Source organism: Choloepus didactylus, chromosome 5, assembly GCF_015220235.1.
Source record: "Choloepus didactylus isolate mChoDid1 chromosome 5, mChoDid1.pri, whole genome shotgun sequence".
Classification (NCBI taxonomy): Eukaryota; Metazoa; Chordata; class Mammalia; order Pilosa; family Megalonychidae; genus Choloepus; species Choloepus didactylus.
In genome coordinates this window covers 166,760,951-166,905,129 of record NC_051311.1, presented here as the reverse complement: position 1 = coordinate 166,905,129, position 144,179 = coordinate 166,760,951, and the positions used below count along the sequence as shown (strand labels likewise).

The following is a 144,179-nucleotide window of genomic DNA, read 5'->3' as shown; positions in this document are numbered from 1 at the left end:
CATTGGTGGTATTGTCTGACTTTTTTATTATATTTTATTTTGATTTTGTTTTTTCTTTTGTTGCTTTTTTTTTTTTTTTGAGTTCCAAACCACTGATTTATCATTACATTTTATGCATTTGCCATTTAGATCCTGTAGGGAGTAGAAAGTGGAGTTACAAACCAAAAATACAATGGTACTGATATTTACATTTACCCATGTCATTATCCTCAATGGAGATCTTTATTTCTTCATGCAGCTTTGATATATTGTCATTTGCCATTTTCTTTCCACCTGCATAACTCTCTTCAGCATCTCCTGTAGGGATGGTGCAGTGGTGACCAACTCTCAGCTTTTGTTTATCTGGGAATGTCTTAATCTCTCCCTCATTTTTTTAAACCTTATTGCTTTTTTTAAAATTTTCATTGAGATTGTTCACATACCATACAATTATCCAAAGATCCAAAGTGTACAATCAGTTGCCCCCGGTACCTTCATACAGCTGTGCATCCATCACCACAATTAATTTTTGTTCAATTTTTAGAACATTTTCATTACTCCAGACAAGAAATAAAGCAAAAAACAAAAAAGGAAAGAAAAGGAAACTTGAATCCTCCCATATCCCTAACCAACCCCCCTCAATTTTTGACTCATATTGTTGGTATAGTACATTTGTTACTGTTTATAAAAGAATTTGAAATACTACTAACTGTAATATATAGTTTGCAACAGGTATATTTTTTCCTATATACCCCTCTATTATTAACTTCTAGTTGTAGTGTCATACATTTGTTCTTGTTTGTGGAAGAGATTTCTAATATTTGTACAGTTAATCATGGACATTGCCCACCATAGGATTCAGTTTTATACCTTCCCATCTTTTGACCTCCAACTTTCCTTCTGGTGACATATATGACTCTGAGCTTCCCCTTTCCACCTCATTCACACACCATTCGGCACTGTTAGTTATTCTCACATCTTGCTACTGACACCCCTGTTCATTTCCAAACATTTAAGTTCATCCCAGTTGAACATTCTGCTCATACTAAGCAACCACTCCCCATTCTTTAGCCTCATCCTTTATCTTGGTACATTATATTTCATGTCTATGAGTTTACATATTATAATTAGTTCCTATCAGTGAGACCCTGCAATATTTGTACTTATGTGTCTGACTTATTTCACTCAGTATATTGCCCTTGAAGTTTTGTCATAACCTTTTTTTTAAAGATGGTTTTGTTCACATGCCATACATTCCATCCTAAGTAAACAATTGATGGTTCTCTGTATGATCACATATTTATGTGTTCACCACCTTCACCACTATCTATATAAGGGAATCTACATTTCTTCCACAAGGCAGGAGAGAGAGTCAAAGAAGGTAGAGAGGCAAAAGAAAAAGAAAAAAGAAAGACAAAAAAATGACAGCTAGGAAGCAGCAAAAGGAAAGAAAACCTTAAATCAAAGTAAAGAGTTAGACAACACCACCAATGTCAAGTGTCTAACATGCCTCCCCTATCACCCACTCTTATCTGCATTTACCTTGGTATGTCACCTTTGTTACATTAAAGGAAGCGTAATACAATGATTCTGTTACTTACAGTCTCTAGTTTACATTGATTGCATCCCCCCCAAGGCCTCCCCATTTTTAACACCTTGCAAGGTTGACATTTGCTTTTTCTCCCTCGTGAAAGAACATATTTGTACATTTTATCACAATTTTTGAGCACTCTAGATTTCACCAAGTTACACAGTCCCAGTCTTTATCTTTCCTCCTTTCTTCTGGTGTCTCACATGCTCCCAAACTTTCTCTCTCAACTGTATTCATAGTTATCTTTGTGCAGTGTACTTACATTGCTGTGCTACCATCTCCCAAAATTGTGTTCCAAACCACACACTCCTGTCTTCTATCACTCTGTAGTGCTCTCTTTAGTATTTCCTGTAGGGTGGGTGTCTTGTTCACAAAGTCTCTCATTCTCTGTTCATTGGAAAATATTTTGAGCTCTCCCTCATATTTGAAGGACAGCTTTGCTGGATATAGGATTCTTGGTTGGCAGTTTTTCTCTTTCAGTATCTTAAATATATCACACCACTTCCTTCTTGTCTCCATGGTTTCTGCTGAGAGTCTGCAAATAGTCTTATTAAGCTTCCTTTGTATGTAATGGATTGCTTTTCTCTAGCTGCTTTCAGCATTCTCTCTTTGTCTTTGATGTTTGATAATCTAATTATTAAGTGTCTTGGCATAGGCCTATTCAGATATATTCTGTTTGGAGTATGCTGCACTTCTTGGATCTGTAATTTTATGTCTTTCATAAGAGATGGGAAATTTTCATTGATTATTTCCTCTGTTGCTTCTTCCCCCTTTCCCTTCTCTTCTCCTTCTGTGACACCAATGATATGTACATACTTGGTTTCATCCTTAAGTTCCTGGAGATGTTGCTAATATTTTTTCATTCTTTTCCCCATCTACTCCTTTGCATGTAGGATTTCAGGTGTTTTGTTCTCCAGTTCCTCAGTGTTTTCTTCTGCCTCTTGAGATCTGCTGTTGTATGTTTCCATTGTGTCTTTCCTCTCTTGTGTTGTGCCTTTCATTTCCATAGGTTCTGCTAGTTGTTTTTTTTTTTGAACTTTTGATTTCTGCCTTATGTATGCCCAGTGTTTTCTTTATAGCCTTTATGTCTTTTGCCAAATCTTCTCTAAACTTTTTGATTTGTTTCAGCATTAGTTGTTTAAATTCCTGTATCTCAGTTGAAGTGGATGTTTGTTCCTTTGACATTTTTCTTAGTGTAGGTTGTAGTTTTCTGTTGTCTAGGCATCTGACCTCCTAGGCCACCTCAATCATGTTTTCCTAGATGAGAACAGGCTCAGGTGACAGAAGGAGGAAATATTCAGTATCTGGTTTCCCTGATGGTTTTTCTTAGAGGACTGACACACCCTGTGCTTTTCTGCCTGGCAGGTGCACCTGTCAGACTGTCACTCGCTGGTGTAAGTGGCTGTGGCCCATGGCTCTCCTCCCCCAGGCTTTGGGGTCTGGTTCTGGTAGGGCAGGCAGTAGAACTGGGCCCCTCCCTTTCCTCTTGATGCCCCCTCCAGAGAGGTCATCTGCATATTAGTAAGTTCTTTGTTTCTCTGACTGCTGGTCAAAGTGCTGTGATTTTTAAATGTCTGAGGCTTTCTTTACCACAAAGCACTGCAGGCTGAAAATGGCTGAGACTTTCTCCACAGAGAGAGAAAGGGACAGAAAGCTCCTAGATTCACCCATTGGCCAGAGATAGCTCCTGATCCTCTGTGTTCCCTGTCCTGAGACAGATATGTCCTGTGACTCTCCCAAGGTCCATTGTCACCAAAAGCCTCTGTCTGCTTGTTGGGGATTCGTTGTCTGTATTAAGTGGTTAACATTAAAACCCCAGTTGGAGCTGGGCTGAGAGAGTGCTGCTGTCTAGCACCCCAAGGCTTCTGTGAAGGAGGGGCTCTGGGATTTCAACTCTCAGCATGCATCTGCAGTTTTTATTTACAAATTTTATGCTGCAATATCTGGCATTCCTCCCAATTCAGGTTGGTGGATGATGACTGGACAGTCACGTCTGTCTCCCTGCAGTTATTCCAGGTTATTTACTAGTTTTTTGGTCATATAAGAATTGTTCCAAGATGGGACTAACAGTCTTCCACTCCTCTCTATGCTGCCAACTTAGCTCCTCCTCTCTTTTGTTGCTTTTTAGTTGGCATTTTTTCTTTCTTTCTCTTTTTTCTTTTTACTTTTTTCCCTCTTCCTCTTTCTTTGTGGAAGAAATGGAAATGTCCATATAGTGTTGGTGATTGCATAACTATGTGATTATACAAGGAAAGACTTTTTGTTTACTTAGGATGGAATGCATGGTGTGTATTCACTATCTAAAAAATACACAGAGGAATACAAGTGCTGGAGAAAATATGGAGAAAAGAATGTACCTAATCACCCTCAGTGGGGAAGTAGAATGGTGCATCCCATCTGGAAGGCAGTGTAGTGGTTCCACAGAAACCTAAGCATGGGATTGTCATATGGTCCTGCAACTTGGTTATTAGGTATATACTTGGAAGAACTGAAAAGAGGGACATTAATGGGCATTTTCACAGTGGGATTTATGATGGCAGTATTCATGATTTTCAGTGGATGGAGATGGCCTAAGTGTACATCAACTGAGGAATGGAATGATGAGTTGTAGTGTATACATACAATGGCATATTGAGCTGCTCTAAGAAAGAGTGAAGTTGTGAGGTGAATGGACATTAAGGACAGTGTGTTGAGTTAAATAAACCAGAAATGAAAAGAAAAACATAATGTCTCATTAATATGGACTAACTATAATGTGCAAGCTCTAAGAATTGAGTCTGAGAGCAAATGTTTTCAGGGGGAGGCTTATTGCAAAGTTTCCTAGATTGTAAGCTCTTACAGCAGTTATGTCTGTGTCTGAGCTGTACTGGTTATTTCTAAATTCAGAGATGCTGAGCTCTTTGTATATAATCTGGTCAGTCCCTGGAAATTTGAGTATCTGTGTGACATCTGAGATTCAGAACCACAGTCTGGAAGCATTGAATTTTAGCATTACCCCATACAGCAAATCTTAAGGAGTCTGAAAAAAGAGATCAGACCTCAATTAGAGACATGAACAAAATGGGCTTAGTTAGGACTAAGGCAAATCAGACTAAGGGGTAAATGATGATATTGACTGTGTTTTATTTTGTGCGTTTTTTTGTTGTTTTTTTTTTCTTAGTTTGGACACACTTATGGTCTTTAGATTGTAACTTTGTAACCAAATATACCCCCTTTGTAAAAGCCAATTCATTTCTGGTATTTTGCATAATGGCAGCATTAGCAAACTAGAACAAGTGGGTAACAGCAGTTGTTTCCCAATTTCTTTTTAGACCAACATTTCAGATTAAGCTCTTCTTTCTCCTAATTCTGAGATATATTTTTTATTTTATTCATTTTTTTAGTTTTTAACTTTATTCATCAAAAAATTAAAAAACAAACAATAATAAAAAAACTACATTTCAAACAGAACCAAAACAAAGGAATAAGAAAAACAAATAGCCTAAAATAACTACATTGCTTCTAACATATTCCTACCCTACCCCAACAAAATAACAAACTATAACCAAAGGAATAAGAAAAACAAATAACCTAAATTAACTACATTGCTTCCAACATGTTGATACCGTACCCCCCAAAAATTAACAAACCATAGTCATACCTGAGTATTCCCATAACATTAAGATTACCCTCTATAACTTATCTGTTCTTATCAGATTATCTTTCCCCCTTCACTATTTGCTGCCTATCACTTTGTCCCCTACACTCTACACTAGAAAATATTTATTTCACATTTTTCACCGAGTTCACATTAGTGGTAAAATAAAGTATCTCTCTTTTTGTGTTTGGCTTCTTTCACTCAGCATTATGTCTTCAAGTTTCATCCATGTTGTCATGTGTTTCATGACCTCATTTCTTCTTACTGCTATGTAGTATTCCATCATTTTGTTTATCATTTTGTTTATCCACTCATCTGCTGAAGGACATTTGGATTGTTTCCATCTCTTGGCAATTGTTTCCATCTCTTGGCAATTGTGAACAATGCTGTTATGAATATCAGTGTGCAAATATATGTTCAGGTAACTGCTTTCAGATCTTCTGGGTATATACCAAGAAGTGAAATTGCTGGATCAAAGGATAACTCAACATCTAGCGTTCTAAGAAATGACCAGACTGTCATTCAGAGTGGCTGAACCATTATACAGTCACCCCAACAATGAATAAGAGTTCCAATTTCCCCACATCCTCTCCAGCATTTGTAGTTTCCTGCTTGTTTAACGGCAGCCATTCTAATTTGGTCTTAATTTGCATCTCCCTAATAGCTAGTGAAGATGAACACTTTTTCACGTGTTTCTTGGCCATTTGTATTTCCTCTTCAGAGAAATGTCTTTTCATATTTATTGCCCATTTTAAAATTGGGTTGTTTGTACTATTGTCATTGAGTTGTAGGATTTCTTTATATATGCAAGATATCAGTCTTTGGTCAGATACATGGTTTCCAAATATTTTTTTCTCATGAACTGGCTGCCTCTTTACCTTTTTGTCAAATTCCTTTGAGGTACAGAAGCTTTTAATTTTGAGGAGTTCCCATTTATCTACTTTTTCTTTTGTTGCTTGTGCTTTGGGTGCTTTGGGTCTACAAAGTGACCTCCTAATACAAGATCTTGAAGATGTTTCCCTACATTATCTTCTAGAAGTTTTATGTTACTGTCTTTTATATTGAGGTCTTTGATCCACTTTGGGTTAATTTTTGTGTAGGATGTGAGGTAGGGGTCCTCTTTCATTCTTTTGGGTATGGATATCCAACTCTCCCAGCCCCACTTGTTGAAGAGACTGTTATGTCCCAGTTCAGTGGTTTGGGGAGCCTTAGCACATATCACTCTACCATAGATATGGGGGTCTATCTCCAAATTCTCAATTCAATTCCATTGATCAATATGTGTATCTTTGTGCCAGTACCCTGGCATTTTGACTACAGTGGATTTATTTTTTTTAATGGTTTAAATGATTTTTATGCTATGTATATTTTATTTTATTTTATTTTATTTTTAATTTTATTTTGAAATAAATTCAAACTTACAGGAACAGTTGCAAAACCAATACAAACCCCATACACAGAACTCCAACATACCTCAACCCCTCCACCAATATCCAGATCCACCAACTTTAACATCCTGTCACTCCACCATTTCTTTCTTTCCCTCCCTCCATCCCTCCCTCCCTGTCATCCATCATCTATTGCTCTGTCTTCTGAACATATGAGAGCAAGCTGCACATATCCTTGAACAAACAGTATAATTCATATATACATTTCCCATGAACAAGAACATTCATTTATGCAGTCACATTTAGTGCAGCTAAGAAGTTCAAGAAATTTAACATTGATACAAAGCTCACATTCTATATTTCATTTTTTTCCTATGTCCCAACTGTGTCCCTTTGAGCCTCCTCTCCTCCATCCTCAGATCCAATCCAGAATCATCCTTGGCATTTTATTGTCATTATCTATTTAGACTGTCTTTATTTTTCAATTGTGGAAACGTATATACAGCATAAATCTTCCCATTCCAACCCCTCCCAAGCATTCCATTAGTGGGATTAATCACATTCACAATGTTGCAATGTCATCACCTTCCCATCATCCATTACTAGAAATTTCCCCTCACCCCAAAAAGAAACCCTACACTCATTTCTTATTAACTCCCCATTGCCCCTTCCCCCACTTCTCATAACCCATACTCTACTTTAATCTCTATGATCATATTCTCTGATACTTTCTTTGTGTTTACTGTGGGGCTTAAATTTAACATCTTAAATCTATAGCAATCTTGTTTTCTTTGATACCAACTTAACTTCAATAGGACACATAAATTATGTTTCTATACTCCTCCATTCCCCCAACTTTATGTAGTTCTTATCAAAAATTGCCTGTTTTACATAGAGTGCAAAACCACTGATTTATCATTACACTTTATGTCTTTTAGATCCTGTAGGAAGTAAATAGTGGAGTTACAAATCAAAAGTACAGTAGTATTGGTATTTATATTTATCATGTGATCTTTACTGGAAATCCTTATTTCTTCATGTGGTTTCAGTCAATTGTTTAGTGTCCCTTCCTTTCAGCCTGAACAATTCCCTTTAGCATTTCTTATAGGACTGATCTACTGGTGATGAAGTCGCTCAGATTTTGATTATCTCAGAATGTTTTCATCTTCCCATTTTTAACCTCCAGGTGTTTGTGAATTTTCTGTCTCTGATGGTTATTGACTTCTATTTCTATTCCCTTGTGGTCAGAGAATGTGCTTTGAATAATTTCAATTTTATGAAATTTATTGAGGCTTGTTTTATGACACAGCATATGGTCTATTCTGGAGAAAGTTCCATGATTACTAGAGAAGAATGTGTATCCTGGTGATTTAGGATGTAATGTTCTATGTATGTCTGTTAAATTTCTCTATATTTCTCTCTCCTTTCTTAGTTTCTCTGTTGGTAGGGCTCCCTTTATTATCTGAAGTAGGGCAGGTCTTTTATTGGCAAAATCTCTCAGCATTTGTTTGTCTGTGAAAAATTTAAGCTCTCCCTCAAATTTGAAGGAGAGTTTTGCTGGATAAAGTATTCCTAGTTGGAAATTTTTCTCCCAGAATTTTAAATATGTCATGCCACTGCCGTCTCATCTCCATGGTGGCTCCTGAGTAGTCACTACTTAGTCTTATGTTGTTTCCTTTGTATGTGGTAAATTGCTTTTCTCTTGCTGCTTTTGGAACTTGCTCCTTCTTTTCAGTATTTGAGAGTCTGATCAGAATATGTCTTGGAGTGGGTTTATTTGGATTTATTCTATTTGGAGTTCACTGGGCATTTATGCTTTGTGTATTTATATTGTGTAGGTTTGGGAAGTTTTCCCCACCAATTTCTTTGAATACTCTTTCTAGACCTTCACCCTTCTCTTCCCCTTCTGGGACACCAATGAGTCTTAAGTTTGGATGTTTTATTTTATCTATTGTATCCCTGAGATCCATTTTGATTTTTTTGATTTTTGCCCCATTCTTTCTTTTGTTCTTTCATTTTTCATTCTGTGTTCCTTGAGGTCAGTAAGTCATTGTTCAACTTCCTCTAGTCTTGTACTATGAGTATCCAGACTCTTTAATTTGGTCAACAGTTTCATTTCCATAAGATCATCTATTTTTTATTTACTCTTGCAATTTCTTCTTTATGCTCTTTTAGGGTCTTCTTCATGTCCTTTATATCTTGTGCCATGCTCTTCATGTCCTATCTATACTGTGACATGGTCTCATTGTCTTTAGTTCTTTGATTAATTGCTCCAAGTACTGTGTCTCCTCTGATCTGTTTTTTTCTTAATAATTCAGGTGATAGCCTGCACTTCCATTTATAAAACAATACAATAATAAAAGCATTGTACAAAACATCATAAATAACATAAATGAGACATTTTCAAGTATTTCAAGTATGCCTTGAAAAAGTTCCAAACAGTAGTTCTAATGATGGCTAACTTCTTTTTTCTTTTTCCCACTCTCATTTAGTCTCAGGATCTAGAAAGAAGTGCCTCCAGTCTCTCTTAGCCCTCATGTTTGGGATGGAATGGATAAGATTCTACCATAAAAGAGAAAACTCATGAATGCTTTTAGTTTGTGAAAACATGTTTCTCCTTTATAAAATAAAATCATTTGCCTGCTACTGGCTTAAAACCTAGGCATATAGCCTGCAGCCTCTATGGCAGGGGAAGGGAAGTGAACTAAGGAGCCAAATTTGAGGTTAAAGTTCTCAGGAAAAAAAATGAGAAGAGCACCTTGAGTTGGAGAGAAGAGAATGGAGGATAAGGATAGCAATCTCTGAATTCTGTGCCCTCACTTAGCCAGTCTCTTGGGGTAAGTAGACCTGGCAAGGTCCTAATTGAATTTCCTCATTCAGCTAAAGCATCCTATCTCTCAACTCTTTCCAATCCCAGCTGCTTATAAGCATGCACCAAGCACCCAGGCAAAGAAGGGGAGGCCAGAAGCTAAGAGACTCAAAAATGCCATCAGTAATAATCAATCAGAGACAGCTCTGTGTCAATCAGGCAAGTGATCCTTAAAGATTTTTGCTCCTTATTATACTGCTCAACTTGGAGGCTGTCAGTGTTTAAATTAAGCATGAAGTCCCTTGGATGCGTCTCCAGCAAGACCTGTGGAATTTTATAGAATCAGTTTCTCACAGATTAGTATTTCTTTCTGAGCCTCATGGTGGTCAGTTCAGATTGCTCTGTTTGAATGCAGGATGAAAGATCAGGGGTCAGACCAAACATATAAGTACATATATACACTCTAATTATTGAGCACCTAGGGTGTTTCCCATCTGCTTTTATAATAGATCAAACTCATCTAAACATCTAGGGCTTTGAGAAAGTGCTGGCTAACAGAATACATGTGCATGTATAGATGCCACTTGAAGTGTACCAATCAACCAATCTGAGGTCAAAGTGTTAGGAGGAGAGTCCTGCCAACAATCTTTAAAAGCCAGTCCTAAAAGGCCAACATTTGGATACTTGCTCAAATGGCACCTAAAAAAATTGGGGGACATTGGACTGGAATGGGGTCCTGCACTTATGAACACCTAAACATCCAACTAAATCTAGTTTCTACATGGGAGTGACTCACACATATCAGGCAGCATGAATACTAGGCTACAACACGGTTAAAGCATTGGTGCTTAATACACATCAGTATTTGGCCTCAAGATTTCCAGAACATAGAGTCTTGGCATTTCAGCCCTCCACCTCCTGGTGGGAGTTAGGCACACTGGGGGACCAGAGAAGCACAGTCTGCAGAACTCTTGGCTCCTGTCTGCTTCTCTGACCCACAGCTGCAAGGGTTGGCCAAATCAAGGTAGAATTGGGATTTGAGGAAGCAGCAGTATGAATCCTTCTCCATCAGGTTGAAAATCTTCTTCTGGGCCTCATCAAAGCAGGTTATCATGGGCTCCAGCATGTTGCGACTTGTCTCCTCCCTGGTACAAGCATCCAGGTTCACCTCTTTGGTTGTTTGGACTGAGATGAATTCATTATAGATCTTTTTGGCCTTGGGACTTAGTTTGGAAGGCGATTTGATTTTCCTGTACTCTTCACAACTGATCCAGAAGTCAATGTTCTCCTCACTGTATTCAGACTTCAAGAAAGCTTTGAAAGCTGCCAACCCACATTCATGGCTAATCAGGTTTTCCAGTGATTCACTCCATTTCTTGACTTCCTCTTGGCTCACCCTCTGACAAATGACCACTTTGTCCTTCTTGCTATGGGAAGAGTTATGTTCACAGGAATCAGACTTCTGCAGCAGGAAACCTAGGCAATGTTTCATATCTTTTGCACTCTTCAAGCAGGAACTGGCAGACCTGCAAGTCCTTTGCACATCTTGTTTAGCATTGGATTTGCAAGACTAGAAAAGAAATGCAGCAGGTGGAGCTGTGGCTTCTGCTTTGAGTGCTCTTTGCCTTTTCTCTCGTAATGATGCTGTCAGAATCTTCAGAGCTTCTCCTCCTCTGATCTTTTGATTTGGGTGTTTGGGTTTGGGTTATCCATAGCATCTGCTTTTTTCATATGCTTTAAAATTTTCTGTTGTTTTTGGCCTCCTCACATTTGCTTTAGTTGATAGGTTCTTTAAGGATTTGAAGAATTATTTGAACACCAATCTCTTAATTTGTCAGATCTACAGCTTGGTGGCATACACTTTCTCTAACCAGCAGATGGAGTCTGCAAGTCACCTATTCCCCTCAAGTCAGTTCTCCCCAACTTTGTCTTTGTGGTGTGTGGGGGTCTGAATCTTGTGGGGTTCAGTTGGTGCACCAAGTTTGGGTGTGTTGTTGGTACTGTCTGCCCTGAATGTGGGGTGTGTGTCTGAGCAGTTAGGGAGGCAGGGTAGCTTTAATAATCAAACCTCCCAGGTGTTCCTAGAGATTCAAGGCTGATCCAAGAGTCTGAACCTTGAGTTCAGTCTCACCACAGATTGTCTCTGCTGCTGACCCACAAGTCCTTGGTATTGGCATATGGTCCCTGGGAATTCTGAGTGGGTCCCTCTTCCCAGCCATGTACTTCTAGGGCCTCTGCTAGGGAAGGCTGTGCTATGTCACAAGTGTGCACCATCCCTCAAGGAAAGCCCTGGGCTGCTGGGCCATGCAGGGGCATTCCCAGTCTACTGTAAGGGTGGCTGAATGGGGCATGTTAATTTCCACCTCTTCCAACAGCTCCACCTTCCCAGCTCTGGGACACAAAAGGCTGTTGCCCATGCCTGATATTGTGGCCTGTGCTCATGTTGCTCAAAACACTTTCTGTCACACTGGGTTTTTTGGCATGGTTCTGGGCTGTGGCACCTGTGCCAGGCAGGAGGCTGTCCAGCTCACCATGAAGATGGCTGCAAGGGGCATGGTTTTTTTCCCCTTTTGGCTAACCTCTACCTTCCTCACTCTGAGACAATCAGCAGCAGGTGCACAAAAGGGTATCTTCCACATCAGATATTGAGGCATTCACACAGCCCATTCCTGCTGCACTTCACTGTGTGGTTCTCGCTGCTGCATGCAGCCACTTTTGGGTTTTTTTAAAAAAAGGACTAGTTCACCTCCAAACACCAACCCATGGTTTCCCCACACTGCAGCTTGGCCACTGGACATTCAGCAAGTTCACTCCCTCATTTCAGAATGCAGACTACCGGTTTCACCAAGTGCACGGTCCCTGTGGAATTAGCATACATTGTCCAGCTGGTGCATTGCTGGAACTGGTGTTCTGGGTCACTTTCTGGCTTTTATCTAGTATTTTTCACAGAGGTGTTTTTTTGCCCTGTCTCATCTAGCCACCATCTTAGGTTCTCCCACAGTGGCTTTATAATAAGCTTCAAAGCCAGGAAGTGTAAGTCCTCTCACTTTGGTTTTCTTTTTTAGAACAATTTTAGCAATTTGAGGCATCTTTCCCTTCCAAATAAATTTGGTAACTAGCTTTACCAAGTCTGCAAGTAGGTTCTTGGTATGTTTATTGGAATTGCATTGAATATGTATATGAGTTTGGGTAGCATTGACATCTTACATTTAGCCTTCCTATCCATGAACATGGAATATTTTTCCATATCTTTAGATGTTCATCTATTTCTTTTAGTAAAGTTATGTAGTTTTATATGTATAGGTCTTTTACATCTGTGGTTAAATTTATTCCTAGTTACTTGATATTTTTAGTGGCTATGGAGAATGAAATCTTTCTCTTGAGTGTCTTTTCAGTGAGATCATTTCTAGTGTCTAGGAACCTAACTGACTTATGTGTATTAATCTTGTATCCCACTACTTTGCTAAATTTGTTCATTAGCTCAAGTAACTGTGTCATTGATTTCTCAGGGTTTTCCAAATATAAGATCATATCATCTGCAAATAATGAGATTTACTTCTTCCTTTCCAGTTTGGATGCCTTTTATTACTTTGTCTTGCTGGATTATTCTGGCTAGCATTTCTACCACAATGTTGAATAACAGTGGTGACAGCAGGCAGCCTTGTCTTTTTCCTGATCTTAGATGGGAGGCTTTCTGTCTCTCACCATTGAGTACTATTCTCGCTGTGGGTTGTTCACATATGCCCTTTATTATATTGAGGAAGTTTCCTTCAATTCCTAACTTTTGAAGTGTTTTAATAAAAAAGGATGCTGTCCCAGAGTAATCTGGGCAGACAATAAAAAATATATTTACAGCCTCCCCCTCCCCAGCCCTGAGGATCTGGGGGAAGGTGCGGATGTGTTGGACATCCTCACTTGGACTGGTGTTGATGTTGTCACAAACATTGGGACTGGCAGTTTGATGTGCTGAGCCCTTGATCATGGGACTTGCCCTTATGAAGCTCATTACCACAAAGGAGAGTCTAAACTTGCATGTAATTGTGCCTAAGAGTCTCCCCCTGAGTACCTCTTTGTTGCTCAGATGTGGCCCTCTCTCTCTCTAACTGAGCCATCCTGACAGGTGAACTCACTGCCCTCCCCGCTACATGGGACCCGACTCCCAGGGGTGTAAATCTCCCTGGCAATGCAGAATATGACTCCCGGGGATGAATGTGGACCCGGCATCATGGGACTGAGAGTATCTTCTTGACCAAAAAGGGGATGCAAAATGAGATGAAATAGTTTCAGTGGCTGAGAGATTTCAAATGGAGTCGAGAGGTCACTCTGGTGGACATTCTTATGCACTACATAGATAACACCTCTTTGGTTTTAATGTATTGGAATAGTTAGAAGTAAATACCTGAAACTATCAAACTCCAACCCAGTAATCTGGACTCTTGAAGACGACTGTATAACAATGTCCATCACAAGGGGTGACTGTGATTGTGAAAACCTTGTGGATCACACTCCCTTTATCTAGTGTATGGATGGATGAGTAGAAAAATGGGGACAAAACTAAATGAAAACTAGGGTGAGATGGGGGGATGATCTGGGTGTTCTTTTCTACTTTTATTTTTTATTCTTATTCTGATTCTTTCTGATGTAAGGAAAATGTTCAGAGATAGATTGTGGTGATGAACGCATAACTATGTTATCATACTGTGGACAGTGGATTGTATGTCTTGGATGATTGTATGGTGTGTGAATGTATTTCAATAAAACTGAATTTAATTAAAAAAAAGGATGCTGGATTTTGTTGAATGCTTTTTCAGCATCTATTGAGATGATCATTTGATTTTTCCCTTTTGATTTGTTAATGTGTTGTATTACATTGATTGATTTTCTTATGTTGAACCATCCTTGCATGCCTGGAATGAACCCAACTTGGTCATGGTATATGATGTTTTTAATGTGTTCTTCAATTTGATTTGCAGGTATTTTGCTGATAATTTTGGGGTCTGTATTCATGAGGGAGATTGACCTGTAGTTTTCCTTTCTTGTAGCATCTTTGCCTGCTTTTGGTATTAGAGTAATGTTAGCTTCATAAAATCAGTTAGGTAGTGTTCCATTTTCTTCAGTTTTCTGAAAGAGTTTAGGTAAGACTGGCATCAGTTCTTTTTGGAAAGTTTGGTAGAATTCCCTTCTGAAGCCATGTGGCCCTTGGCTTTTATTTGTGGGAAGATTTTTTATGACTAATTGGATCTCTTTGCTTGTGATTGGTTTGTTGAGGTCTATTTCTTCTCTGGTCAGTCACATTGTTCATGTGTTTCCAGGAAATTGTCCATTTCCTCTGTATTATCTTGTTTGTTGTCATACAATTGTTCATAGTAGCCTCATAATTTTTTAAATTTCTTTGGGATCTGCAGTAATGTCTCCTCTCTCATTTATTATTTTGTTTATAAGGGTCTTCTCTTTTTATTTTGTCAGTCTAGCTAAGAGCTTGTCAATCTTGTGGATCTTCTCATTTTTTACCTTATTCAGTTATTCCACTAGTTCTTTGATTTTAGCTCTTTCTTCCTTTTTAATGTATGCACTTAGAGCTATAAATTTCCCCCTCAATACCTCCTTTGCTGTATGCTGATATGTTGTGCTCTCATTTTCATTCATCTCTATATATTTAGCAATTTCTCTTCACATTTCTTCTTTAACCCACTGATTGTTTAGAAGTGTGTTGTTTTACCTCCAGATATTCATGAATGTTCTAAATATTTGATGGTTATTGAATTCTAATTGCATTCCATTGTGATCAGAGAATGTGCTTTGAATAAGTTCAATCTTTTAAAATTTATTGAGGCTTGTTTTATAGCCCAGCATACGATCTATTCTGGAGAAAGTTCTGTGAGCACTAGAGAAGAATGTGTATCCTGGTGATTTGGGATGTAATGCTCTATATATGTCTGTTAAGTCAAATTCATTTATCACATTGTTTAGGTTTTCAATTTCCTTATTGGTCATGTGGTTGATCTATCTGTAGGAGAGAGCCATGTACTGAAGTATCCCACAATTATTGTGGGAACATCTATTGCTTCCTTCAGCTTTGCCAATGTTTGTCTCATGTACTTTGGAGCACCTTGATTGGGAAAACTGACATTTATGATTGCTATTTCTTCTTGCTGAATTGTCCCTTTTATTAGTATATACTGTCCTTCTTTGTCTCATGATATCCTTGCATTTAAAGACCATTTAATCTGAGATTAATATTGCTACTCCTTCTTTCTTTTGGCTGTAGCTTGCATGGAATATTTTTTTCCAATGCTTCACTTTCAATTATTTTGTGTCTCTGGGTCTAAGATGAGTCCCTTATAAGCAACATATTGATGGTTCATATTTTTTAATCCATTCTGACAATCTATATCTTTTAAAATGGAAGTTTAATCCATTCACATTCAATGTTATTACTGTCGAGGCATTTCTTGAATCAGTCATCATATCCTTTGGTTTTATTTGTCAGATATTCTTTTCCCCCCTCTCTGTTTCCTTCAGTGTACGCTTACTATAACTCTTTCATTCTTAGCCCTTTCCCAGACCTCTCTTTCCTTTCTTTTCTTCTCTGCCTACAGAGCTCATTTTCGTATATCTTGTAGGGCAGGTCTCTTGTTAGCAAATTCTCTCACCATTTGTTTGTGAACATTTTAACTCTCTCTCAAATTTGAAGGAGAGTTTTGCTGGATAAGGAATTCTTGGTTGATAGTTTTTCTCTTTCAGAATTTTAAATATGTCAAGCCATTGCCTTCTCACCTCCATGGTGGCCACTGAGTAGTCACTACTTAGTCTTATGCTGTTTCCCTTGTATGTGGTGAATTTCTTCTCTCTTGCTGCTTTCAGAACCTGCCCCTTCTCTTCAGCATTTGACAGTCTGATCAGAATATGTCTTGGAGTGGGTTTATTTGGACTTATTCTGTTTGGAGTTTGTTGAGCATCTATGATTTGCATATTTATGTCATTTAGAAGGATTGGGAAGTTTTACCCAACAATGTCTTTGAATACTCTTCCTAGACACTTCCTTCTCTTCCCATTCTGGAACACCAATGATTCTTATATTTGTATGCTTCATGTGGCCCTCCATATCCTTGATATCCATTTCAAATTTTTCAGTTTTTTTCTCTATTCATTCTTTTGTGCTTGCACTCTCCAAATCATTATCTTCAAGTTCAATAACTTATTCTTTGACTCATCTAATCTGCTGCTATGTTTCCATAATCTTTTTAATTTGATCAACAGTTTCCTTTATTCCCATAAGTTCTTCTATTTTTTAATTTACCCTTGTAAATTATTCTTTCTGCTCTTCTTGATGTCCTTTATATACTGAGCCATGATATTGGTGTTTGTGATTACTTCTTTGATTAATTGCTCCAAGTTCTGTGTCTCCTCTGGTTTTCTTGTTTAAGGAGTTTGGGTTATCCATATCTTCTGGTTTCTTCATATGTTTTACAATTTTCTGTTGTTTTTGGCCCCTTGGCATTTGCTTATCTTGATAGAGTTGCTTTATGATATGCAGGCTTATTTGAACAATTATCTATACTTTGACAGAGCTACCGCTGGGTGGAGTGCACTTTCCCTGACCTAACAGCAGATGGCACTTGCAATCCACCTCTTTCCCTGAAGCCAGTTCTCCCCAACCTTATCTATGCACCTAGTGGGAGTCAAAACTTTGTGGAGGTCCAATCAGTACACCAATTTTCCATGTGCAGTTGCATTTGCCAGCCCTGAGGTTGGGGGCATGCCCTGTGCAGTTAGGCAGGGAAGACAGCCTTAAGACCCAGTACTTCCAACTGTTCCCAAGGCTGTGGCTGGAATCCCCTGGGGCCATAGCTCATGTCTAATCCTCCATCTCAGATTACCTACATTCCCTATCTTTTGTGGGCCCACAAGGCCCTGGGATTGGTGTAGCATTCTTGGCACTTCCAGGCAGGACCCCTGCTTCTAGGCTGTGCACTCCATAGGCTTCCATGGAGGACAGATGTGTGCCTTCACAGGTGAGAGGAAACCCTATAGAAGCTCTTGGCCATGGTGCTGCAAATGGGCATCTTGTAACCTGCTGAAATATGGCTGTATGGGGCATGGAAACTTCCCACTTCCATTGTACTCTGCCTGCTGCAGTGGCTGGTTCCTTGTTTGGGGGCTCTCAGCTGCAGGTGTGTGAAGACCTATCACCCATACCAGATACTGAGGCAGGAGGCTGGGGCATGGAAGGAACTCCCCACCATGCTTGACTGTGGCTCTAACCAACAGTTTCTCTGCTGCTCTCCAGGATTTTAAACTAACCCACTCCAAACACCATTCCTAGTTTTCTCTACACTGTGGCATGGCTGAGCTTCTGTTTCCCCAAGCAGCCTCAAACACTCACATGTTTCTGAACACAGACTCTCAGTTTCTCCAAGGGCACATTCACTGTGGATGAAGAAGTCCTTGCCCAGCCAGTGGAACCCTGGAACCATTATTCTGGAGCACTTTTCATCCTCTATCCTGTTTGTCATAAAGGAGAATTTTGCTGTCTCTCCTAATCTGCCATCTTGGATCCCCCTTGACTGTGTTTTAAAACTTCAACTTCTGTGAGACCAAAGGAAGAGATTTTATTAGGTGCAATATTACATATTTTTTGTAACACACTATATAATTTAACTTGTGTGGTCAGTTTATTCAAACAACATAATTACATGGAATGTTGAATAGAGAGTGAAATCTGGTTGGTTTGTAAAAGTTAATATAAAGCCCCAATACATTCCAGAGTAATTTGGACAGAGAATAAATATATATTTGCAAGGCACCTTTGAGGGACTGGGGGAAAATGTGGGAATATTAAATTTCCCCACCTAAGGAATTATGATACTCTCACAAGCATTGGGACAACCAATTTAGAAAGCTGAGCCCTTGATCTTGAAGCTTAGCCTTATGAAGTTTGTTATTGCAAAAGAGAGGCTAAGCCTACTTAAAATTGTTCCTGAGGGTCACCCCCAGAGAACCTCTTTTGTTGCTCAGATGTGCCTCTCTCTCTAAGCCAAATCTGCAGGTAAACTCACTGCCCTCCCCACTATGTGGGACATGACTCCCAGGGGGTGTATATCTCCCTGGCAATGTGGGATATAATTCCCAGTGATGAGTTTGGCCCTGGCATCATGGGATTGAGAAAGCCTTCTTGGACCAAAAGGGGAAGAGGAAGGGAACAAAATATAGTTTCAGTGGCTGAAAGATCTCAAATAGAGTCAAGATATCATTCTAGAGGTTATTCTTATGCATTATATAGACATCCCTTTTTAGTTCTTAGTGTGTTGAAATAGCTAGAAGAAAATACTTGAAACTGTTGAACAGCAAACCAGTAGCCTTTACTGTTGAAGATGATTGTATAGTTATATAGCTTACACTGTGTGACCATGTGATTGTGAAATCTTTGTGGCTCCCACTCCCTTTATACCATTCTATATGAATATAAAAATGAGAATAAGTAAATGAGTAATCAGGAGGGATGGGGGTATGGGATGTTTTGGTTGTTCTTTTATACTTTAACTTTTATTCTTATTCTTTTTGTGTGTTATAATGAAAATGTTCAAGAATTGATTATGTTGATGAATGTACAACTATATAATGGTACTGTGAACAATTGTACACCATGGATAATTATATGGTATGTGAATATATCTCAATAAAATTTAACTTAAAATAATTACTGCTCATTGCCAATGCACCTGGTCACCCAAGAGCTCTGATGGAGATATACAATGAGTAATATTTTCATGCCTACTAAGACAACAACCATTCTGAAGCCCATAGATCAAGAAATGATTTCAACTTTCATGTCTAGAAATATACTTGTGGAAGACTATAGCTGGTCTTAGACAGTAACTTCTCTGATGGAAGTGGGCAAAGTAAATTGAAAACCTGGGAAGGAGTCATGATTCTTGATGCCAATAAGCACATTCATGATTCATACAAGGACAAAATATCAACATTAACTGGAGTTTGGAAGATGTTGATCCAAATCCTCATGGATTCCTTTGATTTCAGTGCTGGAAATATGGGCAGTTGTGCTGGGAATAGCAAGAGAACTAGAATTAGAATTGGAGCCTGAAGATGTGACTGGATTTCTGCAATCTCATGATAAAACTGGAGTGTATGAGGAGTCATTTCTTGAACAAAGAAAGTGTTTTCTTGAGATGGAATCTAAGCCTGGTGAAGATGCTGTGAACTTTTTTGATAACACAATTAAGGGTTTAGAATATTACACATGCTTAGTGTATAAAGCAGCAACATATTTTGAGAGGACTGACTCCAGTTTTGAAAGGAGTTCTACAATGGTAAAAGAGCTATCAAACATAGCACGTTACACAGAAATCTTTTGTGAAAGGAGCCAATCAATGAAGCCAACTTCATTGCTGTCCTGTTTTAAAAAATTGCCACAGCCACCAAACTTCAGCAACCATCACCCTGATCATTGAACAGCCATGAACACTGAGGCAAAACACACCACTAGCAAAAAGATTATGACTCAGTGGAGGCTTATATGGTGGTTAGCAATTTTTAGCCCATAATGCTATTACACATGTAATAGAATACAGTATAGTGTAAATACAATTTTATATGTACTGAGAAACCAAAAAAATCATGTGACTCTCTTTACTGTGTTATTTTCTTTATTGTGGTCTGCAACTGAATCCACAATATCTTTTAGGTATTCCTGTATCCAAAAGAATTGAAAGTAGGGACTCAAACAGATATTTTCACACTGATGTTCATAGCAGCATTACTCATATTTGTCACAATGTTGAAGCAACCTAAGTATCCATCTACTGATGAATGGATAAAAAATATTTGGTACATACATAGAATAGAATATCATTCAAGCTTAAAATGGAATCAAATTCTGATAATATGATAACATGGATGAACATTGAAGACGTTTGGGGAGTGAAATGAGCAGACACATAAGGAAAAGTGTTCTATGATCCAACTGATATGAAATAATTAGAAGAATAAGGAAACTCTTAAGAATCAGAATCTAGAATATAGGTTACTAAGGATATATAATGGGTAGGCAATATGGAGTTAATCCTTAAATTGTACAGTTTCTATTTGGGATGATGGAAAAGTTTGGTAAGGGAATTGTAGCACAAAATTGTGAACATAATTGACAGCACTGAGTTATATATTTTGGTGTTTTAAGGGGAAATTTTAAGAAGTATATATGTTATGAGGATTAAAAAACTAAAAAATTCACAGGGGAAGATGGTGGAATAGAGCCAGAGCAAACTTCTGCACTGTAGAATAACTAGAGAACAGGCAGAAAATGATTGGGACAATGGTTCCAGGGTACGAGCAGTCAGAGGAACTTCTACATTACATAGGGAGGGCCTGGATGAAAATACAGAGAAATTATGACTGAAAGGAAGGGGTGAGTTAATTCAATCATGACTGTTCCTGGGCCTGCTGGCCAAAGCAGGTCAGGAACTGTGAACTCCTACACTCCCATCACAAACAGCAGGAGACAACATCCTTCTCAGTCCAGCAGCTGGTAGCACCATGTGGGAATACAGGAACTTACAGACTTGTGTTAGCCCCACACAGAAACCTTGCTGTGTTATGCAGTGCCTACCCCCCAACCAAAAGGCAGGCCACTGTGGGTGCCTGATTTTTAGGAGGTCTGAGGAGCCCTCCCCTTGAGAGGAGAGGGGATGCAGAGCAAAGCAGAGACTACCCAACAATTAGCAGGTGACAGAGACATTCTGTGTTCAACTGCCTTTACTCTTCCTTCATGGAAGACTGAGGTGCTCATGATGTGCACAGGAAGAGAGGCAGGGAAAAGGGAGAGTGGCACATGTAATCACCAAGATGCCCTCCCCCACCCAAGAGGCTCATGAGTGCACAGCAGGCTGGAATCTTGTGGGCTGAAATAAACCAGGGCACTTTCAAACTGGGTAGGGTGAAGATCTCAACCCCTCAGCCCCAGGTCAATCTATTTGGAAGCCTGGGTATCACCAGACCCAGCACATCATCAAGCAGACTCTCCACTAAAAAGGCACAGTGCCCAACCGCAACCCCAGGGCTCACATTCTCTAACACGCAGGGAAAACTGCTGTAGTAACTAGATTTTCATCTGCTTTGGGCCCCCTCCCAGCAGGCTGCCACAGTCAGGGAAAAGCTTAAGGGGAAGAGGCAGCCCAAGAGCACCATCTGCTGGGAAGTCAGGGAAAGTGCACTCTGGCAAGTCCCTGATCTACCAAATCTCCTACAGAAGTCGAAGTAGAATTGCATCTCCTAAAATAACCATATCAAACTATCGAATACCTAGAAAGCAGCAGAAAATTACAAAGCACATGACTATCCAAGTTGTGGCCAAGCCAAATGAACAAAATAAAAAGCTGAGGAGACACAGAACTTGGAACAACTAATTAAAGAAGTAAGTACAAATCTCCAAAACAACTTCAGTGGGTTAGCTAAAGACATAAAGGATACCAAGAAGATACTAGAAGAGTATAAAGGAGAATTTAAAGAGTAAATAGAAAAATCACAGATCTTATGTAAATGAAAGATGCTGTAGATCAAATTAAAAATATTCTAAAGATACTGTATTAGGATTATCTAGGGAAACAGAACCAACAGGTGATACCTGTAAATATAATAGTTTATAAAAGTGTCTCATGCAAGTGAGGGATGCATGGGTCCAAATTCCATAAAGCAAGCCATGAGCTGGCAACTCCAATGAAGGTCTTCAATGAACTCCACAGGAGAGGCTGGCTGGCTGAAGAAAAAGTGAAAGCTCTCTTCTCCTTTAAAACAACTAATAAACAACTAGGAACAACTAGTAAAAATCTGGCATAACTGCAGGGGACAAACATGACTATCCACTCATCATACACCAACCTGAATTGGGAGGAATGCCTGAAATTGCAGCATAAACTCTGTAAGTAAAAATTGCAGACCTGAGCTGGGAGCCCTCTCCCCCTGTGGCCCAAACTTCAAAGCTTCACAGTGATATATAGCAGCACTCTCCCAGCAAGTGAATATAGCTCAGCCCAGCTCCAACTGGAATTTTAATTAACAAACACAGACTGCTCAATCCAAGCTATGAATCCCCCAAAAGTAGACAGAGGCTATTGGTGACAACTGGCCTTGGAGAGCTGGAGGACCTCTCTGGGATGGAGGAGGAGCCCAGAGGAACATGTGCTGTCTCTGGTCAATGGGTGAAACTGAGGGTGGCCATGAACTGGCCCTGAAGGGGGATTATTGTCCCTTTTTCAGCTCAATGGAGAAAGCCTCAGCCATTTTCAGTTCCCAGTGCTCTGACCCAGAGTGGGATAGCACATGGAGAGAGACTATGTAAATGCAAATGACCTCTCCCTAAGTGGTGCATCTTCCCTAAGAGGAAAGAGTTGGTGCCAAGCTCTACTACCCACCTTCAATTCAGAACAAGTCCCCAGAGCCTGGGGGAAAACAGCCATGGGCCACACCTCCTTACACCAGTCAGGAGCTACAGGCTGACAGGTGCTACCTGCTGGGTGGAAAAGCACAGTGACTTGAGGCCTCACAGCATGTACCAATCTTCTAAGACACCCTCAGGGAAACTGGATACTATTGCCTCCTTCCAAGACCTGAGCCCATTCTGGTCTGGGAAAACCTGATTGGAGTAACCAAGGAAACCAGATGCCTAGACAACAGAAAACTACAACCTACACTAAGGAAAATGAAGTTATGGCCCAAAGGAACAAACTTACACTTCAACTGAGATACAGGAATTTAAACAACTAATGCTAAATCAATTCAAAAGGTTATGGAAGATATAGCAAAAAGAGATGAAGCATATAATGAAAAAATTGGGCATACATAAGGTAGAAATTGAAAGTTCAAAAAAGCAACTGGCAGAATCTATGGAAATGAAAGGCACAACACAAAAGATGAAAGACACAATGGAGACATACAACAGCAGATCTCAAGAGGCAGAAGAAAACATTCAGGAACTGGAGAACAAGACAACTGAAAGCCTATACACAAAAGAACAGATAGAGAAAAGAATGGAAAAATAGGAGCAATGACTCCAGGAATTAAATTACAACATGAAATGCAGAAATGTACATGTCATGGGTGTCCCAGAATGAGAAGAGAAGGGGAAAGGGGCAGAAGCAATAATAGAGGAAATAATCAGTGAAAATTTCCCATCTCTTATGAAAGACATAAAATTACAGATCCAAGAAGCACAGCATACCCCAAACAGAATAGATCTGACTAGGCCTACACCAAGACACTTAATAATAAGATTATCAAATGTCAAAGATAAAGAGAGAATCCTGAAAGCTGCAAGAGAACAGCAATCCATCACATACAAAGGAAGCTTTATAAGACTATGTGCAGATTTCTCAACAGAAACCATGGAGGCAAGAAGGAAGTGGTGTGATATATTTAAGATACTGAAAGAGAAAAAACACCAACCAAGAATCCTATATCCAGCAAAACTGTCCTTCAAATATAAGGGAGAACTTAAAATATTCTCTGGCAAACAATGACAGTTTGTGCACAAGATACCTGCTCTACAGGAAACACTAAAGGGAGCACTGCAGACAGAAAGGAAGACAGAAGTGAGAGGTTTGGAACACAATTTTGGGAGATAGCAGCACAGCAATGTAAGTACACTGAACAAAGATGACACTGAGTATGGTTGAAAGAGGAAGGTTAGGAATATGTGGAATACCAGAAGGAAAGAGGAAAGATAAAGACTGGAACTGTATAACTCGGTGAAACCTAGGGTGCTCAATGATTGTGATAAAAGGTACAAATATGTTTTTACATGAGGTAGAACAAATGAATGTCAACATTGCAAGGGGTTAAAAGTAGGGTGAGATTGTGGGGGAAATACAATCAATGCAAACTAGAGACTATAATTAACAGAAACATTGTATTATCTTTCCTTTAATATAACAAAGACAATATTCCAAAGCTAAATGTATATGGGGGGACATAGGGGAAGGCTATGGGACTCTTGGCATTGGTGATATTGTCTGAATCTTTATTCTATTTTAGTTTAATGCTATCTTTCTTTTTGTTGCTTCCTAGCTGTCATGTTTTTTTCTCTGTCTTTTTCTTTTGTCTCTCTACCTTCTTTGACTCTTCCTACTTCTTTGTGGAAGAAATGAAGACATCCTTATATAGATAGTGGTGATTGTGGTGAATATATAAATACATTGCTATACAGGAAACCATTGACTGTTTACTTAGGATGGAATATATGGTGTGTGAACAAAATCATCTTTAAAAAATGGGTTGATGAAGAAACTTTGAGGGCACTATACTGAGTGAAATAAGACAGACACATAAGGACAAATATTGGAGGGTCTCACTGATATGAACTAATTATAATATGTAAACTCATAGACATGAAATATAAGTTACCAGAATATAGAATGAGGCTAAAGAATGGGGAGAGGTTGCTTATTATGAGCAGAATGTTCAAATAGGGTGAACTTAAAAACATTTGGAAATGGACAGACATAACAGTAGCACATTGTGAGAATAACTAACAGTGCTGTGATTGTGGTGGAAAGGGTAAGCTCAGAGTCACGTATGTCACCAGAAGGAAAGTTGGAGGTTAACAGATGAGAATTATAAAACAGTGAATCTTGTGGACAATGTCTGTGATTAACTGTACAAACATTAGAAATTTCTCTCATGAACTAGAACAAATGTATGACACTATAACTAGAAGTTAATAAAGGGGCATATAGGAAAAATATGTATATCTACTGCAAACTATATATGGCAGTTAGTATTTTAACATTCTTTCATCAACAGTAACAAATGTTCTATACTAAAACTATGAATCAATAATGGAAGGGGGGTTGTCAGGGGTATGGGAGGATTTGTGTTTCCTTTTTTTTTCTTTATTTCTTTTCTAGAGAAATGAAAATGTTCTAAAAATTGAAAAAATAATTGTGGTGATGGATGCATAGTTGTATGATGGTACCATGGGCAATTGATTATATGTACACTTTGGATCTTTGGATTATTGTATGGCATGTGAACAATCTCAATAAAAATATATTTTAAAAAGTCTTCAACTGATTGGGATTCAGTCCAACTGATTGGATTCTCTCATTGCAGAAGACTTGCCCTTCATTGATGTAATCACCTGCAGATGCAAACAATTGACTGATGATTTAATAAACCAGCCTTCTGGTTTATTAACCAGCCATTAAGTGTCCTTGCAGTAATGGTTAGGCCAGTGCTTCCTTGACCAGAAAACTTGGAACCATCACCTGGCTATCCATAACAATCCACCCCTTGTCAACTAGGCAGCTATATACATGACCTTAAACCATACTTAATCTCTAAAAGAACACGTGTACATGCAGAAATGCACTAAATCTCTCAAGAATAGGGTGCAAGTCCTTACGTAACGTTCACTCTTAAACCTGATATTTGATAACTTTAATGCTACAAAATGAGAATACAAATTATGTCATATGGTAAGGGGATAAGATACAGAAGAAAACAAAGACATTTGCTTTATGTACAAATACAAACATACTCATAACAAAACAAGGGGGAAATATGCACGCCACTACAGTCTTCATTTCTGTAACTGGTCACATGGTCATAGTTCATATTTATCACTACCTTCTTCTACTACCCATTCCATACTTCCTTTACCCTTAGCAAGCAAATCAGCTGACTGTGGTTCTTTGCCTGGTGGGGTGACCCAAACCTTCATTCCTGAAGTTTCTGGGCCATTAGTAGTCCTGCCTGGATTGGGTTGTTGCAGTTTTCCATTGACTTTAGTCACAGGGCATGGTAGTACTAAGAGATGCTCTAGGGGATCTCCTGTATGCCAGGAATACTTCTTTACCTGCATTGTGTAGTTGCAGTCCTACTTCCCCTTGACAGTCGGGATCAATCACCCAAGCCAGTACAGTAATCCCCTTACTTGCCTGTTCATTCAGAGGAATTAGAAGTGCAAATTGGCCAGGTGGCATTCTTAACTTCCAGTTTAGTGGAATCATGGTTTTGTCTCCTGATAGGAGCACTCCTTCTTTTTGAACCAATACCTGTAGACCAGCAGAGCTTAAGGTTGCAGTCACAGGAAGAAAACATTTTTCTAGTGGCTTAATAGGGGTGATAGTGAATGATGCCACACCCATTTCCACCCATTGATTCCTGGACCTGTGAATCCTGCCTATGGGAGAAACAGCACCATAGAGTGAATGCTGATTCAGAGCATACACAGCCCCCTAGAGAACATTGCCCAGCCTTGCAAGATATTGCCACCTTTTGGACTGTAATTGAGTCTTGAACATGCTATTCCACAGACCTATCAATCTAGATGCCTCTGGATGATGGGGAACATGGTAAACCAGAGAAGTACATGAGCATGTGCCCATCCTCATACTTCATTTTGCTGTGAATTGGGCTCCTTGATCAGAAGCAATGCTGTGTGGAATACCATGGTAGAGGCTAAGGCATTCTCTAAGTTCATTGTTCTGTTTTGCTAAAGCTGCCAAAATGCAAAATAACAGAAATGGATTTGCTTTCACAATGGGGGTTTATTTTATTGTTTATTTCACAAATTTACAGATATAAGACCATAAAAATATCCAAACTCAGGCATCAACAAGAAGATACCTTCACTGAAGAAGTATTACTCCATACACCAACTGTTAAGAAAGCTGAAAAAAAGAGTTCAGATTTCAATTTCAATGAATAAAACAGATTGGGTTAGGACTAAGGCAAGCAGATTAAAGAGTAAATTATGATATTGACTGTGTTTTAAAACTTCAACTTCTGTGTGAGACCAAATGAAAAGATGTTTATTTGGTGCAAAATCTATTTTCTGTAGCACACTATATATTTTAACTTATATGGTCAGTTATTGCAAACACCATAATTACATGGAGTCTTGAATAGGTAGTGAGATATGGTTTGTACAGGTTAGTATGAAGCCCTGATACATCCCAGAGTAACTTGGGCAGAAAATAAAAGTGTTTGAAAAGCTCCCTTGAGAGACTGGGGAAAATATGGAAATATTAAACATACCCACTTGGGGAATTCCTTATATTCTTACAAGCATTGGGACTACAAATTAAGTAGGCTGAGCCCTCAATCTTGGGGTTTGCCCTTATGAAGCCTGTTACTGCAAAGGAGAGGCTACACCTACTTATAATTGTGCTTAAGAGACACCCCCAGAGAAACTTGTTTGTTGCTCAGATGTGGCCTCTCTCTTAAGCCAACTTGGCAGGTGGACTTGCTCCCAATGTGGAACATTACTCCCAGGAGTGTAAATCTCCCTGGCACTGTGGGACATGACTCTTGGGATGAGTCTGGACCCAGCATCATGGGATTGAGAAATACTTCTTGTCCAAAAGGGGAAAGAGAAATGAATCAAAATAAAGGTTCAGTGGCCAAGAAATGTCAAACGGAGTCAAGAGGTCATTCTGGAAGTTACTATTACGCATTATATAGATATCCCTTTTTAGTTTTTAATGTCATAGAATAACAAGAAGAAAATACCTGAAACTGTTGAACTGCAATCCAGTAGCCTTGATTCTTGAAGATGACTGTATAACTATGTAGTTTACACAGTGTAACCAAGTGATTGTGAAAACCTTGTGGCTCACACTCCCTTAATCCAGAGTATGGAGAGATCAGTAGAAAAACGGGGGCCAAAAAGTAAATGAATAACAGGGAGAAGGGGTGGATGGGAAGTTTTGGATATTCTTTTTTACTTTTTATTTTTATTTTTTAAATATAATGAATATGTTCAAAAATTGTGATGAATGCACAGCTATATGATGATACTGTGAATAATTGATTATACACTGTGGATGATTGTATGGTATGTGAATATATCTCAACAAAATCACTTAAAAAAAGAACATGTGTTTGTGGGGGACACAATAGGTTCAAACAAGCACATCCATAGATGGTCATTTTTGTGGAAATACTGCATGCAGGGAAGGCAACCCCATATTTAGAGTATATGTCTACTCCAGTTAGAGAAAATCAGGGCCCCTTTCGTGATGGAAGTGGTCCAATGTAATCAACCCGCCACCAGATAGGCTGATCACCTAAAGAAATTGTGCCATATCAGAGACTGAGTGTGGGTCTCTGTTGCTGGCAGGTTGGGCACTCAGGAGTGGCTGTAGCCAGGTCAGCCTTGGTAAGTGGAAGCCCATGTTGCTAAGTGCATGTATAATGTCCATCTCTACCACCATTACCACTTTGTTCATGAGCCCATGGGCATTGGGCCATTTCCCATTTCTGGGCCATTGGTAGTCCTGCCTGGATTGGGTTGTTGCAGTTTTCCATTGACTTTATTCACAGGGTATGACAGTACTAAGAGAAGCCCTAGGGGATTTCCTGTATTCCAGGAAAACTCTTCTTTACCTCCATTCCTTATCTGCAGTCCTATTTCTCCATGATAGGATCAATCACCCCAGCCCATACAGTAATCTCCTTCCTTTCCTATTGGTTCAGAGATATGAGAAGCCAAAAGTTTCCAGGCAGCAGTCTTAACCTCCAGTTCAAAGGAATTATTGTGATGTCTCCTGGTGGGAGTATTCCTCTTTTTGGAACTAAGACTTGTAGATGAGCAGAGCTTAAGGTGGCAGGACAGGAAGCAAAAATTTTCCTAATGAACACTAGGAGTTATACTAAATGGTGTCACTCCCATTTCCACCCCTTGATTCCTGGACCCATGAATCCTGGCTATGGCATAAACACCACCATAGAGTGGATGTTGATTCAGAGCATACACAGCCTCCTGGAGAACACTACTCCAGAGCTGGAAGGTATTGCTACCTAGTTAGCACAATGATTGAGTCTTCAACAGGCCATTCCACTGTTCTATCAACTCAGATGCCTCTGGATGGGGAACATGGTAAGAACAGAGAACTCCATGAGCATGTTCCCATTTCCACACTTCATTTGCTATGAAGTGGGTTCCTTGATCAGAAGCACTATATGGAATACCATGATGGTGCATAAGGCATTCCATAAGTCTATAGATGGTAGTTTTGGTAGAAGTAACATGTTCAGTGAAGGCCCCATAACCAAAGTATGCATCTATTCCAGTTAGAACAAATTGCTAACCCTTCCATGATGGAAGTGGCCCAATGTAATAAACCTGCCAACAGGGAGCAGGCTGATCACCTTAGGGAATGGTGCCATATCAGGGACTGATTTGGGCACTCAGCAGTGGCTGTGGCCAGGTCAGCTTTGGTGAGTGGTAGTCCATGTTGCTAAGCCCAAGCATAACCTCCATCCCTACCAAAATGACCACTTTGTTCATGAGCCAGCTGGGTGATAGGAGTGGATAGGGAAAAGTTGACTGGTGTCCAAAGAAAAGGTCGCCTTATCCACTTGATTCTTAAAACTTCCCCTGCTGACATCACCTTTTGTGAGCATTACATAGCCACAAATGTCTTCAGGTTTTTACCCTCTCAGAAAAGTCCATCCACATACCTCTTTCCCTGACCCCTCTATTGCCAATTTTCCAATCATACTCCTTCCATGTCCCTGACCATCTAGCCAAACCATTAGCAACAGCCCATGAATCAGTATACAAATGCAATTTGGCCCAGTTCTCCTTCCAAGAAAAATGATCAACCACGTGCACTGATGTAGCTCCAACCACTGGGAAGATTTCCCCTCACCACTGTCCTTCAGGGACCTCCCAGAAAGGGGCTGCAGTGCTGCAGCTGTCTACTTGCAGATGGTACCAGCATATCATGCAGAACAATTTGTAAACCAGGCCCAAATTTTCTCTTCCTCAGTCAACTGATTGTAAGGAACTACCCAAGGGTCCATAGATCTGGGCTGAGAAAGAGAAGGTAATTTGACACGAGTGCACACGATGGGCATTTGCACCATTTCCTCATGTAACTTACTTGTGCCTTCAGGACCCGCTTGGGCCCTATCTCACATATACATTTTCACATTATGATGGAGTGCTTGGTGGGTGAGACAACAGCCAACTCAGGTCTCATGGTAACTTGGTGCACATGGTTAAGTGGTCTGTCTCTACTAAGGCCCAATAGCAAGCCAAAAGCTCTTTCTCAAAATACTTCTCAAAATGAGTGTAGTTATCTGTCAAAGATGGTAAGGCTTTAATTCAAAATCCAAAGGTCTTCCATTGTGATTCTCCTATAGAAGCCTGCCAAAGACTCCAAACAGAATCACTTTTTGCCACTGTATACACTGGATTAGCTGTATCATATGGTCCAAGTGGCAGAGCAGCTTCCACAGCAGCCTGGACCTGTCACAGAGCCTCTTCTTGTTCCAGTGTCCACTCAAAGTAGAAGCTTTTCTGGTCACTTGGCAAATGGGCCAGTGTTCCATGCCCAAGTGAGGAATATGTTCTCTTCAAAATCCAAAGAAGCCAACTAGGTATTGTGCCTCATTTTTGGTCATAGTAGTAGACAGATGCAAAGGCTTATCCATCACCTTAGAAGGGATATCTCAACATTCCCAACACCACTGGACACCAAGAAATTTTACTGAGGTGGAAGGCCCCTGTATTTTATTGGCTTTATCTCCCATCCTCTGACACAAAAATGTGTTGCTATAAGTCGAGACTTACTGCTACTTCTTGCTCACTAGGTCCAATCAACATATCATCAATATAATGGACCAATGTGATGTCTTGTGGGAGGGAGAAACAATCAAGTTCCCTGCAGACAATATTATGACATAGGGATGGAAAGTTGATATACCCCTACAGTAGGACATTGAAGGTATACTGCTGGCCTTGCCAGCTGAATGTAAACTGTTTCTGCTGATCCTTACTAATAGCTATTCAGGAAAAAGCATTTGCCCAATCAACAGCTGCATACAGGGACAAGGATATGTGTTTATTTGCTCAAGAAATGATACCACATCTGGAGCAATTATAGTCACCAAGTGGTTAGCTCTACAATAATCCACTGTCTTCCTCCAAGGCCCATCTGTTTTCTGCACAGGCCAAACAGAAGAGTTGAATGGGGATGTGATGGAAATCACCACCCCTGCATCCTTCAAGTCCTTAAGAGTGGAATTAATCTCTGCAATCTCTCCAGGAATATGGTATTGCTTCTGATTTACTATTTTGCTAGGCAGGGACAGTTCTAGTGGCTTCTGTTTGGCCCTTCCTACCATAAGAGCCATCAAACCATAAGTCAGAGAACATGTGTAGGTATTCTGCCAGGTGCTGAGTATGCCTATTCCAATTATTCATTTGGGAACTGGAAATAAAACCCCAGAGTGTATCTGGGGACACAGTGGGTACTCTGTGAGATGATCCATTGAACACTTGACCTCCAAAAGCCCCAAGTCTGACTGGTGGACCAGAGTGACATTTTGGCTCTCCTGGAGTCAGTGTCACTTCTGAGCCAGTGTCTAATAATCCCCAAAATATCTGATCATTTCATTTTCCCCAATGCGCAGTTACCCTGGTAAAGGCCATAGGTCTTCTTGGGTTTGGTTTGGAGGAAGATTAACAGTATAAATTTTTAGCAGTGTAACAGGGTCCTTCCCCAAGGCTATCTAGCCTTCCCCTCATTCAAATGGCTCTGGGACTACACCTGTGTCAAGTCTGGAAATTGATTAATGGCCATGAATCTCTGCTTTTGTAATTCAAGTTAGACTTTTGTTAGCTTGACCTAGAATTCTTCTGCTTATATAGATCAAAGTAGAATTTAGTAGACTGCCCTTCTGTTTTACTTCTAGGTACTCCGTAATGTACTAGCCAATGCCATAAGTCTCTGCAAGTCAGATTATTTTGACTGTTGCTTTGAGCCTGCTCTCCATTATGGTAACCATGCCCACCTGGTCTTTGGCAATCAACTGCCAAATATGATAATATGGATTCTGCCAACCTGGGATCTGATTATCCCCATTGTGTTTAAGGATTCCAGCTCAGAGATAGCATTTCCCACAGTAATAACAGACCTACAGAGAATGGCAGCTACAGAGCACTTCAGTGATGATGGAGCTAGTCTCACAAATTTACTCCTCATTGTCCTAGTAAAAGGTGTGTCCTCTGGACAATCCTGGGGTGTATGAGAAGGTATTCCATGATAAATCCACTCTAGCTTTCCAAACTCACTAAGCCTTTGGATACTCCTCTACATTATACCAGGGAAGTTCTGACATTTCAGTCTCAGGTAATCTTGGTCACCTTTTGATCCATGTTTCAGCCAACCACACACTGTTAACACCATTTCTAGTCACTCAAGCTACAAAATTGAATGCAGAATCTATGTTAGTGGACCCATATCAATAAATTAAGCCTGATCCAATTTTATATTCCTTCCACCATTATCCCATACCCTTACTATCCATTCCTCACATATTCCCCTGATTTCTCTCTAAATAAATTGGAAAACTCATGCAGTTGAGTGTAGCATACTCCCTCATGGATCAAACTTTGTACCCCACTTTTCAGGGCCTGTTGGGATTTGAATCTAGTTACAGATCTTGAAGGAAAGAGAGGTGGTGAGGGTGTGCCATGAAAAAAATTAGAAGTATTCCTCAAGCCAATTACCTCAAGGTATTCTGTGGCAGTTTCATCTGGTGAAACAGGATTAATCTCCCCAGACAGAGGAGTGAGGGTTGTTTCCCCACAGGATATAAAGAAGACATTGCACAAACATAAGTAGGAACTCAAACATTTGGAAAACAATTGGCAGAACTTATGGGAATGAAAGGCAAATAGGAGATGAAAACCACAATGGAGGCTTACTATAGCAGATTTCAAGAGGCAGAAGAAAGGATTAGTGAACTAGGGGACAGGACATCTGATATCCTATACACAAAAGAACAGAAAGGGAAAAGAATGAAAAATATGAGCAGGGTCTCAGGGAATTGAAGGACAATATGAAGTGCACAAATCTGTGTGTCATGGGTGTCTCAGAAGGAGAAGAGTAGGGAAAGAGGGCAGAAAGAATATTGGAGGTAATAATCACTGAAAATTTCCCATCTCTTATGAAAGACATAAAATCACAGATTCAAGAAGGGCAGCATACCCCAAACAGAATAGACCCAAATAGAGCTATTCCAAGACACTTACTAATCAGAATATCAAACATCAAAGACAAACACAATTCTTTAAGCAGCAAGAGAAAAGTGATCCACCACCTACAAGGGAAGATTGGTAAGACTATGTGCAGACTTCTCAGCAGAAACCACAGAGGCAAGAAAGCAGAGGTATAATATATTTAAGATACTGAAAGAGAAAAACTGCCAACCAAGAATTCTATATCCAGCAAAACTGTCCTTCAACAATGAGTTTAAATGTAGCTTACAAGTGGTGACAATGTGATTGTGAAAATCCTGTGGATTGCAAACCCTTTATCCAGTATATGGATGGATGAGTGGAAAAATGGGGACAAAACCTAAATGAAAAATAGGGTGATATGAGGGTGATTTGGGTGTTTGTTTTTATTTTTATTTTTTATTCTTATTCTGATTCCTTCTGGTGTAAGGGAAATGTTCAAAAAATAGATTGAGGTGATGAATGCACAACTATAAGATGGTACTATGAACAGTTGATTGTATGGTATGTGAATATATCTCAATAACACTGAATTAAAAAAATGAGTTTATTTTTAGACAAACGGACACTGAGAGACTTTGTGAACAAGAGACCTGCTCTACAAGGAATGGTACAGGAAGCAGTACAGGCAGATAAGAAAAGACAGGAGGGAGAGGTTTGGAGAAGAGTAGAGAAATGAAGACTATCGGGAAGGGTAAAAAGAAAGAAAAAAATAAAATAAAATAAGTAAGATATATAAAAACCAAGAGACAAAATGGTAGATGGTAGCATAATATAGTAAGGACTCTGAACAAAGCTGAATGTTGAGTAGGTTTGGAAGAGGAAGGCTAGGGGCATGTATGAAACTAGAAGGAAGGAGAAAAGATAAAGACTTGGACTGTATAATTAGCAAAACTTAGAGTGGACAATGATGGTGATTAAACGTATAAGAAAGTTTTTACATGAAGGAGGTCAAGTGAATGTCAACATTGCAAGGTATTAAAATAGGATGGTATATGGGAAAATACAATCAAGACAAATTAGAGTCTTAGTTAACAGTAACCAGTAATGTAATATACTTCCATGAAATGTAAAAAATGCAATATACAAAAGCTAAATGGCAGTAAGTGGGGATAAAAGATGGGGTATGGGATTCTTGTCTCTTTTTATTTTTATTTATTTTTTCATTCTTTAAATATTTTGTCTTCTTTCTTTCCTCATATAGATTGTGCTGGTGAATGCATAACTGTGATTATACCAGAACCATTGATTGTTTACTTGGGATGGATTGTATGGTGTGTGAATAAAACTGTTTAAAAAATAAACAGAAAGATACAATTGCTGGAGAAAGTGTAGAGAGAGGGATGTACCTATCCACTGTTGGTACAGAAGTAGAATGGTGCACCCCATCTGGCAGGCAGTGTGGTGGTTCCAGAGGGGCCAAAATATAGGGTTGCCATATGATCCTGCAACCCCATTATTGGTTATATACTTGCATGAACTGAAAACAAGGGCACAAATGGACATTTGCACACTAGTATTTAAGGTGGCAGTTCATGATTTGCAATGGGTGGACATGGCCTAAGCATACATTAACTGATGAAAAAAAGACCAAACTGTGGTGTACGTATACAATGGAATATTGAGTGGCTGCAAGATGAAGTGTGAGGCACACTAGATGAATGAACCTTGAGGACAGTATGCTGGGTGAAATAATCCAGAAATGAAATGAATATTATAACACCTCATAAATATAGACTAGTGTAATGAACAAACTCTGAGAATTGTATTCTAGAACATAGGTTGTCAGGGGAAGCCTTACTGTAAAGTTTCCTGGATTGTAATCTCTTACATCAGTCACATCTATTCCTGAGTTTTTACAGTTATTTCTAAATTCTGATATGCTGGGCTCTTTGTGTACAACCTGGTCATTCCCTGGAACTTCAGGTATGTGTGTGACACCTGAGATTCAGAGCAAGAGTTCTGCAGCTATGAAAGTCAGTATTAGCCCATACAGCCACCATTAAAATAGCTGAAAAAGAGATCAGACTTCAATTAAAGATGTGAATGAAGCTGATCTTGTTAGGACTAAGGCAAATCAAACTAAAGGGGAAAGAATGATATTGACAATGTTTTAAGACTTCAACTTTTGTGTGAGACCAAAGGAAAAGATGTTCATTTGGAGCAAAATTTACATTTTCTGTAGCAAACTAATTTAACCTATATGGTTAGTTTATTTGAACACCATAATTACATGAAACCTTGAATATGGAGTGAGATCTTGTTGGTTTGTACAGGTTAGAGTGGTGCACCAAATTATCCCAAAGTAATTTTGGCAAAGAATAAAAAAAAAGTATTTGCAAACTACTTTTGATGGACTGGGGAAAATGTGGAAATATTAAATTCCCCATCTGGGGAATTGCTGATATTCTTACAAGCATTTGAGACTGCCAATTTAATACACCAAGTGCTTGACCTTGGGTCTTGCCCTTATGAAATGTATTCCTGCAAAAGGGAACTTTTTACTTACAATTATGCCTAAGAGTCTCCCCTGAGAAACTTTTTTTGCTCAGATGTGGCCTCTCTCTAAGCCAACTCTGCAGGTAATCTCACTGCCTACCCCCTACATGGGACATGATTCCTGTACTGGTTTGTATATATTATGTCCCCCAGAAAAAGCCATGTTCTTTGATGCAATTTTGTGAGGGCAGAAGTATTAGTGTTAAGTTGGAATCTTTGGACTAGGTTGTTTTCATGGAGATGTGACCCACCCAAAAGTAGGTGATAACTCTGATTAGATAATTTCCATAGATTCATGGCCATGCCTATTCAGTGTGGGCCTTGATTAGTTTACTAGAGCCCTATATAAGAGCTCAGACAGAAGGAGCTTGCTGCTGCAACTTACTGAGGTATTTCAAAGACATCCATTAAAAGCAGAGCTTTGCTGATGCTTTGGGGGTACTAGCCCAGAATTTGCCATGAGAAGCTGAAATTTAGAGACATTTTGGAGAGCACTATTTTGAAACACAACCTACAAGCAAGCAGATACCAGCCACATGCCTTCCTGGCTAACAGAGGTTTCCCAGATGCCAATGGCCCCCCTTCAGTGAAGGTACCCTCTTCTTGATGCCTTATCTTGGACACTTTATGACCTTAAGACTGTAACTTTGTAACCAAATAAACCCCCTTTATAAAAGCCAATCTATTTCTGGTATTTTGCAAAATAGCAGCATTAGCAAACTGGAACAACTCTCAAGGGTGTAAGTCTCTGTGGCAATGAGGAACATGACTCCTGGGGATGAGCTTGGCTCTGGCATTGTGGGACTGAGAAAATGTTCTTGGACCAAAAGGAGGAAGAAAAATGAAACAAAATAGTTTCAGTGGCTGAGGGATTTCAAATAGAGTTGAGAGGTCATTCTGGAGGTTATTCTTATGCTTTATATAGGTATCCCATTTAGATTTTAGTGTTTTGGAATAAATAGCAGGAAAGACCTGAAACTGTTGAACTGTTATCCAGTGGTCTTGATTTTTGAAGATGATTGTATAATGATATAGCTCTTAATGTGAGACGACATAATTGCAAAAACCCTGCAACTGACACTCTTTATTCAGTGTATGGAAAGATAAGAAAAAAACAAAAAATAAATAATAAGGGGGATAAGGGGTATGATTTTTGGGTATTCTTTTTTAATTTTTATTCTTTTCTTGGAGTAATAAAAATATTCAAAAATTGATTGTGGTGATGAATATGCAACTATATGATGATAATATGAACCATTGATTGTACAGTTTGGATGATTATATGGTATGCAAATATGCAACTGGGATCCTTTAAAAACAGAATCAATATATCAAGAGAAAGCCAGGGAAACAAGCTGAAATCAAGGAAACCTGAAATGCAGAAGAGAAGGGAGATACCAGCACAGGCTGCCATGTGCCTTGCCATGTGGCAGAGGAGCCAAGAATTCCTTGCAGCAGATCTTTGGAAAGAAAGCATTGCCTTCATGAAGACTTGATTTGGACATTTTCCCAGCCTCAATTGTAAGCAAATAAGTCACCATTGTTTACCTCAAAATAAATTTTTTTTAATTTAAAAACTAAACACAATTATATAAGTACTGGAGAAGATGTGGAGAGAGATATACTACTCACTGTTGGTATTCAAGTAGAATGCTGTAGCCCCTCTGAAGGGAGTGTAGTGGTTCCACAGGATGCTAAGTATAGGTTTCCCATGTGATTCTGCAACTGCATTATTATGCATATACTTGAAAGAACTGAAAGCAGGGACATGAATAGACATTTGCATATAGGATTTCTCCTTAATAGAAGTGTTTTTCATAATTGATTCAGTGTCTTTACTTCTTATTTCTCATTGGAGATCTATTTCTTGAGTCATTTTAGCTATATTATGGGCTTCTAGGAAATTGTCCATTTCTTCCAGGTTTTAAAATATGTTGTTATACACTCATTCATAGTATCCTCTTATAATCACTTTATTTCTGTAAGGTCAGTATTAATCCCTCTGTTCCAATTTGCTAAAGCTGACAGAAATGCAACATACAGAAATGAATTGGCTTTTACAATAGGGTTTATTTGTTCACAAATTTACAGTACTAAGGCCATGAGAATGTCCAAATTAAGGCATCAAGAGGTAGACACCTTTTCTGAGGAAAATACTGATGGCATCTGGAACACCTGTCAGCTGGGAAGGCATCTGGCTCACATCTGCTTGTCCTTAACTCCTTGGTTGCATTACTATCAGCATTTGATTCCAATTGCTTTCTAACTTAAGCGTATGTGGGTTCTTAGCTTCTCCAGGGCAAACTATGGGCTTCATCTCTTAGCTTAGCATTCCAAACATCTGGGCCTGGTCAGCACTGAACTCTCTTCAAAATATCTCTGCCTTTTACCCTCTGATAAATGATGCTAGCAAACTAAGACCCATCTTGAATGGGTGGGGTCACATCTCTGTGGAAATAATCTAATCAAAAGGGTCTACCCACAATTGGGTGGGTCACATCTCCATGGAAACAACCTAATCAAAAGATGCCACACACAATAGGTCTGCCCCCACAAAACTGCACTAAAAGAACATGGCTTTTCTGGGGAACATAATAGATCCAAACCAGCACATACCACCCTCTGGAACCGCCAAAAAACATGTTCTTTTCATAAGAAAAATATGGAATTCCTTCATCACACTGTCACAAAAGCCCTAAATCATTTCAGTAATAATAGATAAGTACAAAATCTTATCAAAATCAGTTATAGGCAAGGTTTGTCCTAAGGCAAAATTTCCCTCTGGCTGTGAACATGTGAAACTTAGAACAATTTATCTGCTTCCAATATACATAGGAGGGACAGTCATAGGCTAAACATTCCCATTGCTATAGGAAGAAAGTGAAAGCAAAACAGGGGTCACTGGACCAAAACAGTTCATAACATCTGCAGGGAATACTTCATTAGATTTCAAACTCCGAGAGTCATTTATAGAATGATGTTTTATCTTTGGGGATTGAAAGAGCAGCAGTCCCACCCTTTCCTAGGGCTTATGCAATGGCCCTACTCCCTTCCAACACTGTGGTGAGTGCTCCAACATATCAAAGTATTGGGGAGACCACCTTGCTCTTGGCTCCAGCCTCCTCAATCATCTGGGTGACACTCAGACTGCCTGCCAACTCTGGAACACAGGCTCAACCCGTTGAGAACAGTGGCGTGGTGGCCAGGCATTCCACCATCTCTGGGAATGTGTTCCATCCTCTTTGAACTCACCCTCTCCACATGCATGGGTGTATCCACTTTCCTGGCCTGAGGTCTCCTTACTCCAGACCTCAGCTTCCATTGTTCAGCCATAGAAGAATTTTTTCCTTCAATCTGTCCCTTTTAGTTGAAACTGACAACGGTTCCATTTATACAGATTCCACAAAATTTGTTGACTTGGCATTCACCGCACAGTGGTCAAAAGCATTAGACAATAGAACTTTCCACAGATTCTTCCTGGATAACTCCATTTCCAATCCTGGCTTGTACTGAAAATGGCTGTTGTTTTCCATGTTTAGTTAAATCCTCACGTGGGACACTACCCTCTGCAAACTCACTTTCTGGAAGCCCAGAATTTTCCAGACCATCAATTTCTGATTTCTTTGTACACAAGAGTTCAGTTCTCAGCTTATCATTTTCCTCTCACACTTTACTATAAGCTGCAAGGAGAAACCAGGCCACAATTTCATTTAGTTTGCAAATCTGTTAGTTAAGTGTTCCAGCTCATTGTTTTCAAATTCTGCCTTCCACTTGACACCAGGGCTCAATTTTGCCAAATTCTCTGCCACTTTAAAACAATAATCACCTTCCCTCCAGTTGGCAATGACACATTCATCATTTCTAAGGCCACACTGAAATAACCTTTGGCATCCATATTTCTACCAACAGTCTTTTCAAAGAAATCTAGGCCTTTTCTTGCAAGCTCCTCAAAATTCTTCCAAAATCTTCCCCTTACCCATTTATAAAGCCATTCCAGCATTTTTGGTATTTGCAAATCACAACACCCCATTTCTCTGGTATCAAAATCTGTTCTGGTTTGCTAAAGCTGCCAGAAATCCAATATATGAGAAATGGATTGGCTTTTACAATGGGGGTTAATTAGCTCACAAATTTACTGTTCTAAGACCATGAAAATATCCAAATTAAGGCATCAAGAGATATATACTGTTCCAGTTTGCTAATGCTACTGGAATGCAAAACACCAGAAATGGATTGGCTTTCATAAAAGGGGGTTTATTTGGTTACACAGTTACAGTCTTTAAAGCCATAAGGTGTCCAAGGTAACACATCAACAATCGAGTACCTTCACTGGAGGATGGCCAATGGTGTCCTGAAAACCTCTGTTAGCTGAGAAGGCACATGGCTGGCATCTGCTCCAAAGTTCTGGTTTCAAAATGGCTTTCTCCCAGAACTTTCCTCTTTAGGCTGCAATTCCTCAGAAATGTCACTGTTAGTTGCTCATGGGACATTTTTCCTCTCTTACCTTCTCCAGAGCAAAAGTCTGCTTTCAATAGCTGTCTTCAAACTGTCTCTCAACTGCAGCTCCTCTCTCAGCTCCTCTGAATTCTTTAAAGTGTCCCTCTTGGCTGTAGCAAGCTCACTCTTTCTGTCTGAGGTTCTTATAGTGCTCTAGTAAACTAATCAAGGCCCATGCTGAATGGGTGGGGCCACATCTCCACAGAAACACTCAAAGAATTACAATCTAATTAACACTAACATTTCTGCCCAAACAAGATTGCATCAAAGATAACGGTGTTTTGGGAGACACAATACATTCAAACTGGCACACATACTTTCTCTGAGGGAAAGGCCAATGTTGTCCAGAACATCTCTGTCAGCTTGGAAGGTATGTGACTGGATCTGCTGGTCCTTTGCTCCTTGGCTGCATTGCTTTGATGTTGTCTCCTGTGGCTTTCTTAAGTATCTACGGGTTCTCATTTAGCTTCTTTGGGGCAAACTCCAGGCTTCATCTCTTAGTGCATTCCAAATGTCTCGGTCTGGTCATTCCGAACACCTTTCCAAATGTCTTGGTTTTGGGAGGTGGGGCAAGATGGTGGCATAGGGAGGTGTGGAATTTGGTTAGTTCTTGAGAAACTAGTAAATAGCCAGAAACTAGTATTTAGTCTGAAAAAAACTGTTGGGGGCCTCCATGACTGGATACACAAGATACACCAGTCTGGAACAGGTGGAATGCCTGAGAGTGCAGCACAGAACTGTAAGCCAAGCTCCCCAAACTGTGGAGCTGGTGGCCATCCACCACTGGTATGTAAGCCTGAGTTGGAACTCTTTCCTGTGTAATAAAATAAGTAGGCTCCTAGGAGAGAGGGAAAGTAACTCAACCAAGCTCCAATTGCAGTTTTAGTTAACAAATTTGGACTATTCAATACAAGCTACAAGCACAGAGAAACCTGAAAGCAGGAATATAACCCAGAGGTCTCCCCCAGCAGAAAGGAGATGGGGCTGACAGAAAAAAAAATAAAAACAGAGGCTTTTGCAGATGGCTGAACTCAGAATACTGGAAAATGGCTGTGTCCCAAGAATAAGGACACAGAGAATTGGGTACTAACACCAGTTGACTGGCAAAACAGGGGAACTGGATAATAGCTCAAAAAGCAGCTTTCTTTCTTTTTCCTTTATTCTCCCATTCCCAGTAGCTCATTAGAGAAAGCCTCAGGTATTTTCAACTGTCAGCCCTGATCCAGGAAAGGGTGGAGTTAAGAGAGTCAGAGAGACAAAGGAAGAATTCAAATGTAAGAGATAATTCCTTAAAGGGTGTATCTTCCCTAAGAAAGGGGGGGCAGGGCCCAGATCAAATGGCTGCCCTCCCTCAGAGAATTCAGACCCCAGGTCCTGGAGAAAAAAACCAGAAACAACTTAAGCTTGGCTTCTGATACCCTGGGCCACTGGGAATTAAAGGATTGCACCTCTTTACACCAGTGGGGGACTGCAGGCTAAGTGCCACCTGCTGAACATTATAGAAAAAGCACAGACACTAGAGGTCTCACAGGAAGGTCTGAAAACCTGTTAAGTCTCATCCTTAGGGAAACTTGATACTGATTACATCTTCCTCCTGAGACCAGGGCCCATCTGGTCTGGGAAAATCTGATTGGGGTAATCAAGGAAACCAGACACCTAGACAACAAAAAATTATGAGTCAGATTAGGAAAAATGAAGATATGACTCAGTGAAAGGAACAAACACACTTCAAATGAGACACAGGAACTGAAACAACTAATTAAAGATGTTCAAGAAAATCTTCTAAATCAAATCAATGAGGTGAAGAAAAATGTGAAAAAAGAGATGAAAGATATAAAGAAGACACTGGGTGACAATAAAGAAAAATTCATAAGCTGGAAAAAACAAATGGAAGAACTTATGGGAATGAAAGGCACAACAGAAGAGACGAAAAACAAAATGGAAATATACAATAGCAGATTTGAAGAGGCAGAAGAAAAGATTCATGAGCTGGAGAACAGGACATCTGAAATCCTACACATGAAAGAAGAGATAGGGAAAAGAATGGAAAAATATGAGCAGCATCTCAGGGAACTGAACATAAAGCACATGAATATATATGACATGGCTGTCCCAGAAGGAGAAAAGAAGGGAAAAGGGGCAGAAACAATAATGGAGGAAATAATCACTGAAAATTTCCCATCTTTTATGAAAGACATAAAATTACAGATCCCAGATGTGTAGCATACCCAAAACAGAATAGATCTGAATAGACCTATGCAAAGATGCTTAATCAGATTATCAAATGTTAAAGACAAAGAGAATTCTGAAAGCAGCAAGAGAAAACAATCCATCACATATAAGGGAAGCTCAGTAAGACTATGTGCAGATTTCTCAGTAGAAACCATGGAGGCAAGAAGGAAGTGGTATGATATATTTAAAATACTGAAAGAAAAAAACTGCCAAACAAGAATTCTATATCTGTCCTTCACAAATGATGGAGAGTTTAAAATATTCTCAGACATGAACACACAATTCTCAAAATAATGACCATAAATGGCCAATAAATATGAAAAAATATGTAACTCAGTAATCAAAGAACTATGAAATGTAAATGTAACCCTTTTCTGAGATTATTAAATTTGCAAATTTAACAGCAATTTTCAATTATAGGAGTTTTATACACTACAAATGGGAATGTAAATGGACATAATCTTTGTGGTGAAGAATGTAGATCAAAATTCTCAAAAACTTACATATCCTTTCCACTGAACAATTCCATTTCTGAAAATATATCATTTTGAAGTAGTCATTTTTGTACAGATGTGACTCTCTTTTAAGATGGTGATCACACCATTGTTTACTGGTTACATTACTATAAACAATCAAATTGTTAAATAGGAAATCAATTTCTTTAAAATTATGGTACTTCCATTAAATGGAATATCCTGCAGCTTTCTAAAATGCAAAACATTTAATAATATGTGAAAATCTTCACAATATATAGAGCAGACTATGAAACAATGTATAGTATGATTCCACTTTTGAAAATATAAATGTTTAGCTATTCCTAGAAAATTAAGAAGTACATAAACAAAAATGTTAAGAGGCTGAGTGGCAGCATTAGAAGTAACTTTATATGCCCATGAGCCCTTCCATATTACCCAGCTTTCTATAAATAATGTTTTTCATTCTAGAAAGAACATGTTAGATAGAACATCAAATAATTTTATGTTATAAAATCATTTACTCTTGATTTTTAAAACTAAACATAAATGAGATTTTTAGCTCAGTGTACTTTTATATTTGCTTTTATTTTGGAGGCTGGGGGAGGGAGTTGGGGGACATGAAAAGTGGTAGCTATGACTAGACAGGGATGATAAGGAACTGAGCCCTTCTTATCACATGTATATCTCCCATAAATGTATTTTCAGTTAAAAAGTAAGAAGTTAAATGTAAGTAAACACCAGTAAAACATCATTGGCATTTTGAAGTTACTCTAATTAATCTTTTATTCTTCCTTTCAATATATTAGGCAAAAAATAACCTTGATAATGTAAGTGTATAATTTCTCTGGAGACAACCATATAATGCTTTAAGATGACATGAAAGTGGGTATACTTGAGACTGAGGTTTCTGCAGCATTTATATGCCTCTTTTGGGGGAAAACAAAATGAGGTATTGGCAAGACAATTCAACTGTATCTTTAAAAGAATTAACTTCTTTACTGAACTTTAATATCCTGTAAATTAACCTATCATCTATTAGATCACATAAATCACAAGCACAGTTACTCCCTTCACCTACATCAGTCCACTTAGCCTCTGCCTAAACCTCATGATCTTTCAGGCAAATCTGGTCACCTATAAAAATCCTCCACCTTCCAGCATCTACTAAAGGTACATATTCCTAATCAGGAAAAAATACAACTTTCTTCCTAAAGGAAAACAGAAGGAAACAAACATCGGTTAGGCATTTCCTATGAGCTCCTTCCTAGGTTCTTCACATCCAATATCTCAACAACACCATGTAATCATGTATAATGTTCTCTACAATTCCCTTCTTCAACTCAAGAAAAAGGGGAATTACATCTGCCTTATTCATTTTAGGTGATGCTTGGGATAACCAGGAATTTTACCAAAATACAAGTAATAAATGATACTGGAAAGGAGGTGAGAACTAAGTTAATCTGTTTTCATTTGGCTTAGAGAAAAAACCTGTGGTGCTATATATTAAAGTATTGGACCAATTCACAACATACTGCAAAACTTTAAATACATGTGGCCAAATGCAATATTCAAATGTGAAACTTTTCAAAAACATGATAGGCAACAGAACTGATTGTATAGATCCAGAAATAGCACAATACTGTGATGGCAGCCCAATGTTGTAAGTATTCTTAACAAAGATGACTGTATGAGTGAAAGAGGAAGGCTAGTGGCATGTATGACACCAGAAAGAAAGAAAGAAGATAAAGACTGGGACTGTATAATTTAGCAAAACCTAGAATGGTCAATGATGGTGATTAAATGTACTAATACAAGAATGTTTTAACATGAGGGAGAACAAATGAATGTCAACATTGCAAGGTGCTGAAAACTGGATGGTATAGGGGAAAAATACAATCAGTGCAAACTAGAATCTATATTTATCAGTAACGTAATATTCTTCCATTAATTGTAAAAAAGGCATTATGCCAAAGCTAAAGGTCTATAAGAGGGAAATATAAGAGAGTGGTATGGGATTCGTGGTGGTGGTGGTGTTGTATGACCTTTTCATTGTATTGAATTTTTTTCCTTTTGTTTTTTTTTACCCTTATTTTATTTTCTCCACCTCTTTCACTGTGGAAGAAATGTCCTCATATAGATGGCGGTGGTAAATGCATAACAATGTGATTACACTGGGAATGATTGTTTATTTAAGATGGATTGTATGGGGTGTGAGTAAAACTGCTTAAAAAATAAACACAGGAAGATCCAAGATGGCAGATTAGGAGAGACAGCACAAAATACTTCTCCATGTAAAACACTAGATAAAAGAAAGTGCTCCAGAATACCAGTTTCAGGGTTGTACTGGCTGGACAAGATCACTGTGCACTTGGTGAAACAAGAGTCTGAATTCAGAATTGAGTGAGTGAGGCTGCTGGGAAAAAGGCAGCCACACCACAGTAGGGAGAAAACTGGGGTCGGCATTTGGAAGTGGGTTAGTTTAAAAATCCCAAAGGCAGCTACAGATCTGGCAGTAAGAGCAGTGTGGTCAAGTGCAGTGGGAAGTGACTTCCACACCTGGGACACGTGCCTTGGTATCTGGCATGGAGGATAGCCTTTTGCACACCTGCAGCTAATTGTCCTGGACCCAGGAATGGCCTGCTGCAGCAGGTGGAGGTCCACAGAAGTGGGAAATAACCATGCCCTGTACAGCCATCTTTTCAGCTGGCCAGGAGATGACTCACCCCTTCACAGCACCATGACCAAGAACTCCCCTTGGGAATTCCCTTCCCCTGTGACGTTGCAAAGTCTTCCTCCACAGAGGCCTGCAGAGTGCATGGCTTGGAGGCAGGGTCCTGCAAGGAAGTCCCAAGGGCCCTACACCAATCAGAGGGACTTGTGGAACTGTGGCAGACAGAGACATGGGGAATCTGAGCTGAAGGATTGGGCTCATGCAACAGCTTTAAAACTCCAGGAATGGCTGGGAGTTCTGAGTCTTATAGTCATCTTCCCTGCCTAACTGCACAGGGTACACTCTCAGGGCTGGCAGCCCCAACTGCACACAGAAATTTGGTGCACTGATTGGACCTCCACAAGGTTGGGACCCCCATTTGATGCATAGATGAAGTTGAGAACTGGCTTGAAGGTAATAGGTGGCTCGGGGGCACCATCTGCTGGTAAGTCAGGGAAGGTGCATTCCACCCAGCTGTAGCCCTGAGAATTTATAGATAATTGTTTAAATAAGCCCGCATATCCTAAAAGAACCCTATCAAGATAAGCAAATACCAAGAGACCAAAAACAGCAGAAAATTTTAAAGCATATGAAGAAACCAGAAGATATGGAAAACCCAAACCAAACATCCAAATAAAAAAAATCAGAGGAGACACAGTACTTGGAGCAATTTATCAAAGAAGTAATCAACAACAAGATCATGGCACAGGATATAAAGGACATGAAGAAGACCCTAGAAGAGCATAACAAAGAATTTGCAAGGGTAAAGGAAAAAATGGATGCTTTTAAGGAAATAAAAGAAACTTCATAGAACAAAAAAGATTCTGGATACACACAGTACTACATTAGAGAAGTTGAGGAAAGAATAAGCAAACTGGAAAGACTGAAGGCTTGAAACTGAAAGTACAAAAGAAAAAATGAAAAAAATCTAAAAATCTGAAATGGATCTCAGGGATATTATGGACAACATGAAGGGCACAAATATAAGAGTCATTGGTGTTCCAGAAGAGGAAGAGAAGGGTAAAAGTCTAGGAAGAATATGCAAAGAAATTGCTGGGGAAAGCTTTTCTAAACAACACCCCTTCTAAACAACATAAATAGGCAAAACATTGAGGCCCAATGAACTCCAAATAGAATAAATCCAAATAAACCCACTCTGAGACATATTCTGATCAGATTGTCAAATGCTGAAGAGGAGCAAGTTCTGAAAGCAGCAAGAGAGAAAGAATTCACCACATACAAGGGAAACATAAGACTAAGTAGTGACTACTCAGCAGCCACCGTGGAGGCAAGAAGGCAGTGGTATGACAAATAAAAAATTCTGAAAAATTGCCAAGCAAGAATTCTTTAAAAAGCAATGCTCTCCTTCAAATGTGGAGGAGAGCTTAAAATCTTCACAAACAAATGCTGAGAGAATTTGCTAACAAGAGACCTGCCCTACAAGAGATACTAAAGGGAAACCTACCAGAAGAGAAACAAAGAAAGGAGAGAGAGGTATGGAGAAGGGTTCAGAACAAAAGAGATTTAGTAAGGGTACACTAAAGGAAATAGGGATAAAAAAGATATCTGACAAACAGAAACCAAAGGATAGGATGGCTGATTCAAGAACTGCCTTCACAGTAATAACATTGAATGTGGATGGAGTAAACTGCCAAATTAAAAGATACAGATTGGCAGAATGGATTAAAATATATGAACCATCAATATGTTGCTTACAAGAGACTCATTTTAGACCCAGAGACAGAAATAATTGAAAGTGAAAGGATGGGAAAAAATATTCCACGCAAGCTATAGCTAAAAGAAAGCAGAAGTAGCAATATTAATCTCAGATAAAATAGACTATAAATGCAAGGATATTATAAGAGACAAAGAAGGTCACTGTATACTAATAAAAGGGAAAATTCAACAAGAAGAAATAATAATCATAAATGTCTATGCAGCAAATAAAGGTGCACCAAAGTGCATGAGACAAACATTGGCAAAACTGAAGGAAGCAATAGATGTTTCCACAATAATTGTGGGATATATATCACCCTATCTTACAGGTATATTAAACAGAGGACCAATAAGGAAAGTGAAAACCTAAACAATCTGATAAATAAATTTGACTTAACAGACATATAAAATATTACACCCCAAACCACCAGGAAGCACATTCTTCTCTAGTGCTCATGGAACTTTCTCCAGAATAGATCATATGCTGGATCATAAAACAAGCCTCAATAAATTAAAAAAGATTGAAGTTATTCAAAGCACATTTTCTGATCACAATGGAATATGATTAGAAGTCAACAGCCATCAGTGATTAAGTACATTCACAAATATCTAGAGGTTAAACAACACACTCCTAAACAATCAGTGGGCAAAAGAAGAAATAGCAAGAGAAATTTCTAAATATATAGAGATTAATGAAAATGAGAACACAATATATCAGAATTTATGGGATGCAGTGAAGGTGATATTCAGGGGGAAATTTATAGCTCTAAATGCATACATTGAAAAGGAAGAAAAAGCTAAAATCAAAGAACTAATGGAACAACAGAAGAAACTAGAAAATGAACAGCAAACTAATTCTAAACCAAGTAGAAAAAAGAAATAACAAAGATTAAAGCAGAAATAAACCACACAGAGAACAAAAAAACAATAGAGAGAATAATTAAAATGAAAATTGGCTCTTTGAAAAGATCAACAAGATTCACAAGCCCCTAGCTAGACTGACAAAATCAAGAGAGAAGACCCAAATAAAATATAAATGAGAGAGAAGACATTACTGCAGATTCCAAAGAAATTAAAAAAAAATTAAAAGGATACTATTAAGAACTGAATGCCAACAAACTAGATAATGTAGAGGAAATGGACAATTTGTGGGAAACACATGAACAATCTAGACTGACTAGAGAAGAAATAGACCTAAACAAATCACAAGCAAAGAGATCTAATCAGTCATCAAAAAACTTCCCACAAATGTATACCCAGGGCCAGATTCCCTCAGAGGGGAATTCTACCAAACTTTCCAAAAAGAACTGTAACCAATCTTACTTAAACTCTTTCAAACTTTGAAGAAAATGGAACACTACCTAACCCATTTTATGAAGCTAACATCATTCTAATACCAAAACCAGGTAAAGATGCTACAAGAAAGGAAAACTACAGGCCAACCTCCCTCATGAATATAGATCCAAAAGTTCTCAAGAAAATACTGGCAAATTGAACCTAAAGACATATTAAAAAAATCATATACCATGACCAAATGGGCTTCATTCCAGGCAGGCAAGGATGGTTCAACACAAGAAAGTCAAAAATGTAATACAACACATTAACAAATCAAAAGGGAAAAATCAAATGATCTCAATAGATCTGAAAAAGCATTTGACAAAATCCAGCATCCTTTTTTGATAAAAACACTTCAAAATGTAGGATTTGAAGGAAACTTCCTCAATATGATAAAGGGCATATATGAAAATCCCACAGCCAGCATAGTACTCAATGGCGAGACTGAAAGCCTTCCCTCTAAGATCAGGAATGAGACAAGGATGCTTGCTGTCACCACTCTTATTCCACATCACGCTAGAAATACTAGCTAGAGCAATCCAGCAAGAGAAAGAAATAAAAGGCATACAAACTGGAAAGGAAGCGGTAAAGCTGTCATTATTTGCAGATGATATGATCTTATATCTGGAACACCCTGAGAAACTGATGAAACAGCTACTTGAACTAACAAACAAATTTAGCAAAGTAGTGGGATACAGGATTAATGCACAGACATCAGTAATGTTCCAATACACTAGAAATGATCTAATTGAAGAGACACTCAAGAAAAAGATTCCATTCTCAATAGCCACTAAAAAAAATCAAGTACCTAGGAATAAACTTAACCAAGGATGTAAAAGACCTATACATAGAAAACCACAAAACTTTACTAAAAGAAATAGAAGGGAACCGAAAAAGATGGAAAAATATTCCATGTTCATGGATAGGAAGGCTAAATTTCATTAAGATGTCAATTCTACCAAAACTCATCTACAGATTCAATGCAATTCCTATCAAAATTCCAACAACCTACTTTGCAGACTTGGAAAAGCTACTTATCAAATTTATTTGGAAGGGAAAGATGCCTCAAATTGCTGAAAACATTCTAAAAAATAAAAATAAAGCGGGAGTACTTACACTGCCTTTGAAGCTTATTATAAAGCCACCATTGTCAAAACAGCATGGTACTGGAACAAAGATAGACATATTGATTAATGGAATTGAACTGAGAATTCAGAGGCAGACCTCCAGAAATATGGTTGACTAATCTCTGATAAGGCCCCCGCAACCACTGAACTGGTACATAACAGTCTATTCAACAAATGGGGTGGGAGAGCTGGATATCCACATCTGAAAGAATGAAAGAGGACCCCTACCTCACACCCTACACAAAAAGTAACTCAAAATAGATTAAAGATCTCAATATAAGAGACTACCATAAAATTCCTAGAAGGTAGGGAAATGTCTTCAAGACCTTGTACTGTACAATGTCACGTCTTAGACCTTACACCAAAAGTAAAAGCAACAAAAGAAAAAAATAGACAAATGGGAACTCCTCAAACTTAAAAGCTTCTGTACCTCAAAGAAATTTGTCAAAAAGGTTAAGAGGCAGCCAACTCAAGTGCAAAAATATGTGGAAGCCACATATCTGACAAAAGACTCAACAATAGTACAGACAGCCCAATTATAAAATGGGCAAAAAGATATGAAAAGATACTTCTCAGAAGATGAAATACAAATGACCAAAAAAACACATAAAAAAATGTTCATCTTCACTAGCTATTAGGGAGATGCAAATTAAGACCACAATGAGATAATCATCTCACACCAATTAGATTGGCTGCCATTAAACAAACAAGAAACCATAAATGCTGGAGAGGATGTGGAGAAATTGGAACTCTTATTCATTCTTGGTAGGACTGTATAATGAATGGTAGAGCCATTCTGGGAGACAGTCTGGTGGTTCCTTAGAAAACTATATATAGAGGTACCCTTCAATCCAGCAATTTCACTTCTTGGTATATTCCTGAAAGATCTGAAAGCAGAAGCATGAACAGATATTTGCACATCAATGTTCACAGCAGCATTATTCGCAATTGCCAAGAAATGGAAACCATCCAAATGTCCTTCAGGTGATAAGTAGATAAATAAAATGTGGTATATACAAATGATGGAATACTATGTAGCAGTAAGAAGGAACAAGGTCGTGAAACATATGACAACATGGATGGACCTTAAAGACATCATGCTGAGTGAAATAAGCCAGGCACAAAAAGAGAGATATTGTATGTTATCACTAATGTGAACTCTCTGGAAAATGTAAAATTAATGGTTTATATTGTAGGATGTAGGGGACCTAGCGATTGACAGCAAATAGTGACGGGGGAACAATAATAAGAACAGATAAGTTATGGAGGGTAAACTTAATGTTATGGAAATGCTCAGGAACTTTTGTTTGTTAATTTCTGGGGGTATTGTAGAAAACAGTTTGCAGAAATGTTTTAAATTGTTTTTCTTATTCCTTTGTTGGGTTATAGTCTCTTTTCTTGTGGTAGGGTAGGAACATGTTTGAAGCAAGGTAGTTATTTTAGAGTACATATTTTTTTCTTATTCCTTTGTTTTGGTTTTGTTTGAAATGTTGTTTTTTTTTTTAATTTTTTGATAAAGTTAAAAAAATAAACAGGGATACAAGTGCTGGAGAAAATGTGGAGAGAGGGATGTACCTATTCACTGTTGGTGGGGAAGTAGAATGGTACAGCCCGTCTGGAGGCAGTGTGGTGGTTCCACAGAAAGCTAAGTATGGGTGTCCTATATGGTCCTGTAACCCTGTTATTGGTTGTATACTGGGAGGAACTGAGAGCAAGGAAACAACTGGGCATCTGTACATGGTTTGTGGCGATAGTATTCATGATTTTCAATGGATAGAGGTGGTCTAAGGGTATATCAACTGATAATCCAGATGAACTGTGGTATATACACACAATGGAATATTGAATGGCAGCAAGAAAGAATGAATTTGACATATGCAACTAGGTGAATGGGACCTTGGGGACAGTATGTTGAGTGAAATAAGCCAGAAATGAAAAGACAAACATTGTAATGCCTAATGTGGACTAACAATAACGTGCACACTCTGAGAACTGGATCTGGGAGCATGGGTTATCAGAGGAAGTCTTACAGTAAAGGTTCCTGGATTGTAAGTTCTTACAACAGTCATTTATTCATAAGTTGTAACAGTTCTTTCTAAATTCTGAGATGCTGAGCCATTCGTGTGTGACCTGGTCAGTCCCTAGAGCTTTGGGTGTCTGTATAGTACCCGGGCCTCAGAGCCAGAATTTGGCAGCTGTGAATGTTGGCATTGTCCCATGGAGCAACTGTTAAAGAAGCTGAAAAGGGGATCTGAATTTGGAGATATGAACGAAAAGGACTTGGTTGGGATTGGGGCAGATAAGACTGAAGGGTAGAGGATGATATTAGCTGTGTTTTAAAACCTTGGCTTCCATGTGGGACCAAAGGAAAAGATGTTTATTTGTTGCAAAATGTATATTTTCTGTAGCACAGTTTATAATTCAACTTGCATGATCAGTTTACTCAAATACCATAATTACATGGCACCTTGAATAGGAAAAGAGGTTGGTTTGTATGGCTTAGCATGAAGTCCTGATACATCCCAGAGTAATTTGGGCAGACAATAAATGTATCTGCAATGCCCCCTTCAGGGACTGGGGGGAAATGTGGAAATAATAAACTTCACCAACTGTGGAATTCCTAATATTCTTAGAAGCATTGGGAACTACCAATTTAGCAGGCCAAGCCCTTGATCTTGGGACTTGCCTTATGAAGCTTGATAATGCAAAGTAGAGGCTAAGCCTACTTATAATTGAGCCTGCGAGTCACCCCAAAAACCTCTTTTGTTGCTCCGATGTGGCCTCTCTAAGCCAACTTTGCAGGTAAACTCATTGCCCTCCCCCCTACATGGGACGTGACTCCTAGGGGTGTAAATCTCCCTGGCAATATGGGACATGACTCCCTGGGATGAGCCTGGTCTTGGCACCAAGGGATTGTGAAAGCCTTCTTGATCAAGAGGGAAGAAAAATGAAACAAAGTTTCAGTGGCTAAGAGATTTCAAATGGAGTACAGAGTTCATTCTGGAGGCAACTGTCATGCATTATATAGCTATCCCTTTTTAGTTCTTAGTTTATTAAAGTAGCTAGAAGGAAACATCAGGAACCGTTGAACTGCAATACAATATCCTTGATTCTTCAAAATGATTGTGTAACTAACTATATTCATGTGGTGTGAATGTAAGATTTTGAAACCTATATGGCCCACACTCCCTCTATCCTGTGTATGGACAAATGAGCAGAAAAAATGGGGACAAAAATTACATGAATAACAGGGATGGGAGCAGTATGGAATGCCTTAAGTGTTCTTTTATTACTCTATTATTTTTTGGAGTAATGAAAATGTTCAAAAATTGTGGTGATGAATGCACAACTATATGACGACACTGAAAAACTGTACTTTGGATGATTGTGTGATATGTGAATATACTTCAGTAAAATTACATTTAAAATGTCTCTGCCTTTTATCTTCTGATAGAGTGCTGGTAAACTAAGACCCACCTTGAATGGGTGGGGTCACAGCTCATCCTTTCACTTTTTTAAATTTTCACTTATCTCAAGATATTACCTGTTTTTTGATTTCCTCCTTGACCAACTGGTTTTTAATTTTCACATATTTGTGAATTTTCCTTGTATTATTGAATTCTAGCTTCATTCTACTGTTCACAGATGGTACTTTGTATGCTATCAGAATAAATTACAGAGACTTGTTTTTGATACAAAATGTGGTCAACCCATCATCCATGAGCACTTGAAAGAAATGGGTATTCTGCTGTTGGGTGAAGTGTTCCATGTATTTCTGTTAGGTCTTGCTGACCTATAGTATTTTTCAAGTTCTCTATTCATGTTTATTCTATGGCTTGTTGAAAGTGGTATTTTGAAGTTTCCTAAAAATATTGTTGAACCATCTATTTCTCCCTTCATATACATCAATGTTTGCTTCATATATTCTGGGCTTTGTTAGGTGCATATATGTTACATTTTCCTGAGGGATTGACCCTTTTAACAATATATATTGCCTTTCTTTTTCCCTAAGAAGTTTTTAACCAAGTGCATTTTGTCTGCTAATAATGTAGCAACCCTCACTCTCTTTTGGTTATAACTGACATGGAATTTTCCCCAACTTTTCACTTACAACTAATTGTACATTTGAATTTAAAGTGAATCTCTTGAAAACATCTTATGCTTGTGCCATGATTTTTTAAGACTCCATTCTCAAAATCTCTTTTGACTGGAGAGTTTATCCATTTACATTTAAAGTAACTATTATAAGGCAGAACTTACATCTGGACATCTACCTGTGGGATTTTAGAGCACAAATCCCCAGATTCAGTGAGCACCAGTTGCATGAAAGGGAGCATCTGGTATCCTACAGGGCCTTGGTGAAAACTGAAAGGATTACCAAAAGCTCTCAGGTTGTCCTGGAGTTAGAAATCTTTGTCATATTCTGTGTTCTAGGTATTCAGAAACCTTACCCAGACACTGCCCAATGACAGGAATATTATCAAATGGAAGTGGTAAATTCAGAACTCTGCTTTTCCAGATCCCAAGTGCCATGCTTGGATGAGGATTGGCAGAGGTGCCCATCAAATACGAGCCTATTGCAAAACCAGAAGTCCCTTCCTTCTAGGCACTGAAATCCAAAGGACACTGACTCATGGATGTCCCACCAAATGCTCAGTGCTGGGGTCACTTAATGGTCAGTTGAGCTTAAAGTATCTGGCATCCATTGGGCTGCAGCCAGTTTCCCTTGCCTCAAGCATATTGTATAGCACCTCTGGCACTGGAAAACATGCCCAATGGGCTGAACTGTGAGTGTTCCTAATAACCCTGGAATGCTTGGACCTAAGTACTCTGATGTAACTATTTACTGCCTCATGGGGGAACCCATCACCAATGGCTTAGACTGGTCAGTTTCATGGGTGAAATGTGATTGTAGAATCAAATATTCTCTAGTGTAGTGAAGGGACCACCTTTTGAAATAATTGGTGGTGTGGAAAGTCATCATTTATGTTACATATATGCATATGGCAAAGTTCATCTTATGATGGATATTTTTGTAATGACAGCAAATAAGGGCTACACCAAACTGCCATTCACACCTAATGAGGCTTGAGATCCTGGTGGGAAACAGGCTGAGGATGATCCCTTCCTGTAGGATGAGGATAATGGACTTAACCTCAGTGACATTCATGAACTAGCTTAATTTCCCATGAATTCTTCCACTGCTGGGTGGATCCACCACTGAACTGAACATGTAAATTCTCACATGAAATTATGGCCCCAGGAACATAGATTCCCTCTCTCAATAAGTTTCTAGGGTATAGGAATTGAATTTTACTTTTAATTTGGACCCTGTGACATTCCTAACACTAATAATGACCTATAGTTTTCTTTTGCAAATTTAATAGTGGTTTCTATATACGGAAACATGTCATCTGCAGTTTCCTTTCATCTCCCCAAGTTTTCTGCTTTTTCTTTCCATTCTGACTTATTACATTATATAAGTCCCTATTATGTCTATAGATAATGGAGGTTATGACAGAAGACAACCTTTTCTTAGTCTATATCCAGGGTAAATCAACCAGTCTTTCAATATTGATAAAACATTAGGTGTAGTAATGAGAAAAGAAATTCTTCTAGTGTCCCAATTTTAATAGGAAAGAATTCAGACTTTTTAAATTATGAAGTTAGCTGAAGAGTTTTCATACATGCATGCTCTGGATAATTTATCCAAAACTAATTGCAAAGACTTGATTCCCACATCTGAATCATAATGGCATTGCCGATGGGCCCTATAGATTTTCAAATCTATTACCTCTTTGATTATTAAGATGATTATTTCAGTGGGTTCTGATTAATAATCCATAATGGGCAATTAGAGAGGAATTGGGAACTATGTGGTTCTCCACTTGAAGCAGTGAACTACTGTGTGCAGAACCCTCTAACACAATGATAAATACTGCAGTTAATGAGATGAAATATTGTTCCCTGTAAGACTTGAAACAAAGCAAACATTTCTGTTCCTAACCTTCATTTATTTAATCACTGACCCAAAAAATGTTCATCACTCATCCATTAGAAACAACCATAGAAGCATACTCATTTACCCTATTAGAATACCAAATCACAGACCTCACATTCTATGCCCTAACCTATAGCATTTCCACCACTCATCTCTATATAACTCAGCCACCAGGTATGTAATAATTTGCCCAATCCTATTAAATACATACCCCCACAAAGACACTATCTCATGCTCACAACCTTCCCAAATTCCAAATAAATGATTTCTCATGATTTTACATCTAATACATTCTCCAACATGAAACTGAAATTTCTGGATCTAACCCAAGTGGTTTCACCATCCTAATAAAAACTTTTCCCTCTCATTTCATCATTCCTAAGTTGAATTTTATTTGAGCACAGCAAGGCTTGTGTTTCATTGAATGACAGTGCACAATAATTACAGACTTAGTGTTTCATTCCTATGGAGTCCACTTATTTTATTTAAAGAATAAATTATAAATTAGGTCACTCATATTGAGTACAAATAATTTCTCACATGTAATTTCTCTGGCTTGCATATCAGTTAGAGTGGTAGATGGGGACTCTCCACTTCCATAAGATTTATCTTGTGACTTCTCATATCAAATCATCTACTAAGTGCTTTTCTACATAGATGGAATTCATAGTTTCTCTCCTGTATGAATTTATGTTAACTGAAATTGTACTGAACACAAAAGGCACTACCATATTGATTATGAACATACTGTTTCTTCAGTCTATCACTTCTCCGGTGTGTTTGAAGGTTAAAGCTATGGTTGAAATCTCTTCCATATTCAAAACCTGTAGTGTGACAATTCTCATCTCATTTAAGGTCAAGATATTGACTAAAGCCTTTCACATATTGATGATACTCACAGCATTTCTCTCGAATTTGATTAATTTCACGTTGCCTAAGAACTGAAAAATTAAGGTTTTCCCATGTAGATGACATTCTTATGGCTTCTGCCCATTAAGTATTCTCTCAAGTTACCTGAAGGCAGAACTAGAAGAAAAGCTTTTCCACATAGATGACATTCATGGGGTTTCATGACACTGTGTTCTCAGATTGTCTGTAGAAAAATACATGAGGACTTTCCCACACATATGGCATTCATAGGTTTTCTGTGTGTGTTCTCTGATGTCGTCTAAGTTGAGAATAATGACTGAAGGCTTTCCCACATGTATGGCATGCATAGGGTTTTTCACCACTGTGTGTTCTCTCATGTTCTCTGAGACGAGAAGACTGCCTGAAGGTTTTTCCACATAGATGACACTCATGGGGTTTCTCTCCAGTGTGAGTTCTCTCATGCTGTCTGAGGGCAGAACTATGACGGAAGGCTTTCCCACATCTATGGCATGAGTACGGTTTCTCGCCACTGTGTGTTTTCTCATGTTCTCTAAGAGTAGAAGATTGCCTGAAGGTCTTCCCACATAGATGGCATTCATAGGGTTTCTCTCCAGTGTGAGTTCTCTCATGTTGTCGGAGGGAAAAACAACGAATGAATGCTTTCCCACAGGTATTGCATTTATAGGGTTTGTCCCCAGTGTGAGTTCTCTCATGTCCTCTGAGAGAAGAACAACAAATGAAAGCTTTTCCACATGTATGGCATTCATATGGCTTCTCTCCAGTGTGTGTTCTCTCATGTTTCCTTAGACGAGAATTTTGACCAAAGGTTTTTCCACATAGATTGCATTCAAAGGGTTTCTCTCCAGTGTGAGTTCTCTCATGTTGTCTGAGAGTAGAACTATGACGAAACACTTTCCCACATGTATGACATGCATAGGGTTTCTCTCCACTGTGTGTTCTTTCATGGTCTCTAAGGCTAGAAGACTGTGTGAAGGTTTTCCCACATAGGTGACACTCATGGGGTTTCTCTCCAGTGTGAATTCTCTCATGTACTCTGAGGGCAGAACTATGACGGAAGGCTTTCCCACATGTATGGCATTCATACGGTTTTTCTCCTGTGTGTGTTCTCTCGTGTTGTCTAAGATTAGAATGTTCACTGAAGGCTTTCCCACATAGATGGCATTCATGGGTTTTCTCTCCAGTGTGAGTTCTCTCATGTTTTTGAAGATTACAAGATTGCCTGAAGGTTTTTCCACATAGATTACATTCATAGGGCTTCTCTCCAGTGTGAGTTCGCTCATGTTTTCTGAGGTCAGAACAATCAAAGAAGGCTTTCCCACATGTATGGCATTCATAGGGTTTCTCTCCACTGTGTTTTCTCTCATGTAGTCTAAGATAAGAATATTGACTAAAGGCTTTCCCACATAGATGACATTCATGGGGTTTCTCTAGAGTTTGAGTTCCACTGCACTGTCGGTGGCCAGAACTCTTAGTAAACACTTTAGAACTTTGATGGCATTCATCTGATTTACTTCTAGTATGAATCTGCCTATGCTTAGAAGATAACTGATCACTGAGGAGTTTTCCAAGTGGTTTGCTTAAATATGGTTTCTTTCCCATGGAAATTAATCCATGTTGAGTCACTGTGGCTCTGAGAGTGGAATCTTCCAGCAAATAATTACATTGAAAGGAATTCCTTTGAGTGCGAGATATCTGCTGTGGAAATTAGATGAGAGACTGTCAAACATGTATTCATATACATACATTTCATTTCCCTACATGTTAATTCTCAACTAACCCTTCAGTGATAGTCTCCGATTAAAATCTTCCCCACGTAAGTTTCATACACAAATTATTCACCTTCATTAACAGAGATTTCTCCATATTACCACCCAAATTGCAGAGATATCTGATCAATTTTGACCTTCATGATGTTTCCAAATTTATGTATGTGAACCATGTTCATGCAATCATATTTTTATAAGAACTCAGCTTAGAGTTTTGTGTTCAGTTTACTTTTTCCTAAATTCAAACTCACAGATTTTTGCTGGATTAACATTGAACCCTAACATTAATTATGGCTAGGTGATTGTACTGCATTCCCAATTTATTCAACCTTCAGGTATTTATTTGGAAAATTAGGGTTCACATCAATGAAGCTTACCAATGACATGTTAGAAGTGCCATTCCTGCAGGAAAGTTCCATGACTATCATTTCTTGCTTTTTACAGGCACTTTTTCTGCCTATAACGGGGGAAAATACACAATAAATTGTTAGGGTAGCATTATAGGAATGAAAACCTTGGAAAGTCCCAAATATCCTTGTCAGTATATTTCAAACATTGACTTGGCTGGGAAAAATATCAAATTAAGGAATATTCTAGGCAAAAGGAAACATTATATAGAACATTAACAGAAAAGATTTTCAAGATTAAAATATAAGAAAAATTAAAAGTTGGGAGATCAGGAAGGTAAAGAGGGAAAATCTTACAAGAGTAAGACAAGAAGAAGGCTCCTTATGTGAAACTAATTCCAACAGTACATGAATATCTCTTTCCCAAAGTCAGACACTTGAATAGGGCTTGGTAAGTGTATAGGATAATGACCACATACGATGAAAGTTTCCCAAATATCCTTGTGTACATTTCAGAAATCATCATTCACTTAAAGAAATTTGAAGCTGACATTTCCAAGGACCTAATCACTGACTGATGAAGCTCCTCCACTACTGACGAACAGGTTCCTAGAGCTCACCTTGACTCTGGTTTTGGAGAAATCCCCTTCCTTCTCTCCACACTTCCTTTCCTTGTGCCAATTGGGACAGCACATCTGATTTGCAGACCTGACATCCTGTTTGTAAGAAAACAGATACCTGGATTTTGAAGTGTTAACACTGCATTATCAATTCCATTGCAGGCTACAGAAAAAAAACAAGCATTGAAGGTCAGCAAGGCAAAAGTACAGAAGTACTTGGAACACACAACACTGACCATAGTTAACCAGGAAAGGGCAACTCTTGACCTTGTTCTCATTACAGTGGGGACCTTGCACTGTACAAGGTCAAAGACTGGAGAATCCTTCATATTCTAAATGGAGAAAACTTGTATGTTTCCACAGTTGTTATCATTTTCAAAAATGGAGTCCAATAAGCATAAACTCCACTAAGACAATCTAAAATATTTGAGGAAAATGATACATGTGGTATTTTTACTATTGTGTTCTGAAGCTACAGTATAGCACTAGAGCAGAATAATTATTTCAAAATGTTTATTCACTTATTTATTCAAAAAAATACTGCTTGACTTACCACCACTACACTGAACATTGGTGATTGAGATTCAAGAAAGTCTGAAGTTGTGGTCAAGAAGTTTAAATTCTATGGAGGTGAATTAGATGTATGTAACATGACAGAACACATATTTCATTTAGATGGTTATGGGTGATAAAATAAAATAAATATATTAATATAAAAAACAAAAATATAAAGATATAAAAATTTCATACAGTAGAGAAGCTGACTTAGATACTTAAATAGATGATATATGATAGGTATGATATCTATATACGTAGATAGATTGTAGTAGATCAATTAGACAGATATCAAAGACAGATAAATTTTCAGGAACTCACCCACTGAGACAAGATGATTGATATTCTCCAGCATCACTTCTCTGAACAGCTTTCTCTGGGATGTGTCTAGCAATGCCCACTCTTCCTGGGTGAAGTCTACAGCAACATCTCTGAAGGTCATTAACTCCTAACATTACAGAAATTTGGGTTCACACAAGGCCATCCTTACCAAAGTCCAGAGAGTGATAATCAGAACGACAGCAATAAAGTACAGACTGTGTATATAAAACTGAAAGTGTTTTTAGAGTTCCAGTAAGATCACTTTCAATGCTGAACTGCTGTCTGCCTTTCAGATACATTCACAGAACCACAGACATTTTGAATACATACAACTCCATTGTAAAGGAGTATCACATGACACATGGAGTGACATACATCTGGAAATTTCCCAAGACTTTAATTATGACTTTCTGATGCTGTTCATACTTGCTCTAGAGCATCTGTAACTAAAATCTTATTTTCCATCAATTTTAGATAAATTTAGAGATTCATTATAAGGCAAGGAATATCCAGGAGTTGTCACTTTAAAAAAATGACTAGAGTTAGATTATTCCTGTATATGGATGACCTCACTTTGTGTCATTTATAAAATTGTTTAACATTATGTTATGCATTTAAACAGATCCAATGCACTAATGAGTGAGGCGCCATCTAAATTCAATTCACTGGTCTATTCAATGAAGTGGCAGGGAATTTTGAAGCAATATCTAGAATTCTACAAAACTAAACAGGTTTCATACAGAACTCTGGATCAGTAAATGCTGCCTTCCTCAATTCTAAATAACTCAGTTGTTTGTGATGTTAAGTACAGCTAGCTCAGGATTGAAAGTCAGGGACCCTTGAGACATTTGTACTGAAAGATGGTCCTAGTTGACTATTCCTGTGGTAGGAGACCTCCCATTCCCAACATTTTCTGGGGCCTACAACACCAGTTTTCATTGTCCCTCTCATCATCCCCTCTGTCTGCTCAAGATTCAAAGAAGCCCCTTCGTTGCTTCTGGTCTCTTTAAATCTGCAAAAAAATTCACAGTGCCATAAACTGTATTCTACTAAAGGGAAGAATACTTCCTATATATTGCATCCATTTAAAAATCTGAATAAAGTTGATTTACAAAAATTAAGTTTGGAAATTGGGAACAATTGAAAGGAAAATTTTAGTTTACTTTTTTGAATGTTTCAAAATGTGCAAATATATTCTATCAACACTTACATGGAACTGAAATTGGGGAAAATAAATGAACAATTCCTCATTTCCTTTTATTTCCTAACCTTCTCTTGTGCTCTGGTCAACAATGCACAGTCATACCCCAGCAGCTGTAAAACTGGATTGACTGAATGCATCTGCTGAAATATCACCTTCCCTACTGTTAACTTCAACTCTTATCCATCTCTATTACCTATGTTCACCACAAGCCTAAGCAAACTTCGGGCACTGACATGATCCATGAGTGCATTATTTCTCCAATGAGGCCACGGGTTGGGTGAGAAAAAGAAAACGTCTCTCATTTCTTCAGGGAATACACAATCCTAATGGAGGCTGGAGCAAACTACTGTAATGTTGGGAAGGAGATTACTTACTGATGAGCCACAAACTTACCATAACCATTCTAGAGTCCAGATAAACTAAAGTGAAGCCCAGATCCTTGGCTAGCTCATGAATGGACTCAGAAATTATACCAATAGCAGAAACCTTCCCATCTGCTGACAACAGTGGTCTAATTTCAGATAAAGAATAATCTCTTACTCACCCATGGCTGCATTGTCAATTGCTCAGTTTACAACAGTCTTCCTTTGGATTTTCACTCACAACCAGACAGGCAGTAGGTGAGCAAAGCTGAGAAAGGAGATAGAAACCTTCAGACTCAAGTCTTGAGAACGATTTCCAGACTCATCTAACAGTGAACCTCAAACCCTTCACCTGGGAGTAAAATCTGTACAATCAACAGAAATATGAAGGGCACTCCAAGAGAAAAAGGAAGAGGTCTCTTTTCTCCCAGGGTCAAGATATAGGAGATCCTGGCTTCTCTAGCAAATAACAAAGATATGAATACCTTCATATTACAGATAAGAACATAAAAATCACTGAATTTTATTTTCAATTATCCCATGGTGTTCAGAAACTTTTAATTCCCTCCCTGATTCCAAAACTTAGGAATTCCTGACCCAGGGCTCATCTAGTATTAGGTCTCCAGACTAGAGGAAGCCATCTGAAATTTCTTAGATATAATTATGCTTGGTGTATGTACCAGCACTGGTTCTCCAACATCCATCCCTGTCCTCTGGACTCTCTTTCCCTCCCTGCTCTAACCACCTGCACCTGCCCTTCTGGATACACCTGTCCTAAATCATCTTGGTTCTTTCACATGTGATGTATAACAATAACTCTCTCAACACTGAGTATTAGATCTCACTCCAATGGATTTGGATATCAATGAAGAAACAATATATTTATTTATGGGGGAGATCCAGTCAAGGACTTAATTGATTTGGAGGGATCAATGGCAACCCTTATGCAAATCTAATCATGAAAATCCCATGCATCAGAAAACAGAAGTATATAGGTCATAATGTCATTGTCATGTCCCCAAATCCTCATAGGATTAGGAAGCTTAGAAGATGTAGAATAAAGAGATTTGGGGAAAAAACCTATTTGCTCACATATTTTTATGAGGGGGTAGCTGAAAGCTTTTTCATATATTAATCATTAGCTGTGATATCTAACATTTCATTATTTATATATATGAATGGATGTGTATAAAGTAAATCTCTCCTCAAAAACACAATAATTACATGCACTTCACAGACAAATAATGACAATGATTCATAAACAGAGGTTATATTAACTTACTGGTACCTGAAGTCCAGGGAAAAAATGGTTATATTAAATAAACATGAAGAATTGCAATTTTTGAAAATTTTAATCCTCAAACTAACTCTGATGATGAAGGTTGTTCTGGAGAACAAAATTTCTGATGTCCTTGTATTTACCTTATCAGCCAATAAACATCTGAGCACTTGCAAATCTGCCCCCATGGGAGTGACTAATTACCTGTCTTGTCCATTACTATATCTGACAAAACACATTACTGAGCTATTACTTTAGGTCGAAATATGATCACGATTCCTACTTTTTGCAGACATATCTTGATAATTGAATCATTCAGCCACATTCTATAATCACTTCAAGTCCCGTAGTTTTTAATCTCACATTCACATTTTATTTCAGCAGACAGGATTAAACAATCAGATGAATGATGTAATTTGACAAAAATCTCTACAATCATTCCTGCACTCATATCCATTAGTTATTCTTTCTTCTCTCCTACTGATGGGGCAAATTACTCCAATGGAATTCCTGTCTCTCTTATTTCTTCAGAAACTATATGTGATTAAAATTGAAGTCTTCACCAGCAACCTCACTTCTTATCACAGTCAATTCTTTCATCACTTAAACTTTTTCTCTTCTATTTTGAAACAAAATGCCCCTGTACCAATTTCATATTTTATGCCTAATATCACAATCAAACTGCACGAGCACTTCTACCCTTTCCTCACACTGCTTCAAATGATGACTTCCTACTTATAGGATCATGCCATCTGCAAACAGTGGAAGTTTTACATGTTCCTTTCTAATTTGGATGGCTTTTATTTATTTTTGTTGCCTAAATGCCCTAGCTAGGGACTTCCAGTATAATGCTGAATAACAATGATAACAAAGGGCATTCTTGTCTTGTTCCAGAGCTCAGAAGGAAAGCTTTCCGCCTTTCACCATTTAGTGTGATGTTAGCTGTGGGTTTTTCATCTGTGCCCTTTATTAGGTTCAGGAAGTTTCTTCCTATTCCTATCTTTCTAAGCGTTTTTATCAAGAAAAGGTGCTTAAGTTTGTCAAATCTTTTTCTGCATAAATCCAAAATGGAAAGAAAGAAGTAAAACTTTTCCTCTTTGCAGATGCCACGATCCTATATGTAAAGTCCCCCAAAACTAGAACAAAGCAAGTAGAGCTAATAAACAAGTTCATCAAAGTGGGAAGATACAAGATTAACATAGAAAAATTAGTGTTTCTATACACTAGTAATGAGCAATCTGAGGAGGAAATTAAGGAAAAAAATCCATTTAGAATAGTGTGCTGGTTTGGATGTATTATGTTCCCCCAAAACACCAAGTTCTTTAATTCAATCTTATGGGGGCAGACGTGTAAGTGTGGATTAGGTTGGAATCTTTGGATTATGTTGTTTCCATGGAGATGTGACCCACCCAACTGTATGTAATAACTCTGATTAGGTAACTTCCATGAAGGTGTGGCCCTGTCCCTTCAGCATGAGCCTTGATTAGTTTACTAGAGTCATATAAAAGAGCTGACAAACAGAAGGGGTTCAGTGCTGCAGCTGCAACAGACATTTTGAAGAAAGCCATTGAAAGCTGATGCTAACATTTTGAGTATGCCATTTTGAAATGCAACCTGGGAACAAGCAGACGCCAGCCATGCAACTTCCAAGCTAACAGAGGTTTTCAGGATGCCAATGGCCCTTATCCAGCGAAGGTACCCTATTGCTGATGCCATACCTTGGACACTTTACGGCCTTAAGACTGTAACTCTGTAACCAAATAAAACCCCTTTATAAAAGCCAATCTGGGGCAGGGCAAGATGGCAGAATGGTGAGGTGTGTCTCTTAGTTACTCCTCTGGGGCCGCTGCTAGATAGCCAGGAACTGTGTGGAACAGAGTCCACAGAGGAATATGAGTTTGGACACAGGGCACACAACAGTCTACAGCACATGGACTGGCTGAGAACAACGAAATCTATAAGTTCTCACAGCCAGGAGGCTCATGCCCCTCCCTGCCTGGTACAACTGACTGTTTTGCAGCTAGTCTCCCAAGGACTGAGGGGCTGTTCCTGCTGGGAACCAGGAAGAAGAATTGCAGTTGCAGCACTGATTAACAAACTCAGACTGTTGAACAGAAACTCCAACCAAAGATAACCTAAGACCAGACACTGGAGAATCTGGGAGCAGTCAACCCAGCAGAGAGGAGATAGGGCTAGCAAAAACAGTAGGAAAAAAACAAAAACAAAAAGACTTTTGGAGTAGGGATGAACAAAAAATGGAGAAGGGCTGGGCTCAAAGAGAAACAGGCAGATTTGTAAAACATAGGAGCCAGGGCCCTTCTCTGAAAAGCCAGTTGTTCTGGTTTCATGTTTCCCACTCAACTGCCTTCTCTTTTTGTGTTTCAATAGCCCATCAGAACTGCAAGGATGGAATTAAAGGGCTTGTCTGGGAGAACTAAAGGCTCCATACCTCCTCACACTGGTGGGGGAGCGGCGGGCTGGCAAGCACCACCTGCTGGACAGCATAGGAAAAGCACAGAGTCTAGAGGCCCCACAGGAGAGTCTCCATACCATCCTCCTGAGTCCTGGGCCTCTCTGGATTGGGTAAACCTGACTGAGGTTGACCATATCTGAGGAGATGCTCACACAAAAAGGCTACATAGAGGCGGGGGAGAAAACAGAAAAATGAGAGGTGAAAAACTCTGATCAACTGAAAAGAATCTAAGAGGTCTAGAATAAGCTGAACTGAACACCAGTGTCAGAACAAAGCCAACTACATGAAAACCCTAGGTAAAAGAGTGACAATGAGCTTCAAAATAAACTAATCAAGAAAGTCAGATGCCTAGACAGCTTAAGATAATAAGCAATACTAGAAAACATGAAAACATGGACCATTAGGAACAAACTAATAGTTCAACCAAGATATAGGAGTTGAAGCAATTATTGCTAAATCAATTCAATGAACTGAAGGAAGAACTAATTGGAGATGTTCAAACAAAGCTAAATTAATTCAGAAATCAAGTCAATGAACTGAGGGAAGACATAGCAAAAGAGATGAGGATACAAGGAGGACACTGGATGACCATAAGGAAGAATTCCTAAACTTGAAAAAAAATGGCAGAACTTATGGGAATGAAGGGCATAATGGAGGAGATGAAAAAGAAAATGGAGGGATACAAGAGTAGATTTGAACAGGCAGAAGAAAGTATCAGTGAACTGGAAGACCAGACATCTGAATTCACACACACAAAAGAACAGATGGTGAAAAAAATGGAAAAATACCAGCAGGGTCTTAGGGAACTGAGTGGCAACATGAAGCGTACGAATATACGTGTTATGGGTGTCCCAGAGGGAGAAGAGAGGGGAAAACAAGCAGAAAGAATAATAAACAAAATACTCACTGAAAATTTCCCAACTCTTATGAAAGACAGAAAATTATAGATTCAAGAAGTACAGCAGTACACCAAACAGAAGAGATCCCAATAAACCTACTCCAAGACACTTACTCATCAGATTGTCCAATGTCAAAGACAGAGAATTCTGAAAGCAACAAGAGAAAAGCAATCCACCACATACAGAAGCTTGATAAGACTATGTACAGATTTTTCTGCAGAAACTATGGAGGCGAGAAGACAGTGGTATGATATATTTAAGATACTGAAAAACTGCCAACCAAGAATTCTAAATCCAGCAAAAATGGCTTCAAAAATGAGGGAGAGATTAAAATATTTTAACACGGACACCGAGAGAGTGTGTGAATAAGACGCCAGCGCTCCAAGAAATACAAAAGGGAGTGCTACAAGTTGATAGGAAAACACAGGAGAGATAGGTTTGGAGAACAGTGTAGAAATGAAGATCATCAGAAAGGGTAAAAGGAGAGAGAGGAAAAAATAAGACATGACATATAAAATCCGAAAGACAAAAGGTAGAAGAAAGTATTGCCCTTACAGTAAGAACACTAAATGTTAATGGATTAAACTCCCCAACAAAAAGACATAGACTGGCAGGATGGATTTAAAACCAGGACCCATTTATATGCTGTCTACAAGAAACTCACCTTAGACACAAGGACAAAAATAGACTGAAACTTAAAGGTTGGAAAAAGATATTTCATGCAAACAGCAACCAGAAAAAAGCAGGAGTAGCTACATTAATATCAAATTAGACTTCAAAAGTAAAACAACTAAAAGAGACAAGGAAGGACACTATATATTAATAAGAGTCAATTCATCAAGAAAACATAACAATCATAAATATTTATGCACTAAGCCAGAGTGACACAAAATTCATGAGGCAAACACTGATCAAATTGAAAGGAGAAGTAGATAACTCTCCAATAGTCGGAGACGTCAATACACTGCTCTCATCAATGGATATAACATCTAGACAGAAGATCAATAAGGAAACAGAGATGTTATATTGTATAACAAATGAACTAGACTTGACAGACATTTATAGAACACTACATCCCACAACAGCAGAATACATATTTTTATTAAGTGCTCATGGAACATTCTCTGGGATAGACCACATGCTGGGTCACAAAGCAAGTCTCAATAAATTTAAAAATACTGATACTATAAAAAGTACTTTCTCAGATCATAATGGAATGAAGTTGGAAGTAAATAACAGGCAGAAGACTGTAAAATTCACAAATATATGGAGACCAAACAACACACTCTTAGAAAACTGGTGGGTAAAGGAAGAAATTACAGGAGAAATTAGTAAATACCTCAAGGCAAATGACAACGAAAATACAACATATCAAAATGTATGGGATGCAACAAAGGTGGTGCTGAGAGGGAAATTTATTGCCCTAAATGCCTATATTAAAAGAGAAGAGAGATCAAAAATTTAGGAATTAACTGTTCACCTGGCAGAACAAGAGAAAGAACAGCAAACTAACCACACAGCAAACAGAAGGAAAGAAATAAAGATTAGAGCAGAAATAAATGAAATTGAGAATACAGAAACAATAGACTCATCAAAACTAGAAGATGGTTCTTTGAGAAAAATCAACAAAATTGATGGAACCCTACCTAGGCTAACAACGACAATGAAAAGAGAGCAGATGCAAATAAATGCAATCAGAAATGGGAAGGGAAAAATAATTACTGACCCTGCAGAAATAAAGGAGATAATGAGAAGATACTATGAGCAGCTATATGCTAACTAGACAACTTAGACAAAATGAACAACTTCCTAGAAAAGTATAAACAACCAACAGTGACTCAAGAATACATGAGCTCAATAAACCAATCACAAGTAAAAAGATAAAGCCAGTCATCAAGCTCCCAAAAAAGAAAAGCCCAGGACCAGATGGTTTCACATGTGTATTCTACTAGGCATTCAAGAAAGAATTAGCACCAATCCTGCTCAAACTCTCTAAAAAAACTGAAGAGGGAAAGCTACCAACTCATTCTATGAAGCCAATATCACCCTAATACCAAAATCAAAGACACTACAAAGAAAGAAAATTATAGACCAATCTCTTTAATGAATATAGACGCAAACATCCACAACAAAACACTCGCAAATCGAATCCAGCAGCAAATTAAAAGACCACATGGGGTTTATTCCAGGTATGCAAGGCTAGTTCAACACACAAAAATCAATTAATGTAATACACCACATCAATAAATCACAGCAGAAGAACCACATGATCATCTTGATCGATGCAGAAAAGGCACTTGACAAAATTCTACATCCTCTCTTGATGAAAACACTTCAAAGGATAGGAATAGAAGGGAATTTTCTCAATATGATAAAGGCAATATAAGAAAAACCCACAGCCAACATCATACTCAATGGGGAGAGACTGAAAGCTTTCCCTCGAAGATCAGGAACAAGATAGGGATGTCCACTGTCACCATTGTTATTCAACATTGTGCTGGAAGTTCTAGCTAGAGCAATTAGGCAAGGAAAAGAAATAAAAGGCATATAAATTTGAGAGAAAGAAGTAAAACTTTCACTCTTTGCAGATGATATGATTCTATATGTAGAAAATCCAGAAAAATCTACAGCAAAGCTATTAGAACTAATCAGTGAATACAGCAAAGTGAGAGGCTACAAGATCAACACACAAAAATGTGTAATGTTCTTATACACAAGTAATGTGCAACAAGAGGAAGAAATCAAGAAAAAATTCCATTTACAAAAGGAACCAAAAGAATCAAGTATTTAGGAATCAACTTAATGAATCAACTTAATGAAGGCCACAAAAGACCTATACAAAGAAAACTATGAGAAACTGCTAAAAGAAATTGAACAGGAGCTAAAAAAAAAAAAAAAAAAAAAAGGAAAAACATACCACATACTGTGACACATACACATGATGGAATATTACGCTCTAAGACAGAACAAAGACATGGAACATACTATAACATGGATGAGCTGTGAGGACATTATGCTGAGCGAAGTTAGAAACAAAAAGACAAATGCTGTATGTTCTAATATGAATGAAAATTAATAAACAAACTTTGAGTTAAAAGCTGATAACACAGGCTACCAGGAGATAGAGGGTAGAGATCAGACATCTGATGCTGAAGGACTACAGAATGTTCAGCAGGATTGATTGTATAGATCCAGAAATAGCTTAATACTGTGTGACGGTAGCACAATATTGTAACTACACTGAACAAAGATGTCCATGAGTAAAGCAGAAAAAGGTGGGCTAGGGGCATGAATGACACCTGAGGTAAAGATAGAAGATAAAGACTGGGACTGTTTAACTTAGCAAAAACTGGAGTGGTCAAGGATTGTGACTAAACATACAAATATAAAACTGTTGTTGCATGTGGGAGAACAAAAGAATGTCAAAAATGCAGAGTGTTGGAAAGCGGGGATGGTATTTCGGAGGAATATAATCAAAGCAAACTGGAGTCTATGGTCAACAGTAACACTGTACTATACTGCTAGTAAATGTAACAGAGGCAATATATCAAAGCTAAATTTGTATGAGAGGAGAATACAAGGGAGGGATATGGGGTTCTTGCTAGTGATGTTTCTGACCCTACTATTGTATTGTATATTTTTTTTAATTATCTTTTTTATTATTCATTAAAAAACTTTTTTTGTAGTAATCAATATGTTCAAGTGCTGATTGTGGTGATAAATGTACAACTGTATGATGATACATGAACTGATGGTACATGGAATAATTATATGGTTTGTGAATATAGCTCTATAAAATTGTATGGAAAAATATAAACAGGGATAAAAGTGCTGGAGAAAACATGGAGAGAAGGATGTATATATTTACTGTTGGTTAGTAGGTAGAATACTATAGCCTTTTGGGAGGACAATGTGGTGGTTCTACACAAAGCTAAGTATGTGGGTGCTATAAGGTCCTGCAACCTCATTAGGTGGCACTTACTTGGAGGATCTGAGAGCAGAGACATGAATGGACATGTGCACACTGGAGTTTATGGAGAGAGTATGCGTGATTTGCAATGAGTGGAGGTGGCCTAAGAGTACATTGACTGAGGAACAGAATGGTGAACTGTTGTGTGTGTATACAATGCAATATTGAGCAACTGTGAGAAGGAGTGAAGCTGTGAGACATGCAATGAGGTGAATGGAACCTGTAGACAGCATTTTGAGTGAACTACACCAGAATCAAAGGGAAACACTTTAATGTCTCACCAATATGGAGTAACTACAATGTGTAAACCCAGAATTGAACCTTAGAGCACAGCTTATCAGGGGAACACTACTGGAATGGTTCCTAGATTGTAAGCTCTTACAGCACTCACATCTATTCCTGAATGGTAATGGCTATCTCCAGATTCTGAGACACTGATCCCTTTGTGTATAACCTGATTGATCCCTGGAACTCTGGGTATCTGTGTGACACCTGAAACTCAGAGCTAGAACTCTAATATGAATGTCAGTATTAGAACACATAGCAACTGTTCAAAAAGCTGAACAAGAGACCAAACTTCAACTAGAGATATGAATGAAGCAGATGTGGTTAGGACTAGGGCAAATCAGGCAAAAGGGTAAAGGACAATACTGACTGCATTTTTAAAACTTCAAATTCTATGTGAGACCAAGGAAAGGGATGGTTAGTTGGTGCAAGAGGTGTATTTCCTAAACAACTAAACTTGTGCAGTTCCTTCAAAAACCGTAATTACATGGAACTTTTAATAGGAATTGAGACCTGGTAGGTTTGCAAAGGTTAGTGTGAAATAGCAACACATCCCAAAGTAATTTGGGCAGAGAATAAAAATATATATGCAGAGTCCCCCTGAGGAGGTGGGGGAAAATGCAGAGGTGTTGGGCTTCCTCACCTGAACTGTTGTTAACATTCTCACAAATATTTAGGACTGATGGTTTGATGTGCCAAGCCCTGTATCACAGGACTTGCTCTTATGAGGCCCATTACTGCAAAGCAGAGGCTAAACCTGCTTATAACTGTGCCTAAGAGTCTCCCCCTAATTACCTCTTTGTTGCTCAGATGTAGCCTTCTCTCTCTTGCTAAGCCAACTTGGCAGGTGAACTCACTGCCCTCCCCCCATGTGGGATCTGATTCCCAGGCATGCAAATCTCCCTGACAACATGGGATATGACTCCCGGGGCTGAATCTGGACCTGACACCATGGGATTGAGAACATCTTCTTGACCAAAAGGATGCAAAATGAAATGAAACAAAGTTTCAGTGGCTGAGAGATTCCAAATGGAGTAGAGATCACTCTGGTGGGCATTCTTATACACTATACAGATAACCCTTTTTAGGTTTTAGTGCAGTGAAATAGCTAGAAATAAATACCTGAAACTATCAAACTACAACCCAGTAGCCTTGACTCTTGAAGACAATTATACAGCAATGCAGCTTACAAGGGGTGACAGTGTGATTGTGAAAGCCTTGTGGATCACAGTCTTTTATAGTGTATGGACAGATGAGTAGAAAAATGGTGACAAGAAACTAAATGAAAAATAAGGTGGGGGGATGATTTGGGTGTTCTTTTTTACTTTTACTTTTTATTCTTTTTTTCACTTTTTTCTGGTACAAGGAAAATGTTTAAAAATTAGGGGTGATGAATGCACAATTATATTATGGTACTTAAACAACTGATTGTACACTTTGAATGACTGTATAGTATGTGAATATATCTCAATAAAAATAATTTTTAAAAAAGCCAATCCATTTCCGGTATTTTGCATAAATGGCAGTATTAGCAAACTGGAACAAACAGAAACCAAAAGACTCAAATATCTAGGAATAAATTTAGCCAATTACATAAAGAACTTATACAAAGAAAACAATAAAACACTGGAAAAAGAAATCAAGGAAGACCTAAATAAATGGAAGGGCATACTATGCTCATGGACTGGAAGACTAAATATAGTTAAGATGTGAATTCTACACAAAATGATTTATAGATACAACGCAATACCAGTGAAAATCCCAACAGTGTTCTTTGCAGAAATAGATAAGTCAAATATATTTGGAATGGTGGAATGCCCCAAATTCTTAATATCTTAAAGAAAAATGAAGTCGGAGGTCTCACACTACCTGACTTTAATACACATTGCAAAGCTACAGTGGTCACAGCAGCATGGTACTGGCGTAAAGAGACATATTCCGACCAATGGAATTGAGAGTTCAGAAATAGACCCTCCCATCCATGGACAATTGATTTTTGACACGGCAGCCAAATATGCTCCACTGGGACAGAGCAGCCTCAACAAACGGTGCTTGGGGAACTGGACATACATATCCAAAAGAACGAAAGAAGACCCCTTTCTCCAACCTAATACAAAAAAATTAACTCAAAATGGACCAAATACCTAACCATTAGCACAAAGACCATAAAATTCTTAGAAGAAAAGGTAGAGAAATATCTTAAAGATCTTGTAATAGGAGGTGATTTCCTCAATCTTACACCCAAAGTACAAGCAATTAAAGAAGAAAGAATCTCACCATCCCAAAGATTGTTCTGAGGGCAGAGAAGATCCAGGCAGCTGGGATAGTAAGAAAAACACTTCAGCTGAAACAGCCTGGAGCAAATACTACCTGCATTAAGTAATACAAAACAGCACCCAGGAGGAGGAGGAGGTCTATTTCCAAAGGGAAAGTGGAGGCATTCATTTAAACTCCTGTAAACTGTAAATGGGGAATTCTTATGACCTCTAGCAAGCACAAGTCCAGGAAAAGAAGCTCCAGCTCCACACAGGGTTGGGTAAATCAGGAACCCACACTTCCCATTGGCCTCAGGCTGATCTTCTTGATCAGAAGACCACCAGCCAAAGCAGAACCAATTTGCAGATAGTGAGAGGTGACTCTTGCCTTGGTTTGTTTTGGTTAGCTCCTAACAATCAAGAAAATCTCATTTCATTAGCTAGGTACAAACTTAAGGAAGAGACAGCTCAAGAACTAAATCCCAAAGTTAACATTATAAATTATTAAAATGTACAGTATGCAACAAGATTACAAGACAAAGAAATGGGATATGATGGACCATCCAGTGGAACAAGATTAAAATCCAGAAACTATCAACAAAGAAGACCACAGTTGGTACTTAGTGGAGTCAGACTTTAAAATAATAATGCTTCATTTTCATGCATATACATTTTTAAAATGGAGTTATTTCTCTAAGTTCTCAGGGGTATTACCGAGGGCTGTGTGATGCACGCAATTTTTATGACTATTAATCAAAATTGCTCAATAGCTTTCCAAAGCCTTGTGCCAACTGACGCTATCTGCAAGGTACAAAATACAGCTTCACCACAGTGTAGTGGAGCACTGGCTAGTGTAAAAAAATAATAATAATAATGCTGATTATGCTCAAGGAGATAAAAGAAAACATGGAGAAAGAAGTAAAGGATATGAGGAAACAATGAATGAATTTAGGAATATCTCCAGAGAAACACTAGAGTTGAAGAACACAACTGAAATGAAAAGTTCTCTATACAGTTTCAATAGCAGATCAGAGGTAACAAAAGAAAGAATAAATAAAAAAGAACAGACAATGCCTAAGAGACTTGTGGGACACAAGTGTATCAATATATGCATCATGGGAGTCACAGGAGAAGAAACTGGCAGGAGGATTATTCAATGAAATAATGGCAAAAAAAATTATGCAAATTTAACAAAGGACAAGACTATGAGATTCAAGAATCTCAACAAACCTCAGAAAGTATAAACTCACTGATAACCATACCCAGACACATAGTAATCACATGGTCTAATGCCAAAGTCAAGGAGAATGCCCTGAGAGCAGCAAAAGAAAAGCAACAAGTTACATACAAAGGGATTCCAATAAAATGAACTTCGAATTTATTTTCAGAAACCAAGGACACAAGAAGGCACTAGTATGAAATATTTAAAGGGATGAAAGGAAACAATTTCCAACCAACAAATTTATACATAGCAAGAGTTCCTTTCAAAAACGAAGAAACCATAAAAGGTGTGGCAGTGGTGGGATTTGAACCCATGCCACTAAATGACTGGAGACTATATCCAGCACCTTAGACCATCAACAATACTACATCATGGGGTTGTATGCACAACTACGTGATGATATGGTGAGCCAGTGATTATGTACTTCAAACAGATTGTTTGATGTGACTATATCGCAATAAAACTGCATGAAAAATGAGGAAGAGATTAACACATTCCCATATAAAAGCTGAGGGAGTTAATTACCACTAGATCTGCTCTATCACCAAGGCTAAAGGAACATCTTCAAATTGAAAGGAAAGGACACTACACAGTGGATCAAAGCAACATAACACTATAACAACCTTTAGTAAAGGTAATATGGGTAATTTAAAATGCCAGCACTACTGTGTTTTTTGTATGCAACTCCACATCTTACTATTTACATGTACTAAGAAGCAGATTCATAAAATAGCAATGAAAAATACATGGTTTTGGGCTTACAATGCACAAAGGAATAATTTGTAACAAGTACAAAACTGCGTGGCTGGAGAACAGTGTTTTTGTATGATATTGAATAGAAACTGGCCTCTAATGTAAGTTTAGGAAGTTAAATTTTAGCCCAATGCAAACCACAAAGAAAACACATGTAAAATATGTTCAGAGGACGGAAAAAGATGGCAACATAGAGAGGACTGAAAGCTGGTTTGTCACCCTGGAACATTAAAGAACCAGGAACAACTAGAAAATAATCTGGAATAACTGCTGAAGGACAAACATGACTGTCCACTCATCATACACCAGCCTTAATTGGGAGGAATGCCTGAGATCACAGCATAAAATCTGTAAGTAAAAGCTGTGGACACAAGCCAGGAGCATCCATCCCCATGGCCTGAACTGCAAAGCCACGCTGTGCTAGAGAGCAGCACTCTCCGAGCAAGCGAATATAGCTCAGCTGAGCTCCAACTGGGGTTTCAATTAACAAATATGAACTGCTCAATACAAGCTACAAATCCCCAACAAGCAGACAGAGGCTTCTGGTGATGACTGACTAGGGAGAGCAGGAGGGTAGCCCTGGACTGGCCCTGAAGGGGGCTTTTGGCCCTTTTTTGGCTCAGTGGAGAAAGTCTCAGCCATTTTCAGTTCCCAGCATTCTGACCCAGACAAGCATGAAGATAGCACAGGCAGAGAGACTATTCAAATGTAAATGACCTCCCCCTATGGGGTGCATCTTCCCTAAAAGGAAGAAGGTGGTGCAAAGCTCTACTACCTGCCTTCCATTCAGAGCCAGACCCCAGAGACTGGGGGAAAACAACCACCAAACATACCTTCTTACACCAGTCTGGAGCTATAGGCTGAAAGGCACCATCTGCTGGGCAGAAAAGCACAGTGACTTGAGGCCTCTCAGGGTGTGTCAATCTTCTAAGACAACCTCAGGGAAACCAGATACTATTGCCTCCTTCCAAGATCTGAGCCCGTTCTGGTTTGGGAAAACTCACTGGGGTAACCAAGGAAACCAGATGCTTAGACAACAGAAAACAGAAAAAAATGAAGTTATGGCCCAGTCAAAGGAACAAACTTATACTTCAACTGAGATACAGGAATTTAAACTAATGCTAACTCAATTCAAAAAGTTTAGGGAAGATATGGCAAAAGAGATGAAGCATATAATGAAAATACTGGGCATACATAAGGTAAAAATTGAAAGTTCAAAATAAAACCTGGCAGAATCTATGGAAATGAAAGGCACAACACAAGAGATGAAAGACTCAATGGAAACATAAAACAACAGATCTCAAGAGGCAGAAAAATACACTCAGGAACTGGAGAACAAGATGGTTGGAAGCCTACACACAAAAGAACAGATAGAGAAAAGAATGGAAAAATATGAGCAACGTCTCCAGGAACAGAAGGACAGCACAAAATGCAGGAATGTACATGTCACAGGTGTCACGGAAGAAGAAAACAGAAAACGTGCAGAAACAATAATAGAGGAAACAATCACTGAAAATTTCCCGTCTCTTATGAAAGACATAAAATTATGGATGCAAGAAGTGCAGTGTATCCCAAACAGAATAGTTCTGAATACACCTATGCCATTTCTCAAACTACCTGACTTTAATACATACTGCAAAGCTACAGTGGTCACAGCAGCATGGTACTGGCATAAAGAGACATATTCTAACCAAGAAGAAAGAATCTCACCATCCCAAAGATTGTTCTGAGGGCAGAGAAGATCCAGGCAGCTGGGATAGTAAGAAAAACACTGAGCTGAAGCAGCCTGGAGCAAATACTACCTGCATTAAGTAATACAAAACAGCACCCAGGAGGAGGAGGAGATAATCAGATTATTAAACATCATAGATAAAGAGAGAATCCTGAAAGCAGCAAGAGAAAAGCGATCCACCACATATAAAGGAAGCTTGGTAAGACGGTGTGGATTTCTCAATAGAAACTACAGACGCAAGAAGGAAGTGGGGTGATATATTTAATATACTGAAAGAGAAAAACCACCAAGAATCCTATATCCAGCAGAACTGTCCTTCAAATATGAGGGAAAGCTTAAATATTCTCTGACAAACAGACAATGAGAGAGTTTGTGAAGAAGATACCTGCTCTACAGGAAACATCAAAGGAAGCACAGCAGACAGAAAGGAAAAGACAGGAGTGAGAGCTTCAGAAAACAATTTTGGGAGATAGCACATCAATGTAAGTACACTGAACAAAGATGACTGTGAGTATGGTTGAAAGAGGATGGTTAGGGGCATGTGGGACACCAGAAGGAAAGAGGAAAGATAAAGACTGGGACTGTATAAACCAGTGAAACCTAGGGTGCTCAATGACTGTAATAAAAGGTAACAAATATGCTTTTACATGAGGTATGTACTAGTTTGCTAATGCTGCTGGAATACAAAACACCATGAACGGATCGGCTTCTATAAAGGGGGTTTATTTGGTTACACAGTTACAGTCTTAAGGCCATACAGTGTCCATGGTAAGTCATCAACAGTCGAGCACCTTCACTGGAGGATGGCCAACGGTGTCCAGAAAACCGGTTAGCTGGGAAGGCACGTGGCTGGCCATCTGCTCCAGAGTTCTCATTTCAAAATGGCTTTCTCCTAGAACGTTTCTCTTTAGGCTGCAGTTCCTCAAAAATGTCACTCTTAGTTGCTCTTGGGCACTTTTTCCTCTCTTGGCTTCTCCAGAGAAAAAGTCTGCTTTCAATGGCCATCTCCAAACTGTCTCTCAGCTGCAGCTACTCTCTCAGCTCCTGTGCATTCTTCAAAGTGTCCCTCTTGGCTGTAGCTCCTCTTCAAATTGTCACTCATAGCTGCACTGAGTTCCTTCTGTTTGTCAGCTAATTTATATGGCTCCAGTGATTTAATTCAGACCCACCCTGAATGGATGGGGAAACACCTCCATGGAAATTATCCAGAGTCATCACCCACAGTTGGGTGGGGTGCATCTCCATGGAAACACTCAAAGAATTACAATCTAATCAACACTGATACGTCTGCTTACACAAGATTACATCAAAGATAATGGTGTTTTGGGGGACATAATACATTCAAACCAGCACAAGGTGGAACAAATGAATGTCAACATTGCAAGGTGTTAAAAATGGGGTGGGATTGGGGGGAAATATAATCAATGCAAACTAGAGACTATAATTAACAGAAACATTATATAATGCTTCCTTTAATATAACAAAGACAATATACTAAAGCTAAATGCATATGGAGGGGGGGAGCATAGGAGAAGGGTATGGAACTCCTGGCACTGGTGATATTGTCTCCTTATTCTACTTTAGTTTAATGCTGTCTTTCCTTTTGTTGCTTTCTAGATGTCATGTTTTTCTCTCTCTCTTTTTTTTCTTTTGTCTTCTACCTTCTTCGACTCTTCCTCCTTTGTGGAAGAAATGAAGATGTTCTCTATATAGATAGTGGTGATGGTGCTGAATACATAAATACATGACTATACAGGGAACCAATGATTGTTTACTTAGGATGGAATGTATAGTGTGTGAACAAAACCATCTTAAAAAACATGGGCTGATGAAGAAACCCTGAGGGCACTATATTCACTGAAATAAGACAGACACATAAGGACAAATATTGCAAGGTCTCACTGATATGAATTGTAATGTGTACACTCATCAACATGAAATATAAGTTACCAGGATATAGAATGAGGTTAAAGAATGGGGAGCAGTTGCTTATTATGAGTAGAATGTTCTACTAGGGTAAACTTAAAAACATTTGGAAATGGACAGACGTGATGGTAGCACATTGTGAGAATAACTAACAGTGCTGAAAGTGTGAATGTGGCGGAAAGGGTAAGTTCAGAGTCACGTATGTCACCAGAAGGTTGGAGTTTAAAAGATGGGAATGTATAAAACAGTGAATCTTGTGGTGGACAATGTCTGTGATTAACTGTACAAATATTAGAAATCTCTCTGATGAACTAGAACAAATGTATGACACTATAACCAGAAGTTAATAATAAAGGGGCATAAAGGAAAAATATATACCTATCCCAAACTATGTACTACAGTTAGTAGTATTTTAACATTCTTTCATAACAGTAATAAATATACTATACCAAAACTATGAAACAATAATGGTGGGGGGTGGTTAGGGGTATGGGAGGATTTGAGTTTCCTTTTTTTGGTCTTTATTTCTTTTCTGGAGTAATGCAAATGTTCTAAAAATTTTAAAAAAATTGTGGTAATGGATGCACAGCTGTAGAATGGTATGTATTGTGGGCAATTAATTGTACACTTTGGATCTTAGGATAGTTGTATGGTATGTAAACAATCTGAATAAAAATTAAAAAAAAAAAAAAACATCTGGAGAACTTGCACAACCGTGGTGTTATTGAATCCTCTACAGATGAAGGAAGGATTATCATTTCTCATTTTACAGAGGGGAAAACTGAGGCCCAGAGAAAACAACACCAACCAAAAGAGACAATCCTCAAACCCAAGCCTGCTGACCTGGAAAATTAAGGGATTGTCAGAGCTGGGAGGGATGTGGAGATAAAGTCCAACTTCCCTTTTTTAAATTCATTTTTATTGAGATATATTCACAATACCACAATAAATTCACATACCATGCAGTCATACAAAGTGTACATTCAATTGTTCACAGTACCATTATAAGTTGTACGTTCATCACCAAAATTAATTTTTGAACATTTTCATTACCACACACACAAAAATAATAATAATATAAATTAAAGTGAAAAAGAACAATTGAAGTAAAAATGAACACAGGGTGCCTTTTTTTTTCCTTCCCCCATGTTTCTACTCATCCATCCATAAACTTGACAAAGGGGTGTTTTGTCCATATGGCTTCTCCAATCACATTCTCACCCCTCTTAAGCTACATTTCTTTACAATTGTCTTCAAGATTCATGGGTTCTGGGTTGTAGTTTGATAGTTTCAGGTATTTACTGCTAGCTATTCCAATTCATTAGAACCTAAAAAGGGTTGTCTATATTGTGCGTAAGAGTGCCCACCAGAGTGAATTCTTGGCTCCTTTTTGAATCTCTCTGCCACTGAAGCTTATTTCATTACCTCTCACATCCCTCTTTTGGTCAAGAAGATGTTCTCCATCCCATGATGCTGGGTCTAGATTCCTCCCTGGGAGTCATAATCCATGTTGCCAGGGAGATTCACTCCCCTGTGTGTCAGATCTCATGTAGGGGGGGAGGGCAGTGATTTCACCTGCCAAGTAAGCTTAGCTAGAGAGCCAACTCCCTCATTTTTTACAGATGAGCAAACTGAAGCTCAGCAAAAAAGATCATTCATGTAAACTTCTTAGTTTTACAGAAAGGGTGAGTGTAACTGACAAGGCAGCTCCTCACATAGGGTCTGTACTCACCCAAGCATGGTCATGGTGACAATGGTATACCAAAAAGCTGAGGGGATGCTTGTAAAGTTAGTCTTGTTTGTGCCCTTCTCAGCAAAGGACATGACAGTGGCAAAGATGATGATGGTCATGGAGAGGGAAAAGAGAAAGCCCAACTCAGAGGCACAGCTCTTGAGTGTGTAGCCCAGAATCCACAGGCCCTGGCAGTGCCAGGAGAACTTGAAGGTATGGAACACCTAAAACACATGCAGGGTGACAAAGGCACTGGAGACATCCTCGTTCTTGCGCATGAAAAGCCCAATGTAATAAGGTAGGATGGCCACCATGTTGATGAGGCTCATGACACTTCACAGGATGCAGCCAATGGCTGAGGGCCACAAAGAGCTTCAGCAGGTATTCCCCAGTAAATATGAGGATGCAGGCCATGTCCACGCAGAAAAAGGCCAGCAGGAAGTGGTCACCACAAAGGGGCTCCCTTGGCGGCCACCAGGCCAGACCGCGGCACAGGATGGTCTTGACCATGTTGGCAATGACCAACACAACAATGAAAAAGCCAGTCATGTAGTAAAATATGAGGGCCACGGTGCTCATGCAGGGGTTCTGGAAGGCGCACCAGAGACGCTCCCGCAGGGAGCTGCCCACAAGCAGGGCTAGGCCATCCCTGGCCTGCACAGCCTCCTCGTCCTCTGCCAGGCACTCGGCATTCTCCCTCTTGCGGTCCCAGTACTCCTCCAGGCAGCAGTTGCCCACGAGCTTGTGTACCAGGCTGTAGAAGGCCGGCTCTTCGTCAAAGGCCTGGATGCACTCCTGCCATGGACAATGCAGTTGCCCAGTGTGGTAGAACTTCAGCAGGTGCCAGAACATGGGTCGCGATTGAAGAAGTACTCACCAGTCGGCATCGTAGAAGAACTTCTCCAAACTGCCCAGTGTGTTCTTCCACGTCTCAAAGCGCCATCTGCTTACGTTCATCACCAGAACCTCGTCTCTGCGGGATGCTTTCACCCCTGGCACTGGGGTCAGGGGCTGCCTGGGCCAGGGGCAACCAGCCCACAGCAACGCGCAGGCAAAAGGCAGCCACGTGGCCATGCCTGCTGCCATCCTGCTGCTCCCCAGGCCAACAGAGACTTGGGGTGAATGTGGAAGAAGTGGTGTTTAGGAGGATGTGGCTGTCTCCAGGATGGTGGGGGGCTTGGAGAGGCCCCAGGCCACCCTGACAAGGAAACTAGGGACATCTAGAGAGGTCAAGAGGAACCAGGAGAAGGGACTAGAAGGGATGGGCAGCAGCTTGGGGTGGCAGTTAGAGGGTTCAGGAGGCATGTAGGGGTGTCTTGAGGGACCAGGAAGAGACGAGTAGAAAAGGGGCATCTAGAGGAGCCAGGAAGGAGCTGAGGGAGTGTAAAAAATATGTATATCTTCAGAAAGAAATAAGAAGGAATGAAAATGGTAAAAACAGCAAAACAAAACCCCAGAGAGACATATGTAAATAGGACTAACTGAAGAATTAAGGGTCAAGCAGCATAAGACTTACAAAGACAAAACAGTAAATTAGCAAAAGAAAGTACATTACTACTTCCAAAGCAAACAGATTCACTCTCCAGTCAAAAGGCAGAGATTAGCAGTATAGATTTTTTTAAAAAAATCCCAACTGTATGCTGTATACAAGTGACTCACTTTAAATTCAAACACATAACTAGGTTCAAAGTGAAAGGATGGAAAAACTATCTACCAAAGAAGAATCAACCAAAAGAGAACTGGGGTAGCTATACATACATCAGATAAGTAGACTTTATATCAAAAACCATTACAAGGGAGGAGAGGACAAGATGGCGGCATAGAGAGGAGTGGAATTTAGTTAGTCCCTTGGAACAACTAATAAATAACAAGGAAAAATTAGTAAATAATTTGGAATAACTGCTGGAGGACAACTGTGACTGCCCACACATTGTACAACCTGGATTGGGAGGAGTGCCTGAGATCACAGTATAAAACCTGTAAGTAAAAACTGCAGAACCACGCTGGAAGCCCCCTCCCCCAAGGCAGGCTGAACTACAAAACCTTGCTAAGGTGGAAAGCACTCTCCGAGCAAGCGAATATAGCTCAACCCACCTCCAACTGGGGTTTTAATTAACAAATGTGTACTGCTGAATACAAGCTACAAACCCCCAACAAGCAGAGGCTTTTAGTGATGACTGACCTTAAAGAATGAGAACACTCATCTGTCCTGGAAGGGTGAGCACGGAAGACCAGGTGTTACCTCTCTCCGATGAGTGAAACTGGGGGCGGGGGGCATGAACTGGCTCTAAAAGAGGGCTTTCTGCCCCTTTTTCTCTCTCTCAACCTGAAGGGCTCAGTGGGGAGAACCTCAGCCATTTTCAGTTCCCAGCGTTGACTCAGACAAGGTTGAAGATAGCACAGGCAGAGAGAAATCATTCAAATGCTAATGATCTCTCCCTATGGGGGTCTATCTTCTCTAAGAGGAAAGGGGTGGGGCCCAGCTCTACTACCTGCCTTCCATTCAGAACGAGACCCCAAAGCCTGGAGGAAAATAGCCACGGCCCACACCTCCTTACAACAGTCTGGAATTACAGGCTGACAGGCACCACCTGCTGGGCAGAAAAGCACAGTGACTTAAGGCATCACAGGGTGTATCAATTTTCTAAGGCACACCCTCAGGGAAACCAGATACTGAATATTTCTTCCTTCTGGGACCTGAGCCTGTTCTGGTGTGGGAAAACCTGACTGGGGTAACCAAAGAAATCATGCCTAGACAACAGAAAACTACAAACTACACTAAGAAAAACAAAGTTATGGCCCAGTCAAAGGAACAAACTTACACTTCAACTGAGATACAGGAATTGAACCTAATAAGCCAATTCAAAAAGTTTAGGGAAGATATGGTGAAAGAGATGAACCATATAATGAAAACAGTGGGCATACATAAGGTAGAAATTGAAAGTTCGAAAAACCAACTGGCAGCATCTATGGAAATGAAAGGCACAACACAAGACAGGAAAGACACAATGGAAACATACAACAGATCTCAAGAGACAGAAGAAAACACTCAGGAACTGGAGAAAGGCTACACACAGAAGAACAGATAGAGAACAGAAGGGAAAAATACAAGCAATGTCTCTGAGAACTTAAGAACAAAACAAAAACCAAGAATGTACATGTCATTGGTGACCCAGAAGGAGAAGAGAAGGGAAAAGGGGCAGAAGCAATAGAGGAAACAATCAATGAAAATTTCCCATATCTTATGAAAGACATAAAATTATGGATCCAAGGAGAGCAGCGTACCCCAAACAGAACAGATCTGAATTCATCTACACCAAGACACTTAATAATAAGATTATCAAACACGAAAGATAAAGAGAGAATCCTGAAAGCAGCAACAGAAAAGTGATCCATCACATACAAAGGAAGCTTGATAAGACTGTGCAGATTTCTCAATAGAAACCATGGAGGCAAGAAGGACGTGGTGTGATATATTTAAAATACTGAAAGAGAGAAACCACCAATCAAGAATCCTACATCTGGCAAAACTGTCCTTCAAATGTGAGGGAGAGCTTAAAATATTCTCTGACAGACAATGAGAGAGTTTGTGAACAAGATACCTGCTCTACAGGAAACACTTAAGAAAGCACTGCAGACATAAAGGAAAAGACAAGAGTGAGAGCTTTGGAAAACAATTTTGGGAGGTAGTAGCACAGCAATGTAAGTACACTGAACAAACGTGACAGTGAATATGGTTGAAAGAGGAAGGCTGGGACCATGTGGGACACCAGAAAAAAAGACAAACGATAAAGACTGGGACTGTGTAACTCAGGGAAACCTAGGGTGCTCAATGATTGTAATAAAAGTTACAAAAATGTTTTTACATTAGGAAGAACAAATGAATGTCAACATTGTGAAGTGTTAAAAATAGGGTGGGATTGGGGGCAAAATACAAACAATGCAAACTAGAGACTATAATTAACAGAAACACTGTATCATGCTTCCCTTAATATAACAAAGGCAATATACTAAGCTAAATGCATATGGGGGGGGTGGGGAATATGAGAAGGGCATGGGACTCCTGGCATTGGTGATGTTGTCTGACTCTTTATTGTACTTTAGGTTAATGCTATCTTTCCTTTTGTCACTTTCTAGCTATCAAGTTTTGTTTTGTTTTGTTTTTCTCTTTCTCTTTTCTTTTTCTTTTCCCTCTCTGCCTTCTTTGACTCTTTCTCACTCTGTGGAAGAAATGGAGATGTCCTTACGTAGACAGTTGCAATGGTGCTGAATACATAAATATGTGACTATACACAGAACCAACAATTGTTTACTTAGGACAGAATGTACAGTGTGTGAACAAAACCATCTTAAAAGAAATGGGTTGATGAAGAAATCTTGAGGGCACTATACTGAGTGAAATAAGACAGACACATAAAGGCAAATATTGCAGGGTCTCACTGATAGGAACTAATTATAATATGCAATCTCACAGACATGAAATATAAGTTACCAGGCTATAGAATGAGGCTAAAGAATGGGGAGCAGTTGCTTATTATGAGCAGAATGTTCAATTAGGGTGAACTTAAATGCTTGGAAAAAGACAGGGGTGATGGTAGCATGTTCTGGGAAGAACTAACAGTGCTGAAAGGTGTGTGAAGGTGGTAGAAAGGGTAAGCTCAGAGTCACACATGTAACCAGAAGAAAAGCTGGAGTTAAAAGATGAGAATGTATAAAACAGTGAATCTTGTGGTGGACAATGTCTGTGATTAACTGTACAAATATTAGAAATCTCTCCCACAAACTAGAACAAATGTATGACACTATAACTAGAAGTTAATAATAGAGAGGCATACAGGGAAAAAAATATATACCTATTGCAAACTATAGACTACAGTTAGTAGTATTTTAACATTCTTTCATCAACAGTAACAAATGTACTATACCAAAATATGATATGAATCAATAATGAAGGGGGGCGTGGTTAGGGATATGGGAGAATGTGAGTTTCCTTTTTTTTGTCTTTATTTCCTTTCTGGAGTAATGAAAATGTTCTAAAAATTGAAAAAAAATTGATCTATGCACAGCTGTATGATGATACCATGGGCAACTGATAGTACACTTTGCATCTTCGGATAGTTGTATGTGAACAATCTCAAAATACACACACACACACACACACAGGAGCACATGGCCATAGATTATTTAACCCACTGGTTAGTTCAAGTAGGTTCCTTCTAGATTCTTTTGCATTTTCTATACTCATGATCAAGTCATCTTGAATAGGGTGAGTTCTACTTCATGTCTAATACGTATGCATTTTATTTCACTTCATTTCCTAATTGTTCTGGCTAGAACCTCCAGTAAAATGTTGAAGGGTGTAGTGACAGAGGGCATCTTTTTCTTGCTCCTGATCAAGGGGGAAATCTTGCAGTCTTTCACTGTTTAGGATGTTACCTGTTGTTTTTTTTTTTCATATATGCCTTTTATCATGTTGAGGAAGTCCCATGCTTTTTCTACTATTTTTCTGTATTTTAATCAAGAAAGGGTCCTCATTTTCTCAAATGCCTTGTGCAGGTCAAATGACATGACCCATGTTGTTTATTCCCTTCATTCCTTTAGTGTGGTTTATTGATAGATTTTCTGATAAGCCACCATTACAGTCCTGGAATCAAGCCAGGATGCTGCTGCTGTTTAATATTTTAATGTGCATTTGGATTTTGTTTGCTAGTATTTTGTTGAGAATTTTTCCTTTTATATTCACTTAAGATATTGGACTGTATTTTCTTTTTCTTGAGATGTCTTCTACTTGACTTTGTTATTAGAATGATGATGGTCTCATAAAATGAGTTAGGAAAAGTTACCTACACCTCAAATATGAAGATTTTGAGAATGATAAATACTAGTTTTCTTACAATATTCAGCAAAATTCACCAGTGAAGCCATATGATGCAGTATTTCTCTTTGATAACAGGTTTTTTCTTTCCTTTATTAGGAAGTTGTGGATTGGTATGGGATATTTGTTACAATTGATGGTAGCAGATTTTTATAACTGGACTATTAACTACAGTCCACGGTTTAACTTTGGGTTCATAGTTTGTGTAGCGTAGTTCCACATATTTAAAAAAACAACAACTGTTTCCTGTAACCATATATACAATCTAACATTTCCCCCTTTTAATCAGATTCAAACATATATTCCAGGTCTGTTCACTCCATTCACAGTGGGCTACCATCACCATCATTCATTACTGGCAACTGCTGAACCTACTGAGTCCTGGAGTGGACTCTCTGCTGAACTGTGCAGGGCCTGCACCCCACCCACAGTGCTGGCATTCCCCAGTAAACAAGAACAAGTGCACTGACTGGATTTCCACTTAGATTGGACTCCGCCCAGCACAGGTGAAGTTGATGGAGAGCTGGCTTGAGGGTGAGAGGTGGCTCAAGAGTACAATCTGCTGGGAAGGCAGGGAAAGTGCACTCACTCCAGCAAGCCATGGCTCTGCCTATATGTATCCTATATATCTCTCTATATAAAGTATGTTCAAATAATCCTGCATTTTTGAAAATAACTTTATGAATATAAGGAAATGCCCCATAGCAAAAAGAAAATTAAAAAGTACATGAAGAAGCAAGATATGCACAAGCAAAATGACCAAATTAAAAAGCCAGAGGAGACACAGAACTTGGAGAAATTAATCAAAGATCACTCAAATCTCAGAAACAATATAAATGAATTCACTAAGGACATAAAGGGCATCATGAAGACTCTAGAAATGCATAAAGAATTTTAAAGAGTAAATTTAAAAATAACATCTTGTGAACATAAACTTAAAAATATACTAGACACAAAACAGCAGATTTGAAGAGGCAGAAGAAAGAATAAGTGAACTAGAGAATATGACGATTGAGTGCAAATACACAAAAGTACAAATGATTAAAAAAAAAGAAAAATTTCAAATGGATCTCAGGGAAATGATGCACAACAGGAAGCACAGAATACAAGAATCACTGGTGTGCTAGTCTGGATGCATTATGTCCCCAAACACCATGTTCTTTAACGCAATCTTGTGGGGGCAGCATGTTAGTGTTGGAACCTACTGATTGAGTGTTTCCATGGAGATGTGACTCAATCATCTGTGGACAAGACCTCTGATGGGATAATTTCCATGGAGATGTTACCCCACCAGTTCAGGGTGGCTCTGAGTTAAATCACAGGAGCCATAAAGATGCCCAACAAACTCCAAATAGAACAAATCCAAATAAATCCACTCTGAGAGATATTCTGATCAGACTGTCAAATGCTGAACAGAAAGACAAAGTTCTGAAAGCAGTGAGAGAAGCAGTTCACCAAATACAAAGAAAACAATATAAGAGTAAGTGCTGACTATTCAGTGGGGACCATGAAGGCAAGAAGGCCATGGTATGACATATTCAAAATTTCTGAAAGAGAAAAATTGCCAACCAAGAATTCTTTATAGAGCAAAGCTCTACTTCAAAATTGAGGGAGAGTTTAAAATTTTCACAAATGCTGAGAGAATATGTTACAAGAGACATTTCCTGCAAGAAACACTAAAGGGGGTTACTGGCTGAGAAAAAAAAAAGGAGAGAGGCCTGGAAAAGGAAACCCAAATGAAAAGTATTAGCGAGGGTAATCTAAAGGAAATAGAGACAGGGAAAAAACAGATTTGACACTAAAAACCAAAGGATAAGATGGCTGATTCAAGAACTGCCTTCACAGTAATATTGAATGTAAATGGATTAAACTCCCCAATTAAAAAAAAACATTAGCAGAATGGATTTAAAAGTATGAACTATAAATATGCTATTTACAAGAGAATCATTGTGGACCCAGCAACACAGAGTTTGAAACTGAAAGGATGGAAAAAATATTCAATGCAAGCTACAGACAAAAGAAACAAGGGTACCAGTACTAATTTCCGATAAAATAAACTTTAAATGGAAAGATGTAATAAGAGACAAAGGACACTATATACTAATAAAATGGACAATTCACAAAGAAGAAATAACAGTCATAAATATTTATGCACCCCATCAAGGTGCTCCAAAGTACATGAGACAAACATTGGCAAAACTGAAGGAAGCAACAGATGTTTCTACAATAATCATGGGAGAGTTTAGTACACCACTCTCTTCTATAAAGAGAACCACCAGACATAGGACCAATAAGGTAAATGAGAACCTAAACAATGTGATAAATGAATTAGACTTAACAGACATATATGGAGTACCATGTCACAAATTGCCAGGATACACATTCTTCTCTAGTGCTCATGGAACTATCTCCAGGATAGATCATATGCTGGGACATAAAGAAAGCCTCAATAAATTTAAAAAGATCGAAACTATTCAAAGCACATACCCTGAACACAATGGAATGCAACCAGAAGTCAATAACCATCAAAGAACCAGAGCATTCCCAATATGTGGCTAAACAACACACTCCTAAATAATCAGTGGGTCAAATAAGAAATTCCAAGAGAAACTGCTAAATATCTAGAGACAAATGAAAATGAGAACACAACGTATCAAAACTTATGGGATGCAGCAAAGGCAGTACTGAGGGGAAAATGCATACATTAAAAGGGAAGAAAGCTAAAATCAAAGAACTAACAGAACAACTAAAGAAGCTAGAAAATGATCAGCAAACTAACCATAAAGCAAATAAAAGAAAAGAAATAACAAGGATTAAAGCACAAATAAATGATATGAACAAAAACAAATAGAGAATAAATAAAACCAAAAGTTGGTTCTCTGACATCAACAAGACTGATAAACCCTGTGCTAGACTGACAAAGTAAAAAAGAGAGAGGACCCAAATAAACAAAAATCATAAATAAGAGTGGGGACATTACCGTGGATCCCAAAGAAATTTTTAAAAATCATCATACTACAAACAACTGTACACCAACAAACTAGACAATTTCAAGGACATGGATAAATTATTGGAAACACATGAACAGCCTAGTCTGACCCAAGAAGAAATAGAAGACCTCAACAAACCAATCACACAAGATCCAATGAGTCATCAAAAAGCTTCCTACCAATAAAATCCCAGGGCCAGTTAGCTTCACAGGGGAATCTGTCACCACACTTTACAAAAAACTGACACCATTCCCTGTCAAACTCTTTCAAAATACTGAAGAAAATGGAACACTAACTAACTCATTTTATGAAGCTAACATCACTCCATTACCAAAACCAGATAAAGGTGCTACAACAAAGGAAAATACACACCAATCTCCTTAATGAATATAGATGCAAAAATTCTCAAAAACAAAAAATACTTGCAGATCAAATTCAAAGAAGCATAAAAGAATACACCATAACCAAGTGGGCTTCATACCAGGCATGCAAGGGTGGTTCATTGTAAGAAAATCAATCACTGTAATGCAAACATTAACAAACCAAAGGGAAAAAGCAAATGATCATCTCAGTAGATGCTGAAAAAGCATTCAACAAAATTCAGCATCCTTTTTTGATAAAATCACTTTAAAAGGTAGGAATTGGAGGAAACTTCCTCAATATGATAAAGGGAATATATGAAAAAACCACATCCAGCACACTACTCAATCATGAGAGACTGAAAGCCTTCCCCCTATGATCGGGAATGAGATATGCTTGCCCACTGTCACCACTATTACTCAACATTGTGCTAGAAGGTCTAGAAAGGGCAATACAGCAAGGCAGAGAGATAAAAGGCATCCAAATTGGAAAGGAAGAAATAAAACTGTCCTTATTTGCAAATGGTATGATCATGTATTTGGAAAATCCTGAGAAATCAACAACACAGATACCTGAGCTAATAAATTCAGCAAAGTGGCAGGATAAAAGATTAATGCATATTAGTCAGTAATGTTCCTATACACTAGTAATGATGTAACTGAAGAGACACTCAACAAAAAAATTCCATTCACAATAGTAACTAAAAAAATCAAGTATCTAGGAATAAACTTAACCAAGGATGTAAAAGACCTCTACACAGAAAATTACAAAACTTTACTAAAATAATAAAAGGGGACCTAAAGAGATGGAAAAATATTCCACATTCATGGATAGGAAGGCTAAACATTGTCCATCTGCCAGGACAGCTAGTAAATAGCCAGGAACAGTCTGAATCAACTGTTTGGGATATTTCAGAGACCAAACCCACATCATATACCAGCTAGGAATGAGTGGATATGAAATTGCAGCAGTGATGCTGTAAGTAAATCCTTCCATGCTGGTGCTCCTACCCAATGGCATGATAGGCTGACTTGAAATCACTCCATGATGAGAAACAGAAGCCCATTCTCCTAGCAGCAAGAAACAGGAACTCAGCCAAGCACCAACTGCGCACTTCATTAATGAATTCAGACTACTGAATCTCAGCTCCAAGCATAAACAAATTTACAATGCAATCAAGAAAGAAACCAGTAGGGCTGTTTCAGCCCCAGATCTAGCAGGAAGGAAGCAGGGCAGATGAAAAAATAGAGGCTTTTGGAATTTGCTGACCTGGAAGTGCTGGAAGAAGGCTTTACCCCAAGAAAATGGGCAGAAAGAGCATGGTACCAACTCCAGCTCTTAACTGTTGAAATGGGGTGCTGGGGTGCAGCTTTGAAAACATCAATTATTTTTTTTTTCCAAAGCAGTCCATTAAATAATGCCTGTGTGGACAATTAAGTTACTGAACAGTGCCATATGCTGGACAATCTGGAAAGTGCAAGAGAAGAGAAAAATATTTTTAAAAAGATGCTCCAGAACCTTTATTAGGAGCACAGGAGCTGGTCTACGAGCCCTGTACAGAAACCCAACCCTATTTTGGCTGAGAAATATGGACAACACAACTGTTAAAGCAGAGCTCTAACAAAAAAAACAGGTTTGGCTGACTGGCAGGAAAGAGAGCACCAGTGGAAGCCAGCAGATCTATATTACCACACACAGTGAACTTGCTGGAGTGCCCAGTGCCTATAACCAATTCCTATGGCAGGCCACAGTAGGTTTCTGATTTTGGAGGAAGACTAGGGGGCAGAGCCAATCTGACAACCGGCTAGTGACAGAAACAAAGATTATAGAGATCCAATGAAACAAACAAGAAAACCCAAGGAAAAAGAGAGAAACCCCCCAGATTAAAGTGATCAGTAAAATCAGATGCCTGGACAGAAACAATCACAAGCCAGACCAGGAAACATGAAGATATGGCCAAATCAAAGTAACAAACTAACACTGCAACCGAGATTCAAGAGTTGAAGCAACTTATTAAAGAAGTTCAAACAAATCTCCTAAATCAAATTGAGTTTAAAGAAAATGTGACAAAAGAGATAAAGGATATAAATAAGACACTGGGTAACAATAAGGAAGAATTCATAAGCCTGAAAAAATAAATAGCAGAACTTATAGGAAAGGCAAAATAGAAGAAATGAAAAACACAATGAAGACGAAAAGAGAAGACTGGCAGAAGCAGAAGAAAGACTAGTGAATAGAGGACAAGCAATCTGAAATCCTCCACACAAAAGAAGAGACGGGGAAAAGAATGGAAAAATATGAACAGGGTCTGAGGGAACTGAATGACAACATGAAGCCCAAAAATATAAGTGACATAGGTATCCCAGAACAAGAGAAGGGAAAAGGGACAGAAAGAGTAACAGAGGAAACAATAATGAAAAATTCCCAACTCTTATGAAAGAAATAAAATTACAGGCCCAAGAAGTGCAGCAGTATCCAACAGAATTGAACCAAACAGACCTACCCCAAAACATTTACTAATCAGATTGTCAAATGCCAAAGACAGAGAATTCTGATAGCAGCAAGAGAAAAGCCATACAGCACATAAAATGGAAGCTCAATAAGACGAAGTGTGGATTTCTCAGTAGAAACCATAGAGGAACAGTTCAGGAACAGGAAACCTCCTCTATAAAACATAATGAAGGAAGTACTACAGATAGGAAAAGACAGAAGAGAGATATTTGGAGAAGAGTATAGAAAAGATACAAGGAGAGAAAAGGAGGGTAAAGATTAGGCATTTAATGCTGAAGGAGTATAGAATGTTGAACATGATTGATTGTATAGATCCAGAAATAAATTTTAAAAAAATACACTAGACGACAACTGAAGTTTATGCGAAGATGGCAAAGTAGGGAGCTCCAGGACTCATTCCTTCCACCAGAACAACTATTATACAAGCAGGAACTGTGTGACTCAACTATTTTGAAACTCCAGAGGCTAGAAGAACACTATACAGCATACAAGACACAGTAAGAGGAAAAGGCTGACAAATTATGGCAAAGGACAGTAAATTACTCACTCCAAACAATATTATCAGTGCCCACCCTCCACTATTGCAGTAAAGGCTGCACTGGGATCCAACCCAGGACTAGTTAACGGGTGAAAGAAAGGGACATAAAAATCCTCTTCCCCAAGGTCAGGGCTGGGTACAACCAATCCCTGATCATGACTTCTGATGAGCAAAGTTGGACTGCTGGTTCCCAGCTCTGAGGACAGCCATTGTTGCAAACCACCCAGACATGGGAGATGGCAGTGGAGACCTAATGATGCTACAATTCCTCAGGGCTGCAGTGGACTGTTAATTGAATGTCTTCATTTGTTGGGAAGGCCAGAAAACTCAGCTGTGGGGGGCCATCAGAGAAACTCTTGATCATCCTGTGCCCCTCCAAAGGGAACTTTGGAGCTGGTCTGTGCCACTTTCATGGGTCCCTGGCCCAGATTTAGCAGGGAAAGACAGACTTGGGAAAGTCCTCTCCAGCGTGCCCTTCTCCCAGAATTTGCCCTCCAGGCAAAAGCAGCTTAAAACAATGAGTATAAAAAATTATAGATGTGCCAACTGGAGCATCAAACACCCAGAAGAGTGAGGTCTATCTCCAGGGAAACAGAGGCGACAACCAAATTCTTGAAAACAGGGTGTGATAATTTGATGCTATAATGTACCCCAGGAGAAGGTCAAGGTTCTTTCAATCCATTTCAGTAGGTGTAGACCTATTGTACATAGACCTTTTGATTAGGTTACTTCAGTTGAGGAGTGCCCCAGGGTGGGTCTTAACCTGCTTACTGGAATCTTTTATGAGAGAATAAAAGCCACAGAGAAGCAAAGAAATGAAACTGAGAAGTCCCCAGAGAAGCTGAGAGATGGAGCAACCATCTGAAGCCCAAAGAAAAGGACCAGCAGACACCATCACATGCCTTCCCTTATGAGAGTGGAGTCCAAACTCACCAGTAGCCAGCCTTCAGAATTGAGATATCATCCTGTTGATGCTTGATTTTGACATTTTTTGTGGCCAAAGAACTATCAATTTTAAGTTAAATCCTCATTGTAAAAGCCAACTCGTATCTGGTGATTGCAACTCATCAGCTTGAGCAAACCAAAACAGATTTTGATACCAGGAGAGTAGAATGCTGTGATTCCAAAATTCCAAAAACACTGGAAAGGCTTTATAAATGGGTAAGAGGGAGATATCTGGAAAAAGTGAGAAGCACTTGCTAGAAAAGCCTACATTGCTTTGAAGAAACCGTTGGTAGGAATATGGATGCTAAAGGTACTTCCAATGAGGCTTTAGACAGAAATGATAAATGTGTCTTTGGAAACAGGAAGAAAGGCAACTCTTATTTTGAAGTGGCAGAGAATTTGTCAAAAAGAGTCCTGATGTCAGATAGGAGGCACAATTTAAAAGTGATGTACTGAAGTTTCCAAATTAAATATGGAAAGTGTGACCTGGCTTCTCCTGGCAGCTTAGAGTAAAATGAGAAAGGAATGGGGTAAGCTGAGAATTCAACTGTTGAGTACAAAGTAACCAGAAATTGATGGTTCGGAAAATTCTAAGCATCCAGAAAATGAGTCCCAAGAGAATAGTACTCCATCTTAGGATTTAACTAAACATGGAACCAGTCATTTCAGTATGAATCAGGACTGTAATGCAGTTATCCAGGAAGGATTTGTGGAAAGTCCTACTGTCCGATGGTTGAGACTGCATGTGAAACCGACATTTTTTTCCCAAGAATTCTATGAACAGAACCACTCCTAGCCTTAACCAAAATGGACAAAAACGGGACAGATTGAAGGAAAAATTACTTTAATGGCAGAATCATGGAAGATGAGGTCTGAGCCAAGGCACCTTGGTGACAGGAAAGTGAACCCACTGATGTCCTTGGAAAGAGTAAGTTCGCCCCAGAACTTGAAGAGGGTGGCCTTCCTGCCCAATGTTCAGGAAGAGTAGTGACACCCCCAGAGTTCTCAGATGCCTGGGGATTGCAGAGACCTTGGCTACCCCATTGTTCAGGAAGACTGCTGCTGCCCCAGGCTTCAGAGAGGCCTGAGCACATACCCTAGGGATTGGGGTGAGTATGGCTACCACCTCATTGAACTGACAGGGTTGAGTCCATGCCCCAGAGATTGTGAGTATTCCAAATGCCATGACAATGCTTGAGGTGGGTGGGGCCTAGAGTTCAGCCATCTCCCCAGTGCATGATAAGGGTAGGGCCAAAAGCATGGTGCTCTCCCTAAGGCGTGGAGATGCTGGAGTCTTCACGCAAGTCTTTGGAGAGAGCAGGGCTGCTGTGCAAGCCCTTGGAAAGGGTGGGGCTGCCACTCCATCAAGCCCTGAGGACAAAACATCATTCTGTAGATGACTCTCAGACCATAAAATTTAATGAATACCTTGAAAGTTTTCAGAACTGTTTGAGACCATGACCCTTGTTTGGTTTAACATTTATCCCATGCCTGTCCCTACTTTGTATATGGAAAGCAGATAATTTGTTCTAAGTTTCACAGGTCTACAACTAGAGGAGAATTGTGCCATAGAACAGACCATACCTGTAACTGATTTTGATGAGACTTTGTAGTTAATATTATTACAGAAATGATTTAAGCATTTTGTGATATTGGGATGGAATTAAAGTATTTTGCATATGGAAAAAATATATGGAATTATAAGAAACCCTGAATAGTTAAGATGATATTGTAAAAGAATAAAATCTGAGGATACCCAATTCTCTATTTCAAAGCACACTACAAATCTACCATCATCAAAATAGTGTGATACTGGCATACAGGTAAAGACATATTCCAGTGGAACAAAGCTGATAGTCCAGACATACACCCATTAATCTATGGTCAATTAAATTCAATCACGACAACAAGATCCTGCCCTCTGGAAACAAACGTGTCTTCACCAAATAGTGGTGAGACAACTGGATATTCACATACAAAGCCTGAAGTTTGATCACTATCTTACGTAATTACCAAAAAAAAAAAAAATGAAATCATTTAGAGAACTAAATGTAAAAGGAAAAACTATGGCACTCTTATAAGAAATGTTCATGACTTTGAATTTGACAATTAATCCTTAGATGACATTAAAAGCACTAGAACAAAAAATAAATAAATTGAACTTCATAAAAATTAAAAACTTTTGTTCATCAAAGGACACTCAAGAAACTGAAAAGGCAAACTACTGAATGGTAGAATAAACTTGCAAATCACATACCTGAGAAGGCCCTAGTATCCAGACTATATATAAAAAAATCTCTTACCACTTAAAAAAAGAGACAAATAATACAGTGATAAATGGGCAAAGGATCTGAATAGACCGTTCAAGGAATATATGTAAATGGCCAATAAGCACATGAAAAGATGTTCAACATCTTTAGTCATAAAGAATAAGCAAATCAACACCACAATGAGACACCACTTCACACCCACCAGGATAGTTTTAATTTTTTGAAAATTTAAAATAATTGTTGGTGAGGAAGTGGAGAAACTAGAACCATTATACACTGCTGGAAGAAATGTACAATGGTGCCACCACTGTGGAAAACATTTGGACAGTTCCTCAATAGGTTTGTACAGATTTAGCAGATGATCCAGCAATTCTACTCCTTGATATATACCCAAAATTGAAAAAAGACAGTTAAATAATTGTTCACAAATATTCACAGCCAGCACTATTCCCAATACCTAACAGGTGGAAAGAAAACAAATTTCTATCTTCTAATGAAGGAATAACCAAAATATGTTATATACATACATTGGACTACTGTTTAGCCAGAAAAAGGAATGAAGTAATAGTACAAGCCATAATATGAACAAATCTCAAAAACATAAGTGAAAGAAACCAGATAAAAAAGATCGTATTTTTAAAAGATTCCATTTACCATGAAATATCCAGAATAGGTAAATCAATAGAGACAGGAAGACTAATGCATGCAATGGGCTGAAGGTGGTGGGTAATGGGGACTGGTTCCTTTGTGGGTTTGAGTTTTCCTTTGGAGCAATTACAATGCCTTGGAACTAGATAAGCTGATGCACAAGACTGTATATGTACTAAACGCCACTGATTTACAGAGTATAAAATGGTTAAATTTATGTTATGTGAATTTCACCTCAATAATAAAATGTGCAGATAAGCCCAACACAGTTACTGCATGATATTTTATTCAAAGAAATCCAATTTTCTCTGGACTGTAGAATATAAACATTTTACTGGTTATATATTAATATAAACATCAACAGTTCTAAATTTTAATAAATATTTATTTTTTAATATTTGTTTTTCATGCAACAAAGAAAAAATATTCAGAGAAATAAAATTAAAATGGCAAATTAAAAAGAAACCCTTGAATTCCTCTCAAATGTCCAATTGTGATCGAAATGGCAACAAATTTATGCCCTGCACTGTGCACTGTATCTCTAATTTCCTCTTATCAAAAACAAGTATAGACTTCCAGGAAGACTGAAGAATAGGACAGGCAGAGCTCATTCCTTCACCATGGAACTACAGAATAGGCAGAAAATGACCAGGACAGCAGTCCCAGGCTACAGGTGACTAGAGAGAGACTTCTACATCATATAGGAAAGACCTGGATGAAAAAGCTGAGAAACTATGGCCAGTTGGGTGAGTTTGTTCAATCATGACCACACCTGGTGCTGCTACTTGCTGGCCGGATCATGTGCAGGAGGAGCAGTGCACTCCCAGTAATGCTGCCAGTTGGGGAGAATATTCCTCTCAGTCCCACAGCCAGCAGTTCAGGAACCAGCCAACTCACTTTATCCACTCAAAGAGACCTTGCTGCAGTACCCAGTGCCTACCACCAATTCCTGAGGCAGGCAACTGCAGGCATCTGGTTTGGGGGTGTCTGGAGGGGGGGGCCCTGCCCTGAGGAGGAGGGGGGATGCAGATCAGAGGTGATCTGACAATTGGCCAGTGAGAGAGACACTCTGGGTCCCAAAGACTCTATGCTTCCCCCACAGAGGCCCGAAGCAATCAGGGAGTGCAGCGGCCAAGAAGCAGGAACAAGGGAGGGAGCCACACTGCAGCACCAGCAGCTCTTCCCCTGCCCCAGAGGCCCACGATGCACTTGTACAAACAGTTAATAACTGAGTGGTATATGCGGGAAAACTACCTATTGCATGTGGTTCGGTTTACCAACACTGCTGTTAAGCAAAATACCAGAGATGGATTGGCTTTTATAAAGGGGGTCTATTTGGTTACACACTTACAGTCTTGAGGCCGCAAAGCGTCTGAGGTAAGGCATCAACAGTACCTTCACTGAAGGATGGCCACTGGTGTCCGGAAAACCTACGTTAGCTCAGAAGCACGTGGCTGGCATCCACTTGCTCCCAAGTTGCTTTTCAAGATGGCATTCTCCAAAATGTTGCTCTTGGGTCATTTTGTCCTCTCATAGCTGCAGTGCCTCTTCAAAATGTGTCTCTCAGTTGCTCTCCAAAACGACACTCTTAGCTGCTCTGAGGTGCTTGTTTGTGAACTCCTTTACATGACGCCAGTGATCCAATTAACATCCACCCTGAATGGGCAGGGTAACACCTCCATGGAAATTAGCCAATCAAATGTTTCACTCACAGAAGTTTGAGTCACATCTCCATGGAAACACTCATTCAAAGAATTCCAATCTAATCAACACTAATATGTCTACCCACACAAGACTGCATCAAAGAACATGGAGTTTTGGGGTACACAGTACATCCAAACTGGCACAGCATGCTACGGACTATACTTAACAGTAATACCTTACTATTCCTTCATCAACAGTAATGTGCACAATACTAGGGGTAAATAATTGGAGAGATAAGGGATATGGGGTGTTCTGGGTTTCCCTTTTTTAGCATGTGTGTCTGTTTTTTCTTTGAAGCAATGAAAATTATCTAAAATTGAGTGCGATGATGACTGCACAACTAAGTGAAGATACTGTGAGACAATGACTGCATACTTTGGATAGAATGTATGGTATGTGAATATATCGCAATAAAACCTATAGATTAAAAAAAAAAACCAAGTGTAAAATTGACTTCCATTTTGCTTATAATATTTTTAACCTGTTCTAGACAGTATTAGTGGCCTCTACCCTACCACTCCCATCCTTCATTCTTCATTTGAGTAACCTCTTTTATTTTTGACACATTATTAGGCATGTAGGAAAATTCATATGAATTCATCTTCCATTTATTTTTATTTCAGAGAATTCCAGTCATTTCTCTGTAGATCCCAGTGTATTAGGTTCTCTGCTGTATCTCCAGAACCTAGAATATTTCCTGGTACACATAATGCAGCCAAAAGGATTTATGAATGAATAAAGGAATGAATGAATTTTCAAAACTGCTCTTCACAACAGTCTCACACATCCAACATCATAAGAGGGTTATAATTTTGAAATTGGTCTGCTATTTCCAATCAAGATGAAAAAGTGAGTGTCCCACAGAATGGAGCACAGACTAGATTAATTATCTGTGTAATTAGGGTGTGACCCCTGGAATACAGCCCTTATTAGGTTTATTGAATGTTTAAAGGACTACAAGACAGAGGTTATATTCACCTTGAGAAGCAGAAGGTGGACAGGGCAGAACTTTGGAAGAAGAGCAAAGCACTGCTTTCCTTTAGAACCTGTCTCAGAACCCACCGAGTCTTACAATTTTTGAGTTCTGATGAGTTCTCCAAACATAGATGTGAACAGGCCTCATTTACTTACACTTTTCTAAATCATGACTATATTCAGACTTTTTAAAATACCAAACCAAGATCCTACATTTTATTGTGTCAACTTTTGCCTTACAATACTCATCTCCTATTTTGACTATCTGTGTCCTTTTTCCATTTTTCTCTTCAATCTATTTCATTACTTTTAATTGCCTCCTCCAAGATTCTAGGTCTTTGCTGTTCAACACAGTAAGCATTGAATACTCGTATGCCAAATGGAGATATTAAATTTAAATTAATTAAATTTAATTAAAACTAGGAAACTGAGTTCTATAGTAGCAACAGTCAAATTTCAAGGGTCAACTAGCTAAACATGGCAAGTGGCTTCAGCAATGGACTGTGCAGATATAGAACATTATCTTCATTGAAGAAAGTACTATTAGGCATGCTGATCTGGTTCCTAGATATTTCTTCTATTTTTTCTATTTATAAATTTTTTTTTTTTTTGCTTTGCTCTTTTAATTTCCTTCTGTCTTTCTCCAAATAATGTTTTATTGTATTTGTTTTAACTTCTTAAGGTAGGGGGACTAATATCATTTAATTATTTAATTAATATAAGTATTTTTCACAATGTAGGACCAATAATTTTCCTAGGAATATTGGTTTCGCTTTGTGACTTTCACAATTTTATGTAACATATTCAACTGTTAGTACTGCTTTCATAATGTACATTTTAAAAATTTGTGCCATGTATATATAGAAGTTTTCTCATTAATTTTCAGTTCCTAAATTGTATTTTCTGTTTCTAACTACTTTGCAATTTTATTTCCTTTTAAATAGGGAATATTTGTTACCCCTTTCCAATTTTTGAGGTTTTCTTCCTCCTTATTTTTATGAACCATTTGTTTGCTGGATTCGTGAGCTCTTTAAAGACAGATGTTCTTTTATGGGATATGGCACTTTCATATATATATTTGTTGAAATGCGGAATTCATTCTTTTTTATTCCGAGAGAGCAGCAACGGTTTTTACTGTTAAAACAAGAGACACAAGCATAACAGATGATAAAAACTTAAGCAGGCCCAAGGTGGAGTCCCTCATGCTAAGCCCATGTCAGCAAACCAGCTTATTTGAGTTCCAGTCTCTTATAAGTGCTCTTCCCAGAACATGAAGTCTGAGAACCAACCATAACTTACCAGATCCCTTTTTCTTCAGTAGCTCAGTTCCTCTAAGTCAAGGCAAAATCAAGTAAGAAAAACTATGCTGTACCTATCAATAAGGTTAATTTCTTTAAAACTAACTTGTTCTGCTTATATATGGCTTGCAATTGTGGTCAGTCTTTGGCGCTCCCTTCCATTTTATGGATTGGATATTGCCTAATTCATGAATTTATTCATTAATAAAATGTGAGATCCAGAGGCAGGGCAAGATGGCAGCATATAGAGGCGTGGAATTTAGTTAGTCCTCCAAAGCAACTAGTAAATAGCCAGGAACAACTAGTATATAGTGTGGAACAACTGTTGGGGGACATCTGTGACTGCATCCATGTCGTCCACCATCCTGGAATGTGTGGAATGGCTGAGACTGCAGCATACAACTGCAAGCAAAGCTCCCCAAACTGCAGAGCTGGTGCCCCTCCCCCTCCAGCATGGCAGGTTGAGCTGAAATATTTTCCTCTGGAAAAAAGAAGCTGATTACCTAGAGCAAGGGGAAATAACTCAACCAAGTTCCAATTGTCGTTTTAATCAACAACTTTGGACTACTGAATACAAGCTACAAGCACAGATAAACCTGGAGCAAATGGGAGGTTCCTCCCAGCAGAGGAAGCAGGCTGACAGAAAAACAAATACATAAATAAACAAAAACACAGGCTTTGGGGGACAGTTGAGCTCAGAACACTAGAAAATGGCTATATCCCAAGAAAAGGGGATCAGAGAACCAGGTACCAACACTGGTCAACGGGTGAAACTGGGAGGCAGGGTACTGGCTCTGAAAAGGGGCTTTTGCTCCTTTTCCTTTTTTTCCCTCATTCTAAGCAGCTCATTAGAGAATGCCTCAGGCATTTTCAATTGTCAGCCCTGATCCAGGCAAAGGTAGACTTAACAGAGTCAGAGAGATAAAGGAGGAATTCAAGTATAGAAGATACTCCCTGAAGGTGTATCGTCCCTAAAAAAAAGAGGGGGTCAGGCCAAGTTCAAGTGGAAACACTCCTTCAGAGAATTAAGACCCCAGGACCAGGGTTGAAAAAAAAAACACATACAACTTCAGCTTGGCTTCTGACACCCTCGGTCCCTGGCCAGGACAGGGTCCACTGAGAATTGCAGGGACTGCACCTTTTTACACGGCAGCGGGGGAGGGGGAGGCTTCAGGCTGTCAAGTGCCACCTGCTGGAAAGGATAGGAAAAGTACTGAGTCTGGAGGCCTCACAGGAAAGTCTGACAACCTGCTCCTAAGGGAAACCTGAAGCTGACTGCACGTTCCTCCCAAGACCTGGGCCTGACTGGTCAGGGAGAGTCTGACTGGAGTAATCAAAGAAACCAGAGGCCTAGACAACAAAAACTATGATCACATTATGAAAAAAAAAAGATATGACCCGGTTAAAGAAACAAACTTACACTTCAACTGAGATACAGGAATTACAACAACTAATTATTAATCAAACAACTATCCTAAATCAATCCAAAATTCAAAAATCAACAAGTTGAGGGAAGATATGGCAAAAGAGATGAAGGATATAAAGAAGACACTGGGCAAACAAAAGAAAGAACTTGAAAGTTTGAAAAAACAATTGGAAGAACTAATGGGAATGAAAGGCACAACACAACAAATGAAAAACACAATGGAGACAACAGTAGCAGATTTCAAGAGGCAGAAGAAAAGATTCATGAGCTGGAGGACAGGACATCTGAAAGCCTACACACAAAAGAACAGATATAATGTACACTAAAGTAATACACAAAAATTCAATTAATTAAAATTACTTCTGAGTGACTTGACAAAAAGAGCGATAGAGAGAGAGAGGGAGAGAGAGAGAGAGAACAGATAGGGAAATATGAGCAGCATCTCAGGGAACTGAATGACAACTTGAAGTGCATGAATGTAAGTGACATAGGTGTCCCAGAAGAAGAGAAGGAAAAAAAAGGCAGAAAGAGTAATGGAGTAAATAATCACTGAAAGTGTCCCATCTCTTATGAAAGACATAAAATTACAGAGCCAAGAAGCACAGCATAGTCCCAAACAGAATAAATCCAAATATACCTACACCAAGACACTTAATAATCAGATTATCAAATGTCAAAGACAAAGAGAGAATTCTGAAAGCAGCAACAGAAACGCAATCTATCACATATAAGGGAAACTCCGTAAGACTAGGTGTTGATTTCTTAGTAGAAACCATAGAGGTAAGAAGGCAGTGGTATCATTTTAAGATACTATAGGAGAAAAACTGCCAATCAAGAGTTCTCTATCTGGCAAAACTGTCCTTCAAATATGAGGGAGAGTTTAAAATATTCCCAGACAAACTGACACTGAGAGAGCTTGTGAACAAGAAACCTGCTCTGAAGGAAATACTAAAGGGAGCACTACAGGCATATAGGAAAAGACAGGAGAGAAAGGTTAGGAGCACAACATTGGGTGATGATAGCACAATAATGTAAGAACACTGAACAAAGATGACTGTGAGTAAGATTGAAGAGGAAGGTTAAGGGGCATGGAGGACAACAAAAAAAAAGACAGAAGATGAAGACTGAGAATCTGTAACTTAGTGACTACCTAGAGTGGTCAATGATTGTGATTAAATGTACAAACATGTTTTTATGTGAGGAAGAACAAATAAATGTCAACATTGAAAGGTATTAAAAATGGGGTGGTATTGGGGAAAAATACAATCAATGCAAACTAGAATTTATAGTTAACAGTAACACTGTAATATGCTTCCATTAATTGTAACAAAGGCAATACACCAAAGTTAATGTCTATAAGAGCAGTATATAAGGGAGGGGTACAGGATTACTGGCATTGGTGTTGATGTCTGACTTTTGTATTGTATTGTATTTTAATTTTTTTGGTGATTTTTTAGTTGTCTTTTTTTTTTTTTCTCTCTTTTCTTTTTCCTTTTTTCACCTCTTCCTCTTTGTGGAAGAAATGGAAATGTCTGTATATAGATAGTGCTAGTGAAAGCATAACTATGTGATTATACAAGGAACAACTGACTGTTTACTTAGCAGGGAATGTATGGTGTATGAATAAAACCACCTAAAAAATAAACAAGAATACAAGTGCTAAAGAAAATGTGGAGAAAGGGATGTACCTAATCATCATTGGTGGGGAAGTAGAATGCTGCAGCCCATCTGGAGGGTAGCGTGGTGTTTCCACAGGAAGCTAAGCATGGGGTTGCCATATGGTCCTGCAACTTGGTTACTGGGTATACACCTGGAAGAACTGAAAAGAGGAACACAAATGGACATTTGCACAGTGGGGTTTATGGTGTCACTATTTACAATTTTCAGTGGACAGAGGTGGCCTAAGGGCACACCAACTGATGAATGGAATGGCTAACTGTGGTGTATATATTCAATGGAATACTGAGCTGCTACACAAAGGCATGAAGTTGTGAGGTGAATAAACAATGAGGACAGTACATTGAATGAAATAAACCAGAAATCAAAAGACAGACATTATAATGCCTCACAGACCAACTATAATGTGCAAGCTCTGAGTATTGAGTCTGAGAGCACTGGGTATCAGGGGAAGGCTTATTGTAAAGTTTCCTAGGTTGTAAGCTCTTGCAACAGTTACATCTATTTCTGAATTGTAATGGTTATTTCTAAATTCTGAGATGCTGAGCTCTTTGTGTATAATCTGGTTGGTTCCTGAACTGTGTGGATCTGTGTGACACATGAGAGTCAGAGCCAGAGTCCAGCAGCTACAAATGTCAGCACTACCCTATACAGCAAATTTTAAGGAGTCTGAAAGAAGAGATCAGACATCAACTAAAGATATGAATAAAAGGCCTTGGTTAGGACTAAGGTAAATTAGGCTAAAGGGTAAAGATGATATTGACAGTGTTTTAAAACTTCAATTTCTGTGTGAGACCAAAGGAAGAGATGTTTTTAGGTGCAAAATCTATACATTTTGTAACACACTATATAATTTAACTTGTATGGTCAGTTTATTCAAACAACATAATTACATGGAATGTTGAATAGGAAGTGAAATCTGGTTGGTTTGTACAGGTTAGTGTTAAGACCCAATAATCCCACAGTAATTTAGACAGAGAACAAAGATGTATTTGCAAAGCCCCCTTGAGGGACTGGGAGAAAATGTGGGAACATTAAATTTCCCAACCTGGGGAATTAATGATATTGGGGGCTACCAATTTAGAAGGCCGAGACCTCAATCTTGGGGCTTGCCCTTATGAAACTTCTTACTGCAAAGGAGAGGCTAAGCCTACTTAAAATTGTGCCTAAGGGTCACCCCCAGAGAACCTCTTTTGTTGCTCAGATGTGGCCTCTCTCTCTATACCAACTCTGCAGGTAAAACTCACTGCCCTCCCCTCTATGTAGGTCATGACTCCCAGGGATGTAAATCTCCCTGGCAATGTGGGACAGGACTTGCAGAGATGAGCTTGGCCCTGCTATCACAGGATTAAGAAAGCCTTCTTGGATCAAAAGGGGGAAGAGAAAGGAAACAAAATAAAGATTCAGTAGCTGATACATCTTAAATAGAGTCGAGAGGTCATTCTGGAGGTTATTCTTATGCATTATATAGATATCGCATTTTAGTTCTTAGTGTATGGGAACAGCTAGAAGGAAATACCTGAAACTGTTAAACTACAACCCAGTAGCCTTTATTCTTGAAGATGACTGTATAACTATATAGCTTACACTGCGTGACCATGGGACTGTGAAAACTTTGCGGCTCCCATTCCCTCTATACAGTGTGTGGACAGAAGAACAGAAAAAAATTAAATGCATAATAGGGAGAGATGGGGGATATATGATGTCTTCGGTGTTTTTTTTTTAGGTTAACTTTTATTCCTATTCTTTTCTGTGTTTGGTAATGAAAATGTTCAAAAATTGATTGTGGTGATGACTGCACAAATATAATAATGGTACTGTGAACAACTGATTTTACACTGTGGATGAATGTATAGTATGTGAATATATCTCAAAAAAACTGAATTTACCAAAAAAAATGTAAGATCCAAAAACTTAACTTCCTGTGGATTTCTTTTTTTTTTTTTGGCTTTTTATTTTTTGACAGTTTTAGTGATGACAAGAGGATCTGAAGGCAACTGCTGAGGACTCTGGAGGCTAGACAGAAGTTGGTAACAACTGAACCCTGTCCTACCCACTCTCTCCAAGGTTTATGGGTAAGTCCCTCTCATGTCTAAGGTCCACTCTTTTTGTATTTGAGCTCTCTGATCTCACCAGCTTTCAGCCCAAAGGTTAACAGGTCAACCTTACTGATGAGAAAGATCAAATTTGGAGCTTGAATCCCTAACCTTTTAGTGCAGTCCACAGTTTCATTTTTGTTACTGCTAGTTACTTTGCCTGTGCACCAGGTAAGAAATGAGAAGACAAAGATGGAATCCTTGAACTCTTAAAATTTTGACTCTCCACCCTCTGGCACTGTGGCATTTACATGTTCAAAAATGAGAGGTTTAGAAGCTGTGACTATCTAACAAAATGGCAACATCTCACCAAAGACAACTTAGAATTTCAATGTCCATTAAGGGAAATATCACAAATAGACAAAATTAATCATCTCAGAAATGAACTCCTAAACCAAACAGTAAAACAGGATGCCAGATTATATTAAGAAATTGCAACATTCTAAAATTCTTTCATTAAAGGATTCTTTGCAAAAGGAAAATGACAAATTGAAAGTTCATGACATTTATGTTTTAATGTCTGATTAACAGCTTATAAGCTCTCTATTTGTCTTTTGGTAGGTTTGGTGCATGGTATTTTCCTACTTCCAAATGTTACTACCAAATTATCCATATCCAAAAGAATGAAAGAGGATCCCAATCTTATACCTTACACAAAAATTAACTGAAAATGGATCAAAGACATAAACATTAGAGCTAACACCATAAAACTCTTAGAAGACAATACAGGGAAGTATCTTAAAGATCTTGGTAGGAGATGGTTTCCTGGCATTAAACCAACAGCACGAGCAATGAAAAGTAGAAACAGATAAATGGGATCTCCTCAAAACTGAATACTTTTGTTCATCAAAGGACTCTGTCAAGAAAGTAAAAAGGCAGCATACTCAACAGGAGAAAATATTTGGAAACCACATATCCGATAGGGGGTTAATACCAGAATATACAAAGAGAAACTACAACTCAACAATAAAAAGAGAGAAATCCAATTTAAAAATGGGCAGAAGACATGGACAGACACATTTCCAAAGAGGAAATACAAAGGGCTAAAAAGCACGTGAAAAGATAATAAACTTCACTAGCTATCAGGGAAATGCAAACCAAAACCACAATGAGATACCATTTCACGCCTACCAGAATGGCCTTTACCCACAAAAAAAAAAAAAAGGCAGAAAACTACAAGTGCTGGGAAGGATGTGGAAAACTGATACACTTATTCACTGTTGGTGAGAATGTAAAATTGTGCAGCCACTCTGCAAGGCAGTTTGGCAGGTCCTCAGGAGGCTATGTATAGAACTGCCATTTTATCCAGCAATCCCGTTACCAGATATGCATTCAGAAGAACTGAAAGCAGAAGCATGAATACACATTTGCACACCAATGTTTATATGCAGTGTTCACAACTGACAACAGATAGAAACAGTCCAAATGTCCATCAACAGATGAGTGGATAAACAAACTGTGGTATATACGTATGATGGAATACTATGCAGCTGTAAGAAGGAATAAAGTCATGATGCATGCAACAACATGGATGAACATCATGTTGAGCAAAATAAGCCAGAAACAAAAGGACAAATATTGCAGGGTGTCACTACTATGAACTAACTATAATGAGCAAACTCTCAGAGTTCAATTCAAGAATACAGATTATTAGGAAATAGAGGTTTGAGAAGGGACGATTGATACTTAAGAGTACAGAATGTTCAATAAGGTTGAATGTAAATGTTCGGAAATGGTTAGTACAATAGTCTGTGATGTTAGCACAATAATGGAACTGTAATTAAGAAAGCTGAGACTGAGTATGGTTGAAAAAGGAAGACTAGGGTTCTGTGGGTCACCAGAAGGAAAGCTAGAGGAGAAAACCTGAGACTGTACAACTTAGCAAAACCTAGTGTGGACAATGACAGTGGCTAATTGTAAAAATAAAAGTAAGTTCTTACACCAACCAGAACATGCACACATCATTATTAGAAGGTGCTAATAATAGGATGGTTTATGGGAAAAATACAGTTAATGCAAACTAATGTCTCTAGTTAACAATAACATTGTAATGTTCTTTCATTAACTTTTATTAACAAAGCACTAGACCAAAGCTAAACAGGGGGATAGAAAAGGTACGAGATTATTTTTTTCAGAAGAAATGAGAATGTTCAATATTGACTGTGGTGCTGAATGCATTAACTAAGTGATCATACCAAGAGCCAATGAATATACACTTAGAATGGATTGTGTGGTGTATGAATAAAACTGTTAAAAAAGAGAGAGAAAGGATGAAGTGAATGGTAGTATAAATTATATTTTCATCTTAAATATAAGTGAAACCTATGGCCCATACAAATTAGAAAAGGTTATCAGATTACTAGTATCTGGAAAATGATCCAGATATTTCTACCCTTAATTACACAGTTATTTTTGTCATCAATAAGAAGGGAAATCCCCCATCCCAAGCAACATCAAACCTAATCTCAGAGAAATGATGAGGACTGTAACTCCTAGAACCCGGATGTCAGGATCTTTCAAAATGGGAACTGGCTGAGGTAAATGAAATGCAAATCTGAAATGTAAAGGAGAATAGGGTGCTTCTGTACTAGGTCTCTCAAAACCTTTTCATTGCAAAAGTTGAGTCTGTATGATCTGCGGCAAAGTTGAGGACTGAATGCACAGGTTAGAGTTTTGGGGTGACTTGGCCTTTCTATGCTCTTATTTTCCACTCTGTGAAGTGGGAACAGTAAGAGGACCTACCTATTACTTAAGCTGATAACCGCTGAACCTGTGAGACTCCCTGAGGATGACTGAGTAGCAACTTTTATTAAACTGCCAGAATTGGTCATGTTGCTTACCCTCTTTGCCTAAGATTTCTCATCTATCAATGTAAATAATAATTATGATTATCTCCTATGTAATATTTTGTGAGAAATAATGAGTCAGTAAATTCAAAGTACATAAAATTTTGTCTGATGTACATAGGTTTCAAGCAAGATTTGTTATGCCCTAATAACCCTCCCCATGCTTTCAAAATAAAAGGTTAATTGCCATTTGGGAAATTTTTATCAAATGAGCAAAACATAAGCAAACTGATAACCATAAGGAACAAATGAACTAGAAATCCAACAGACCAATACTAGTACCTTCAATCATCTAGAACATGTAAGAGATTGCTCAGTTTTCCTAACACGTATCTTTTTGAAATCTTAATGCACTATCATTAGAACCGCAACATCTCTACAACTTGATTTTCACTAACTGAAAATAAAATAATGTAATTTAAAACTTTTACCTGGTATCCGCGGAGAGTGTTGCCAGCGCACTGCTGCCCAGCGCCCGCCCCCACCACCATTCTCCAGCGGCGAAGGGGCGCGTGGGCTCAGACGGGCTCGGGTAGCGGCCGCCGCACCTCTGCGGGCCCTCCGCGCCCCCGGCCAGGCAGACGAACCGCTCCCGCCACCCGAGAGGGGGTCCGCGGTAACGGCGACTCACTTACCAGAGCTGCAGTCGCTGTCCGGTATTTTGTTAATCGCGACCGCCAGACACACGTTCCTTTTGCAGTCTCGGGGACCTGGCCACAGGAGAAAGCTTCCGGGCGTTCGGAACTATCGCGATAAAAAGCCTTTCTTCCGGCAACGTGGGAGGAGAAAGGCACTTGTTTCCGGTATTGTCCACCACTCTCACCAGTGAGTTGGGGAAATGAACCGGCATCCCCTTCCGGCGCTGAAGGACTCGGCTCCGCCGCAGAAGGCCAGCTCCGTAAGCTATCAAGGAGACAAAAATGATGAAAGAACCACCGTATTTCATCGTTTGTTTTTTCTTTTTTTTTTTTGGGGGGGGGTTGAAATAGACTTTTTTCTTTTTTGTATATATATTTTTTTTATTAAATTCAATTTTATTGAAATACATTCACACACCAGACAATCATCCATGGTATACAATCCACTGTCCACAATATGATAACATAGTTAGTTATGCGTTCATCACCACAATCTATCTCTGAACATTTTCCTTACATCAGAAAGAACCAGAACAAGAATAAAAAATAAAAGTGAAAAAAGAACACCCAAATCATCCCCCCATCCCACCCCATTTGTCCTTTAGTTTTTATCCCCATTTTTCTACTCATCCATACACTAGATAAAGGGGGTATGATCCACAAGGTCTTCACAATCACACTGTCACCCCTTGTAATCTACATTATTATATAATTGTCTTCAGGAGTCCAGACTGCTGGGTTGGAGTTTGGTAGTTTCAGGTATTTACTTCTAGCTATTCCAATACATTAAAACCTAAGACGTGTTATGTATATAGTGCATAACAATGTCCACCAGAGTGACCTCTCGACTCCATTTGAAATCTCTCAGCCACTGAAACTATTTTGTCTCATTTTGCATCCCCCTTTTGGTCAAGAAGATACTCTCAGTCCCACGATGCCGGGTCCACATTCATCCCCGGGAGTCATATTCTGCCTTGCCAGGGGGATGTACACCCCTGGGAGTCAGGTCCCACGTAGAGGGGAGGGCAGCGAGTTCACCTGTCGAGATGGCTCAGTTAGAGAGAGAGAGGGCCACATCTGAGCAACAAAGAGGTACTCAGGGGGAGACTCTTAGGCACAATTACATGCAAGTTTAGACTCTCCTTTGCGGTAATGAGCTTCATAAGGGCAAGTCCCATGCTCGAGGGCTCAGCACATCAAACTGCCAGTCCCAATGTTTGTGACAACATCAACACCAGTCCAGGTGAGGATGTCCAACACATCCACACCTTCCCCCAGATCCTCGGGGCTGCGGAGGGGGAGGCTGTAAATATATTTTTTATTATCTGCCCAAATTACTCTGGGATGTGTTACTATTTCACTTCAGCCTATACTAACCTACCGTATCTCACTTCCTATTCAAAGTTCCATGCAGTTGGTGTTTGAACAAATCGACTGTAGAGTTGTACCGTTTAGAAAATTTAGATCCTGTACCAAATAGGTATCTATTCCCTCAGTCTCATATAGAAGTTGAAGTTTTAAAACACAATCACTTTCAACCTTTGCCTTTTGGCCTGGCTTGCCGTGGTCTTAACCAGACCTGCTTCATTCATATCACTAATTGAAGTCTGGGCTCTTTTTCAGCTTTTTTTTTTTTTTTTTTTTTTGACAGTGGCTGTATGCACTAATACTGACATTCATATCTGCTGAGCTCTAGCTCTCAGTTTCAGGTGTCTCAGAGATATGCATTGTTCCAGAGACCAATCAGGTTATACGCTAGGGGATCAGCATCTCAAAGTTTAGAGATAGGCATTGCAATTCAGGGATAGAGTTAACTGCTGTAAGAGCTTACAATCTAGGGACTATTACAATTATTATGTCCACGTTAGGCTACATTCTAAGATTCAATTCTGAGTTTACACATTGTAGTTAGTCCATATTGGTGAGGCATCACCCTCTCACCATGTTTTCTCCAACACTTTTACTCCTATATATATATTTTCCTACAATTTTATAGAGTTATATTCTCATACCATACATTTATCCACAGTGTACAATCAGTTGTTCATGGTATCATCATAAAGTTGTACATTTATCACCACAATCAGCACTTGAACATACTGATTACTACAAGAAAAATTGTTTTTTTTTTTTTAGCAATAAGAAAAAAATGATAAAAAGAAAAATAACATGTCATACAATACAATATACTAGTAAGGACAGCAAATAACACCACTACCAAGAATCCCATGTTCCTCCCCTATATCCCCCTCTCATATACATTTAGCATTGGCATATTGCCTTTGTTACATTTAATGGAGGTATATTACAATGTTACTGTTGACCATAGAGTCCAGTTTGCTTTGATTATGTTTTTTTCCTGAATGCCATCCCCTTTTCAAATTTCTACATGGTTGACATTCATTTGCTTTCCCACATGCAAAACCATTTTTATATTTGTATATTTAGTAACAGTCATTGGCCACTCCAGTTTTTGCCACCTTATACAGTCCCAGTCTTTATCATCTATCTTTACCTCTGGTGTCATACATTCTCCTATCCCACCTCTTTCAGCTTTACTCACAGACATCTTTGTTCAGTGTACTTACAATACCGTGCTACCATCACACAGTATTATGCTATCTATTTCTGGATCTATGCAATCAATCCTAAACGTTCTGTAGTCCTTCAGCATCAAATGGCTGATCTCTGCCCTCTTTCTATCTCCTGGTCGCCTGTGTTGTCAGCTTTTAACTCCCAAAGTTTGTTCATTAATGTCTGTTCATATTAGTGAGACCACACAGAATCTGTCCTTTTGTTTCTGGCTAACTTCACTCAACATAATGTCCTCAAGGTTCATCCACATTATTACATGATCCATGTCTTTGTTCTGTCTTACAGCTGCATAATATTCCATCATGTGTATATATCACAGTTTGTTTATCCACTCGTCCTTTGATGGACATTTGGGCTGTTTCCATCTCTTGGCAATTGTGAATAATGCTGCAATAAACATTGGTTTACAAATGTCTATTTGTGTCTTAAGTTTCAGTTCCTCTGAGTATATACCCAGCAATGGAATAGCTGGGTCATATGGCAAATCTATATTTAGCTTCCTGAGGAACCTCCATACTGTCTTCCAGAGTGGTTGCACCATTCTACATTCCCACCAACAATGAATAAGTGTGTCTCTTTCTCAACATCCTCTGCAGCACTTGTCATTTTCTGTTTTTTGGATAATGGCCATTCTGGTTGGTGTGAGATGATATCTCATTGCGGTTTTGATTTGCATTTCCTTAATAGCCAGTGAAGTTGAGCATTTTTTCATATGCTTTTGAGCCATTTGTATTTCCTCTTCAGAAAAATGTCTGTTCATGTCTTTTGCCCATTTTTTAATTGGATTGTTTGTCTTTCTGTTATTGAGATGCAGGATTCCTTTATATATTCAGGATATTAAACCCTTATCTGATATGTGGTTTCCAAATATCATCTCCCATTGTGTACGTTGCCTTTTTACTTTTCTGACAAAGTCCTTTGATGTACAAAAGTGTTTAATTTTGAGGAGATCCCATTTGTCTATTTGTTCTTTGGTTGCTCGTGCCTTGGGTGTGAGGTCTAAGAAACCACCTCCTATCACAAGATCTTTAAGATGTTGCCCTACATTTTCTTCTAAGAGTTTTATGGTCTTGGTGCTAATGTTTAGGTCTTTGATCCACTTTGAGTTAATTTTGGTATAAGGTGTGAGATGGACATCCTCTTTCATTCTTTTGGAAATGGATATCCAGTTCTCCAAACACCATTTATTGAACAGGCTGCTCTTTCCCAGTTGCTTTGGCTTCACTGCCTTATACAAAGATTAGTTGTCCATAGATGCGAGGGTCTACTTCTGAACACTCAATTCAATTCCATTGATCAGTATATCTGTCCTTATGCCAGTACCATGCTCTTTTGAGCACTGTAGCTTTGTAATATGCTTCAAAGTCAGGTAGTGTGAGACCTCCCACTTCATTCCTCTTTCTCAAGATATTTTTGGCTATTCGGGGCATCTTACCCTTCCAAATAAATTTAGTTATTGGTTTTTCTATTTCTGTAAAGTAAGTTTTTGGGATTTGAATTGGTATTGCATTGAATCTGTAAATCAGTTTAGGTAAAATTGCCATCTTAACTATATTTAGTCTTCCAATCCATGAACATGGTATGTTCTTCCATTTTTTCAGGTCTTCTTCAATTTCTTTTAGAGGTTTCTTATAGTTTTCTATGTAAAGATCTTTTGTGTCCTTGGTTAAGTTTATTGCTAAATACTTGATTCTTTTGGTTGCTATTGTAAATGGGATTTTTTTTCTTGATTTCCTCCTCTTGTTGCACATTATTTGTGTATAGGAACACTACAGATTTTTGCGTGTTGATCTTGTAGCCTGCTACTTTGCTGTATTCAATGACTAGTTCTAGTAGCTTTGCTGTAGATTTTTCTGGATTTCCTACATATAGAATCATGTCATCTACAAATAGTGAAAGTTTTACTTCTTCCTCTCCAATTTGGATGCCATTTATTTCTTTTTCTTGCCTAATTGCTCTAGCTAGAACTTCCAGCACAATGTTGAATAACAATGGTGATAGTGGGCATCCCTGTCTTGTTCCTGATCTTAGAGGAAAAGCTTTCAGTCTCTCCCCATTGAGTGTGATGTTAGCTGTGGGTTTTTCATATATTGCCTTTATCATATTGAAAAAGTTTCCTTCTATTCCTATCCTTTGAAGTGTTTTCATCAGGAAAGGATGTTGAATTTTGTCAAATGCCTTTTCTGCATCAATTGAGATGATCATGTGGTTCTTCTGCTTTGATTTATTGATGTGGTGTATTATATTAATTGATTTTCTTGTGTTGAACCAGCCTTGCATACCTGGAATAAATCCCACCTGGTCGTGGTGTATACTTCTTTTAATGTGCTGCTGGATTCGATTTGCGAGTATTTTGTTGAGGATTTTTGCATCTATATTCATTAAAGAATTGGTCTATAATTTTCTTTTTTGTAGTATCTTTGTCTGGTTTTGGTATTAGGGTGATGTTGGCTTCATAGAAAGAGTTAGGTGGCTTTCCATCTTCTTCAATTTTTTTGAAGAGTTTGAGCAGGATTGGTACTAATTCATTCTTGAATGCTTGGTAGAATTCACATGTGAAACCATCTGGTCCTGGGCTTTTCCTTTTTGGGAGCTTTTTGATGACCGACTCAATCTCTTTACTTATGATTGGTTTGTTGAGGTCATCTATTTCTTCTTGAGTTAATGCTGGTTGTTTATGCTTTTCTAGGAAGTTGTCCATTTCATCTAAGTTGTCTAGTTTATTAGCATATAGTTGCTCATAGTATCTTCTCATTATCTCCTTAATTTCTGCAGGGTCAGTAGTTATATTTCCTTTCCCATTTCTGATTGCGTTTATTTGCATCTGCTCTCTTTTTTTTTTTTTGTTAGCCCAGCCAGTGGTCCATCGATTTTATTGATTTTCTCAAGGAACCAACTTCTGGTTTTGTTGATTCTCTCTATTGTTTTCCTGTTCTCAATTGCATTTATTTCTGCTCTAATCTTTGTTATTTCTTCCCTTCTGCTTGCTTTGGGATTAGTTTGCTGTTCTTTCTCTAATTCCTCCAGGTGAACAGTTAACTCTTCAATTTTTGTTCTCTCTTCTCTTTTAATATAGGCATTTAGGGCAATAAATTTCCCTCTCAGCACTGCCTTTGCTGCATCCCATAAGTTTTGATAAGTTGTGTTTTCATTGTCATTTGCCTCGAGGTATTTACTAATTTCTCTTGTAATTTCTTCCTTTACCCACTGGTTTTCTAAGAGGTTGTTGTTTAGCCTCCATATGTTTGTGAATTTTATGACCTTCTGCCTTTTATTTATTTCCAACTTCATTCCATTGTGGTCTGAGAAAGTGTTTTGTATAATATCAATATTTTTAAATTTGTTGAGACTTGCTTTGTGACCCAATATGTGGTCTATCCTAGAGAATGTTCCATGAGCACTTGAGAAAAAAGTGTATCCTGCTGTTGTTGGATGTAGTGTTCTATAAATGTCTGTCAAGTCTAGTTCATTTATCATACAATTCAACATCTCTGTTTCTTTAGTGATCCTCTGTCTAGATGTTCTATCCATTGATAAGAGTGGTATATTGAATTCTCCAACTATTATTGTAGAGGTATCTATTTCTCCTTTCAGTGATCACAATGTTTGCCTCATGAATTTTTGGGGCATTCTGGCTTGGTGCATAAATATTTATGATTGTTATTTTTTCTTGATGAATTGACCCTTTTATTAATATATAGTGTCCCTCTTTGTCTCTTTTAATTATTTTGCTTTTGAAGTCTAACTTGTCTGATATTAATATAGCTACTCCTGCTTTTTTCTGGTTGTTGTTTGCATGAAATATCTTTTTCCAACCTTTCACTTTCACTCTATGTTTGTCCTTGTGTCTAAAGTGAGTTTCTTGTAGACAGCATATAGATGGGTCCTGTTTTTTAATCCATTCTGCCAATCTGTGTCTTTTTATTGGGGAGTTTAATCCATTTACATTTAGTGTTATTACTGTAAGGGCAGTACTTTCTACTACCATTTTGTTTTTTGGAATTTAAATGTCATATCTTATTTTTTCCTCTCCTTTTACCTTTCCTGATAATTTTCATTTCTGCACTCTTCTCCAACTCTCTCTCTCCTGTCTTTTCCTATCAGGCTGAAGCACTCCCTTTAGTATTTCTTGTAGTGCTGGTCTCTTATTCACAAAGTCTCTCAGTGTCTGTTTGTCTGAAAATGTTTTAATCTCTCCCTCATTTTTGAAGGAAATTTTGCTGGATATAGAATTCTTGGTTGGCAGTTTTTCTCTTTCAGTATCTTACATATATCATGCCACTGTCTTCTTGCCTCCATGGTTTCTGCTGAGAAATCTGTACATAGTCTTATCAACCTTCCCTTGTATGTGATGGATCGCTTTTCTCTTGCTGCTTTCAGAATCCTCTCTTTGTCTTTGACATTGGACAATCTGACCAGTAAGTGTCTTGGAGTAGGTCTATTGGGATCTATTCTATTTGGGGTACGTTGTACTTCTTGAATCTCTAATTTTCTGTCTTTTATTAGAGTTGGGAAATTTTCAGTGAATATGTCTTCTATTACTCTTTCTGCCCCTTTTCCCCTTTCTTCTCCTTCTGGGATACCCATAACATGTATATTTGTGTGTTTCATGTTGTCATTCAGCTCCCTAAAACCCTGCTCGTATTTTCCCATTTTTTTCACCATCTGTTCTTTTGTGTGTATGAATTCAAATGACCTGTCTTCCAGTTCGCTGATCCTTTCTTCTGCCTGTTCAAATCAACTGTTGTGTCCCTCCATTGTGTTTTTCATCTCCTCCATTGTGGCCTTCATTCCCATGAGTTCTGCCATTTGTTTTTTTAAGTATATGAATTCTTCTTTATGGTCAGCCAGTGTCTTCTTTATATCCTTCAGCTCTTTTGCTATATCTTCCTTAATTTCATCAAATTTATTTAGCATTAGTTGCCTCCACTCCTGTGTCTCAGCTGAGCTATTAGTTTGTTCCTTTGGCTGGTCCATGTTTTCATGTTTCCTGGTATGGCTTGTTATCTTAAGTTGTCTAGGCATCTGATTCTCTTGATTAGTTTATTTTGGAGCTTGTTTTCTATCTTTTACCTAGTGGTTTTCTTGTTGGTTGGCTTTGTTCTCTGGCCTCTGTTATTCAGTTCAACTTATTCTAGACCTCTAACGTAGGTTCTATTTAGTTGATCAGAATTTTTCCCCTCTTGTTTTTTCTGTTTCTTGCTCTGCCTCTATGTAATCTTTTTGTGAGTGGGTCTCCTCAGATATGGTTGACCCTAGTCAGATTTTCCCAGTCTAGTGAGGCCCAGGTCTCATTGGGAGGGTATGGAGTTTTCCTGAGAATGAGACCCTCCTATGAGGCCTTTAGAATTGGTGCTTTTCCTCTCCTGTCCAGCAGGTGGCGCTTGCCAGCCCGCAGCTCCCCCACCAGTGTAAGGAGGTGTGGAGCCTTTAGTTCTCCTGGTGACTCTGATCCTGTCAGGGGCGTGGCTGACTGAATCCGGAATCGGAATTCCAGTCACTGGGGTCTGAGTTCTGAGAAGGAGGACTGCCAGTTGAGCTGGACCTCCCTCCACTTTCCCAATCCTCAGAACTCCAGTTGTCTCTCAGGGGCACTATTCACTTCTCCTCTCTCCTCTTTGGGGCCTCTCCAGGTAGATTCCTTGGTCAGCCTGAGTCGCCAATTAAAGATGGGGGTGGAGGCCTTCAGTAGTGAATACGGAATTCAAAGACACTGTGGGTACTCTGTCTCCCCCAAGCCCAGCCTAGTCCCTCAACCTGGGCTTTCCGATAGGAAATAACCACATATATAACTTTTAGATTAAAAAAAAAAAAAAATAGAAAAGAAAAACAAGAAAAAGAAAAAAGAAAAAAAAAAAGAGTCCCTTTTAAAAGTCTTTCCCCAGCCTGGAAGTTTTGTCAGTGTCAGAATAGAGCATTTAAAGATATGCTTTGGGCTATTGTCTGATAATTACTCTCCAACAGCTTCAGTTCCACCCCTGCCGGGGGCTATTGAAATGCAAAAAGATAAGGGAACAGTGAGAAGCCAGAAGGGACAAAATGTAGGGGAAAAAAATGGCTTTTTTGGAGTCTGGGAATGGGTGCCCACTTTTACGTGCCCCCACTTCTCGGAGCCCAGCCCTTCTTTAGCACCTCAGCTCCCAAAATTAGTTAATTAATTTGTTAATTAATTCTGCAGTTGAGGCTGGGTTTAGCCTCCCTTCTTGCCCTCAGCAGACTGCTGTTTTTTGTGTTTTTTTCCCCCCTTTCAGGGAGCCGGCAGCAAGACAGTCTGTGAGGTCTGGGTGGGGAGGGGTGCCAGACCCCTGGTCCGGGGAACTTACAATGTTCGCTGCGATCTCAGCTTTTCCTCCAAATCCAAACTTGTGTCCAATGTGTGACTGGTTACTGGAGACCCCGAAAACACTGTTTCATATAGTTCTTGGGTAATTGCCAGCTGCTCTAGGGGAGAGACGAAATTCTGCTCCTCACCACTCCGCCATCTTGGCCTGCCCCTCTATTTCATCATTTTTAAGATGCATATTTTTTGCATTTTAACATCTTTAAAAAGTCAGTATGTGTTTCAAAATGAGTGGTGTGTTCTTGTTAAATTGGCAGCATTTTCTCTTTCCTAGTGACTCAGGAAGCAATAATGCATCTTGAGACTGATGGCATCCTAGATGTGATGAAACACAGTAGCTAGAATTTCAACTCAATTGATGGGACGTGTGAAACCAATCCGTTTAGAAGGGTATGCAGGCAGAGTCTCCATGGTCCCTGCACTGTTTTGATTTTTTGTTCTTGGTTTTTGAAATATTCAGGGAACTTTATTTTTTTAAAGGACAAATCAAATAAAATACAGCTTTTATTTACCCAAACATGTATAAACAATTCTTAACATAAAATGCATCAAGTGGTAAATTACACATGAAATGCAAAGGGAATGCAATATTACAAATGTAAATGATCGCGTCTATACCAATTTAACAATCAAATTAACCAAGACATTGTACACTCAAAAAAAAAAAAGAAACCCCAACATTTTAAAGCCAATTATTTATGGTAAACAAAGGGAAATTCTGATATGGATTGGTTTCACTCAAAGCAAAAATTAAGATATCTGCTATGAATTTAGAGCAGTAACATCCATTTTATATTTATAATATAGATTTATTTAACCAAAACACCTCTTTCAAAGAAGGAACCAAATATAGGGGTTGATTTACTGGGAGAGAAAGGCAGGTAACAATGTGGTTAAACACCTGCTGGCCCAAGGTCAACTGATTCCTAGTCCTTCATTTGGAGCAGCTCAGTTAACCAGAGTAGCCAAGGTCCTTAACTACTCCTCTCCCTTTTTCCCATACTCAGGGAATTATCAGAAACTCTGGCGTTCACACTGTGTATAGACTAGGTAGAAGTTTCCCTTCTGTTCCTCTGAACTGTTTAAAAGAGAGATCCCGAAGCAGCTTTTTTTTTCCAACTCATAAACACCTCAGCCTTTTTTTTTCTCACCAAGATATGGCTAAGAATATAAATAGCCAATACTTGCAGTTTTTCATCAGTACTAGAAAACCAAGAACCTGACTTGTTAACCTCACCCCTATTAGTAAAAAGAAAATTTGATTAAAACCTGTAAAATCATACAACAAAGGAAGACTAAAGACTGATACTTACCCTTAAATCTATCTAATTTCAGACGTTTAGTCTGATGTATATAGTAACTAACAGCATTTCATCATAAATCCAGTAAAAGGATTTCTAAACTCAGTGTAACTTTTAGTTTAGTTGATGTGCCTTTTTGGTATGAAAAGTGCTGGCGATGTGCTAAGATGTCTTATGGCACATTGGGCTCAATAGCATGTCCTGATGAGGCATCCACCTCTAGTAGTGTTTTTTCCCTAAATTTTGTCTAGCATAGTAAACCCCTCTGACATATTAAAATAAATCTGGTGAAATCAATGCTGACATAAACCTTTCCTGACTGGCTTTAAGTGAAACTGCAATGACTAAGTAAAAAAAAAAAACTCAATCAGTTCTTTATGGCATCTTAGGTTACTACATGCACTCATGCAAAATGCAAGGTAGTATAATAGAAAGATGATTGATGATTGTTAAAATAGATGTTGTGGCTATAAGAATCTCCCTTCATATTACACATTTAGATGCTTTGTAAATTTTTCAGGTGCTAAAGTTTTTGATTAAACTAGCCTGTGTAGCTGTTCCGTTTATAAGCCCCTTATTACAGGATAGTTACTTGACCCTACATAGGAATGTGCTTTCAGTTCAAGAGATAGTAATAAAGTACCAACCTATATAAAAACCACTGATTCCAAATTTTAAACTAAGCTAATTGCATTGACATTTTAGGGTTAACAAACTCTAGACCGGCAATGTTTTTAAGAGGTTCAGTGTGGTCATCCATAGTTTTGGAAGAGCTGTTCTAGGTAACTGCCATGTGATGGACCCAGTCCCAAACTTGGAATTCAGTTTGCCAACCCAGGAATAACAAATTCTGGAAGTTCAGTCACCCAAGATTGCTGGCCAAGTAAACCTCCACAGTCAGGCTAGTGCCTTCTCAACCCTGGAAAACTTTAGAATTTTGAATAGAAAACATCTGTTTAAATATGGCAGATTAACCTTCTTTTCCTCCTGAGACCCCTCTTATATGACAGAAAAGAGTTTTCATAAAGACAAAAACCCATGAAGACAAAAAAGGGAGGAATCTTGTGGAGCTGGAACTAGGTGGGCAGTGGTTGCTGCCTTACTGACCTGGGACATGGAGGCCAGTGCCTGAGGCATCATGCATGAGAATGCAGCTGGAAAAGGATGAGACCTCAGACCTTTCTCCCTACCTGTGTCACTGGCAGGCATGGCCCCTGCCCCACCAGTGATTGGGAAGTGACATCAAGGAAAGAAAGCCACTCCACCAGGGTCAGAGTCCTGTTCTGAGGCATCTTGGAGAGGTTTCCTTTCTGCAGCAGCTCCCAGTTCAAAAAAAGACTGGTAGTTAAGGGTCCTATGCTGGTTTGGATGTATTATGTCTGTCTCAGCTGCACCAGTGAGCTCCTTCTGTGTGAGCTCTTATATAGGGCTCCAGTAAACTAATCAAGGCCCACGCTGAATGCGTGGGGCCACACCTCCATGGAAATTATCTAATCAGGGTTATCACCTACAGTTGGGTGGGTCACATCTACTAGAACAACCTAATCCAAAGGTTCCAACCTAATCAACACTAATACATCTGCCCCGCAAGATTGCATCAAAGAAGATGGCATTTTGGGGGACATAATACATCCAAACTGGCACACTAGTCATGCAACTGAAAGTCCCAGGAGATCCTCAGTCATTGGAGAAGAGGGGGAAATAACAAAGGAAGAGGGACTCAGAAGGAACAGAGATGATAAGGAAGCAGAGAAACAAAAACTAGAAACAATATCCACAAACAAGTCAGAAAAGATGATGCATGCAAAAATAAGAACAGGAGGCTACAAGAGAACATTTAGCAACCAAGGAAGAGCTCTTGAAAATTGAAAATATGAGAGGAAAATGAACAATTCATAGAAGGATTGAAAGACAAAGTAGAAATCCTCCAAAAATGTGTAAAGCAACAATAAAACCAGAAAGGTAAACAACAGAAAATGTTACAGTAATGACTTTCCAGTGCTTAGAACCAGCTGGGGACACAGATGTCCTCCACACTACTGGAAGATGAGAAAGGTGTGGTTGGGTTGGGACTCTCCATCAACACACAAGTGCCACCTCTGGGTACAGCTTCCCTTGTGAAATTTGACGTTGATGTATAAGTATAGCTCTCAGGGTACATATCTGCCAGGTATTCTTCTCACTTCTTCATGCACATTAACTCATGTGACTCTTACACAAACCCAGTGGAAATGGTAGTTATGTGCCATTTTGAGTGTATTGTGTCCCCCAAACGCCATTATCTTTGATGTAATCTTGTGTGGGCAGACATTATCAGTGTTGATTAGATTGTAATTCTTTGAGTGTTTCTGTGGAGATGCACCCACCCAGCTGTGGGTGATGACTCTGATTGGATAATTTCCATGGAGGTGTTGCTCCGCCCATTCGGGGTGGGCCTTGATCAGTGGAGCCATATTAATGAGCTGACCACAGAAGGAATTCAGTGCAGCTGCCCCTTTGAGTGACATTTTGAAGAGGAGCTACAGCTAAGAGGGACACTTTGAAGAAAGCACAGGAGCTGCAGATGAGAGACAGTTTGAAAATGGCTGTTGAAAGCAGACTCTTACTCCAGAGAACCTGAGAGAGGACAAATATCCCAAGTGCAACTAAGAGTGACATTTCTGAGGAACTGCAGCCTAGAGAGGAATGTCCTGGGAGAAAGATATTTTGAAACCAGAACTTTGGAGTCGACACCAGCACATGCCTTTCCACTAACAGAGGTTTTCCAGACACCTTTGGCCATCCTCCAGTTAAGGTACCTGATTGCTGATGCATTACCATGGACACCTTATGGCCTTAAGACTGTAACTGTGTAACCAACAAACCTCCTTTTATAAAAGCCAATCCTTTTGTGGTGTTTTACATTCTGGCAGCATTAGCAAACTAGAAATGGGGGAAAATGATTTTCAACCTACCAAACTTCTGTACTTTCAAGCAAATGTGAGGGTAGTATAAAGTCAAAAAGGCATTGGGGAGAAAGAAGATGGTGGCATAGAAAGGAGTGGAATTTAGTTAGTCCCCCTGGAACAACTAATAAACAACCAGGATCAACTAGTCAATAATCTGGAATAACTGCTGGGGACAACCGTGACTGTCCACACATCATACACCAACCTGGATTGGGAGGAATGCCTGAGATTGCAGCATAAAATCTGTAAGTAAAGACTGCAGATCCATGCTGAGAGCCCCTCCCCCATGGCAGGCTGAACTGCAAAGCCTCACTGTGATAGAGAGCAGGACTCTCTGAACAAGTGAATATACCTCAGTCCAGCTCCAACTGAGGTTTCCATTAACAAACGTGGACTGCTCAATACAACCTACAAATCCCCAACAACAGACAGAGGCTTTTAGTGATGACTGACTTTAAAGAGCCAGCGGACTTCTCTATACCAGGAGGGGAGTGCAGAAGATCAGGTGCCATCTCTGGCCAGCGGATGAAGCTGGAGGAACTGTGGACTGGCCCTGAACAGGGGCTTTTGGTCTCTTTTTCCCTCTCTCAACCTGGGCATCTCAGGGCCTATTTAAATGCAAATGAAAACTCCCATGGGTTTGTATCTTCCTCAAGAGGAAGGAGGTGCTGCCCACCCCTACTACCAGCTTCCCATTCAGAACCAGCCCCCAGAGCCTGGGGGAAAACAGCCAAAAGAGAAAGTAAGGACTAAGGGGGCTACACCTCCTTACACCAGTCAGGAGCTACAGGCTGACAGGCATCACCTGCTGAGCAGTTTAGGAAAAGCACAGTGGCGTGAGGCCTCACAGGATGTGTCAATCTTCTAAGAAACACCCTCAGGGAGACCTGATACTGAATATTGCCCCCTTCTGAGATCTGAGCCCATTCTAGTCTGAGAATACCTGATTGGGGTAACCAAGGAAGCAAGATGCCTAGACAACAGAAAACTACTACCTACACTAAGAAAAATGAAGTTATGGCCCAGTCAAAGGAACAAGCTTACACTTCAACTGAGATACATGAATTTAAACAACTAGTGCTAAATCAATTCAAAAAGTTTAGGGAAGATATGACAAAAGAGATGAAGTTTGTAATGAAAACAATGGGCGAATATAAGATAGAAATCAAAAGTTCAAGAAAACAACTGGCAGAATCTATGGAAATGAAAGGCACAATGCTAGAGATGAAGGACACAATGGAAACATACAATAGCAGATCTCAAGAGGCAGAAGAAAACATTCAGGAACTGGAGAACAAGGCACCTGCAAGCCTACAGACAAAAGAACAGATAGAGAAAAGTATGGAAAAATATGAGCAACATCTCAGGGAATTGAATAACAACATGAAATGCATGAATGTATGTGTCATTGGGTGTCCCAGAAGGAGAAGAGAAAGGAAAAGGGGCAGAAGTAATAATAGAGGAAATAATCAATGAAAATTTCTCATCTCTTATGAGAGACGTAAAATTGCAGATCCAAGAAGTGCTGTGTACCCCAAACAGAACAGATCTGGATAGGCCTACTCCAAGACACTTAATAATCAGATTATCAAACTTCAAAGACAGAGAGAATCCTGAAAGCAGCAAGAGAAAAGTGATCCATCACATACAAAGGATGTGGATTTCTCAATACAAACCATGGAGACAAGTAGGAAATGGTGTGATATATTTAAGATACTGAAAGAGAAAAACCACCAACCAAGAATCCTATATCCAGCAAAACTGTTTTTCAAATATTAGGGAGAGTTTAAAATATTTTCTGACAAACAGACAATGACAGAGTTTGTGAACAAGATATCTGTGCTACAGGAAATACTAAAGGGAACACTACAGACAGATATGAAAAGACAGAAGTGAGAGGTTTGGAACACAATCTTGGGTGATGGTAGCGCTCAACAAAGATGACTGTATGGTTGAAAGAGGAAGGTTAGGAGCATGTGGGACACCAGAAGGAAAGAGGAAAGATAGACCGGGACTGTATAACTCAGTGAAACCTAGAGTGCTCAACAATTGTGACAAAATGTACAAATATGTTTTTACATGAGGTACAACAAAGGAATGTCAACCTTACAAGGTATTAAAAATAGGGTGGTATTGGGGGGAAAATACAATAATGCAAACTAGAATAATTAACAGAAACATTGTATTATGTTTCCTTTAATGTAACAAAGGCAATATACAAAAGCTAAATGCATATGGGGGGGATATAGGGGAAGGGTGTGGAACTCTTGGCATTGGCGATGTTGTCTGACTCTATTTTACTTTAGTTTAATGCTATCTACTTTTGTTGCTTCCTGGCTGTCATGTTTTGTGTTTTTTTTTCTCTCTCTCTCTCTCTTTTTTCTTCTTCTTTTGTCTCTCTACCTTCTTTGACTCTTCCTCCTTCTTTGTGGAAGAAACGGAGATGTCCTTATATAGATAGTGGTGAGGGTGGTGAATATTTAAATACATGACTATACAGGGAACCATCGAATGTTTACTTAGGATGGAATGTATGGGATGTGAACAAAACTGTCTTTAAAAAGTGGGTTGATGAAGAGGAGGCGGGGCAAGATGGTGGCATAGAGAGGAGTGGAAGCTAAGTAGTCCCCTGGAACAACTACAAAAAACCAGAAACAACTAGTAAATAATCCAGAATAACTGTGGGGGGACAAACGAGACCATCCACTCATCATACACCAACCAGAATTGGGAGGAACGCCTGAGAACACAGCATAAAATCTGCAAGTAAAACCTGCGGATCCAAGTCGTGAGACCCCCTCCCCCATAGCCCGAGCTGCAAAGCCTCGTGCTGCCAGAGAGAAGCTCCCAGCACGCAAATATAGCTCAGCTGAGCTCCAACTGGGGTTTTAAGTAGCGAGTGTGAACTGCTCACTACAGGTACGCATCCCCAAAAAACAGACAGAGGCTTTGGGTGATGACTGACCTTGGAGAGCCGGAGGGTCACCTTGGACTGGGTCTGAAGGGGACTATCTGTTTCTTTTTCGGCTCAGTGGAGAAAGCCCCAGTCATTTTCAGTTTCCAGGGCTGTGACTCAGGGAAGGGTGGAGACAGCACAAGCAGAGAGCAAGACCATTGAAATGCTAATCACCTACACCTGAGGGGTCTGTCTTCTCTAAGAGGAAAGGGGTGGGGCCCTTTCCATTCAGAACCAGACCCCAGAGCCTGGGGGAACAGGGCCATACCTCCTCACACCAGTCAAGAATTATAAGCTAACAGGCATCACCTGCTGGGCAGAAAAGCAAAGTGACCTGAGGCATCACAGGGTAGAGCAATTTTCTAAGACACACCCTCAGGGAAACCAGATACTGAATATTTCTTCCCTCTGGGACCTGAGCCTGTTCTGGTCTGGGAAAACCTGATTTGGATAACCAAGGAAACCATGCCTAGACAACAGAAAATTACAACCTACACTAAGAAAAACAAAGTTATGGCCCAGTCAAAGGAACAAATATACACTTCAACTGAGACACAGGAATTTAAACTAATGCTAAATCAATTCAAAAAGTTTAGAGAAGATATTGCAAAAGAGATAGAGGCTGTAAAGGAAACACTGGGCATATATATGGCAGAAATCAAAAGTTCAAAAAAACAACTAGTAGAGTCTATGGAAGTGAAAGGCACAACACAAGAGATGAAAGACACAATGGAAACATACAACAGCAGATCTCAAGAGGCAGAAGAAAACACTCAGGAACTGGAGAGCAAAACACCTGAAAGCCTACACGCAAAGGAGCAGATGGAGAAAAGAATGAAAAAATATAAGCAACGTTTCCGGGAACTCAAGGATGAAACAAAGTACAATAACGTACGTATCATTGGTGTCCCAGAAGGAGAAGAGAAGGGAAAGGGGGCAGAAGCAATAATAGAGGAAATAATTAATGAAAATTTCCCATCTCTTATGAAAGACATAAAATTACAGATCCAAGAAGGGCAGCGTACTCCAAACAGAAGAGATATGAATAGGCCTACGCCAAGACACTTAATAATCAGATTATCAAATGTCAAAGACAAAGAGAGAATCCTGAAAGCAGCAAGAAAAAAGTGATCCATTACATACAAAGGAAGCTTAATAAGACTATGTGTGGATCTCTCAGCAGAAACCATGGAGGCAAGAAGGAAGTGGTGTGATATATTTAAGATACTGATAGAGAAAAACCGCCAACCAAGAATCCTATATCCAGCAAAGCTGTCCTTCAAATACGAGGGAGAGCTCAAAATATTTTCTGACAAACAGACAATGAGAGACTTTGTGAACAAGACACCTGTCCTACAGGAAATACTAAAGGGAGCACTACAGGGTGATAGAAGACAGGAGTGCGTGGTTTGGAACACAATTTTGGGAGATGGTAGCACAACAACGTAAGTACACTGAACAAAGGTAACTATGAATATGGATGAGAAAGGAAGGTGGGGAGCATGTGAGACACCACAAGAAAGGAGGAAAGATAAAGACTGGGACTGTGTAACTTGGTGAAATCTAGAGTATTCAACAATTGTGATAAAATGTACAAATATGTTCTTTTACGAGGGAGAACAAGCAAATGTCAGCCTTGCAAGGTGTTAAAAATGGGGAGGCATTGGGGGAGGGATGCAATCAGCATAAACTAGAGACTGTAACTAATAGAATCATTGTATTATGCTTCCTTTAATGTAACAAAGGTGATATACCAAGGTAAATGCAGATAAAAGGGGGGGAAAGGGGAGGCATGTTAGACACTTGACATTGGTGGTATTGTCTGAGTCTTTATTCTACTTTGATTTAAGGTTATTTTTCCTTTTGCTGCTTCCTAGCTGTCATTTTTTTCCTCTTTCTTTTGCCTCTCTACCTTCTTTGACTCTCCCTCCTGCCTTGTGGAAGAAATGTAGATGCCGTTATATAGATAGTGGTGAAGGTGGTGAACACATAAATGTATGACCATGCAGAAAACCATTGATTATTTACTTGGCATGGAATGTATGGTGAGTGAACAAAAACCATATTAAAAAAAAAATGGGTTGATGACAAAACCTCGAGGGCAATATACTGAGTGAAATAAGCCAGACACATAAGGACAATTATGGCAGGGTCTCACTGATAGTAATTAATTATAATATGTAAACTCATAGACATGAAATATAAGGTACCAAGATATAGGACGAGGCTTAAGAATGGGTAGTGGTTGCTTAGTATGAACAGAATGTTCAATTAGGATGAACTTAAATGTTTGGAAATGAACAGGGGTGTTGGTAGCAAGATGTGAGAATAACTAACAGCGCCGAATGGTGTGTGAATGAGGTGGAAAGGGGAAGCTCAGAGTCATATATGTCACCAGAAGGAAAGCTGGAGGTCAAAAGATGGGAATGTATAAAACTGAATCCTATGGTGGGCAATGTCCGTGATCAACTGTACAAATACTAGAAATCGCTTCCATGAACCAGAACAAATGTATGACAATACAATTAGAAGTTAATAATAGAGGGGCGTATAGGGAAGAACTATATACCTATTACAAACTATATACTACAGTTAGTAGTATTTCAACATTTTTTCATAAACAGTAACAAATGTACTATATCAATACTATGAGTCAACAATTGAGGGGGGTTGGTTAGGGATAGGGGAGGATTAGAGTTTCCTTTCCTTTTTTTCTTTTTTCATCTTTCACTTTATTTCTTGTCTGGAGTAATGAAAAGTTTCTAAAAATTGAACAAAAATTAAGTGTGATGGATGCACAGCTGTATGAGGGTACCCAGGGACAAATGACTGTACACTATGGATCTTGGGATAATTGTATGGTATCTCAACAATCTCAATAAAAATGAAAAAAAAAGTGGGTTGATGAAGAAAACTTGGGGGCTCTATATTGAGTGAAATAAGTCAGAAACATAAGGACACATATTGCAGGGTCTCACTGATATGAACTAATTTTAATATGTAAACTCATAGACGTGGAATATAATTTACCAGGATATAGAATGAGGCTAAAGAATGGGGAATGGTTGCTTATTATGAGAATGTTCAACTAGGTTGAACTTAAATGTTTGAAAATGGACAGAGGTGATGGTAGCACTTTGTGAGGATAACTAAGTGGTGAGTGGTGTTTGAATGTGATGGAAAGGGGAAGCTCAGAGTCACATATGTCACCAGAAGGAAAGTTAGAGGTTAAAAGATGGCAATGTATAAAACAGTGAATCCTGTGGTGGACAATGTCTGTGATTAACTGTACAAATATTAAAAATCTCTTTCATGAACTAGAACAAATGTATGACACTATAACTAGAAGTTAATAATAGAGGGGCATATAGGAAAAAATATATATACCGATTGCAAACTATATACTGCCATTAGTAGTATTTTAACATTCTTTCATCAACAGTAACAAATGTACTATACCAATACTGTGAGTCAATAATGGAGGGGGGTGGTTAGGGGAATGGGAGGATTTCAGTTTCCTTTTTTGTCTTTATTTCCTTTCTGGAATAATGAAAATGTTCTAAAAATTCAAAAAAATTAATTGTGATGGATGCACAGCTGTATGATGGTACCATGGGCAATTGATTGTACACTTTGGATCATTGGATAATTGTACAGAATGTGAACAATCTCAATAAAAAGTAGGGTGGAGGGGTGTTTTGGATGTTCTTTATTTTTATTTTTATTCTTATTTTCACTTTTTCTGGTACAAGGAAAATGTTCAAAAAATAGATTGGGGTGATGAATGCACAACAATATGATGGTACTGTGAACAATTGGTTGTACACTATGGATGATTATATGGTATGTGAATATATCTCAATAAAATTGAATAAAAAATGCATCACACACTCTAGGACGGCTACTATTGAAACAATGGAAAATAGCAGGTGTTGGAGAGCATGTGGAAAAATATATATCTTTGTACTTTGTTTCTGGGAATGTAAAATGTGCAGCCACTGTAGAAAACAATTTCGATTTTCCTCAAAAAATTGAGTATAGAATTACCATATGACACAACATTCCTATTTATAGATATATACCAAAAAGAATTAAAACAGGGACACAAAAAATAATTTCACACTGATATTCATAGCAGCATCATTCACAATTGCCAAAAGGTGGAAGCAACTTAAGTGTCTGTCAACCAATGAGTGGATATATAAAACATGATAAATCCATGCAATGGAATATTATTCTTCCATAAAAGGAAATGAAGTTCATGGCTGCAGGAAGTATGAAATCATGAGGCATGCAACTAGGTGAATGAACAAAAGCTTAAATTCAGGAACAATAGGTAAGTACAAGATCCCATCAAAATGTGTTACATGTGTGGTCTTGCCCTAAAGCAAAATTCCCCTTTAGCTGTGGACCCGTGAAACCTAGAACAAGTTATTTGCTTCCAATATACAAAGGAGGGACAGTCATAGGATAACATTCCCATTGCAATCGTGAGAAACTGAAAGGAAAACAGGGTTCACAGGACCAAAACAATTCCTAAAACCCACAGGGCAAACTCCATTAGATTTCAAAGTCTGGGAGTCATTTCTACAATGATGTTTTATCCTTGGGGCTTGAGAAAGCAGGAGTCCAAGCCTTTCCAAGGACCTTCTTGGCAGACTTTTTCTCTTCAAATGCTGTGGTGAGTGCTTCAACCTATCCATGAATTGGACAGACCACTTTCTTCTCAGTCCCACCCTCCTCGAACATTGGGGCGCCACCCAGACTCTGCCTCTCCACGGCAAATGCTCTCCTCTCTCTGAACAATGGGGTGGTGGGCAGGCTCTCCCCAATCCCTGCAGAATGTTCTCCACCCTGAGGTCCGGGGTGGCAGCACTCTTCCTGAGCATTGAGGGTGGGCCTTCTGCATCTGGGGCAAACTCACCATTTCCCTGCACATGGTCTGCTCCATTCTCCCTGCCTGAAACCTCTTGACTCCGGGGTTCACATAATATTTCCAAACTGGCAAATTACCAAGGTCCAGAGTGGGAGTAGGGACTAGGGAGTTAATGTTTTATTGATAAAGAGGTTCCGTTGAGGTGATGGGAAAGTTTTGGTAATGGATGTTGATGACAGCACAAAACTGGGATTGTAATTAACAGCATTGAATTAGATATTTGAATGGGGTTAAAGGGGGGAAGTTTTAGGTTGTACTTATGTTACTAAAATAAAAATTAAAAGAAAAACAATAGGGCAGCCAGAAGCTGGAAGTACAGGACCAGGAGGAGAAAAGAGAAGCCACGAGAGGCCACCACATGCATTGCCATATGACAGAAAAAGCCAAGGACCACGTAACGCTGAGAGCCAGCCGAGAATTCCACAGTCTTCTGGGAGAAAGCATCGCCTTGCTGATGCCTTGGTTCTGGACTCCTCTTAGCCTCAAAAACTATGACACATGCAAGTTTTATCTACACACGTAAAACTCTGAGAGGCAGAAAAGGAAGCCGTTATTATCCCATTTCACAGTCAACAGGGACTAAAGAAGAGGAATGTGTTTTCTTGGTGCCACTGCCATCTTAGGGTGAGTCCCCGTCAGCGAGCGCTCTCCGGGAGGAGCGGGCCCACGCCCTGTCTGCGGCTTGTTCTTGGGGAGAAGACCTCATCCCCTGGGCTGGCGGCCGAGGGAGAGTCGCGGATGCGAGCGGGAAGGCCGGAGTAGCAAGTCCTGAAGCAGCTCTCCACCCCCCCAGTCACTGGACTTCAGCATCTTTTTTAGTGCGGACTTGCCTTCAGCGGGCCCTGGGAGCTCCAGAAGGACCCGCGTAAGACGCCTGCTCCTCCTCTAGCGGTGGCAACCTCTCCCTCAGTTCTCAGAAGATTCTCTCGGCTGCTCTCACTTTCCTTCAGTCTTCTGTGTGAGCACTTAATGAAGAACCATTAAGTGTGCTAGCAGGGATGGAGCTCTGCCGCTCCCAGGCCTTATGGCGGCTCCCATGGCCTGAGGCGAGTACTCCAGCAGGGTGAGGAAAACAGAGATGGACCTTTCAAAGTACAAGGCATTTGTTCCTTAATGTGCCAAATAAACTGACATGATACATGAAGTATCAAGATCTTGAACTCTTACCCACTCTATACTACCTTATCATCTTGTCATGTGCTGGACCCTGGACCAGGAAGAAATGCAAATGTTCTCATATAGATTGTGGTGGTGAATGCATAACTGTATTATTATACCTGGAGCCAATGATTGTACACTTAGGATGGATTGTATGGTGTGTGAATAAAACTGTTTTTTTTTTTTTTTAAATGGACACAGAAGAAGAAGCCACAGGGAGCAGACAGAAACTGGAACTCAATGGAAACTGGAAGAGAAAGAAGACACTACCATGTGCCAAGACCTCTAAAGATTGCCAGCCTGTCAGAAGATTTTGGCCCCGGGAGAAGCAAGCCTTCTAGCCTCTGAAACCATGAGCCAATTAATTCCTGTTGCATGGTATTTGTTTTAGCAGCTAGGAAACTAATACAGATGCTAAAACCATTAGGTGAAAAGTTGCTGTTGTGGAACAAGATGGCAAGATCCAATCATCATCACCTTATCCAAATGACCAAATTTAAGGTTGCTGAGGCATATTTATGATTTGAAAACCCTGTGTTCCTCCTGTAGAAATTCAGTAAGAATTCTGCATCACCTATGAAACACTACTGCCAAAAACATTTAACCCAAATCTAATCAAACTTGAGACCCAACTCAAGTTTATAAGAAATACAGTTAGAAGATATATAGATGATAGAGAAACAACCAAGAGTTATGAGGAAATGATCAGACAAACCCAGAATGTGGGGCATTCTATAAGGCCAGGTTTCTTCAAAAAGTCACTATCATTAAAACAAACAGGACAAGAAGTAAAAGGCAGGGAACAGTTTTAGATTAAGGAGACATAATAAGCAAATACAATGAGTAAAACTTGTTTGAAGTCAGCTTTTAAAAAAACAAACCTGGTTATAAAAGATATTTTTAGGATGACTAAGGAAATTTGAATATGAAGTGGATATTAGTTAAAGAATTACTGTTAATTTCCTTAGATACAACAGTGGTACTCTGATCTTAAGAAGAACTGTCCTCATTTTTAGATGTGTGCTGATGTATTTAGAGGTAAGGGCCATAGTATCTGCAACTTTCAAATGGTTGAAGCAGAAAGTGTGTGGGTGGGGACTTACATAAATGAATATCATTATTCTTGGAAATATACACAGTGGTATAAATTGTTCAAGGAGAATGTTGTATATAACTTACATGCAAGTGTTCAGAAAATGAATTGAAACAGAGGTGGATAGACAGATGGGTAGATAAACAGAATGATACGGCAAACATGGCAAATGTTAAAATTGGTGGATCTGGGTATCTGGGAGCAGGTAGGGGTATGCTGGACTTCTCTGTATGTTTGAAAGAATTTTAAAATTAATGTTTTGTTTTTAAAAAAAAGGAAAAACAATAGGACTTTACAACAGAGAGAACCCTAATGTAAACTATGGTCAACAGTTAATAGTATAATTATAATGATATTGTTTCATAAATTATAACAAAGCTACCACAGTAATGCAAACTATTAATAATAGGGAAAACTGTGGTTGGGGAGTATGTGGGAACTCTGTATTTTCTATGTGATTTCTTTGTAAACCTGCAACTTTTCTAATTAAAAAAATTTTTAAGATGAACAGAAGAAAACATTTTACCTACATAATATGGCAATACAAATTTGCTTCCTTAGAAATAATAGCCCCAAAAGAAATGTAATAGGTGTTATGATATAATTCACAGAATTCAATATATTTTGAACAAGTACAACAATAAAATGGTTTTCAATATGTAGATTTAAGCATTTAAAACATCTTTACTAAAACATAATTAAATATTGCCATTGTCTTATTGAGTTCTTAAAAAATTGTTCAGGCATTTATGTTCACTTGTCCATGGAAAATTATTTCTGGAAGAAAGGTTATCACTACAAACTTAATCTTTCTGTGAAATATTCTGTAACTAAAACAAGAGTCCGAGAATTCCTAAGGTTAAGCTTTCAGAAGGAGAATTTCTCTTTTCCCTCCAATTTCTGTTCAGCTGAACAGGGAGTCTTTCTCCATCATATGGCCAGTGGCATGTCACCTGAAGATGGTAATCTAAAACCACAGTATTGTAATTTGACAAAGTGGACCAATAGGGAGCATGAAGGACAGATAATTCATCTCCTTTACCTGAGTAACACACTTCCACCCATCTCCCAACCATTTTTTCTGTTTCACTTGATTGAGCACTGGACCCCACTCTATGGACCCCAAGTATACTTCTGCCCATAAGTCTCCTCAAGTATTTCCTGAAGCAGGTGGTACTCACATCAATTTGAACTCTAGTCACTGAATTCAGAAAAATTGCATAAGAAGATTGGCTGTTAGCTCCGAGAGAGGTTGTCAGCATGGAATCAGAGTCCTCAGATCCTAAACCTTCATTTGGAGACCTTGTATGTTAGATGTATTGAGGGCTCAGCCTCAGAGGATATTCACTCAATGTTCTGTTCATTTTCATTTTACTTCTCTTTACTAAGCAGAAGTGTAAAAAGAAAGATTGACCCTAAATGTCAAGGTGTGGAAAGTGTGGCCAAGTGCTGATATGTCTAAATCAGAGAAAGACATTTTTCTCTATACTATTTATTATTCAAAACATACATCAATCACATTCATTGAGTCTTTCATCTGGCATACACTTTGTGGGCTCTAGGCTACAAGAAGGATCCAGATAGGTGCTATCCCTACTATCTTCACTCAGACAGTCCAGAAGAAGACACATTCAAGCTGGGAATCACAGTGAAGATTGGTGCATGCCTTGCTGGGGAGATATGGAGATCCCAGGAAGCACAAATCAGGGACCAATTTTGGGTTGAATGAACATGATATACATAAGTATATTCCCGAAGGACGAGGAAAAGTCCAGTAAGGTAAAATTGGGAATAAGAGGGAGGTACCAGTAAAATTGTAACGTAGGTACAAGACAGAAAACAAACTAGTTTATGGCCCATAAATGCTGTGCAAATTTGTTTAGCTGGTACCTTCAATTCAATGGATGGAGGACTGGTAACATGGGAGTGAACACCTTGTCTATGCTAATGGAGAACAGAAATATATTAAAACTGGACTTTATTATATAAAAGGACCAAGTGGGTTTTATTCCAGGTATGCAAGGGTGGTTCAACACAAGAAAATATATTAAAGTAGTACACTGCATTAATAATCAAAGGGGAAAAACCACAAGATCATCTTGATTGAAGCAGAAAAGGCATTTGACAAAATTCAACATCCTTCTTTGATGGAAACACTTCAAAGGATAGGAATAGAAGGAAACGTCCTCGAAATGATAAAGGGAATATATGAAAAATTCACAGATAACATCATACATAATGGGGAAAGACTGAAAACTTTCCCTTTATGAACAGGAAAAAGACGAGGATGCCCACTGTCACCACTGTCATACAATACTGTGCAGGAAGTTCTCACTAGAGCAACTATGCAATAAAAAGAAATAAAATGCATCCAAATTGGAAAGGAAGAAGTGAAACTTTCCTTGTTTGCAAATGATGTAATCCTCTATGTAGAAAATCCTGAAAAATATACAGCAGAGTTACTACACCTAATAAATGAGTACAGCAAAGTGGCAGGATACAAGATCAACATGCAAAAATCAGTAGTGTTTCTATACACTGAGGAAGAAATCAATAAAAGAATTCCAATTACAATAGCAACCAAAAGATTCAAATAGTTAGGAATAAATTTAACCAAGTACATAAAAGACCTATACACGGAGAACTACAAAAATGCTAAAAGAAATTTTAAAAAGGCCTAAATAAATGGAAGGATATACAATGTTCATAGACTGGAAGACTAAATATAGTTAAGTTGTCAAGTCTACCCAAATTGATTTATAGATTAAATGCAATACTAATTAAAATCCCAATAACTTACTTTACAGAAATAGAACAACCAATAATCAAATTTATTTGGAAGGGCATGGTGCCCTGAAAAACTAAAAATATCTAGAGAAAGAGAAATGAAGTGGGAGTTCTCACACTACCTGACCTTAAAGCATATTACAAAACTACAGTGGTCAAACAGCATGGTACTGGCATAAAGGTAGGTATGCTGATCAATGAATCAAATTGAGTACTCGGAAATAGACCATATCCTCTATGGACCATTGATCTTTGATAAGGTGGTCAAGTTAACTCAACTGGGGCAGAGCAGCCTCTTCAACAAATGATGCCTGGAGAACTGAGTATCCATACCCAGAAGAATGAAAAATGATCCCTATCTCACACCTTATACAAAAATGAAAGTGGATCTAACACCTAAACATTAGAGCTAAGACCATAAAACTTTTAGAGGGAAAAATCTTAAAGATCTTTTGATAGGAGGTGGTTTCCTAGACTTACACCCAAAACACAAGCAATCAAAGAATAGATACATAACAGGAACTCCTCAAAATTGAATACTTTTGTGCATCAAAGTCTGGAAAGTAAAAAGGCAGCCTATGCAATGGGAGACAATATTTGGAAACTACATATCAGAAGAGAGTTTAATATCCAGGATATATAAAGAGATCTACAACTCAACAACAAAAAGACAAACCACCCAATTTAAAAATGGGCAAAAGACACAGAAACTTTTACACAGAGGAAATACAAATGTCTGAAAAACATGAAAAGATGCTCAACTTCACTAGCTATTAGGGAAATGCAAATTTAAACCACAATAAGATATCATCTCACACCTACTAGAATGGCTATTATTTAAAAAAAAAATCAGTGAATTTGAAGAGAAGACAACAGAAATGATTCAAGTTGAGGAGCAGAAAGATAAAAGAATGAACAGAGCCTAAGAGACCTGTGGGACACCATCAAGCATAAAAATATATGCATTATGAGAGTCTCACTAGGAGAAAAAAGGAGAAGGGGGTATAAGGAATATTCAAAGAAATAATGGCAGAAAACTTCCCAAATTTAATGAAAGACTTGAATATGCACATTCAAGAATTGTGATAAACCCAAAATGGGAATAGTGCAAGGAGAAACACACTCAGACACATAGTTATCAAATTGTCTAATGCCAAAGACAAACAGAAAGTTCTGAAAGCTGCAAGAGAAATGCAATGAGTTCTGTACAAAGAAGGCCCAAATAAGTGGAAGGGCAGTCTGTGTTCATAAATTGGAAGACTAATATTGTTAAGATGTTAATTTTACCCAAATTGATTTACAGATTCAATACAATCCCAATCAAAATTCCAACAACTCACTTTGCAGAAATGAAAAAGCCAATTATCAAATTTATTTGGAAGGTTTAGGGACACTGTATAGCCAAAAACATCTTGAAAAAGAAGTATGAAGTGGGAGGACTCTTACTTTCTGATTTTAAGCCTTTTACAAAGCTACAGTGGAAAAGCAGCATAGTATTGGCATAAAGATAGATATATTGACAAATGGAATCTAACTGAGAGTTCACAAATAGACCCTCATACCTATGTTCAATTGATTTTTGACAAGACTGCCAAGCCCACCCAGCTGGGTCAGAGCCTTTAACAAATGGTGCTGGAAGAACTCCACCATATACAAAAGAATAGATACCCATATCCAAAAGAATGAAAGAGGACCCCATCACACCTATATACAAATAATAACTCAAAATTGATCAAAGACCTAAATATAACAGCCAGAATGGTGAAACCCCTAGAAGAAAATTTAGGGAAGCATCTTCAAGATATTGAGGTAGGAGGTGGTTTCTTAGACCTTACACCCAAAGCACAAGCAATAAAAGAAAAAATAGATAAGTGGGGCTCCTTCAAAACTGAATCCTTTTGTATTTCAAAGGACTTTGTCAAAAGAGTGAAAAGGCAGCCTACTCAATGGTAGAAAATATTTGCAAACCACACATCTGATAAAGGTACAATATCCAGGATATAAACAACCCAGTTTAAAAATGGGCAAAAAACTTGACATACATTTTTCCAGAGAGGATAGACAAATTGGTAAAAAACATATGAAAAGATGTTCAACATCACTACCCATCAGGGAAATGCAAATCAAAACTACAATAAGATATCATTTCACACATACTTGAATGGCCACTATTTAAAAATAAACAGCAAACTACAGGTGTTGGAAAGGATGTATAGAAACAGAACACTTATTCATTGTTGGTGGGAATGTGGAATGAATGGTAGAGCTGCTGTGGAAGATAGTTTGGGGATTCCTCAGGAAGCTAAATATAGAACTGCTGTATGCTCTGGCAATTCCACTACTAGGTTTATACCCAGAAGAACTGAAGACACGGATGCAAACAGACATTTGCACATGGATGTTCATAGTGACATTATTCACAATTGCCAAAAGGTTGAAACAATCCAGGCGCCCATGAACTAAGGAGCGGATAAACAAACTGTGTTGTATACATATGATGAAATATTATTTGGCTTTAAGAAGAAATGAGGTTGTAGAATATGACAACATGGATGAACCTTGAGGACATTATGCAGGGGTGAGAAGCTGAGGGACTGAGAAATGACCGGAAGTTTCTCAGCAGAATAAGGTCTGCTGGGGGAAGATCTTGAAGAGGGTTCAGAGTAGGTCAGTTGCTGTTGAGCATGGAGAGGAGGGCAAGAGGAAGTCGTGTGCGAGTGTTGTGGGGCAGGGGCACAGACTTACAGGGGATCGGAAGGTACCGCGGCAACTTTTTAAAAGTCCTGGTTGAATCCTGGAGAGAAATCCGAGGGAAAAGTCCGGTTGGGCCTCGAGTCGGCTCTGGGAGGAAAGGGGAGCTGCGGAGCTATGGGAGGAGGAGCAGTTGGGAAGCAGAAGCGACAGGGACGGGATCCAGCTGGGAGGGGTGGAGACATTCTCCCGGGATCAGGGTAGGTAGGGACCCTCGAGAAAGGGGAGGCTCTGATGTGGGGAATGTGTCTGGAGGATTGCGTAGCGCACCCGGAGGTAACCTCTGGTGGGACTTTGGAGGGTGGCTTTCAATGGGCGAGAAAGTCTGAGTCGGTTTTGAGGAGTCTTAGGAAAAGGACTGTGAGGGGCTGAGCTTCCTCTTTCTCCGCTCCTCGCCCACCTCCTGAGAGCCGGAGTCCGGCGCCCCTGTCTCGGGGCAGTCTGCAGCGCAGGAAGGTCCAGGGCGACAGCCGGAAAAGGGACTTAGCCCTGCCGAGTATCCGAAAGCCCCGGCGGAGATCAAAAACCGCTATAAGGCGAGCTGCGCGCGCACACGGAGAAGGCGGGCTCCGCCCCTTCCCCGGAGTAGGAGGAAGCAACGGCTGCGCCCCGCCCCGACGTGGGCGGAGACAACGACCGCACCCCTTCCCCAGGTGGGCGGAGACATGCTCTCGCTACGCTCATTGTGTCCCCGCCCACAGAGACCTGACCCCGCCCCCTTTCCCTTTCTCGTAGCCCAGTGACTCGGAGCATTTAGGCCACGCCCATGCACCGTGCTGCCCAAAATAGCCCTGGTAACTCAGTTCCTGGTTTGTCTCAAATCCCCGCCGTAGTCAGCGGAAAGGGTCTGCAGTGGTTACCGGAAACTCGGTGTAGTGGCCCCCTTTTATCCCCACCCTTTTCCGCGATGTCGGAGGAAACCCGACGGAGCAAGTTGGCTGCGGCCAAAAAGATGGTAAAGCGCGCCGGGTCCTGTCTCCCGACCCAGCCCCGAGGCCCCTGGACCCACCGCGCCGTGGCCGAGTCGGAGCCGCCCCTGAGGCAAATGGGGAGAACCCTGGACCCCCCTTGGCGCCCCCTCGTCTTCTCAGCCAGTCCCGCCCCCTCGGCCGCCCACCTCCCGCCCTCGCCCGTCGCTCCCGGGTGACTTTGGGCCGGTGACTTCCGGGATCTCTGGTCGCGGCGCAGATTTCCAGCTTGAAGGGACTCGGGACTGTGGGACAGAGGCAGAGGTTTCAGGCTCCCATACTCGGGGCGGTGCCGCATCCTCAGACACTAACAGAGTGAAAACCCCACACTTCTCCAGTGATCTCGAAACCTTTACAACATCGCTGGGTGACAGCGGGGAGAGCTTATCTCTTTGCCTTCGTTTTCTCCTAGGTTTCTACTCTCCAGAGAGACTTTCAAAAATTTTTTGAGTTCTCTACATCACATTCTAATACTCTGATTCTGGGATCAGAATCCCCCTCAATCGGTGCTCTTTAGAGTGACATTTGCTTAACTTCTGTGGAATAAATCCTAGGAAATTGCATGAATTTCACTGTTGGGAATCTTCCCCATATCATCTTCTCGACCTAGGGTGCTCTGAAGAGTGCTTGGGGTATGAAGTGTAGATGTGTAAGAAAGGACCCCGATATCTAATTTCTAAATCACACATGTAGTTACTGGTCTTGCCCCTTTATTGTTTATTTTTCAATGTACACCTCTGGTTTTGCCCGCTGACAGTTACTGATTATGGCTTCGAGTCAGAAGTTTAAATAGCATTGTCCTTTTTAATCCCCGTTATCCGTCTCTTAACTCTTTTGAGTCTGTTTCTTCAGTACTTAAATGAGAATTACAATACCTTGTAGGGTTGGTGGTAGCATTAAATCACATGGTGTACAGGGGCTTAGATTTCTCATGAGTCTCTCTCCTTTTCCTTTATGCAGGTGAGAAAATTTCAGCAGAAAAATAGCCCTGTGTTCCCGCAGGAACTAAACAGAAAAGGAAGATCAAAAATGGCAGTAGCCCCGAGAAATCAACTTCTAGTGGCCACTCGCTGGAGGATATGAGTCTTGGCTGGCCTGGCTCCCAGGGATAGGGATGCTTAAGGGCAGTAGAGGGCAAGGATTAAGATTGTGGAAGAGGAAGTATCAAGTACTGGTTACGAATTCTGACTTAGTCTTCTCCCTCTACTAAGGATATGGTTTTGGACAAATTGTTTAAGCTCTTTGGGACTCTGTTTCCACATCTGTAAAATAGGGATAATATTTTACTTACACTTGTGAAGTTTAAATGAGATTTGTTGCTGTTTTCATGTAAACCCCTTAGTACATGGTCTAGCACAGGGTAAATGTTCAATAGATGGAATTCCTATCTGACCTATTGCTCAGGTGATTTTCCTCATTCCCAGCCTCAAGGAGAAGCCAAGTGATGAGAACAGCCACTTGCCATCAGACTCTCCTTTGAGAAAATCCCAAAGAGCCCCAGGGTGTGATGAAGACAGCCCCAGGCACTAGGATTAGGAGAAGATCTGAGTTCTGAGTCTCTTTGCCACCAACTTGCTGAGTGACCTTGAGAAAATCTCTTCCTCCTCCGAGCCCGTTTCCTTATGTGTAACGTGATATTGCTGGACTAGAACAGTGTCTTTCAAACTTACTTTTTAGCTATAGCCCCCTTTGTTCAAGTGAACCCCTACTCAAAAGTCTGTTTCCCCCACTCCATGTAACTGCTTCACTCAGTGAACTTTTCCATTTATCTGTGTACATTGATTTCTGCCTCTGGCAAGGCAGCAAGTGGCTGTTTCAAAGGATGACACAGCCCATAGTATTGATCCCCTCCTCTTACTGAGCATCCCATTTCCCTGAACCTACCTCCTCCTCCTGCCAACTTTTCCCTCTTTCTAACTCACTTCTCTCTCCCCCCTACCCGTTTCCGCCTTTTGCCTTCTGTAGATTCAGGACTTTCTGAAGGTGTTGGTGTCAGACCTTAACTGCTCCAGTGGGATAACACAACCCCACTGGACAAGTGGAAGGTGAGGCAGTGCCGAGACCCCCTCTCTGGCTTGCTCTATCCTGGCTGTACATGCCTCCAGGCTTCTCTGGTTTGCCTCTGGCTTATTTTGTGTTGCTGCCATGAACCCTCAGCCTGCTCATGTCTCCTTTTTCATCTGCTTGATTGATTGTTTTTTTTTCCTTCCCTGGCATCTTTTATCACCTTGGAGAAGGTGGAGGTGCACCGTGAAAGTTGAAGGTAATTTGGGAATAACTTTCAGAGCAGGGATATAGGCTCTTTGGAGCTTAATATTGAATGTCCACTCTGTGGCAACATGAGACATGACTCCCAGGAATGAGCCTGGCCCTGGCAGTGAGAGATTGAAAATGTCTACTTGACCAAAAGGGGGAAAAAAATGAAAGGCAACAAGGTGTGTTCACAGTGGCTGAGAGATCCCAGATAGAGTTGAGAGGCTATCCTGGAGTTTTCTCTTATGCAAGCTCCAGCTAGACATCCCAAATGGACAGAGAATGCCATGCCCATACAAAAGTAATCCCCAAATACCTACAAAAGAATCTCACTAAGTTTTATCTTTAAGAAACTTAAATCCACCAGAGTGTTCCTATACCAGACAAGTCCTAAAACCCAGAGGCAACAGCCTCTTTAAGATAAACTATCAGATGCAGCCCCCTTCCCCATACTGTCGACTGTCGACATCCCTTTTCAGTATGAACAAGTTAGGGTGCTCATTGCCTAGACACCCCTGAAGCAATTAAGTGAGAGGAAGGGGTAGCAACAAACAAGATTTAACAAAGATCTATGAATACTGAAACTACACACACACACACACACACACACACACACACACACACACACACACACACACACGTTGGAAGGAGGTAAATGACACGGTGGAACTGTAGCCTATAGCTATCCTTTGGGATGTGCTCTATAGCTGCTCATTGAATTGTACCTTGAAGGTCTTCACCTATCTGTATATACTTTGTATTGCATAATAAGGAAAGAACTGAAACTTGAAACTGTAACCCATAACAGTTTTTGAAACTACCTATATGACTTCTTGTTGAACTGGACATTCAGAGATGTCACATTTCTGTACGTATATTTTACAATAATGGAAATGGCTGAAGTTATGGAACTGTGACCCATGACATTCTTTTAAATTTGCTTTCTACTTGTGAAATCATACTTTGAAGGAGATCACTGTTATGTATATACGTTAAGGTTCACAATAAAAAAAAACTAATCAGATCATTTCATTCCCCTGCTCAAAATCCTTTAATGATTTTCCAAATCAGAGCAAAAGCAGAAGTCCTTTCAATGAGCCTTACTTACAGTACATGTTATGGCCACCCACTGTTTCTCTGATCTCATTTACTACTCTCCCCTTCCTTTATTCTTTGCCCTTTATATGTATTTATATTCTACTTCATACACACACACACACACACACACACACACACACACACACACACATATTTAGTGGAGTAACTGCCTACATTTTGCCAACCTACAGGCAAGCCACTACCTCAGGGCCTTTGCACATGCTGTTTCTTCTGCAAAAATCTCTTCCCTCATATATCTACCTGGCTAGTTCCCTTACCTCTTTCATATCTTTACTCAATGAACACCATCTTTCCTGTCCTCAATATTTAAAATAGCAACTTCCTCAACACTCTCTATTTCCCCATCCTCTTTTATTTTCTCCATACTGTGAGAAACAGAATATGTATTTGTAATTATTAGTAATATTTTAAATTTGTTTATTGTCTATTTTCCCTCACTGTCTACTAGAATATGAGCTCCAAAGGGCAGGGATTTTTCTGTTTTGTTTACTGTTGCATCCAAAACATGTAGAACAGTGCCTGGCACAATTAAGAGTTCAATTAATTATTACTATTACAAATTACAAATATTAGGAAAAATCCAAGTTTGGAATTAAAGCTAAAATCCACCAAACCCTCTTCTATAAAAAGCTTTCAAAGACAGATGCTGGGAGAGATGTTTTTGGCATTTCACTCAGTTCCAAGCATTTGTCAACAATTTACTGGGTACCAGTTGTGTACCAGAGACTGCTGGGTGCTGGAGAAACAAGAGGGGTAAGAACACAGGACCTCACCTGCCAAGCCTGCAGCCACAACTCACCACAAACTTCCATTTCCTTTCCCTCTCTGCCAGTCCACACAGCCAAGCCTTCTCATCAAATTTCACATGAATACCCAAAACGAATGACATTCTACAAAACAACAGACCTGTGCTCTTCAAAGTCAATGTCATGAAAGGCAAGGATAGAATGAAGAACTATTCCAGATTAAAGGAGACAAAGAGACAAGATACGAAAATGCAACCTGTGATCCTGTAGTGCATCCTAAATCAGGATGAAATGGTAATAAAAGATACTGAGACAATTGGTGTAATTTGAATACAGTATACTGTTCATTCAACAATACTATTGTATTAATATCAAGTTTCCCCCATTTCAATCTTTGTACTATGATTATGTAAGAGAATGTTCTTTTTCGGAAATACACATGGAAGTATAAAGGCATAATATTTGAGGGATAAAGAAAATGTGGCAAGATGTCAACAATTAGTGAATGTGAGTGAAAAGTTAAAAAATAATAATTGAATGACCAATGATGCTGTCGAACCAGGAGGGATTTTTTGAAAACCCTTAGGTCTTGCCCTTAGGGCATCTGTTCCCAGATGACCAGTAAACCATGCAGAAGTTTGTGATTTTTAGAATGGATGAATTTATTTTGGTCTGAGTGTAGGGAACTATAGGGGTAAAAGAAAGAGTGCATTATAGCTGCAAGGATTGAGGTTCTTTTTTCAGAGGAACTAATTGTAAAATTTGTGAGGTTGACTGTATTAGTTAGGGTTCTCTA

General features: G+C 39.2%; 1 protein-coding gene and 2 pseudogenes across 2 annotated transcripts; all 3 read right to left on the bottom strand.

Moving 5' to 3' along the window:
- Positions 1-10,332: 10,332 nt before the first annotated feature.
- On the bottom strand, positions 10,333-10,964 carry LOC119534700 (annotated as a pseudogene).
- Positions 10,965-55,788: 44,824 nt separating this feature from the next.
- Positions 55,789-109,522, bottom strand: LOC119534680 (zinc finger protein 596-like). Of its 2 annotated transcripts, none has more exons than XM_037837302.1 (6): positions 109,430-109,522; positions 62,292-62,377; positions 60,544-60,670; positions 59,668-59,763; positions 59,078-59,157; positions 55,789-58,629 (listed from the first exon to the last, which is right to left on the bottom strand). In XM_037837302.1, the coding sequence occupies exons 2-6, from the start codon at positions 62,301-62,303 to the stop codon at positions 57,178-57,180; spliced, it is 1,767 nt and encodes a 588-aa protein (XP_037693230.1). In that variant the 5' UTR covers positions 62,304-62,377; positions 109,430-109,522; the 3' UTR covers positions 55,789-57,177. The 2 variants fall into 2 exon arrangements, with proteins under 2 accessions (XP_037693230.1, XP_037693231.1); XM_037837303.1 differs by having other exon boundaries at positions 55,789-58,626.
- LOC119534691 lies at positions 80,500-82,020 on the bottom strand (annotated as a pseudogene).
- Positions 109,523-144,179: the final 34,657 nt, after the last annotated feature.

Coding starts and splice junctions, on each gene's coding strand:
- LOC119534680 (XM_037837302.1), bottom strand. Junction 59,158..59,667: donor TCTCCAAAACCAGAGTCAAG/GTGAGCTCTAGG, acceptor CCCCCGTTATAG/GCAGAAAAAGTGCCTGTAAA. Junction 58,630..59,077: donor GCACTTCTAACATGTCATTG/GTAAGCTTCATT, acceptor TAATTTCCACAG/CAGATATCTCGCACTCAAAG.